General features: G+C 45.6%; 2 protein-coding genes across 3 annotated transcripts; both read right to left on the bottom strand.

Annotated features, from left to right (window-relative positions):
• Window positions 1-4,135: 4,135 nt before the first annotated feature.
• LOC144729603 (uncharacterized) lies at window positions 4,136-67,730 on the bottom strand. 2 transcript variants are annotated; one of them, XM_078609974.1, is made up of 26 exons: window positions 67,324-67,730; window positions 54,617-54,750; window positions 52,938-53,027; window positions 42,269-52,154; window positions 41,145-41,269; window positions 40,063-40,194; window positions 39,013-39,034; window positions 38,220-38,308; window positions 33,382-33,459; window positions 32,769-32,879; window positions 32,399-32,470; window positions 30,460-30,564; window positions 29,818-29,940; window positions 28,325-28,385; window positions 27,222-27,277; window positions 26,895-26,985; window positions 25,609-25,747; window positions 24,940-25,041; window positions 22,827-22,887; window positions 22,672-22,707; window positions 17,098-17,165; window positions 16,445-16,554; window positions 15,588-15,725; window positions 14,062-14,105; window positions 12,084-13,065; window positions 4,136-10,242 (listed from the first exon to the last, which is right to left on the bottom strand). In XM_078609974.1, the coding sequence occupies exons 1-26, from the start codon at window positions 67,460-67,462 to the stop codon at window positions 10,208-10,210; spliced, it is 13,029 nt and encodes a 4,342-aa protein (XP_078466100.1). In that variant the 5' UTR covers window positions 67,463-67,730; the 3' UTR covers window positions 4,136-10,207. The 2 variants fall into 2 exon arrangements, with proteins under 2 accessions (XP_078466100.1, XP_078466101.1); XM_078609975.1 differs by lacking the exon at window positions 15,588-15,725.
• A 9,136-nt stretch (window positions 67,731-76,866) lies between these two features.
• LOC144729602 (protein YIF1B-like) lies at window positions 76,867-112,962 on the bottom strand. The gene is made up of 8 exons (XM_078609973.1): window positions 112,739-112,962; window positions 107,689-107,915; window positions 105,209-105,313; window positions 102,224-102,302; window positions 98,076-98,133; window positions 94,175-94,330; window positions 88,786-88,879; window positions 76,867-88,168 (listed from the first exon to the last, which is right to left on the bottom strand). The coding sequence occupies exons 1-8, from the start codon at window positions 112,773-112,775 to the stop codon at window positions 88,013-88,015; spliced, it is 912 nt and encodes a 303-aa protein (XP_078466099.1). The 5' UTR covers window positions 112,776-112,962; the 3' UTR covers window positions 76,867-88,012.
• Between the last annotated feature and the right edge of the window lie 2,929 nt (window positions 112,963-115,891).

Genomic DNA, 115,891 nt, shown 5'->3' with positions numbered 1-115,891 from the left:
CACTTTAAACTATTTTTTGTTCTTTAATTTGACCAGGTAAGGCCCACTGAGCTACTACATAGCTCTGTCTTTTTTTTCGAAAGCCACCTGAGCCATCGCAACTGATGCGTTGTCTTTGTACTGATTGCCTTTTGGCGTTGGTCTCTGGTCTGACACCGGTGAGACGAGGCCCCAAAGAAGGTTGTCTCTGCTGTAGGCCAATCAGTTTCAAAGACAATGCCATAGATGATCAGAGCATGTTCATTTGCATGTTCACCAGAAGCACGTGTGGTTAATGCGAACTTGATTTTGGTTTGCCTCGATTCAGCCTAGCCTCCTTATCACCTACCCTGTGCCCCGCTACACGGAACGTCGACCGCGAACCGAATGCCCCCTCTCTCTCTCTCGCCGAGCCTGCCGTGGGCACGCTCTCCCCTCCTCCCCTCTCGATCAGCGGAAACTGTCCGATGGATTTTGGAAGAGACACGAAGCCCCCCCCCCTCGACTCTTCGCCCACCCCTTCAAGCGCCTTCTCAAACGCAACATCTTTTTTTTACTTTTAACCGAGCTGATCTCTGGGTCACTGCACTCGAGCGAGTCAAAATTGTGCGCGTTACAAATTAGCATCATTATCATTCTTATTAAAGCCTTGAACGCCGCCGATCGAACAATATCGATTATTTCCTTTTTTTCACCAGCTGCAAAACACGGCAGTGATGCAATTCCTCGAATTGCATCGGTGGCAAACCGGACGCGTCTCGTGCCAGCATCGCCAGAACGAAGAAAACTTCACACGACGATAACCAAACGTCAGCGTTGAGGTTGGCCAAGTTGACGAGACGTTCCAAAGCCACCACTGGTATTTTAGGCTTCTTCGCAGGGAGCTCTCGCCTCTGAGGTTAAGTCAAAATACCAAAAAGTGCACTTCGTCGACAACAACAATAAAAAAAAAGGTTTATATTGTGGCGTTTGAACATCTTGACACCTGTTTTGTTGCCAGAAAGGGTAAAACTCTATTCTTATTTTTTCAAACAATAAAAATAATAAACTTGGCTCATCTGGAATAGCTGCTCAAGGCTGTCACGAAGGGCGCTTCACAGACGCGGTCTGCGGCAGTTTCGCAGGAGGGGGGGGGGGGGACGCTGTTGCTGTGTGTCGTCAAAATCGAAAATATTTGTTTCCAATTTGGCAAAGTTGGACCATGACGGCGGCAGAGTGTGGCCGACTCTTGCGAATGTCGTCACGGCATCTTTGACGTCCAATAACCACAATAATAACCATATTTTATGGTTATAATGTTGTGGTTATTGGACCCTCAGCATTGACCAGGGCGGCCTGTCGGGTTTGAACCGGGAACCTCTGCAACAAGCGGCGAACACCGTGTAATCGTCTCCTCCACACCCCCTCAACAAAAAAACAATAGGTAAAGGTGCAGCCCTGCAATTGCTTCCTAATTCCGGGGCTGATAGCAGCGAGGGAGTATATAAATCGGTCCTGCCCACACCACCAACCCGCATTGACCAGCGTGCATGTGTGTATGTATGTAGAACTTCTTTGGCACCGTACGTAGCCGACCGTACTAATCCGAGGTGAAGTATGGTCGAACAACTCCCATGACCGTGACGAAAGGAGCTTCATAGCTCATTGGGTTACGTCACGAACACATTCATGCCGAGGGAGCTGGTAGGAACGTTGGGTTACTCGGTCAATGGCCAGGGTCAACGGCGGCGTGGTGTATTCCGCAAAATATGCCCGACTGTGAGGGCGGGCACAAGCCGGCGTGAGTAGGTTAAACGTTGAGTTTTATAAGGGCACCACGGCGTGACCAGCCCCTCCCCACCCAGCCCCACCCCTCCCACCTCCCCACCCAGCCCCACCCTCCGCACCCAGCCCCTCCCCATTCTCCCCACCCAGCCCCTCCCTGCACGACGAACGGATCGACATAATAATCCCCTTTGGGCTTGGTGTAACCAGGAGGTTCCTACCAGTATAAACATTCTGGTTACGAAATACAGCTTCAAGAAACGTTACTTGACTTCACTCATTGCATTTCGAACAAAAAATGTTGTTCCAATCATCCGAAGCGTACGCTGGACTTCGAACGTGTGGGAGAGGCCTTCATCCAGTAGTGGATCGACAAAGGGCTGTACTGTACACACGAGGAGTATTTAAAATAATGGCATATCCTTGCCCAGTCTTCAACAAAGGGGCACCTCTGAATTGAAACTTTTTTTTTTACGAGAGCATAGGCATAATTTGATTTCAGGCGAAATCAATGCCTCTGACATTTCCCATCAGATGTGATGAATGAGACTTGGACACAATTTTGCGATCACCGTAATTCGTCAGTGGCATAGTTTTTTTTTGTTACCACAGTCGAAGAAGCACGCGACGGCTTTTCATTCGTGCGAGCGTCAAAGTTCAATTTCGGCCTTGAGAACTGAGAAGGCAGAAATTAATTGAGAGCAGGGTGAGCCACATTGTCGTCTACTTTTTAAGCAAATCAGTCACACACATTGTACACGCGGACGTTCACGGCATGCAGCGATGCCGACATATTTAGCATCTATCACCAATTCCATCCTAATTATGCTATTTAGAGTCAATGTTATTTTTTTAGTCTTCCGTCATCCCTCGATCGATCCGAGGGGTGTGGCCGCACCACGGGCGATCCTTCGCCACTGACTTCCGTCTTCTGCTGTCTTCGTTTTTTTCCGGCGTGAGCCTCGTGTTATCCATCCGCTGTCAACCTTTAGTCTTCCCTCGCGCACGTGACCCGGGTATTGTGCATGCTGCCAAAAAAGCACTCACACGTGCTCCGGTGTCAATGCCGGATTATCGTCGTAGCACATGGAGCTACAAATGCTCAGAGCCCTGCACTTTCAAGGGCCCCGCGCTAAATGCGTTAAAGCTATCAATTCCAGTCCAGTAATTTTGCCCTAGCTCTATTATGATAGTGTTATACTGCCTTCAACTTTTATGAGCGACTGGGTGTTTTAGGTTAGCGATGTGTCGTATTATCTGGGCTGTATAGCAAATGAAAAAATATTATAGCTTTACTATGCAAGTTAAAAAATGTATGCGTTTGAATATTAATGTTTGTTATTTAGGGTCCCTTAATATAACAAATGCTACAGGCCCCGCACTAGCTTAATCCGGCACGTGCTCCGGTCAATACATTTCGTCGCGACTCACAACTTGGTTATGGGCGTGGGTTCAGATCGCTCGAGTGGAATGTGTGTCGTACACCCTCCTCCACCCGACACAGCCCGGTGAATGAAGCCGTCACGTGACGAACGCACGCGCCAGCGTGTGACCGCTCCCGTCAGCACCCGGTGCGTTGTGGACAGCGATCCGCCAAGATTCGTTAAAAAAAAAACCCCGTTGCGGATTACGGTGGGTGGGAACGTTGTGGAAAAGGCCCGAGGCACATTTCACTTGGGCAATCCGACTCCCGGCGCCGATCAATTCCGAATCGCATTGGTTTGCGAAATCCGACGCCGTTAAATCTATTGAATCGTCGTTAACTTCGCCCGCCTTCAGTAAGTGCCCTGGGTGAGCATGCTCCGTCTTGTTTCCAGCCACAAATATCGTCACTTGTTTCTGCGGTCTGCTTGTCCGTGGCCTTCCTTTTGCTCAATTGTCCTGAGCCACGCCGTGCATAATTCTCTCAGACTAAGCTCTTTAATTATTTCCCGCAGTACATTTCTATTGGTCGTTAGGTAGCATTCCCACCAGCCTTTCATGGTACAGCACACGTAGATTCCATTAGTCAATCCACTGCTAGATGCCGGCAAATATACGTCGTGCGGGTCCTGGGGGGTTGTTTGGCCATACTTCACCACGCTGGTCAGTGCGGGTCTGGTGAAGTCGGGGAGCATACACAAGTTGGGGGGGCACCGAAGTGCAGTACAACAATAGATTCGCTGCGCTGCACTGTCTTTGCTTGACTCAACAATCCCCTGACACTGGTTTTATGACACAGAGAGGTGTGAAATAAGGCCACGGAGTTGATAATCAGTAGAATACAACTCGAAACATCATTGTTGGGAGTTTGTAGTATTGTATGTGGATTGAGATTTCAAAGGCCCTGCCGTCTCGAATGTTGTACTGGGCAGCTGGACGAAGAAGAAGAAATGCGAGTCCGACACAATCCGACAACTTGGGAGTTTATTGCAACGCTCAAAAAAGTGGGAATATTGACAAATGATACTTTAGTGTTTTTATATTAAAAATATACACGTATGTTAGCACGAGTATCGTTTCATATCCATTGCAGCTACGACGAAGGCATAACAGGTGACTCTTCACGCTTTGTCGGGTTTTTTTCTCTCTCCAAAATATGACTTTGTTGACATTACACTTTGCCCTAACTTTAGCCAAATATTGCGAAACTAACGAAGGTTCACCACATCGACTGAAGGCCAGAACGTATCACACACATTGCACTGATCCTCAGCAACGTTTGCCCATCGCTTTCGTGCGTTGTCACCTTCATCGGCATCGTCGTCATCATCATCATCATCCGCCGGGAGCAATTCAACACTGCCCACTAGAACTTAAAATCAGCTGTCCACACGTTTAACTAGATTCTACAGCACCCAATTCAAGTACCAACCAAACGTTCAATGTTCTCTTAAGATCGCGATATTCATTATTTGTCCGGAGAGAGTTCGACTTTATCAGCTTCAGAAGTTGCACACTTAATAACGTGTTCTCATACGACTACAGTGTGTCCATCATTCATACAAATACCTGTGGCCAGTTGCATAGATATTCACATCAGATGTTTTTTTTACACCGATCTCCCCCTTTTCCACTGGCACATCCGAGCCAAGCCAGCGTGGGGCCCCCTCAAGGGCGCCGCGGTGGCGAGATGTTAATTACCTCGCCTGGTATACAGGCATCGATCCCGACCCTGATGCCTGCCTTATATTTGGAGTTTGCAATGTTCTCTCTCCCCCATGATCGCGTGGATTTTTCTCCGGGTCCTCCGGTTTTTTCATTCCACATTTTAGAATCAACATGACGCGAGTATTTGGTTGCATTAAATTTGCACGGAAGCCACTTTGCTAAGCCATCATTTGTGGCCAGGTCGCTTCTGAAAGAGAGCTACTATTTAGCCCAGTAGGCCTTACCCGTTAAAATAGTTTATTTTGAGTAGTTAAGTATGCGTGGTTTTCCAATGGCTGTCTCAGCACAGGCCCAAGTTGTGCAGTGGAAAAAGAGAATCGAGTGACTTGTGGTGGATTTAAGGGCCACTCTGCAAGGGACTTGAAGGGCACCTACAATCCCTTTTACAGGGCAAGGAAAGAAATTCCTCCAACATTTGCGGATACAAGCCTGGGTTGTTGTGTTATCCCTGGCCATCCAAAACGAGAGATATTTTTACCCAAAAATTGCAGACTCCGAGTGAAATCCTGAGGTGTGCGCGTTTCCTTCTCCGACTCATGAAGCCACTCCGATCCTTGATCGATATCGATAAAGAAAGCATCCCAAGTGTAAATTGGGAGGGGGGGGGGTGGGAAATGTCAACTTTTAAGACACTGTTACAAACCTTGCCTCGCTGTTAAAACGTCATCCGGCCGCTTCACAGGAAAGCTTCCTTGCTGGCTCAAAAATCTACTCAAACCCAGCACAAGCATCCACTAGAATCGCCGCTTTCAGAGGCCTCCAATCGGAAACTTCACAGGCGTCAAACAGCGATGATGCCACAATGCACAATGCAATATGGGGGCTCACGCAAAGCAAAATCTGAATGAATGGACTTAAACAATCTCACCGGAGGAGCAAGTGTGAGGCTAAGCATATAGCAGGGATAGAAGCGGTAAAATGTCAACCGTTTTATACTTCACGAAATGTATTCCTTCTGCCGTGCAGGCGTGGTCGGATACAATGATATTTAAGCAGAGGCTTAAAAAGCTCTCCGACGTGTTTGTACGCGGCGTTTATCGATTCCTGAAGAAGCTCCCGGAAACGTTGAGCGAAACGTCGGACACCGCGCCGAACAACACGCGGTGGTAGACGACCCGGCATCGCGTCGGAGAGCCGTCCGCCACGACCGTGACGACCTGTGCAGCAAGAGACTCAAAAGCTGCTTTTTAGTTTTTCCCCTCCCTGTAATAAAAAGCTCTTGGAAATCGGCTTCAATAATTCAGCTCCATCCCGCATGGCCACGCTGCTCACCGAACACGTGGGCGTCCTAAGAGCGGACCAATCGCCTGCTCCACAGCACCGATCACCCCGAGTCGCAGCTAAACCAATCAACAATTGTTGCTGCATCGCCACAACGTACATTGAAGAGGCCACACACACCTCCTTCAAGCACATAAAGCCGTACGTATAACATTTGCCCTTTGTAACAAGAGTTTTCCTATAAAGGTATGCACAGCGGCGAGATGTTAACTACCTCGCCTGGTATACAGGAGGTTGTGGGTTCGACCCCCGACGCCTGTTGTATATTTGGAGTTTGCGTGTCTCTCTCCCCGTGGTCGAGTGGATTTTTCTCCGGATCATCCGGTTTTTCCCTCCACATTTAGAATCAACGCCACACGTTTAGAAAGTATCTGGCTGCTATAAATTTCCACGTGATAAGCCACTTTTGCTGAGCTATCATTTGTGGCCAGGTCGCTTCTTTTTTTTTACCTGGTAAAATAAAAATAATTTATCGTTTTATTTTCTCTGAAAGTTAGTAAATCGGCAGGTCGCGCGAGGTGGAAGTGAATTGCGCCTGCTCCCACCTCGTCAGAAAATTAGGCCAAATACCCTCGAGGGGACGGGCTCTCTCTCTCCCTTTCTCTGGAGCTCCCAAGAGTTAAGGGGCCCTACCACTAGCAGCGGCGTGAGCCAACAATCGCAGGCCTCCACCGATACCTTTGCCTTTATAGCCATAACCGAGTTACGTGCGGGCGGGCGTGTCTCCCATCCTATAGGGGAGTGGTTGTGTAGCGGTTAGCGCGCTGCACTACGAACCCGTCCACCCGAGTTCGATTCCCGCTCACGCCTAAAACCGCTGGCGATTATCCGGACCGGTCCTGGGCCTCCCCTAGGTCGACTCAGCCTCAAACGAGTACCTGGTGCGGTGTCTAAAAACATCGCTACTGGGGAGACAAAGGCGGCCCCCGGGCGTGGTTGCTGGCCACCGACCCCCTGTGCGTACTGTACCGGCCTTCACAGCTGCTACTCGCTAACACCACTTGCCCCAAGTGTGTTAAGGCTGTACGGGGGATCTTTGTCTTTGTGCGTCTCCCTTCCCCGTCTAGCAGTAATGCTGTACACTGTGGCAACATGAGATCTGTCCTCATCCTTCTATACTGCGTCTGTGTAGCACCGCTGCTACACATTGCTCACCAAATTCACACACGCCCTTGGGGATTTTTCATTTTAATTGGTAAAAAAACCCAGTGAATTTCTTATTCAGTAAGAACATGATTAAATATGCACATTAATATTTACCTCAAAAACAAATTTGTCTTGAGTGTATAAACCTATATATGCAATTATTCTTACTCGATCTGTTTATAGTAGATTAACTTTGCATGTTCATAAAATTATGTTCACGAAACTATCTTCTATAATTGCTTATCCATGAACCAGGTATGTATGTTTGTTCAAGAGCGTGGATTTTCATAAAACCTACAAGTAATACATTGGCACAGGGGTGAAAGGTGATGCTATGAACCCAGCAACCTGAGTTTAGATCCAGATCACGGCTAATACCATCAGCAGGTACAAGTGTAATAGTTCCCTGCAGATATGTTCCTTCCACTAAGTTCATTAAAAGAGATCATGCTTATTAAGACAAATGTGAAGTATTATCCACATTGAATAAGTTACGATTGTCACCACAAAAACCATTACCTGGGGACAGATGACCCCCAGAAAGGTCAGATTCTCTAAGTCTAAGACAACATTTAATTCGTGTCATCAATGACGCACTGTATGCATATTGACGTGACGTGAAGCGGGAGTGGACGGCATGGGTGTGCGCCATGGTGAGCACAGCGCGCTATGAAGCCGGAGACACGGAGTCACTTCTCGGCACTTCCCGGCTACGGGCACCTTCGGTGCCGAGTGACATCTGAGACCAGCCCTGGATCTCATCCCCTTCAACCCACACATCCGCCATTGCGTGGGGAGGGCTTCATCCAGCAGTGGATTGATAAAGGGCCGTACATGATGACATTATACGTGCGTGCGTGCGACACCGCACAAACGCGCATACGTCAAAAAGGTTTCGAGTCTGAAATAGAGCATCGGCACGCAAAGTACAAACTAAATGCCATTCACGTTTAAAAATTAATGACCTCTTGATCTCAATTGCACGTGTGTTCACTATACAGAAGTGGGGGGGGGTGGGGCATCACACTAAAGGTGAGAATCAGGTGGCAGGGTGCTAATGTCGACCCAAGGAAGAACCCACGGGGAGATTTAAAAAACGGGTTCAAGGGTAGCGAGAAACAACCGTCTCATCTCCGTCATCGAAGTAGGCAAAAGCAAATAACACGATGACCCTACGTATTAAATTCGCCTGTCCCATTAATTCACCGCAGTGTTGGTGCCGCGATGGCCACGCGAGACGTTGGGCTGCAATAGAACAAAATCGGACGGAAATCGCCGATCAAAGAGACGTGCGCGTGTAGGGAAGACGTTTGGCGTGGCAGTTGGAAATCGATCCAATCCCATCGGTTGGTACAGCGTCACGTGACACACCCCCCGCCGCCCTCTTGTTTGATTGGCTAATATCCGTACGATGGGCGAATTTTCTCGGAGTGCGTTTTTTTGTTATCCAGCGCCAAACTCACGCGGGTTAGAGAGCCAATTGATGGGATTTCAGAAGTGGCTCTGCCAAGTCCCTTACCAACGTCGTCGTCATCGCTACTCCGATTGCCGCGAAGGTTTCCAACGTAAAAGCGTTTGTACCGCGAACTGAAGCGGCTCGTGCAAAAATATTAAACCTAAGCCTCACGCATTATCTTGACATGACCCTTGTAGTTTAACTTTATTAAAATAATACGAGCCTTTGTAGTGTAGTATTATTATTATTAAAATAGGTTAGCAATATATATGGAAATTATGTGTTTGTGTGTATATATACTGTAAAGTTATGTATTCTGTATAATCCTGCAAGTGAAAATTCCTTGATCTTTATAATCCTAGTATAGAAATGTTACTTTACATGGTAGCCACTAAGAAATTAGCCTTGAAGCAAAACTAAAAACCATTTAGATAAGAACAAAGATTTGCGTGCGTTCCAAATTCATAGTATGGTCTTTGGTTACATACTTTTTAAAAAACACCTCAAAGTAAACAACAACAAAGTAAACACAAATACAATTTGTGGAAAAAGTAACCGACTCGTAAAATGAGAAAAACTGTAACAGAGTAAACACGGGGCAAGGATAATAATTTGCATGTCCAGTATGATTGCATTCCTCGGCAAGCCTCAACTCAACCATTCCAATTCCCCAAACGCAGTCTGGCCAAGGAGAACTCCCCAGTGGCAGCTGTCCCTGGGTGGTGTAAAGCTGTACACGCAGCAACGGGCTGCAGCAAGTGCGCATTCGGTCTGCCAGTCGGGGGATGATGTGGTGGTATCGCCCCTTTGCGTGAATATTCGGGATGAATTTCTGATTCAAACGTTTCGGATGTTTAAGGACAATTTCGGATCTTTATACGGACCCGTTTATATCACGTCATCATTTCACGTTTCTTCGTGCGAACAAAAGCGAGGAAACCTGATGTCATGTTACACCACTTTTGGTGGGAAAAGCATGGGAGTGATGTAATATAAGCGAGGTCATTTCCTGTGATGTCATACTTCCTGATCGACCAGAAACAAGAGTTTTTAGGATCATCCAAAAAGCCATATCTCGGCCTGGCATCACATCACATCCCAAGTCTACATAGTATCGATATTGGCAAGGGTGTGACATACGAACTTCGTTACATTTTACGGCAAAAACTACAGCATTGCCTGGGCGGGGCGGGGTTTGTGTTGAACTTTGGCCCATTGTTAGTCTGCGAGCACTTTCAGCACTGACGTTGGGGGACTCCCATCTCTCAGCTGTTACCACGATGCTGATCATCCGAGGCAGAGGACCTTCAAAAACCACACCGGTGGGTGAGGGCAGAACTGGCTGCAGCAATGTCCCTCGTGTTGTCAATAGCTCCAGTTCCAGCTGCTAGGGAGGGTCACCGGGGCTGGGTGGGGGTTTCCTTCTGAGCTTCATTTTCCTCTGGAATTTGGCGCTGAACTCCGAACTGCAAGAGAGTAAACACACAAGGGCAGAGGGGGAGTGAGAGGTTTGTGAATTACTTGTCCAAGCTGTGGAGTCCTGCCAGATCGCATCAACAAACATCGGCTGCACTCTCCCTCTTCTCAGGTTTGCAGCTTGATCAGAAGGGTGTCTTTGTCGTAGTGCTGTTCTGTTGGGGAGCGGTGGTGCAGCAGTTAGCACGCTGCGCGACCCAAGTCCGATTGCCACACTTTGCCAACACAGCAGCACGGGTGGCTACGTACGGTGCGAAACAAGTCCAACATACAGCGGCGAATATCGGAACTGGTGTGGCGTGTAAACATCGGCACTGGGGAGACAAAGGCGGCTGGGCGTGGTGACGGCCACACCACCCCGATGTGTGCTGTGCCAGTTGTCATAGGTGCTCGCCCACAGCACTTGCCCCAACAGCTTATGTAGGATATACTGGGGCGAGGTCTTTGTCTTTGTGGTGGACTTATAAGGTATTTATGGGTATAATTCCCATGATGCACTAAAGCAAAAAATATATCTTTCACATTGGCATATTACGATGTAAATTATATTTTATTCTCCGAAATAGATTTCAATAAAATTTTACAACGTGACAAAATGAGAACACGCTGGTGTTCATAATTTATTTAAACAGATCCAGGTTGAGGAATGTGAAGATAAAGAACCCAAACGGGAAAACCCTAGAGACGTAATTAAACAGGGAACACACTATTCATTCATAACGTTTAGTGGAAATTTATACCGACATAGAGCTTTACATTTGTCAATATTATGCCATGAGATCACACTTATACCGACTCTTACGTATAACATCATGGGTTCTGTGATGTCTATTTTACAGTCAGCTTTTGGCAATACCAAGCCCTGGAAAGTCGAACAAGAGACCAAAAATGAACGCTTGGCTCAGGGAAAAATCGGTCGGACAGCTCAGCTTGGTGGCTAGTAGAGCGAGCCCACTGCATGGCAGCGCCAACTCTGCATTAATCACGATCCTTCCCCCGTACCTCCGATTAACATGGTTGACTACGTACGTGGTGTGTTCAACGCACAGTAATAACCATGGCATACATCTCTCTGTTTTTTCCAACGACGCTGCCGCGGTGTTGCGCTTTGCACGCTGGGGACTTGCGAACTGGAGGGCTGCCGGCTCGGTTCAATCTCCCGGCGCGGCAGCTGAAACAGCGCCGTGGAATCAGCCCCCGATGGAGGCTTTCTCTCTTCCTTCCGACATTAAGAAGCCACCAGAGCCATGCACTTATAATTTGTCTACATTACAAAGTCATTTTCTTTAGAACTGCTTTTTGTGTTTAGTTTGTTGTCCTTCCCCCACACCTCCCGATCCGCGCAGTTGGCTACGTTCAGCGTTGTGAAAGAAGTTCAATGTACGGACGTACAGCAGGTTGCGAGCGGTGCGCTCAAGTGAGAACAACTCCTACCCTCTTTGCCCGACATCTGGCCAGTTTGGAAGAGTAGGCCAAAACACCCTTGAGTGGAGGTCCTTCCGCAAGCCAGTGACGTCAAAAATCAATTGCAGGGCTTTACCTTAACACTTTTAGTTGTCTAATTAAATGTTTCAATGCTTATTTATGGTTTCATTTCAGGTTTTACCATTTAATACTCATTATAAAATTGCACCGGAGCATTTTTTTCAAGCGGAATTTTCTCTGGAGCTAGAGTTACACTTTTTGGAATTTGCTTTCCGTTTCTCGCCGTACCGATCCAACGCAGGCGGGACACTACGATTACCATCATCGGTAACGACCTTGCCGTCGCGTGGCCTCCTCTCACATCGCCGCTGCGGTCAGCAAACACAACTCTCACCCAAGCACTGACCTGCACTGGAGGCGGGCGGTGGTGGCGGACGGTGCTGTGGACGGAGCTCCTGCAACGACGGGCGTCCGTGGAACCCGTGCGCAGAGGGAGGAGGAGGATGAGAAGGAGGAGGCCCGCGGATTCCTTGCCACGGTGGTGGAGCAAACGGCCCCTGGGACGGAGGTGGCATGCGGGGCGCTTGGGACAGGGGCGGGCTCTGCGGTGCTTGAGAATGCTGAAGTTGTGGTTCGGCATGAAGGTGAGGAGGTTGCCCAGGAGGTCCCTGTGGAGGACGGTGCCCAGGATGCACTTGGGACGGAGGTTGGCCCCGAGCTCCTTGGGGTGGAGGATGTCCCGGAGGACCCTGAGAGAGATGTTGCCCAGGAGGAGGTCCCAGCATTGGGGGCTGCCCAGGAGGTCCCTGAGGAGGAGGAGGAGGAGGACGTTGCCCAGCAGGACCCTGGGGTGGATGTTGACCGGGGGCTCCGTGCCACAGCGGCGGTGGATTGCGGCGTCCTTGGGACGGCTGCGAGTCGTACGGCACGAGGGGTTGCGGCGGAGCCAACTGCCCTTGAGCCGGAGCCCCAGGGGCCCCTTGCGGTGGTGGAGGGTAAAACTGCCTCTGCATCGGAGGGGGACCGCCGCTCAACGCAGGAGACGGCGGCGGTCCGTACGGCGCCGCCGGCGCCGGCGGCGGTAGACCAGGCCCGGGCAGCCCTCTCAACATTCCGTTCTGCGACGCCGAAGCGGCCGCCGTGGTCGGGCCCGCCGGCTGAGGCCGCTGCGGAAAACCGAACGCCGCCCGGGCCGACGGCGGCGGGGTGCCCTGGGCGGAGAGCGGCGACGTCTGCGGACCGCCGCGCGGCCCCGCCTGGGCCGGCGGGATGTGCTGCCCCCGAGGGGGAGAGTGCCGGGGGTACGCCGGCTCGTGGGGCCCCGGCGGCGGGGGGACGTGGCCGTGCGAAGCTCGCAGCTCCGGCGGTCTCCCGGCCGGAATGGGATTCTGCGTCGAAGAAGCGTCCGTGAGTGAACGTACTTTCGGTAACGGGCCACGATAATCGTGATCATAATAATCATCATACTAAACGAGTACATTTGGTGTTTGTGACGTTCTCGCAGCGCGGAGTAAAAAAATCGGGAGCATTTTCCCTGCTCAAAACGAGCGTGGCACGGTGCTCATCGGAGTTGATAATGACATATTCCCAGAGCAACAGTGGGCATTTCTAACGGAACACCGCTGTTGATTTCCCCACGAAGAGGTACATGCTTTATCGACCCAGATGGACGATGGGCTGAATTGGTGTTGAATGGACCAGCTTCCAGCATTACGCGTTGCGATTAGGTGTGGCAGCCGCAAAAACATTTAATAAGGTCAGTGCCACAGATGATTTTTCCTTGTGCCAAGTTAAATCAAAGTAAACAAAAGCACAGTGGGTTTTTTTCTTTCAAATATGCCTTCCAACAAGGGTGCTTGGAATGGGTCTTTGTGTGAGGAGGCCATTATGTATTTTCTGGCAGCATATATGGGAGCTGTTACTGCGCATATAAAAATGCACAGATTAACGCAATAAAATCTTTATTGTTACGCTCACATCCATATGAGAATTGATAAATTACTAATTATATTAATTCTGCACTCATGATGCAAACCAAAATGTATAAATGAGATGGGGGGGGGGGGGGAGAGATGGATGGGCAAAAAATAAAATAAAAATTAAACGGTAAAAACGTAGACGAATAATTGATCCTCGGCTCGTGTCACGACCGTGAACCGTGACGGTGAAAGCCGCCCAATTACACACCCAAGCGATCGCTCGCAAGGAAGGCCTTGGCAAGTACGCAGCAAAAGGCTCAACTGAACGTGGCACTTGCTAACGGGCTGTTGCGGTAACGGCGGTTCGTAATTTCCCAAATAAAAACACAAGGGCACTGAAAAGTGGCCGTCGCGCGGACGAGCCTAACGAGGCCTAGGGTTAGCGATTCGTAGGAAGTCGCTCACGTGAAGGCCGTCGGTGCTGTCCAGCGGAGACGAAGGCCCGTTATCTGCTCCAGGTTGGAGGGGGGAATTATGGGATGAAAAACGGAACAAGAACAGCGAATTAAGTTCCCTTCACCCCCCCAGCCGAATGAAACAAATGTTCGCAGTTGCAACTGAATCGGTGTTAGCGGCATGCAATAAAATAAATGCAAACGAGACGGAACAAGCGGGGAAGAGTGCACAACAGTAGCAGCGTGAGAGAAATGCCCTCGTGAGAAATTAGCCGAGAAGAGAGGGCAAAAGGAACGCGTGGGATTGGAGAACGGACGCAGGTGAAAGACACACGGCTGTCATTGTGGGGAAGGGTAAGCGCAGCATGGGCGGGAGAACACGTCACGGGGTGGGAGGGTGTCCCGTGGGCGAGGGTAGCGACAGAGCGTCCAAGAGGACGACGGCCACGGAGACGGAGCGATGAAACCGGCTCGCATGCACAGCAGCTGCCGGATGGATCGTTGTATCGCAGGACCGTAAGAGGGATGGTGATGGCTTGGGGAGGCCCTTGGACCAGCAGTGGATTGATGATGACTGCTAATGATGACAATGATGAAGAAAACCCAGAATGGCAGCCAGACAACAAGGGGGTTGATCAAAGGAGAGACGGAGCGACATAACCAGGCGACACAAGCCAGCAGAGCCGCATCGTCAGTGGGCCAGAGAGAACGACTGTCAGTGAATCTACAAGAAGTCTTCATGCAGAAGTTGATAGAAAATGGTCGATGGTGACAATCTTGCTGGTTGGTGGCAACGCTAAATTATTTAATGTTTGTGATGAGAGGCAGTTCTATCATTAATTCCTTCATTCATTTGACATGTAACTGATAACCACCCTTTCCTGCAAAGTACACATCTGGCATGAATAAAATATTCGCCCCTGTCCACCGAGAACAAAGAGTAAATGCTGAAAAATCAATAAGATCCTAAGTATTGTATGAGCGTGATTCAATAACCAAATAATTCAATAAGCCGCTATATCTACGAAACTGTGGCTAACAGTGAATGGGACAATCCTTGTGTCTGTGTGCATTTTTTTTCAAACCAGTTTTTTGTTTGTTACATGACCGACATATTGCGCAATCAAAAGTGGGAGCACCCTTGCATAAGTGCAGGAAAACATTCATATTTTTGTTCGTGGCTTCACATATTTATAAGATGAAAAAAACACCACACATGTCAGCTCTATCTTCCAAAGGTACTTCTTGTTCGCGCGATTGGTCATAAACACGACGAGTCACGCTGCTCCTTGCCACCCAAATCACGGCGTATTTAGACGAGGAGAAAAATCAGCGGATGGCGGCTGCCAAAAGATTGTAACGTTGAAACGGGGTGGGGCGGGGGGGGGGGGGGAAATCTTGAAAAAATTATGGAAAAAAATGACCACCTCCTGGTGTAAAGGCAATGACAGCAAAGGCAACAGAGGAGCGGAGTAAAAATTCCACGGAAGGCCACAGAGCAAGAGGGCTTGGGCTCGGAGGGAGGCGCTGGTGTACCGGCCGCTCGTGGGGTGCGGCGGGGCTGCCCCGGGGCCCGCGTGGGCCCTCGCCGCGGCTCGTCCGTCAGCATGGGAGGCGACGGCGGGCCGCTCACCGGCGACGATGCAAACGACGAGCCGTCGCGCAACGACGCTCCTGCCGAGGGTGGGGGGGCGGTGAGGGGTGGTGGGGGGGGGGGGCGTGAGGGCCGAAACGTGGCTCGACGGGCTTACCAGAGCCTCCGCCACTCCAGCCAACGGACAAACGGCACCAGGGGCCACATTCGCTCGCTCGCACGCTCGTGCACGTCCAGGGACGAGCGCTGCCGTGGAGCGACGGTCAGCGCACGCTGGACTCGCAATGCGGAGGTCGCCGGTTCGGCTCGGCTCGATCTCCCCGGCAGAGCGGCAGATGAAATGAAGGTAAAGGTGCAGCCTTGCAATGTCTAACTCGTGCCACTTTGGCGGGAAGGGCGTCCACTGGGAGTAGCTCTGGAGAGCCCCTTCTAATTTCGTCGGCTCTTCCGCACAGGCCATGGTGTCGTCTTGCAAGAGGGCTCTACTGAACGTCATCTGACCGCACACACCCTGCCTGTCGACTGTCCCCACGTCACCCCAATTTATGCTGCTGGGTTGGACACGGATGGGCGTTGTGGTGGTGTCACCGCCACATTCCGTGTCATTAACAGTGCTCGGTCGCAGCGCTGCCAGGACTGGGGATGAGTCCCCCGATTTTTGGATTAAACCCAAAGCGATGAGTAAGCGAGCATCTCTGTGTGAGGGTACCACCAGACATCACAGTGATGAGTAAGCGAGTTAGTATCTCTGTGTGTCGGTACCACCAGACATCGCAGCGATGAGTAAGCAAGTGAGCACCTCTGTGTGTCGGTACCACCAGAGGCTGGAGGGGCAGCCCTCTCTGAAAGTCCATCCGATAGGTCGGTGGCCTATGCAGCAGGGCAAGCTTGAGTTCAATATCCGACATCCTAGGTCATGAGACACAACACAGTCAGAGACACACACACAGTCAGAGACACACACATACACAGTCAGAGTCGATGCATCGCTGCACACCTAGCATTTTAGCAACGACAAACATCGCACCGTACCTTTACACACACACACACCGTTTCTTAAAACTCCGCAACACCGCCGTGCAGAATACCGCTAATGCCTCCGTCCCACCATCCCGTCCGTGGAGTGGCGGTGACAGGCCTTAACGTGCGCCGACCCATCTCAACGATGTCTCATTTGTCCCTTCTTGTATTGTAGCTTCTACGTCGGGACTTTATTTAACAAACAAAAACAATCTTATTTGAATAGTTGGCACCAAAAGTCAAGCAAACCAGAAACGGACAGCGCTGTAAGTCCCGTGCACCGTCACAGCTGCAGTACTGTATGGTGGTGGCCTGGAGTCGCTCATCCAGCGCAGCAACATGCCATGGGTAGTGGCACTGATGATGATGATCGTAGTTATATTCAATACTGTCGTACGAGAATTTGGTCCGTGCCATTTTGAAGAAACTCACCTCTCCTTCAGGGTGGAAACTTCCTTCTTGGATGCCACCATCTCCCTCTCAGCCGTGCGAGCTTTAAGCTGAAACACAACGAACGTTTTAGAATGACAGCACGGGGTCGCTTGGCTCCGAGGAAGCGAGTACCTCTGAGTGAGGACCTCTGAGTGAGGACCTCTGAGTGAGTACCGTGATACACGACAGCCAATGCAAGAACACAGCGGGGATGCCTCAGAAACAGGAATCATGAATGAGGGATTATATATTGACTTATAGCTTTCGTCACTGCAGGAATTCACATTCTTTGGGTCTTTCGGTAAAGTCACGTAGATAGGTTCAAATTAATCAAAATAAAATAAACAAAAAACTACGTTTCGATCGCAACACAAGCGGTCGTCATCCGCCTAACGACCGCTTGTGTAGTTTTTAAAATTGTATTTTTATTAATTTAAACCTATCTACGTGACTTTACCGAAAGACCCAAAGAATGAGGGATTATATATTTATATATGTATATGTACATATATCTGCGTCCCCGTGGATCGAAGCGAGCGAAGTGTAGAGAATGCTCAGAGTGTTTGAAGAACGCATTTAAAATGCGATTACTTTTTCAGGATTAATGAGAATTCAAGAAACTACGGGTAATTCCCCATCAACCATCTTCTGTGATATTACTCTTTAAAAAAAAAAATTCATGGTTTGCATTCTACTACTACTAGAGGCTGCCCATCGAAATGACGATGGCTTTCTCAGAAGCTTGGAGAATTCGTGGTTTTGTTATTCTCTTAAATATGTTTTCTAAACGTGCCGTCTTTGTGATGCGCACGCGGGCACGGCCGTGACACGGATCCAGGGGTCAGAGGGCAAACGCCCTCTAAGTTTCGTTACACGCTACACAGTGCGCCGCCGTAGGTTGTTTTTCGCGTGTATAAAACACGAGGCTCAAATTTGACGAGCAGCACGCGCGCACACACGGACAACCGCAGTGCGTCTCCTCGTGACGCCAATGAAAATTAAAAACCCGTCTTGCATTTGGCCAAAACAACTTGGTTTGCGACGAAGCTCCAACCCCCTTCTGCCCCCCCCCCCCCCCGTGCTCACGCGATCACGCGCTCCGAAGCGTCGGAGCTTGTGCTGCACGAGCAAGCGGAACGACCCAGCGTCGGACCTCGCGGGAATGGAGACAGCTCCGGCTCTCTCTGGTGCCGAGATGTTAACTCCCTAGCCTGGTATGCTGGGAGGACGTGGGTTCGATCCCGACCCTGACGCCGGGAGTTTGCTCATCTCTCTCTCTCTCCCTGTGGTCGTGTGGATTTTTCTCCGGGTACTCCGGTTTTCCCCCTCCACATTTAGAATCAAGGCACGTCTGGAGTATGCGGCTGCTATAAATTTCCACATGACGAGAAGCCATTTAGTTGAGCTATCATTTGCGGTTAGGTCGCTTCTGAAAAAGGGCTATATAGCTCAGTGGGCCTTACCTGGTGAAATAAAAATAGTTGAAGAGTTTAAAAGTTCTGAGCGACTCTTCTCAGTAGACTTAGTAACTTGCTGACCCGCCCATAGTGGGCATCTGTGAAAAATAACTTCATAGCTCATCGGATTCCTCCTGGAGTCTAAATAAAGATTCTGATTCTAATCAAGCCCTCGTTGATTTACACCCAGGAGGGCCCTGTATTGGGAAGTTTGGTCAAATAACTGTGGGTCAGAGTGTTAGGCGCCGTGTGATAGAAATTGCAGAGAAACCTGGAGATAACCCACTCGTACAGAGATGGTTAACACACAAAGCTCCCCACAGATGGATTCGAGACACCAATCGGCGTACAGCCCCCGACGTGACCAACCCACGGTCTGACGAGATTAGGCACGTTCAGGGCGATTCGGTCACAGACTTTGCGACACGCCGCCAATGAATGATCACAATTCAACATGACGGTCTGTCTGTTTAAGAGCGTAGTCTTGAAGTGCCCTGGTGGCTTACAGCAGTCAATAAATCAATCAATGGAGTGGAAGATGGCAGCGTTCGCGCGGCCCACTCTGTTAAGCGAGAAAATCACGACGAATGCTCTCAGCGGGGTGACCGAACATCAATCATCGATCGTCCCGGTCTAAAAAAATAAAATCAATCAACCTCACAGCCAGAGCACATGGGAAAGTATGGCCCACCCACTAACCTCGCCTCAACTGGGTAAAAAGGCCACTGTGTAAAAAATAAACTCTTTTCACAGTGGGCATATTTCCCGACCATCACCAATCTCAGCCAAAGTTTCCAGCAATACAGAGAGACTATGGGACACACACACACACATTAAAAAGCTTCCCAATGAAGATTTGTAGGACACCCATTGGTTATCTGCCACGCCAATTGCCCTCAAACGTGAGAGAGAGGAGCTCACAACTCCCCTGTCCCCAAACTAACGGGGACACAAAGTAAAATAAAAACTAGTTTATTTTTATTTTACCAGCTACGGACCATTGAACTACGTAGCTCTTTTTCAGAAGCGATCCGGGGCCACAAATGAAAGCTCAACCAAGTGGCTCATCATCACACGGTGATGTATAAGCAGCCAAATACTCTAAAACGCGTGATGCCGATTCTAAACGTGGAGGGAAAAAACCGACGGACCCGGAGAAAAATCCACGTGACCACGGGGGGAGAGAGAGAGAGACACACGCACACTCCAAATATACAAACTCCAAAAAGTTTGAGGATTAGAAAATTTTGAGATTAGTTACCATACATTAGGAACTAATGAATTGCCTCTAATTACAAGTCAATTGGCGGTAATTATCACGAGCCATTTGCAAAGCTAACGTTTTACTTGCATTGCACACGAGCAACGTGCGAAAATTTATTTGCTTTTAATCTCAATTTGAACTTCAGGGACTGCAATGGCCATGCTGTAGAAGCGAAGGGGGGTTGTGGTTGGCAATGATCGTCATAATCATCATCAACAACTAATGCTGCCTTAACGAATGTGCTTTGCTCTTCTTGACGAGGGTGCCCCCCACCCCTCTTTGGTTGAACGTGCGTTGTTTGGTGTATGTTGAACGTGAGTTGTTTGGTGTATGTTGAACGTGCGTTGTTTGGTGTATGTTGAACGTGCGTTGTTTGGTGTATGTTGAACGTGCGTTGTTTGGTGTATGTACGTATGAACGTTTAACTTTCTTTCGCACCGTACACAGCCAACTGTGCTCAACGCTGAACATGCCGTGAGCCCCAATGCCGAAAAAACACACACCTGCAATTTACTCAACAGGGATTACACAGCAGCAGCAGCAAATACGTCCCCTACGTCACGAAAAACGTGGCAGCATCGTCCTGAGAGTGTTGAGAACTATGCAAGTCCTTTCCTGGCTAAACAAGTGTGGTGATAACCGTAATGACGGACTCCAATGTGGTCGTGAATAAAAGGTAATCGCTCTGTAGTAATACTCATCCCCTTTACTTGAGCAGTAAGCACAGCTCTGAGAGAGTACCACAATATGATAATAGGTTTTTACCCTTTTTTCTGGCAACAAAACAGGTGTTAAGATGTTAAAACGCCGAAATAGAAACCTTTTTTTATTGTTGTTGTCGACGAAGTGGACTTTTTTCTAAAATACCAGTGGCTTTGGAAGGTCTCATCAACTTGACCAGCTTCTGAAACCTTTTACAAGGAATAATGTATCCATTAACCACAATGTTTGTGGTCAGAATGCAAAAAAAAGGAGGTCCCATGATGTAGATGCTCACCCCGAGCTCTCATTACTCTGATAGTGCATTGTCTTTGAGCTGTACACCTTTTGGCGTCCTCTGGTCTGACACCGTTTGAGACGAGGCTCAAAAGAAAGCTGTCTCTGGTGTGGACCAATCAGTTTCAAGGACAATGCATATATTATCAGAGTATGTTTTTTTTTGCATTCTGACCACAAGCATTGTGGTTAATGCAGACATGATTCCTTGTAAAAGGTTTCAGTTTGGTGTTTTAACATCTTAACACAGCTGTTTTATTGCCAGATAATAGGGGAAAAACCTATTATCATATTTCGGTACTGGCAACGGAGGTCCCATGAAGTACACTCCATTTTAATTATAGAAAGTGGTCATGTTAATTACAATGGTGTTAAAATTCTCAGGTTTTTTCGGTAAAGTCACGTAGGTAAAAACATTAAAATTAATGAAAGTAAAATAAAACAAAACAAAATAAAATTCACGACGTTTCGGAGGCAACACAAGTCTCCGTCATCAGGTGGGACCGTCACAGCATCAAGTGATGCAGCAAATCTGGCTGTGACGGTCCCACCTGATGACGGAGACTTGTGTTGCCTCCGAAACGTCGTGAATTTTATTTTGTTTTGTTTTATTTTACTTTCATTAATTTTAATGTTTTTACCTACGTGACTTTACCGAAAAAACCTGAGAATATGAATCATTGCAGTCACGAAAGCTTCAAATCTAGAATGGTGTTAAAATACGTCTCGTGTGTAAATTTGCTTTTTTATTATCACCGATGGCACGCGCCCCACCGGTGCAGACCCGATGTGGCGCTCTTCAATAAAAAAAAGAAACCAATTAAAAAGTTTCAATGCCAGGGGATTAAGTCGCGTTGAAAGTGAGCTACTTTTAAACATTTTTCATCAACAAATTGTAACCACGACCAAGCGACTGTGGTTACAAACGTTCACAGCTGCCACTATCCAGCAGAGCCTCACATCACGTGTGGGTGCGACTCCCAAAGGATGACACCATACATCTACTCCGTGGCGTCGCGTGGTTGGCATTGGCGCTGGTTCAAGGATATGAAAAAGAGATGCCTGTCCAATGTCCCCCCCCCCACCGTCACTCTTCGTAGCACGGTGACTGGGCTCCCCTAGCCTAGTGACTGGGCCCTCCTAGCCCGTTGACTGGGTATCCTCAGCCCGCGAGCTCCGATGAGAATAAACCATCCCCCACCGGTGCGTGGGCCACGGTGCAAGCAATGAAGTAGGGGCCCTGTACAATTTCCCCCCCCCCCCGCCCCCCACTCTTCGAGGGCCGGCAACACTTGTGGCCTCCTCCGACCTTGTGTGCGCTGGTCAGATTGCACAACCCCCTGCGCATTTCGACAAGTCTGGCACCGCATCCCACTGCTGGGCCCAATGTCTCTCGACATTGGTAAAATTCGCTCCCTACGATTCGATTCGTGAAGCGATGGGATTTTGTCTCGTCTGTGCTCTCTCGTGCGCATTATAACTTTTTTGATCCGTCGTCACCGTCGTCTCTCTTGTGTTGTTGGGCGAAACGTAACGTTGGCACGCAAAGTTGAACACACCGCGGACGATCGATCTCCAACCTGCTTGGCGCCATCTCCAGACGCTCCCGCTCGCAGAACTGCCGCCGCAAGGTTTTACGCGCGCGGCTCTCGGCGCCGAACGTCTTCTGCGCCGCGATAGTTTTATTTCATTCGTTACTTTGCCAGTGATTGGCACGAGAAACTTCCACGGACCGAAACAAAATTAACTTTGGGAATCAAACAAAGGTCACGCACGGTGCCCCCAGACCACTAAGCTGCCACTCCGCATTACCAACAAAAAAAACACACGGGCACGCCAAGCGCGCAGACTTCTTACCCAATTTTCGTGAACCTTCTTCTCGTTTGTCGAAATCTGCAGCGAGAGGAAAGCAACATGAAAAGCCGTGCGAGCACGAGACAGCCCACACGGCGATCAAAGGGAATACCAGATCAAGCTCAAGCCACGTGGCAAAGCCGCCGCGCGATCCTTACCTGATCTTTGTAATTCTTCTCCGTTTTGTTAAGCTCCTCGCGCAGGTCTTCAACTTTACGCCTTAAAAAAGGAGCGACATCGGAGGTCATTTTACACGCCGTGTTGTCTTGTCGATGCGGTTCGTACTTGTCTGTATTGTATGGATTAACAGGACATACATACAACTGCTCAACCCGATCTATAAATGCTTTGATACTTGGATTGCCTTTGTACTGGTCACCTTTTGGCATTCTCTGGTCTGACACTGGTGGTGAGTAGGCCATGAAGAAAGGCCGTCTCTGATGTCGACCAATCAGTTTAAAAAAAACACAATGCATATATGACCAAAGAATGTTTTTGTTTGGATGTTCACCACAAGTAAGCGTGGTTGATGCAGACATGATGTATTGCAAGAGGTTTCTGTTTGGTGTTTGAACATCTTAACACAACTGTTTTATTGCCAGAAAGGGTAAAACCTATTCTTATACTTTGATACTGGCAAGAAAGGCCCCATGTTATTGTTTCATACTTTGATCTTGCTAAAAAAAAAGTCCCATAGATACACACACGCAAATACAAAACGTGGTCTTGGCTGAATAAAGGTAAAAACAGACAAACTAAATTAAGTCGTGGCTCATTTGTGACTGAGCTGATACGCCCGGGGACCTGCTTTAAGTGTTGGATGACTGCTGGGATTTAAGCCCCGGATCTCAGCATTGCCGGCTCGGTGCTCTGATAACGGCATTAAAAGCCTCCTCTACTGCCAGTCACCTCCATGGTGCCCGTTCATAACATTCTAAAAATAGATTACAGTTACGTGAAGGCCTTCGATGCCTTGCCACCCTTCCCATTCAATTAATGATCAGGATTTGGGGGTTATGATTCAAAAGCGTTTGATTTTTAATCTTTATACTTTGGTGCATAGTACGACCTCTTGCGGCTGCAGGGGCCCATGCGAACTAATTACGTACACTATGTAAAATAACGTAATGTACAGCTCTTGTTCTAGCCACTGCTGCATGAAGTGCTCCCCATGCGGTGTCGGTCACGGGGGTTTGTTTGTGTTTGACCATACTTCACCGTGCAGGTCAATGGAGGTGGTGAAGGAGGGGGAGCCCAGGACCGGTTGTGATATCACTCGACACAGATGTTACTCAGGTTTGCCAGGCGCAGTGTGCTCACCACTGCGCCACCGTTACGTGCCAAAGCAACCATTAATATTTAGAGGAAATAATGAAACTGCTAAAATTATGTCTTAGTCACAATTTCAGTGAACCATTTGGTTTGGTGATACATGCTGGTATCAGTGATAGGCAAATTGCATGCTTTTTCTTTTAATCGGACCAATCGATTGATTGAAACATCAAAAAATGTTGTTTTAACAGCCAACGAACGCAGCCCTACCACTGGCAGACATTTCCGTGTGGTGTTTTAGCAAGGGCGACAATCCGCAAGCACCAGGCATCGGCGTAAATCAACCACATTTCCAGAAGGCTCAATCGGGACGCGTGGCGAGCGGGCAGCCCCTACCTAGAGCTCCACCCACTTATACATAGCCACGCCCCCACAACCGCTAGCCCCCTCACACCGAGCGGCCTGACATTGGCCCCTCCTCCTGTTTGCAGGCCCTGCCTACTCTTATTATGCCAACTACGCCCGCTTCTCAGGTTGCCACCAACCACGACTAACGTGCCCACTTCACGAGTCAAGCGCCAAGTCACGACACTTTAAAACCCGAGAAACGAAAATCAAAGTTTTCACAAACGCTTCCATTCAAGACGGGTAGCCGTTTGCGACCCTGGTGCGGCCGGGTACGGGTACGGGTAGGCCGTGAGTCACTGGTGAGTAGCCGTTTGTCACTCATTTCGGGTAGGGTACGGGTAGGGAACGGGTACCCGTACCAGGCCAGATACGGGTACCCATTTGCGACCCTGGTGCGGCCGGGTACGGGTACAGGTAAGGAATCAAAACCCGTTTGCGACCTCTGGGACATGGGGGCGGGGGCAGCCTTTGCGAAATGGGAACCGGTCCCGGCCAAATCAGGAGGCTTTGGTCTCTTAAGGGTCGGAGGGGGGGGGGAGTCGCAGGTCCCGCCGAGTGTCTCCGCGTGGGCAACGCAAGCCGCTGCCGTACCGGTGGATGCTGGCGTCCTCGATGGCTTTGAGGACACGCTCGTCCACGGCCGACAGCTTGCCCTTGTTCTGCTCGCGGTGGGTCTCCTCCAGGGTGAGCTTCCTGGAGGTGGGAGGGGGGGGTGGTGGTCGGACCACAGAAGGTAAGTACAGTCCCTTCTCCTTTAACACGCGGTAGTAGTTGCGTTCTTGAAAAACACTGCGTCGTAGTAAAAATTGCGTTTTAATAAATAATACATAGGGGGTAAAAAGCACGGTCTGCAATAACACGTGAGATGCGTACGCAGGCTGAACAAACACTGAGTCGCGTGGGTAGCATCCAGAAGCAGCATCCAGCAGCATCCCGCTGCCTTGCGTGATGCAATGGCCGAGGCAGCCGTGCGACCGCTATTCCTACTCGCGTGAAGTAGTTCCGTTCACTCAATCGCGTTCTATCCAATTCGCTTCCGCGTTATGAAAAACGTGTTCCCTAATACATTAATCGCGTGATATATCCAATTCGCGTTATGAAAACCACACGGCGTTATAGGAGAACAAGCTGTACGTGCGTGGGTTGAACTTCTTTCACACCAATACGTAGCCAACCGTGCTAACTGGGAGGTGTTTAAAGTGGAATACCGAACACGAAGGGGGGGGGGGGGGGGGTTGCGTGTGGCCAGGGCGCCGTTACCTCTGAAGCTTCACCTCCTTTTCCTCGTACATCTGCTTCATCATGTGCAGCTTCTGCTTGCAGCGCGCCAGCTCCTCGCACAAGTTGCCCTTCTCCGCCGCCAGGCTCGCGTTCTTGTTCTCGTAAGCCTCCAACGTCCCTGGCATTTCAACAAAGACGACAATGAGTCGCCTGCGCAAAGGAATAACAAACCCAACGATTGACAAATCGCAACCCGTGCATAATTAATGGGAACGTGAATTTCTCACCACCGGCTAAGGTGGCGGACGAGCGCTGCGATCAATCGCTCGTTTGATACGGTCAACTTAATTTTGCTTTGGGCACGTGTTGAGAAGAGACCAAGAAGATGCAATGAGAAGGGCTGTGGAGACTCGCACGGAGACCCGTGGCTGAGATGAGTTTGTGGAGATTAGAGACTCGCAGACTCACACGGAGACCCACGGATGAGAAAAGCTGTGGCGATGCCACCAGCGCAGTGTAGGAGGAGGAGAGGAAGACCGAGGGTGGGATGAGGCGAGGATGCGTTGGAGCAAGGTATAAGGAGCGTGGATGTGATGAGAGATGAGGCGCAGCACGGAAGCTCACGGAGAAAGAATATCTGAGCAAACGACAGCAGGCTGCATTTCGTACACACAAGCAAACTCAGTCTTGAGATAATCCACAAGGAGACAGAAAACATCACGCAACACTGAGCTGTTGTGCAGCACAGCTCCCCAACAACTCTGCGGGGTGCAGCGTGTTGGTAGGGCAGACTCTACTGCCCTCTTCTGGATGAATGCAATGGACGCAGCAATAAAACCGGATTGTTGAGAGTTGGCAGCAATCCAGTGCGTGAAGATAACACGGCAGACGCGATAACAATGAATCCATAATATAGATGTTTTGGGTTATATCGGGTAAATATATAAATGTGTCGTTTACCCGCCACCACCCGCACACGGCCAATTGGTAAGGTTTGTCACGTGAACAGAACGTGGCCAATTTGTTACACGTACAGCACACCTGCGTGTTGGAGAGCAAATCCACAACATTCACAATCTGTAAAATGCCAGCGACTGCTCTGGCCGCTTGCACATTCGTAGAGGATGAGCGTGTTTAAACCAGAACAATAATTCGCAATGGCTAAGCAATCTGGTAAGGTAGCTCAGCGGGACATTGAGCGGCTTCAGGGGTGGGGGGGGGGGCGGTTGACTCAGCCCATCATGCTTCTGGGGTCGATAAAGTAGGTACCCGCTTTGAACACGGGACGGTGGGCGATCTCACCATGCCGTCGTGCGCTCGCTCACCTTCCAGCTTGTGCGTGGCGGCCACCTCGTCCCGGAGGAGGGATCCGTACTCCTCGATCTCCTCCTCGACCACCCTGAGCATCACGTTCACCTGGGGAAGCGCGACGTCATTACCATCTCGGATTTCAACGCGCAAACGACGCGTCTGCATCGTTCAGCCAATGACGTACACGTACGTACGTCATCGGAATAGAAAAGGGTTAAAGCAGCCGAGATCATGAAAAGGCGCTCTACTTCAGAACCGGCTTCGAGCGCTGGTAAAAGCATGGGATTTGGAGCCATGAATATCGCAGTTACGTGAACACGTGGGCACATGTAATCACTCACCTTAGAGACATCCATGAGCTCTTGAAGTTTCTGTTTCTGCTTCCGTTTTTCAGATTCTGCAAGTGATAAAATGGAACACGAGTTAATTGTCAACGTTCATGAAAAACATTCAACGCACGCCGATCGTACGGTGACGGTTTTTGTAATGGCGTGGCAGACAGTTATAGGCTGCCTGGAAACTTTACCCTTGAGAATAAAAAAGAATGACAATTTGCAAGTGACAGATGAAAAGTAGATAGTGCGTCCGTATCGCTAGATTGTTCTGGCTTCAGTCACGGAATTACAGGTCTCTTCCGAACCACCATGGCATTGCTTCGTGCTCTGTAGCGACTCGTTTACGGAGCTGAGCTCGTCTGAAGTTTAAGAGATACATTTTCATTGCAATTACTGATGAACTTGAGAAAGTGTTAAATTAAGTGTTACTTTTTGGTTCTTTCGGTAAAGTCACGTAGAAAGAAAATAAATTAAGTGTTACTGTTCAATTATTTATCGTCACACCTATTAATACGTCGCTTAACGATTCACAATGATCACACAATCAGCCATGCACAGTGCCCTCTAGAATATTTTTTTCGTGCAGAAATTCTCGAGCGGAAATCAAATTGCGCTCCAGTCCGCTTGACAGGCGGCGCCAGGCCCAGGTTGCTTTCTAAATAAAGACTGAAAACTCATTCCTAGAAAAAACTGCTGTTTGCGTTTCATTTGGTGTCCCTCCCCTGCACCTTCTATTGGCACGTTAGCTACGAACGGTGTGAAAGATCAACACACATACGTGTTGTGTGCAAGGGCGGTGTTTTGTTTGTTCAAACTTTGTTTCCTTGTTTGTTTCATTGCGAATCGTTGACGTGCGAGTTCATTACAAAGCACTGATGACAATATAATGGGGCGGGTTGGGCGGGGGGCTAGAGAAACTCTCCTCCGTGCGAGCAAAAATCAGAGACCGGCATGCCAAGGGCTTAACGAGGGGGGGGGGGGCGGGGACATTCGGGCTCACCGCCCCCCACGCAAGCGGGGACCGCGAGCGTGAAAGCTTAATACGGGGAGGGAAGGACGATAATCCAATCCGTTCCCTTAAGGAAATTGAACGTGAAGGTCACTCGTACCATCCAAACTTTCCGAGTCCACTCCGAGGTCCTTGAGCTGGTTTAGGCACGCGGTCATGGCCTGCGACAAACACAATGCGCTCGTCATCACGATTATAACAACAACAGCCGCCGTTCGCGACGACTAAGTGGCGGTGACGTCACCACGGCGCCTGTGCCAGGACAGGTGCACTCCGAGGAGGTCATGGGACAGGCCCACGTGCCATGGTTTGGCTGACTGGTTAATGAATTGAAACCGAGCCTTTGCTGATGATTTTTTGTGTTTAGCTTGTTGTCCTTCCCCCCCACCTCCAATTAACATGGTTGGCTCCGTATGGTGCAGAATGAAGTTGAATGTACGTACGTACAGATGATAATATGCATCGGATTAAACAAGAGTGCAGCAATTAGTCCAACAAAATGGGGGAAAACGGAAAAGTAATACAAACGAGAGGAAAGGGAACTCGCTCTTAAATCGAATTGCCAACCTAAATTGTGACAGTTCGTCAACTCTTTGTGGGGAGGTGAAAATGACCCCCAACTCTCACGACACGACACCAGAGCCTCACGGTGACCCTCCGGCCCACGATGAAGAAGGAGCCAACAACTACATCTTGCACCCTTTAAATAAGGCCCCTCTCTTAACAAACATGAGGTGGCCCTCCTAACGTGTCTGTCCATAGTAGTTCACTACACATCTGCCACGATGCTAAAAGTCCTTCCCCCTGGCTGGTGCCGATCGATCTTCATTGGTAACCTTGTGCCAGGGATTTAAATTCCACATTTCTATGGTAGAAACCAGTCAATTTCCATAGCACAGCCACCCATGACTAGCCACCAAGTGGTACTAATTTGATTGACTTTGTGTGCAGTCATTGGCAACTGGACTGAAACAATTAATTTGCTAGACACGATAAACTTGCACTTATCTTGGGTGAGTGCCTAGGAATGTAATTAGGTTGGGAGGATGAGCCGTTTAGATCAATCAATGAGCATTTACAGAGCAAGCCATCGATTCAAATTAACTGTGTCCATGGACCCACCAAACCCATTCATTACAATGTTGGATAACTTTGCTAGATTTTCCACAAAGTTAGATTCTTTTGAAAATATTACTTCGTCGAAATCAATATATTGTTTAATTATTACTGCAATTATTAATTATTATACATTACTGTAAATTGTCATCCATAACGAGGAAAGTTTTAATCAGCACAATATTGCCAGTTACAACATACTGATCAGATACATGGACAACGACAAAGATAACGGAACAAAAGTTCAAATTGTAAATGTCGTGGATTAACTCTCAAAACACACCGGTGTGCTGAAGCAGTAACGAATTGGCAAGTTTTGTTTACGAGACAAACCGAACTGATTGGCTGTGTCGGGGCTGTGACGGAGCGGTGGTGGTGGTGGTGTGTAACGGACACGTTTACATTAACGCGATCGAACCCAAAAGAAAACCTTTCATTGTGACTGCTCGCATTTGTTGAGTTGCCAGGTCTCCTCACCTCCACCTCATTCTGCTTGAAGGCCACGGCCTCCTCCAGGCTCTTCTGCGTCTGCCTCTCCGCGTGCAAGGTCTCCGTCAGCTCCCCAACCGACGTGTCGCAGAGCTCCACCTCCTCCTCCAGCTGCACATTCAACGGTCAAGACGCCCACAATTACAAATCGTGAATGCATTATTACCTTTCAATCACGTTTTTACTCTTGTCATTCGCCGTTATATTTTATTTACCCTACCCTCGTCGGCTATGCATTATTCGCTCTGCTTCTCTGAAGCTTGCATCGGCACGCAATTTGCTTTCGTTGAAAAATTTCATACATGCGACTCGATGCGTGTATCGGCGAGTGTAAGGATCTACACGTTGCGTGAACGTTGAACTTCTTTTGCACCATACGTGGCCAACCGCGCTAAATCGAATCATTTAACGATTACCAAACATACAAGCGCTCGCAAAGTGTGCTCTCCTCACCCGGAACAGACACCGGGCACCTTGATAGAAACTAGAAACTATACGCTCACAAACTGCATCATTTGCCAGAAGCCTGTCCCGAAGGGTTTTGTTTAAGCGTCCACGTGCGCGCGCGACTCGCTGCCGGTGGCCGCTGGGGTTTGGGAGACGAGTTAACGGCCTTGCGGTTCAGCCCACCCGCTGGTTGCTGCGTTGCAGCTGCTCATTCTCCTTCTCCATTTTGACCAGCTTGGCCACCATCTTGTCGTTGTTGCTGTTGGCGGTGCCAACCCGAGACAGGACCTGCAATGGGGACAACAACAACAACAAGATGCCGCTTATCCACGGGACCCTTTTTGCCGGTATCAAGACGATGAAAAAAAAACGTAACATGCTTTAGCCTTTCCGGTTGGAAAAAAAGATAAAGGCAAAGATCCCCCCCCTATAGCCTAAACAGACCGTTGGGGCAAGTGCTGTTCGCGAGCACCTATGAATTCCGGCAAGGTACACGAGGGGGTAGGTGGCCAGCACCATGCCCGAACGCCTTTGTCTCCCCAGTGGCGATGTTTACACACTGCACCAGGTACTCATTTGAGGCTGAGTCGACCTAGGGGAGCATGCCTCGAATCGGTTCAGATAATCGTCACTGGCGTCGGCCATGAGCGGGAATTGAATTCGGGTTGCCGGGTTCGTAGAGCAGTGCGCTTACCGCTACACTACCACTCTCGACATACAAACACCAAATAGACACTAATTATCACAACAAATTAAGTCTGCATGAACCACACATGATTGTGGTAAAACATGCAAACATGCTTTGATAAAGATTGCATTGTCCTTGAAACTGATTGGCCTATACCAGAGACAGCCTTCTTTGTGGCCTAGTCTCACCAGTGTTAGACCAAAGAATGCCAAAAGGCAAATATTATTACAAAGGCAATAAAATTTTGATTTCAAGCTTTCGTGACTGCAGGGATTCATATTCTTGGTTCTTTCGGTGAAGTCACGTAGAAGGGAAGTAATAAAACAATAAAAATAAAACATAAAATACAATTCTCACGACGTTTCGGCCACAACGCAAGCAGCCGTCCTCAACAGACCTGTTTCTTCACCTGAGGACGGCTGCTTGCGTTGTGGCCGAAACGTCGTGAGAATTATTTTATTATGTTTTATTTGTATTATTTTATTACTTCCCTTCTACGTGACTTTACCGAAAGAACCAAGAAGAGATATATGTAGGTCAAGTATTTTTCGATTTAAACTTTCGTGACTGCAGGGATTCATATTCTTGGTTCTTTCGGTGAAGTCACGTAGAAGGGAAATAATAAAATAATACAAATAAAACTATTTAATTCTCACGACGTTTCGATTGCAACACAAGCAATCATCATCAGGTGTGAAAACCACAGCAAAAATTATTTTGAAAAAACCGCCACTTTTTTCAATCATCACCTGATGATGATTGCTTGTGTTGCAATCGAAACATCGTGATTTAATTTATTTTATACCTACGTGACTTTACCGAAAGAACCAAAGAGTATATTCCAGTTACTTTCCCCACACCGACTTGGCCACAAGGGGGCTCTCGGTGCCTGTGTGGTGCCCGCTGCTGTCGGGCAGCAACGGCACACACGGCCTGCCCACTGACATCACCCACCAGCGATGTTAGCCATGGCCAGGGATCCAACATCCTAGTCGTCATCTTCTTGGTTCTTTCGGTAAAGTCACTTAGAATGGAAATAATAAAATAATAAAAATAAAACATAATAAAATACAATTCAAGACAGAGTCAGAGTCATTCAGACTCTGTCTTCTCGACAGACCTATTCTCCACCTGAGGACGGCTGCTTGCGTTGTGGCCGAAACGTCGTGAGAATTGTATTTTATTATGTTTTATTTTTATCATTTTATTATTTCCATTCTACGTGACTTTACCGAAAGAACCAAGAAGATGAATCCCTGCAGTCACGAAAGCTTTAAATCGAAAAATCTTAGTCGTCGTCGGCTCTCCAACTCGAGCCAACTGGCCCGTAGGGCAACGCGCCGCGCTAACCGCTGTGCCACCGCTCCAGCCCGTTTGTAACGTCTCGTTGTTGCGGCGATCCCACCGCGCGCGTTGCGCAAACACCAAACTCACCGCCTCGAGCTCTGCTTTCAGCGAGCCGAGTGTCTGCTCCACGCTCTCCGTGCTGCGCTGCAGCCGCAGTTTCTGTAACGTCAACACCGCCCTCGTCAATGGGTTGTGGTGTACAGCGTTGCAGTGTGGCGCGTTGCTGCGTACCGTGTCGCGTTGCAGTGTATCGCATTGTAGAACTCAATTGTAGTATAACGCATTGTAGCATACTGCATTCTGGTGTACTGCATTCTGGTGTACTGCATCCTGGTGTACTGCATCCTGGTGTACTGCATCGTATCGTGCTGCTTTGTAGCATACCACATTCTAGTCTACAGCATTGTGCTGCATCGCAATGTACCGCGTTGCAGTGTACCGCACTGGAATGCCGTACCAAAGAATGCTGCTGCTCCCAATGCTGCTGCATTGACTCGAGGCTGCGTCGGATCACCTCCATTTCGCTGCGTCGCTCGCAGATGTTCTCCTGCAGCTCTTTGTGCTCCGTCTGAGCACAGGCGTCGGCGGCAGCACGTCAGAGAACAGCACACACACCGGTAAGTACGACACATGCACATCACACAGTACACACACCCGCAAGTACGACACATGCACAGCACACAGCACACCGCTAGCACGACCCACAGTGCGCACAGCACACAGCACACCAATAGCACGACCCACAGTGCGCACAGCACACAGTACACAGCTAGCATTTCGCACGGTACACATAGTACACAATCCTCAGCGAGCACGTTGCACACAGCACACCACTAGCACGATGCACACAGCGAGCACGGCGCGCACAGTGCAACGTCGGCCGCTTGCCAATCCTCAGGGCCGTATTATCTTAAATCGGGACCGGGCTCTGGCTTCGACCGCTCGGTTGCTTTCAAAGACGCGCGAGCGGCTCAGACAAGGCCTTGCTCAGGCTCAGCTCATGGCACGAATAAGCGATTTCAGGGCTGCGCCCTTACCATAGCCCAGCGATGTCCACCGAGACTGCTCACCTGCAGCTTGGCGATGGCCTGCTGGCTGCCTTTCGACCCCTCCAGAATGCCGTCCAGCGAGCTCGCTTTCCCATGGATCTTTCAGACAAAGATGAAGATCTCTCGTTAAGACTCGCACACCATTGGAGCCCAGTGCCGTCAGCGAGCGCCTTGCTTAATAAATGACGATTAAAGAAACATCGCATCCGTCAATAACACTGTGCTCTTAAAGCATAAGTATATAGTGGACAACATCTCGGGCAGTGGCCTTTCTTCATAGGACATGACTGGATAAGGTCGGGACAGCACAAGAAGGTGGATGGTGTGGCTGGCACCACTCCCTGCTGCTTTTGTCTTCCCAGTGCTGAGTACCCCCTTGCCATTCTGACGACGTGCGTGCACGTCATCGAAACGGAAAAAAAAACTAAAATAAAATATCATTATGGGAACCTCATTTGCCAGTAAAAATATGATAATTGGTTCTTTACCCTTCTATCTGGCAACAAAACTGACACCTTTTTACAAGGAGTCATGTTTGCATAGACCGCAATACCTGCAGTCATAATACAAACAAAAGAACATAACTCTGATAATGTGCACTGTCCTTGAAGTTGATTGGTCCACACCCGAGACAGCTTTCCTTAGAGCCTAGTCTCATATGGGTTGGACCAGATGACGCCAAAAGGCGCACAACTCAAGGACAATGCACCATCAGAGTTTGAGAGCTCGGGGCAAGCATCTACACTATGGGAACCTCATTTGCCAGTAAAAATATGATAATTGGTTCTTTACCCTTCTATCTGGCAACAAAACTGACACCTTTTTACAAGGAGTCATGTTTGCATAGACCGCAATACCTGCAGTCATAATACAAACAAAAGAACATAACTCTGATAATGTGCACTGTCCTTGAAGTTGATTGGTCCACACCCGAGACAGCTTTCCTTAGAGCCTAGTCTCATATGGGTTGGACCAGATGACGCCAAAAGGCGCACAACTCAAGGACAATGCACCATCAGAGTTTGAGAGCTCGGGGCAAGCATCTACACTATGGGAACCTCATTTGCCAGTAAAAATATGATAATTGGTTCTTTACCCTTCTATCTGGCAACAAAACTGACACCTTTTTACAAGGAGTCATGTTTGCATAGACCGCAATACCTGCAGTCATAATACAAACAAAAGAACATAACTCTGATAATGTGCACTGTCCTTGAAGTTGATTGGTCCACACCCGAGACAGCTTTCCTTAGAGCCTAGTCTCATATGGGTTGGACCAGATGACGCCAAAAGGCGCACAACTCAAGGACAATGCACCATCAGAGTTTGAGAGCTCGGGGCAAGCATCTACACTATGGGAACCTCATTTGCCAGTAAAAATATGATAATTGGTTCTTTACCCTTCTATCTGGCAACAAAACTGACACCTTTTTACAAGGAGTCATGTTTGCATAGACCGCAATACCTGCAGTCATAATACAAACAAAAGAACATAACTCTGATAATGTGCACTGTCCTTGAAGTTGATTGGTCCACACCCGAGACAGCTTTCCTTAGAGCCTAGTCTCATATGGGTTGGACCAGATGACGCCAAAAGGCGCACAACTCAAGGACAATGCACCATCAGAGTTTGAGAGCTCGGGGCAAGCATCTACACTATGGGAACCTCATTTGCCAGTAAAAATATGATAATTGGTTCTTTACCCTTCTATCTGGCAACAAAACTGACACCTTTTTACAAGGAGTCATGTTTGCATAGACCGCAATACCTGCAGTCATAATACAAACAAAAGAACATAACTCTGATAATGTGCACTGTCCTTGAAGTTGATTGGTCCACACCCGAGACAGCTTTCCTTAGAGCCTAGTCTCATATGGGTTGGACCAGATGACGCCAAAAGGCGCACAACTCAAGGACAATGCACCATCAGAGTTTGAGAGCTCGGGGCAAGCATCTACACTATGGGAACCTCATTTGCCAGTAAAAATATGATAATTGGTTCTTTACCCTTCTATCTGGCAACAAAACTGACACCTTTTTACAAGGAGTCATGTTTGCATAGACCGCAATACCTGCAGTCATAATACAAACAAAAGAACATAACTCTGATAATGTGCACTGTCCTTGTAAAAAGGTGTCAGTTTTGTTGCCAGATAGAAGGGTAAAGAACCAATTATCATATTTTTACTGGCAAATGAGGTTCCCATAGTGTAGATGCTTGCCCCGAGCTCTCAAACTCTGATGGTGCATTGTCCTTGAGTTGTGCGCCTTTTGGCGTCATCTGGTCCAACCCATATGAGACTAGGCTCTAAGGAAAGCTGTCTCGGGTGTGGACCAATCAACTTCAAGGACAGTGCACATTATCAGAGTTATGTTCTTTTGTTTGTATTATGACTGCAGGTATTGCGGTCTATGCAAACATGACTCCTTGTAAAAAGGTGTCAGTTTTGTTGCCAGATAGAAGGGTAAAGAACCAATTATCATATTTTTACTGGCAAATGAGGTTCCCATAGTGTAGATGCTTGCCCCGAGCTCTCAAACTCTGATGGTGCATTGTCCTTGAGTTGTGCGCCTTTTGGCGTCATCTGGTCCAACCCATATGAGACTAGGCTCTAAGGAAAGCTGTCTCGGGTGTGGACCAATCAACTTCAAGGACAGTGCACATTATCAGAGTTATGTTCTTTTGTTTGTATTATGACTGCAGGTATTGCGGTCTATGCAAACATGACTCCTTGTAAAAAGGTGTCAGTTTTGTTGCCAGATAGAAGGGTAAAGAACCAATTATCATATTTTTACTGGCAAATGAGGTTCCCATAGTGTAGATGCTTGCCCCGAGCTCTCAAACTCTGATGGTGCATTGTCCTTGAGTTGTGCGCCTTTTGGCGTCATCTGGTCCAACCCATATGAGACTAGGCTCTAAGGAAAGCTGTCTCGGGTGTGGACCAATCAACTTCAAGGACAGTGCACATTATCAGAGTTATGTTCTTTTGTTTGTATTATGACTGCAGGTATTGCGGTCTATGCAAACATGACTCCTTGTAAAAAGGTGTCAGTTTTGTTGCCAGATAGAAGGGTAAAGAACCAATTATCATATTTTTACTGGCAAATGAGGTTCCCATAGTGTAGATGCTTGCCCCGAGCTCTCAAACTCTGATGGTGCATTGTCCTTGAGTTGTGCGCCTTTTGGCGTCATCTGGTCCAACCCATATGAGACTAGGCTCTAAGGAAAGCTGTCTCGGGTGTGGACCAATCAACTTCAAGGACAGTGCACATTATCAGAGTTATGTTCTTTTGTTTGTATTATGACTGCAGGTATTGCGGTCTATGCAAACATGACTCCTTGTAAAAAGGTGTCAGTTTTGTTGCCAGATAGAAGGGTAAAGAACCAATTATCATATTTTTACTGGCAAATGAGGTTCCCATAGTGTAGATGCTTGCCCCGAGCTCTCAAACTCTGATGGTGCATTGTCCTTGAGTTGTGCGCCTTTTGGCGTCATCTGGTCCAACCCATATGAGACTAGGCTCTAAGGAAAGCTGTCTCGGGTGTGGACCAATCAACTTCAAGGACAGTGCACATTATCAGAGTTATGTTCTTTTGTTTGTATTATGACTGCAGGTATTGCGGTCTATGCAAACATGACTCCTTGTAAAAAGGTGTCAGTTTTGTTGCCAGATAGAAGGGTAAAGAACCAATTATCATATTTTTACTGGCAAATGAGGTTCCCATAGTGTAGATGCTTGCCCCGAGCTCTCAAACTCTGATGGTGCATTGTCCTTGAGTTGTGCGCCTTTTGGCGTCATCTGGTCCAACCCATATGAGACTAGGCTCTAAGGAAAGCTGTCTCGGGTGTGGACCAATCAACTTCAAGGACAGTGCACATTATCAGAGTTATGTTCTTTTGTTTGTATTATGACTGCAGGTATTGCGGTCTATGCAAACATGACTCCTTGTAAAAAGGTGTCAGTTTTGTTGCCAGATAGAAGGGTAAAGAACCAATTATAAAATATCATTATCGGTACGTCTTCAGGTCGGAAGAAGTACCGAGGCTCCCACAAGGCCATGCGGGAGGGCGTGTGGCGCAGTTTGGCGCCAGCGATCGTAGAGTGCGATCGTGGAGCTACAGTTCTCTGCGGTGAGTACAATGTCTTCAAAAACAACGGCGCTACGCCTCTCTAAATAAAGTTTAGGTTAACAGCTCACACGTTCCGAGATTCAGCGGTGAACGGGATCCCGCACCCTGCAACTTGCAGACGTCTCGGCACGGGATAGGGCTTAATAGACACCGCACCAGGTATTCAATTATAGCCGAATCAACTTTGGAGTTGCCCGAGATGAGTTCAGATGTCACCGATGGTGTGCGTTGCCGGGAATTGAATGCAGGTCACCAGGATTTTCTAACAGTGCCTGAACCACTAGACCAAGCCCTCTCCTTCCCCCCCGCACGACACTTAGCCATTCGACCGAGTGGTAGCAACGTCACCACGGCACTTGCGGTAGCATAGGTGCGCTTTGAGGGCATGTGAAGTGTCAAAGGCTCGCTGCCAGGATGTCACGGTACAGACCCGGTTAACCGAGATGATTGGCAGATGCGTTTCATGTGCTCCCAAATGTGCGTCATCGCAGCCGATGCATGTACACACAAACACTACTCCGTCAATACTATTTGGTTTGCAGACATCACGTGAAATGGGGTCCCCCCTCCCCTGTCCAATTTCTCCCCCCCCACGCCCCCCCCCCCCACCCCCGGTATCCCAGTGCTGGGGCCCCTCCAGCCCCTGGGCCTCCGCGATGCATCTGCACTGCCCGCTGCTCACTGGATAGCTACGCCACAACTCGTAAACCCCACCCCCCCCTCACCTCTTTCCTCGCATTTGCGAGTCGCTCTGCCAGCTCGTGTTTCTCCTCCAGAACAGTCTTGACCGTCTGGATGTGTCGGGCTTCCCTCCCTGCGGCAACCCCCACCAGAAAACATTGGGGGGAGGGGTCCGCCGATCGAACGCGAAACGAGGGTGGGAAAAACATAACGCAATGGCACGCGTCTCGTAATTTGACTTGCACCTCTAAACCAAATTGTTTCAGAAGCAGCTGTGCGGCTCGGGCGGCGAGATTTTGCGCTCGGATCCAAGCGACCGCTCGTGGATTAAAACACGTCCTCGGGTGCAGCAGGTTGATGATGGTCAATCACCGGTGACGACACAGAATAAATACAACCATTAAAATTTTGGTTGTCCGGTGAAGGTGGCCCAGCTATCAATAGCGTCAATCATCATTTAAACCACCACTGCCATCAAAGTCAGCCATGTTCGATCCACTGGTGGATGAGGGCCTCCCCACAAGCCGTTGCAATCTCTCACAGCCTCGACGGACTTAGGTTTTCATCAGCAGATAGTATTTCACTCTTTCAAATTAGTTTGATCCGTTCGGCAAAAACGTTTCGAGAATTATTAAGCGGTGAAACTGCCGTTGCTATATATGTGTGCACGCACGATTTGCAGCCTATTCTCGAAGACAGCACAGTGCACTGCAGTTGCTAAATGTCCAAACGTTGAGTGTTTAAAATAGGGTCTGGAAGGTGAGGTGAACTTACTTAATCAATGAATTACAAACGAGCAAAATTTTATTTTTACAATTTTGGAGAAGCAATACTTACGTAGATATCTTCTGTTTTGAAACTGTCAACAAAGAAAGAAAGCCAAAGTTAGTTCAGATCAGGCAACAAACATGCAACAACTGTCACTGGCGCTCCCAAGCATTTTCCGGTTGTACCGCGTGCGCTTCGGCACGCTGTCCGACATGTCTCTCAGCATGCACCGACATGGAAGGAGACTGCTGTGAAGGAAATCTACAGGAGACATTCAGAGCTCAACCATTATGGATGTGTGAATGTGCACGCGCGTTTTTGCGATTACTCCATATCCCGCTAATTTCACAAATGTCACTTATGAGCTACGCTGCCTCAACCAAGATCATCACAGACACAATGCGCCTCTCAGGGCAAACTGACATTGGGCATGGTAGCCAAATGGCATTTCAAACTCTCCCGTACAACGCTGGGCATATTCAAAGCGATAAATAATGAGGTCACACTTCTTTTCATTGTGAGAATTAAAAGGGAATGTAATTATTAATCGAGTTTCTCGTGTATGCGTATATGTATGGTGAACTTCTTTCATAGCCAACCGTGCTAATCGGTGGTGCAGCACGGTGTATATCACCGTTCACAATAAAATTGCCTCCAAGCGTCTTGTGAAATGTTTGTTTTCAAAATCAACAACCCGTTCAATTGTGCCTTGTACACACTAAACACCCAAGTCTGTATATCGGTGGTTCTTAACCTTTACTGCAGCCTTCAACCCCTTTGGTTATCAATCGTAAAAAAAATGTATAATGTTAATAAACACATAGGTTTCATGAAAGTAGTTGTACTTATGTGCCCGTGCTTAATTTGTGTTTCGATGATTTACCTTCGAAAAAAATCTGCCATGTCTCCCACCCCCAGGAGGTGCACGTGTACCCCAGGTTAAGAACCACTGCTGTAGGGTATTAAAAAACAACCCCATGACTTTCTCTCTAAACCAGCCTACTTTGCACCGCAACTTCCAATTGAAGGTGCGTCGGCCAGGATGGGATGGAAGAGCAGAGAGGGCGGGGGGGGCTACGTCCTACAACGTGCTGCTTTCGCACCACGTCTGGAACCCACCACGCAGATGAGCCTCCAGAGAAAGGCGAGTGAGAAGGCGATGCCCAGGCACAGTCCCGTGGCCACGACGTCCCAGGGCACGCCATGGTAGCTGGGTCCGGGTCGCCACTCGGCCGGGAGCTGAGAAGCCACCTGCGGAGAACGCAGCATGAGGGAGTTGCTCGCAATTCACGGCAAGACCACTGGGTGATAGCTGGGCCCAGGGTTCCTCTTCCTATTCTCCCGTACGGATATTCATTGAGGAGCAACTGTCCACGTGAAATGTTCGAAGACGAGTGCGTCAGGCGCGAGTTTGCACAGAGACCCATAGACCTGTACATTTTAGTCTACGATGCTGCTGCCTTGATGTTGCCAGTAAGGCCTCAATGTGATTCGTCAATCACGTTGTGGCCTTAAAATGAAAAACACTTTACAGGCGACGTTTCGGGAAATGGCGCCAGAGGGAGAGTGGATAAAAGAGTCGGAGACTGCACTTGCTCATAATGTTAAAATGACTGCACTTGCTATCTTACATTTCTTATTTTATATTTATAGAGCGCCTTAGCTCAAGGAACTTATACCACCGCGCTTGATGAGAAATACAGTTTTACAAAACGTTTTATCATGACCAGTTTTTAAACTGCCCCACGCAGTGATCCACAGACTCACAATGTGATTGCACTGTCTACTCCAGTGCAATCACAGTCACATTTGTGTGATTCTATAATTTTACATCTGTGGAAAAGGTGACTGCAGCTGCCATGGTGAGTTTGATTTTCGTTTAAGTTATCCCATCGCTTGTGGGGAAGTGACCTTTATGGTGGCTTGGGAAAAACAGGGCTAATAGCTCTCTCAACATTATTTACCAGATCGTATTCAGAGACTGACCCATAAACCTGCGGGACACTGATGGTGACAGGCACTGCATATGACGTACAGGGCTGCTGTGCAATGCAATGCAATGACTGCCTGGGGGAGCCGTTGCGTGCGTTTGGATTTAGGTTTATGGGGTGAGGTCACTGAACGGCCACCGATGGATCTGTGAGGAGCGTGTCGAGGGCTGTCGTTATAAAAAACAAGGTGATCAGGGGTGTCAAGCTCACCATTCCAAGCAGCGATCCCAGTGACGGAAGGACACAGGCCCTGACGTAGAGGAAGGCAGAATCCATTCGCAGGATGAGATCCGGCAACGTGCCGTTTTTGTCCGACGGGAGCCAGGAAAATTTGTCTGCAGCAAAAAAAATGTCCGATCGCTTAAAAAAAAACTCTACAAGAACACCACAGCCTTACCTCAAAATCTATGGCAATAACAGTGCAGATTCGCTTCATCAAAACGGTGGCAGCTGCAGCTCCCTTGGGAGTAGGGCCGGCTCTGCTTGCATCCGAAGTTTCCAACTCACGGACACTTAAGAACTCAGTTTAATCACCGATAAATGCCAAGATTTCCATCCGGCACTGAGCGGTAGAGGCTCGGCACCAACCTCCGAGCCATCCACCTCCATTGGAAATTATTTTGCATGCATACTTTAAGCATTGCATCAGTTAACACAACTGACACGAAAAATACCAAGAGTATGGTTTAATTTGGATTCAGTGTGCAAAGGTATAGCAAAACACTATGCCAACATAAAATGTTCATAATATTGCAATGGGTTCAAGCTAATGAATATCCATATATATATGTTCCTGCATTAAAGTATTTACCAAATATCGGGCCAGATTTTCACCTTGATGATTGATCCTTTTTCTAGAATTTTTTTATGGAAATCCACCGATGGAAACATCCGCGCGTTTTCCAAATGGACCAACTTTCCAAACGTCTTGGCCGTTTCGTCAAAATGGGGATGTGACCCTAGATTATTCAGGGATGAGGGAGCTCCCACTGTGTCAAGACTGATGGGAAGATGTGGCAACTGAGATTAGAGGTCAGCAACTATACTCTTAGGTTTTTCGGTAAAGTTACGTAGGTAAAATAATAATAACATAAAAGAATAATAAATGAAAAATAACTAAATTAAATCACGACGTTTCGGAGGCAACACAAGTCTCCGTCTTCAGATGGGACCGTCACAGCTAAATTTACTGTATCACTTCTATCACTTTTATTATTTTTTTTTTACCTACATTACTTTACCGAAAAAACCTAAGAGTATGAATCCTTGCAGTCACGAAAGCTTCAAATCTAGAATTAAGGTCAGCAACTCTCGTGCATGCTGCGTCATCTCACCTTGAACCACTTTAACCTTGACCTTTGCCCCCGGAGCTATGGGTACACTCTCCATGCTCATGGAGAAACGCTTCCTCATGGCGAAGACGACATCCTGCACGTCATTGAAAACCTCCACCCGCTCCTCGTACGCCTCCTCAGACTCCTCCTCCTCCAGGTCCTGTCCCTCCTCGGCCTCCTCATGCTGCTTGCCGACATCTTCCAGTACCTCCTGGAGCCACTGCAGGACCCTGCCCTCGTGCCTGTCCATCACAGAGTCCAGGCTCTTCTCGACGTCCTCCATCGTGCCCTCTGCCCTCATCTTGCTGTCGGCGAGATCCCGTTCGAACGCACGGAGCCGGTCCTCCAGCGCGCTCAGCTTTGTCTCCCTGAGAATCCGGCGCAAGCGAGACTGGCGCTCCTCGCTCAAGTAATCCTCCACCACTGTCTGCTCAAACTCGGGCGGGCCGTCATCTGGTTTTGGGGATGGACCTTTGGACCCATCTTTTGCAGAGTCGGAGTTACCCGTGGGCACTCTCCTCTTCTCGTCAGCATGGGCAACATCTACGTCTAGCAGGGTTTCAATTTCTTCCTTTATAATATTATCTTCTGCAGACATGTTTTGTTCATTTCCCAGATCCGTCTGTTCCAGAACATCTGGGTATACTTCATCTTCTGCAGTTGTAATTTGTGAGATATTCTCATCACTTCTGGATTGATCAGTTTTGAGGTAAATATCATCACCTATTTCAAATGCAAGGGCATTTTCATCTTCAAGGAGTTCAGTCTCCGATAGGTCATCCATTTCATTTGTCATGTTATCATCTACACGATGACCATCAGTCTCATCGTCATCATCAAGTTCTTCATCAAAATCATTTAGTGGGTCATCGCTTTCAATGTCACCATCGTCATTACTTGCATTACCGATTTGTTTATGATCCTCTGCCACATTAACCGAAGAAGATACATCTGGTTTAACTTCCTCATCTTCAGGGGCTTCTAGTTTATCCTCATCTTCCTCCTCTTTTTCTTCCTCCTCGTCCACAGGCTTTTGATCCTCCTGTTCCTCATCATCCACATAATATAATTCTTCATCAGCCGGTTCGGGATCCGTCTCTTCTTCCTCTAGTTCCCAAGTATCCTCAAAATCTTCATCATCGTTCAACTCTACTCGTCCTTTGAGATCTTTCTCCTTGAGTTTGTCCACTTCCTCTTTATCCACCTGCTCCTCCTCCTCCTCCTGAGGCTCCTCATTACCTTCCTCATCACGAGCGAGATCCTCACTTTTTACCACATTTTCATTTCCTTTCTCGGCAAGCATCTCTAGATCCGCCTTGTTTGCCAATTGTTCTATTTTCAAATCTTCTCTTATTTTAACATCTAAAGTAGACTGCTTTGTAGGCACATCTTTTTCCGACATCCCCTCTTTTCCCGACAGATCCTCTTTTCCCGACAGATCCTCTTCATGATCGGCGTTTTTCTCCAGCTGTGTCTCCTTTATCCCTGCCCCGTGCGTGCTTTGAGAGATACTCACCTTAATACGTTCCTTTGTTACAACGGTCTGCTCAGCTTCATCGTTTGCATCACCATCATCTAAATCCTCTTTATCCTTCAAGTCGTCATCCACCTGGTACCAGGCGTTCTCCAGCTCAGAATCTAGCTGAGACTTTTCTTTTTGTATGGCTACATCACCTTTAAAGACAGCAGGTGACACTTCAACATCAACAGCCAAGGCTCTCTTCATTGTTAAACGCACCCTGGCTGCGGCTTCCTGAATCTCAATATCTTGAGCTACATCCTTCTTTTGCAGTGTGCCTGCTACATCATCTTCATGACTGTCATTTCCTTCGGTAACTTTCTCTGTGGCAGAGGGCTTAGTTTTGTCTAACATTTCTTTCAACTTCGGTGCAATATCCTTTTCCCCATGGTCGTTAAGTTCCAAGGGTTTCTTGACAACATTTAAATCCATCTGAACTTTAGCCTCACGTATTCCAAGATATTCAGAATTGAGCGCATCATGTAGCCTCTCGTCTTCCCCTGCAATTGCCTTGTTTATTGCTAAGATTAACTTCCCTTTAGCTTCGCTTATCTCATTTTTACCCTCCGCATACTTGTTTTGTTTCTCTCGCTCAAGCATTCCACTCTGCTCTTCTCCGGCAGTTGGTTTAGCTACGTCTGAATTTGCCTCCTTCTCAGGTTCCACATTCGCATCTTTTCCCTCCCGGTCGTTAAGATCTAAGCGTTTCTTGTTGACATTTAAATCCATCTCGGCTTTAGCGTCACGCATCTCCAGATATTCAGAATTGAGTGCATCATGTAGCCTCTCATCTTCCCCCGAAATCCCCTTGTTTACTGCTAAAATTAACTTCTCTTTTGCTTTACTGATCTCATTCTCACCCTCCGCATAGTTGCTTAGTTTCTCCCGCTCAAGCATTCCACTGTGCTCATCTGCGGCAGTTGGTTTAGCCGCGTCTGAATCCTCCTCCTCAGGTTCCATATTCACTTCTTTTTCCTCCTGGTCGTCGAGTTCCAAGTGTTTCTTGTTGACATTTAAATCCATCTCGGCTTTAGCGTCACGCATCTCAAGATATTCAGAATTTAGCGCATCATGTAGCCTCTCATCTTCCCCTGAAATCCCCTTGTTTACTGCTAAAATTAACTTGTCTTTTGCTTTACTGATCTCACTTTCATCCTCCGCATAGTTTACTTTCTGTCGTTTAAGCATTCCACTTTGCACTTCTGTGACAGTGGGTTTAGCCACGTCTGAATTGTCCTCCTCAGGTTCCACATTCGCATCTTTTTCCTGTTGGTCGTCGAGTTCCAAGCGTTTCTTGTTGACATTTACATCCATCTCGGCTTTAGCGTCACGCATCTCCAGATATTCAGAATTGAGTGCATCATGTAGCCTCTCGTCTTCCCCTGAAATTGCCTTATTCATTGTATAAACTAACTTGTCTTTTGCTTCACCAATCTCATTTTCACCTCCTACAAAATTGTTTACTTTCTGTCGCTCAAGCATGCCACTCTGCTCTTCTCCGGCAGTTGGTTTAGCCATGTCTGAATTTGCCTCCTTCTCAGGTTCCACATTCGCATCTTTTCCCTCCCGGTCGTTAAGATCTAAGCGTTTCTTGTTGACATTTAAATACATCTCGGCTTTAGCGTCACGCATCTCAAGATATTCATAATTTAGCACATCATGTAGCCTCTCATCTTCCCCTGAAATCCCCTCGTTTACTGCTACAATTAACTTGTCTTTTGCTTCATTGATATCATTCTCATCCTCCGCATAGTTTACTTTCTGTCGTTTAAGCATTCCACTTTGCACTTCTATGACAGTTGGTTTAGCCGCCTCTGAATTTCCCTCCCCAAGTTCCACATTCGCATCTTTTTCCTCCCGGTCAACACCTTTGAAGAGTTTCTTGTTGATATTTAAATCCATCTCGGCTTTAGCGTCACGCATCTCGAGATATTCAGAATTGAGTGCATCATGTAGCCTCTCATCATCTCCTGCAATTCCCTTGTTTATTGCTAAAATTAACTTCCCTTTAGCTTCACTTATCTCATTTTCACCTTTTGCAAAGTTGTTTATTTTCAGTCTCTCAAGCATTCCACTCTGATCTTCTCCGGCAGTTGGTTTAGCCGCGTCTGAATTTGCCTCCTTCTCAGGTTCCACATTCGCATCTTTTCCCTCCCGGTCGTTAAGATCTAAGCGTTTCTTGTTGACATTTAAATTCATCTCGGCTTTAGCGTCACGCATCTCAAGATATTCATAATTTAGCGCATCATGTAGCCTCTCATCTTCCCCTGAAATCCCCTCGTTTACTGCTACAATTAACTTGTCTTTTGCTTCATTGATATCATTTTCATCCTCTGCATAGTTTACTTTCTGTCGTTTAAGCATTCCACTTTGCACTTCTATGACAGTTGGTTTAGCCGCGTCTGAATTTCCCTCCCCAAGTTCCACATTCGCATCTTTTTCCTCCCGGTCAACAACTTTGAAGAGTTTCTTGTTGATATTTAAATCCATCTCGGCTTTAGCGTCACGCATCTCGAGGTATTCAGAATTGAGTGCATCATGTAGCCTCTCATCATCTCCTGCAATTCCCTTGTTTATTGCTAAAATTAACTTCCCTTTAGCTTCACTTATCTCATTTTCACCTTTTGCAAAGTTGTTTATTTTCAGTCTCTCAAGCATTCCACTCTGATCTTCTCCGGCAGTTGGTTTAGCCGCGTCTGAATTTGCCTCCTTCTCAGGTTCCACATTCGCATCTTTTCCCTCCCGGTCGTTAAGATCTAAGCGTTTCTTATTGACATTTAAATCCATCTCAGCTTTAGTGTCACGCATCTCCAGATATTCAGAATTGAGTGCATCATGTAGCCTCTCATCTTTCCCTGCAATTCCCTCCTTTACTACTAAAATTAACTTCTCTTTTGCGTTAATGATCTCATTTTCACCCTCCGCATAGTTGCTTAGTTTCTCCTGCTCAAGCATTCCATTCTTCTCATCTGCGACAGTGGGTTTAGCAACATATGAATTTTCGTTCTTGTCAGGTTCCATATTCGCATCTTTTTCCTCCTGGTCGTCGAGTTCCAAGTGTTTCTTGTTGACATTTACATCCATCTCGGCTTTAGCGTCACGCATCTCAAGATATTCAGAATTGAGTGCATCATGTAGCCTCTCATCTTCCCCTAAGATCCCCTTATTTACTGCTAAAATTAACTTGTCTTTTGCTTCATTGATCTCATTCTCATCCTCCGCATAGTTTACTTTCTGTCGCTCAAGCATTCCACTCTGCACTTCTGTGACAGTTGGTTTTGCTACGTCTGAATTTACCTCCTCAGGTTCCACATTCGCATCTGTTCCCTCCCGGTCAATGAGTTCTAAGAGTTTCTTACTGACATTTAAATCCATCTCAGCTTTAGTGTCACGCATCTCAAGATATTCAGAATCGAGCACATCATGTAGCTTCTTATCTTTCCCTGCAATTTCCTCATTTACTGCTAAAATTAACTTCTCTTTTGCTTCACTGATCTCATCTTCACCCTCCGCATAGATTCTTCGTTTCTCCCGCTCAAGCATTCCGTTCTTCTCATCTGCGGCAGTGGATTTAGCAACATGTGAATTTTCGTTCTTCTCAGGTTCCACATTCGCATCTTTTCCCTCCCGGTCGTCGAGTTCCAACCGTTTTTTGTTGACATTTACATCCATCTCGGATTTCGCATCACGTATCTCCAGATATTCGGATTTGAGCGCTTCATTTAGCTTCTCATCTTCCCCTGCAATTACCTTGTTTATTGCTAAGATTAACTTCCCTTTAGCTTCACTTATCTCATTTTCACTCTCCGCATACTTGTTTTGTTTCTCTCGCTCAAGCATTCCACTCTCCTTCGGTCCCTCTTTCTCTGTGTCTACCACGGCCTTTGCATCTTCCTCTGTCAAAGAAGCGTTGTTCTTTCTAATGTTATCTTTATCTAGGTCATCATTTTTACTGACATCTTTCAACAAATGTGCAGTCTCATTTATTTTCTCCAATTCTTCCGATCCAAGAGCTGCCTCTTTCAAATCTTCATTTAATTTGACATCTTCCACAATCTTCACTTCTGGGTTCATAAGTGTATGGTGACCATGTGAGGCTTCAGCAATTACACCATTGTTACCAACGAGAGCCTTCTTGAACTCCAAGTTTATTTTGGAGACTGCGTCCATTATTTCTGAATCTTCCTCACCCAACACTTTCGTGAGCCCTTCATCTCCCTCAGTCAATGCCTTTTTCAGCTCGAAAATTAGCTGAGATTTGGCTTCCTTTAGCAGTAACTGCTCCTCATCCTGAGAATACATTAAGCCCGCAACACCCTTGTCCATGTCCTTCACATCAGAGTGTTGTTCATTGGCGGCTTCATTTCTCTTCGTGACTACTCCCTGGGGGTCCACATCTTCCTTGACCGGCTCTTTGGAAACCTCAGACACTTTTTCACGAAGTTCTTTATGCAAAGGATCTGTATGGATCAAACTCTGGTAAGCATCATCATTTGACACCTCTTTGTGGATAATCTTCGCTTGTTTGGTTGACATTATCTCTGACTCATCCATTGCTTGCCCTTTCTTCTCATTGTTTTCTTCTTGTGTTCCATTTGTATCAACCGTCTCTTTCACAGGCTCCATAGAGCCTGTTGGTGTTTTACTTTCAGCATCTATCATATTCAGATTTTCTTCGATTGAATTGACCTTTACTAAATTTGAGTAATCTTTTTTCTCCACTTTCAGACTCCTCTCCATCGACACACCTCTTAAATCGTCACGCTTTTCCATTCCTCCTTTGGACTCGGTTAATTCTTCATTTGGGCTCTTCATCTTTGAATCCATCGCAGCTCTAGATTCTTTCAACTCCATATACTTCTTGTCAAGGGCAGTCTTTAGCTGTACATTACCATCGGCCAACACTTTGCTGATCTCGACATTTACGTTGGTGACTGCGTCCTCGATCGCCAAGCGTTCTGCATGCAGTTTCTCATTTACTTGTTCACTCATTTCCTTTTTGGTCACATCTTCTTTGGTCGTTAGATCTCCCGTCGGAACTTTATTTCCCTCAGCCAATTTGCTCTCCGCTTTTGCATGCTGCCTGTTCACAGATGTGAAGGTTTCAGTTGTTTCCTTCATTGAGCCCTGGAGTGGCTCATCTTCTGCTAATGGTTTAACATCATCACCACTTTCTTTGAACAGAGGATTGATCTCCTTAAAAGACCCCATTTCTTTACCATTTCCAATGGTGGCTTCCAACAAAGAATCCACCTCACCCTTGTTAAGCTTCTCTAAATGCACATCATCTCCAATTTTGTTTTCCTCAAAGGTGTCCCCGACTACAGCTCTACCATCTCCGTCCAGGCTTTTGTTCACGTTTAATGTAATGTTTTCAATATTCTCATCCACCTCCAAGTTATTTTCCAAAGTTGTTCTCTGCACCACTTTCTCTGAGGTAGCATCCAGTTTATTTACATCTATAGGCACCAGAGATTCTTTATCTTTCTTGTCAACTACACCCAGACCCTTATCCACATTTAATGTAGCGTTTCCAATATCCTTATCCATCTCCAAGTTATTTTCCAAAATTGTATTCTGTTCCATCTTCTCTGAGGTAGCATCAATTTTATTTAAATCTAAAGTCGTCGGAATGTCTATGGCTTTCTTGTCATCTACAACCATGGCTTCCACCTTAAGATCAGAAGCCTCTTCATCACTTTTCACTCCTGCATGAAGATCCTTCCCCTGCTCATCACGTTGATCAACTACCTCCTTCGTTTCTGACTCTATTGGCATAGGAGTCTCTATCGACAACTTATTTGCATCGCTGGCCTCTCCTTCTTCCAGTTCGAGATCTCCATCTTTCCTTTGTGATGGTGCTTTGGCTTCCATAGGCAGAGACGCATTCCCTGCTTGAGAATCACCGACACGGTCCTCCTGCTTGCCCTCCGCGTTCACATCTCGCACTAGTTCTTTTGGCTCTATTAGCTTTTCCTGCATCTCTGGTAACTTGCCGGTCTCCTCAATGGCCGCCTCTGATATATTGGTCACCGGATATTCCACCAGATGTGCCAAGTTAACATCCACATTCAGGTCCACTTTCTCAACATCTTGTGAGGAGGCTTGCAATTGTGGTTCTGTTCTCTCCACTTGGGACGTGACCTGTGACCCTCCCTCTTTGTCCTTTGCCGAGTTACTGGAGGCTGTTAGCACCGTTAGCTCTTCAGCTGCTGGTTCCACGCTCCGCTTTTCAAGAGCCTTCTTGGCCTCCACATTACTGTCAAATTCAAGGGTGCCATCCTTCATTCGATCTTTATTCATCACCTTCTCAGCCACATCCTTGTTCTCCAAGATCACCTCAGACTTTTCGTTTACAGATTCGTATTTTACTCCTGCAGGAGGCTTGTTATTGATTTCAGATCCACTGTCCTTCAGTTGTGCCGCTTTTTCCACATCAAAGTGCTGAGTGTTTATTGATGAGGCCTCGGCAACAACGTTTGTTTCCAATTCGGGGCTTATATTCAAAAGTTCTGTAACATCGTGAACCTCGCCTGCAAACCTATTGTCACCTATGTCCCTTTCCAAATTGGAACCAGATGATTTATGGTGGCGATCACCTGGCATTTCTTTCAAAGGAAATTGTAAAATGTCCTCATCGCCATCACTGTTTCGATTTACGGAATCTAAGTCTTTGGTCACAACGCCATCATCTGTGCTTTTCAGCTCAGGGTTGAGAGCACTTCCAGATATTGTAAATTTAACAAGGTAAGCTGCTTCACTGGAAGTTGCATCATCTTTGCCTGCCACTACCAAATGTGACTTTGCTTCTGCGTCCGAGTCGTCCGAATCATCTGGTGAGGATTTGAACTTGGAAGCTTTTTGTTGCACATCACTGCCAAATATGTGTTTGTCCCACTTTACAGGCTTCACGTAATTCTCACCATCAGCTAACACATCTGTCGCCTGTGCAGTGACATTGACACTGCCTACCTGATCTTTGACAGTGTCCATCAATTCAGTGTCGAGCAGTTCGCTGGGCTTAGCTTTGGAGATTTGCTCTGATAGACGGATCTGCCGCTCTGGAAGGTCATTTTGAGCATTTTCTACAAATGTATTCTCATCCTCATGAGTCTCCATGTGAATCAAATCATCTTCTTCGGATTCCAATGTGTCTTTTCCAATGTCCGTTGACGTCAAGGGAAGTGGGATTTCATTTTGGAGAGGTCTTTCATTATCTTCCCTGGCAATTCCGTCACCCTGATTTTTAGTGAACATTTCTGCAGCCTCATCATTACGAGCAGGTTTAGGCCTCCTGAGGTCATTACCACCTTCGATGTCCCCAGCATCTGATGATGCTTCTGTTGAGACTTGGTCTCTGTCATTGCCACCAGAATCCTGCCCTTCTGTGACTGCCGTTCCAACAATTATGTTGGGGGAATCAACATTTTTATCTTTCACCTCTTTAATTTCTTCCGAAACAGGATCCGTTTTTAAAGTTTGTTCCTTGGCATTCGCAATGTTGAATTTAGCAAGAAATATGTCTTCTTGAGAAAATGTATCACGGCCGTGTGTCATTTTCGAGTCAGACACTGCTGGTGAATCTTTTAATTTTGCTCTGCTCCGTTTCACCTCCCCAGTCAATACATGTCCATCCGATGTGGCTAAGTCTTTATATTCTTCCCCTTCATTCAATGCGTGTGTGACCTGCTCTGTCACTTCTCGCTCATTTGTCACATGTTCGTCATGTTTCACCAACTCGGTCGGGAGCTGTTCAATGAAACTGACCGCCGAAACTTGTTCCGTTAATAGAATCTGCAGCTCTGGCAGGTCGCTTGAGGCATCGTCTTCAGGAGTAATTTCATCTTTGTAACTCTCGAGGCTAAACAAGTTATTTTCTTTCAATGCAAGTGCATCTACATCCTTTTGAATTGCATACGAGTTTGATACAGAAGTGGCTTCCCTTGGGGATTCCACATTCAAGGTTCCTTGTCCGATTTCAGAATGTTCTGCTGTAAACGAAGCTGCGTCAACTTCAGCATCGCTATCTTCACTGGCTTTGGGATGAGAGGCTAACACTGGTAAGGGCTTCCCATCACCGTCAACGTTAGATGGCTGTCCCTGTGGTGTTACCACTCTTCCATCTCCTTCAGGGGACTTCATGTTGCTATCTTTTTCAGTCCTTGTATCTCCGCTCACCTGGTGTTCTTTTGAAATATTTTCTTCTTCATTTGGTGCTGTAGGAATTTGGTTTTCTGAACCGCTAGCTTTAACTTGAGGTAAAGTGGGCTCCACATCTCCCATGTGGAGATCATCATTTCCATGACTTTCATCATCAGATGTTTTTGCGTTCTGATGACTGGATGGTAGGCACATGAAATCTGTAAACTGCAACGGATAACTTTAATTAATGTACTACAAATCACTTTAAAAAGATTTCCAAATAGTCGGCATTAGTCCATGAATCATTGCAAAACGTAGGTATTAGTAATGTCTTTATAGTACCAATACATTAATAATTGTTAATAATTAATTAATAACGTAATCCCTTTGTTAAACCATTGCTAAAAGTCTCCCCCTCCCGACATTATGTCGGTCCTGAGTGTTGTTTGACCATACTTCACCACCTGGTCAGTAAGGACCATACCTCACCAAGCTCGTTAGGAAGGACTGATGAGGGGAAGGTACCAAGGATGGATTCTGATATTACTCACCACTGAAGTTACTCATGGCTGTGAATCTAACTCATCGGGTTCATAGCGCAATGTTCTAACCACTGCACCAGCATTTGCCTACAACAAAGTGTAAGGATGTATTTGAATTTCTTAATCAATTACTTGTTACACAGAGGTACATGATCAACGGATAGAGACAATGGTCATGATGACTGCACCTTTTAGCATCACATTAGGAGGTAGCAGTACAGCAAATAAGGTTTCTTCGTGGAATATTTGTGTCAAAGTTTAAGCATTATCCACACACATGAGTAAGTATCCACGTTTTCTACCGTATGCAATGGTACTTCATGTTGGAGAATTATACAAAATTCACAACAGGATGTTCCGAAGTCTTTTAACAGAAGGTATTTGGTAGTTTCCACAGGTGGGTAAGGAACACGTACATACACACTCACACCATTATAACCGTTTCAAGTAAAGAAATGTTTTTTACCTTGGTGGGTTTCTTAATTTCTTTGGCCGATGGCTCTTTAAAAATGACCTTCACGGCATCTTTAGGAAAATATCCAAACTGCAACCCGGCCTGGAAAACACAAAAAAGCGTATCGCTGGGCAAACCCCTAAAGGTACAATGGATGCCATCAGGAGTGCCCGAGCAAGACGGATTGGATCGCCGGTACCGCGGCTTTCTAAACTCCAGTGCAAGGCAATCCCCCACACAGTCCAGATTATTTTTTAATATTTCATATATTTGTATTTTGAGCGAAACGTCGTCAAATGACGATGCTGAATTCAGTCGTGAATAGTGTCAAGCCACCAACGAGGACACTTTTTTGGGTCAGAATTTGACCAACGCGTTAGCATGTACAGATGTTTATAAACGTGACCATCTGTGTCGGGTGGTGGAGGGAAAATTACACGAATTTTGTCATAAAACTATCGAGCCTAAAACAAATAAATAAAGCATCTTAGGGTGGAACATCTCGTTCACAAGTATCCAGGGTATGCAAATATTTTAACTAGTTCATAACGCCTGTCTTCGCCAGGCAAAAGTTTTCAATAAATATAATAATTAACCTGATATAATTTTTGACAATTTTTATCTACGATCAGACCACTAACAACTACTCCAAAATAAAACATTTCCGTGAAAAAACTAAAATTGTTGACGTTTCAATTCGATTTTAAAGACGTATCCGTCAGAAAACGCTCAATTTAAAGACTCCATAATTTTTTCACTAGAAAGAACAAACATTTATTAACTTAATACTCTATGAGGGAAAGCTTTCCTATCTTTTACCGTTTTTGAAATATTCAGATTTGAACACAATAAAATGTGTATGTTTTTTCGTTCAAACCTGCTTGAACCATAAATTTAAAAAAAAAGCAATAAATTACAAAAAATATTCTCGATTTCATTTTATTTGCTGATTAACGCTTTATTAAAAGAAAACCCGCAATATTATATTTTGAACGGTTTCTGAATGTTATGCACAACATTTTTATGGGGCACTTAAAATCGAAATTTGGGGGCTTCAAAATAAAAAATTCTCAGATTTTCTAATTTGCCCTGTTGTTTGTATCCTAAAAGCTACCCAAGTACCAAACTTTAGCATTCTACCTTGTCGGGAAGTACCCGATAGGCTTTTGGGACATACAGATTAAGGTCTTCATTTATATACATAGATGCATTTCTATTAATCATCACCAGATGTGCAGGAAGTGCCTGCTTGCACATGGCGTGCATGTTGGCCACGTTTGTGTCTTACCCTCTATGAGCCTGTTGGGGTGTTCGCTTGTCCGCGTGTTAGCTTGTTTGAGTGCTCGCACGTGTTGGCTTATGTACATCTGGGGGGGTGTTTGCAAGTCTGCGTGTAAACACGTATTGGTTTGTGCGTGTCGGCTCGTCTTTCTTGGCTTGTGTGTGTTGGCAGGTGTGTGTGCATGTGTTGGCGTGTCTGTGTTAGCATTTGTTGGCTTGTGTATATATTGGTGTGTGTATTGGTGTGTGTGTGCTGGTGTGCGCGTGCATGTTGGTTCATCTATGAGTCAGCGCGTGTTGCGCGATATACGTGTTGGCGTGTCTGTTAGCAAGTGTTAAATTGCGTACGTGTTGGAGCGCGTGTGTGTGCGCGCGCGTTGCCGTGTGTGTGCATGCACGTGTTGGCGTACCGATCCGGCCCACAGGTCGTCCCTCCGGCCGGCCAGCATGTGGTAGACATAGAGCACGTCCCCCGTACGGAAGCTCACAAAGTGGCAGTCGCGTGCGTCGTAGTCGCGCACTGCCTCCACCTTGTAGAGCCACACTGCAGCCACGGGGAGGCCACGGGGAGGGTATGAGCATGGGGCACGGGCATGGGGCATGGGCATGGGGCACGGGCATGGGGCACGGGCATGGGGCACGGGCATGGGGCACAGGGCATGGGCTTGGGGCACGGGACGTGGGCACACTCCAAGACAGACCGAGCAACTGGAGCAGCCCAGTGCTAGCTATACCCATACAAAATTAAAAATAACAGCGATTTCCTGCTGAAATGGGCATTCAGGAAGTGCTGATCTCTTGTTGACCAAGCCTGAGCCAGCAGTGGAAATTCCCTGTTCCTATTGGCGGGGGCAAATCTATGATATCTAAAAAAGGTAACTATGTTATCGGTCCCAGAGAGATGATGGGTTGAGCCAATCCCCCCAATCAGGATTTTAACTTGTGACCTCGCTCAACCCCGCTGAGCCACCTCGACACTCCACGACTTCACCAAGAGCATTTGTCCTCGTGCTAGTCGACAGTGACATCACGATGCATCGCGCCATCTCGTGTGGCTCGAAGCGTAATGCTATTTGGGCGCTAATAAAATAATTTCGAGGGCAGCTGCAAGTTGCAAAGCGTTTCTCATGGGGGCTAAATCGATTCCCGTGGTGCTTTTTCGCCAAACCGCACGGTCCTCTGCTGCCCACCTCATAACCGCACAGCCTATAACAAACCTGTAATGCATGACGGTGCATCAACGTCACTCTTTGGGGCTAGAAAAAGGTTGCACACACAGGAAGACAACCTGACGATGCAGACAGTGATGAGAAGGAAACTGGCACTATACGGACACGTATGTGGGATGGACAACAAGAGGACATTTTTTTCAAGCGTTGCTGTTCGGAAAATGGACCGGAAAGAGAGGAAGACCGAACTGAGAGTGGCTTCTTGACGACTACATCGCAAGAGATTGGTGACAGCGTATTGGCACAAGGATCGTGGAAACAAATAAAAAAAACGTGCAGTGGAACACCAACAACGGGTTACCTGCCCATGGATCGTAATGATGATGAATGCATGACGGTCGCTCACCCAATCACTAACCAGCTTCAGATGGATGAGATCGGGTGCATTATGTGTGATGTGGCCATAGCGTTAGTTTAATAATGCCTAATAGTGTACAAAAGAAGAAGAGAAAAAAAATCAGTCTCTGCCAGCTGTGCACACAAACGAAGGAATGTGTGTGTACTTCAAGTGTACCGCTTCAACCTTCCTATCTATCCAACCATTGGCATATCCGCTTGAGTGAGATAAGGCAATATTTGTACAGTATAAAGTGCGTCAATAAATACAATCAGCAGCTGCACTTTGGAAAAGCACACACTGGATGTGTGAAAGCGGCCGTTATTGATGTTGGCAACAAGACTGCACATCAAGAGCACGATAAAAACAGCACCAGTTTGTGCGATACAGGAGAAATTGCGGCAGACCAAAAAATAAAACAAACCACTCGTCCAATTTCCGTCTGCTTTAATTTTCGCTGCCGCGGTGGAATGGCTTGCACACAATCCAAAGGTCGCCGGATTGTTCTCACGGCACCACTGCCCAGCGGCAATCTACGTGGATGCACCGTTACACGGTGAATGAGGGTCATCGCCACACGTGTGGCGAGATGCCACGACTACGCTCCCGGGTGAGGCTTGCCCGGGGGTTAAACAGCGGAATAATGAAAAGTAATAATTTTAAAAAGCCACTCGTAACGAGCTGCGCAGGAGCAGAGGGCTCCCAGTTGCGGGCCTCCGGCATCTCGTCGCGGTGTGCTCGACACGGCCGCGCCAGCTGCTGCCGTTCGTCCTTTATATTTCATCGCTGAGAAGGAACCGATAAGAGGCCTCCCACCCCCACCGACCCCCACCCCGAGTGGGCATGCAGGAAAAGTGATATCTGCGGAAACTAAAAACGGGCGATCGAGCGTTGGTCGGAACGCTCGCTGCCGAGATGGAAGTACAGTTTGAGATCTACTCCATTCAAAGAGGTGGTAAAAGGCACTTTCATTTCTAGCCAGTAGTCAAGTGAAAGAGCTATAGCCATTGCTGCCAACACGCTCACATCGACAGCGCTACTTGTTCAGTAGCGCCGTATTCGAGGAAAACTTAAAGAGCCTTTTATCATTTCACTGCTGGATGAGGGCATTTCCGTACATTCTGGCCATGAAAGTTTGTTCGGCCATACATCACCTCTCTGGTCAGGGCAGGTAGGAGAAGGGGTGGCAGCGTGCCAGGACAGGTTGAGATATCTCATGCCACAGGTGTTATAGCCGTGGCCGGGAATCAACACCTGGTTGTTAGGTTCATAGTGCACTGCGCCAACCCCTGCACCACCGTATTAAGAGTATATATATGTGATGTATTGCGTGTGGAAATCAATCTTGTACACATTGGTTGGGAATTAACTGAAGACACGCATGTTCAGGCCCTGCCGGCCTTCATAGGTGCTCGCTCACAGCACGTGTCCCTACAGTCGGTCAAGGCTATTCTCGGGGGATCTTTGTGCCTGTCTGGTGTATAATTAGACAAGCAATGATGTAGCAATAATACAGAGGCAAATACTGGACTCTCAATGTTCCATAGAATGTCTACTAAATAAACATGAGAGAATCGGTGATTGGAATTGTCAATAGTTAACATCTCGCCACAGTGGCAAGATGTTAACTCCCTTGCCTGGTATGCAGGTGGTCGTGGGTTCAATCCTGACCTTGACACCTGTATATTTGGAATGCTCTCCCCGTGGTTGTGGAGATTTTTCTCCGGGTCCTCCGGTTTTTCCCTTCACATTTAGAATCAACATCACGCGTTTAGACTATTTGGCCACTTCGTTGAGCTATTATTTGTCCTGGATTTGAAGTTTTCGTGACTGCAAGGATCCGTACGCTTTGGTTCTTTCGGTAGTCATGTAGGTGAAAATAAAAAAGTGAAAATATTTTTTTTATTTTTTTTTTATTTTTCATCTACGTAACTTTAACGAAAGAAGCAAAGACTATTATTTGTCGCCAGGCCGTTTCTGACAAAGAGCTATTTACCTGCTAAAATAAAAATAGTTTTAGCTCTTATAGTTTTGAAAAAACAAGAATAGGTTTTGCCCTTTCTGGCAATAAAACAGGTGTTGAGATGTTAAAACACCAAATCGAATTTTTTTTTCAAGGAATCACGTCTGCATTAACCACACGTACTTGTGGTGAACATGCAAACAAAAAACATGCTCTGATAATGTATGTCATTGTCTTTGAAACTGATTGTCCGACACCAGAGACATCCTTCTTTATGGCCTAGTCTCACCAGTGTCAGATCAGAGAACGCCAAAAGATGAACGGGACAAAGACAATGTAATAACAGGGCATTTATATACCTATGGTAAAACCTATTCTTATTTTTTCATACTTTGATACTGCAAAAAGGTCTCATTTTATAGTTTTATTTGAAATTCAGTATTAAGTAATCTTATTCCCACACTCCCTCAGGCATAAACAAACAAGTTAATTAACTGTGGATCAAAGAACAAAAAACGCAGTGTACAGGTACGAAAAAATAGCACTGGAGGCGCATGCTAAAGGTTGTGAGTTTTTATTCAGTTCATTTAATTGAAGGTGACATGCAGCCTCCATGGAAATACTACAAGTAAATTGTACCGCCTAACACAGGCGTATGCCGACTCAGACTTTTTGTACAATTGACAAGACGTTAAACTTTCAGACTCACGACAGAACAACGCCCTCGATCGAGGTATCGACGGGACTTAAATGAGTGCAGGGCATTGCTCATCGTCTAAAGTGGAAGTGGTAAAAATTCAACGTTTCTGTGGCAAGGTCAAGTCCTCCCAAATGGACAACCACAGTCATCGTTCTACAAAGTAGCACTCAAAGTACGTTGATAATCTCTCAAGTTGGAAACTTTATGTGACTGAGCAAACGCGCAACTTAAACACACAGGCTGATATGCCAAATTCATTCTCACTTTAATTATTCACGTGAAAACCATAATGATTTAATTACAGCCCTTTGTCAATCCACTTCTGCATTAAGGTCTCCCCATACAGAGTCAGTCATATGGGGTTGCTTAACCATACTTCACCACGCTGGTCGGTGCAGGTTGGTGAAGGTGACACCCCAGGACTATTTTGAACAGCACTTGCCACCAGCCTTGTTAAAAATATCTAAACTAGGTTTTCGATACAGAAACTTTTTGGGTTTCTGTTCGCTCGATCACCCACATGAGACCAGTGTAAGTCATTCTTATTCCATTCCTAGAACGAATAATTGCTTTCTTAAACAAGGAAGTACCATTGCCGTAACGAGGCAGGCACACTGGTAGATTTCGCTGCAATGTCAAGATTTGTCAACCACTTCCACATCACCCACTCCACCCTGTGCACCCAGCCGTCACTCAAACGCCACGCAGCACAGAGGAATGCGCTGTTCTCCCAGGTGCCAACGTGTCAGTCCCACCGCCACGCTGCAGGTGATGTCACACGCCTGGTGGAACCACACCTACGACGGTGATGCTTGAAAAATTTACCGATGCGGTCATTAAAAAAAAATAATCGTCCACTCGAGCATTCCCCACAAAAAAGGTCACTGCACGGTAGCGTACTACTAACGCACACGCGCTGCACATGCACAGCCCTCATGGCGAATCCACTGCTGGATGAGGGCCTCGCTACGCCGTGTGCAGGTCGAGGAAATGATATGTGACCGCACTTCATCACACCGGTCAGTACAGGTTGATTAAGGCAGAGAGCACAGCAGTGGTAGAATAGTGCAATACAATAATGGATTTTGTGGCACTGTCCGCGAGTGACAAGATAGCCCCACAGGAGCCTATAACACCTGGCCATCCCTGCTGGTAACGCATCCAAGCACAAACCAGGCTGAGGCATGCTTATCTTCCGATACGACGGGATATGGATGGTGCATTCCGAGTGATTTGCCCAGTAAGCCTACTACCAATGTGGCATCATCAAACGTGTGCATCGCATAATGTACTGCATTAAACACATACATGCAGGCATTCTGGTGTATAGTTTGGGCTTGGGTGTGCACTGTGGCAGAGCGTTTAACTCAAAATCAGAAGGTTGCGAGCTCAAATTCCAGCAAGAGGTTGACTGTACATTACTGTTTGGATTTTACATCGCATCCAAATGCAACCGCATAAAAAGAGTTTGACACGCATCACAGGCGAAAAAGGAAATAATATTATTTTAAATAGAAAAAAGTAGGTAATTCAACCGGGGCATGGTGTAAACAGCACGGGAGGCTGAGGAAAGGAAATGCCAGACCTTGGAAGCAGCAAGAAGAGAAGGAGCGACCTGCTGCTGAGCGAAAATTGACGCTGGCGCCGACAAACCCTTGGTTGCTGGATGGAGTGTGTGCCAGGTTCGATTCCCGCTCACGGCCAACACCGGTGACGATTAATTATCTGAACCCGTCCTGGGCCTCTCCTAGATCGACTCAGCCTCAAATGAGTACCTGGTGCGGTGTGTAAAAACACCACCACTGGGGAGACAAAGGCGGTCGGGCATGGTGTTGGCCACCCACCCCCTCGTGTAGCGTGTCGGCCTTCATAGGTGCTCGCTAACAGCACTTCGCTACACGGGAGATCTTTGTCTTTGCAGGGGAGTAGGGTTAGATGAGAGGGTAGAGGCAGGCAGGGGTGAGTCCTTGGAGGATCTTATGAATAGTGAGATATTGAAATTGTTTTGAGATTGTATTGGGAGCCAGTGGAGGGATTGCAGTATTGTGGTGATATGGTCACATTTACAGGCACGGTTGGGGAGTGTTACAGCCGCTTTTTTTTATCATCTGCAGTTTTGGAGTGGCGGATTTGGGGAGGCGATCAAGGACAGTTTTACAGTCGCCATCTGAGATGTGATAAGGAAGGGTTGGGCGAGAGTCTTGGTTGGAGCTGGGGAGAGGAAGCAGTGGACGCGGGAGATGTTGCGTAGCCGGAGATATTAGGTCATGTCGAGTTGCCGTATGTGGATAGAGAATGAAAGCTCAGGATCAATGGACTCCCAATGTTTCACGCACTCTTTGCAAGTGTAACGTCAACAGAGTTTAGGGGGAGCACGCTCAAATGGGAGTCTACTATATATCTATCGATGAGGAGGTCTTAAGTATTGTCATCATTTAGCCAAAAGTTACGAACAATAATGCAAAATGAGACCACATCAATGTGGGATCTCAGACCGGACAGTGAAGTTTGGATTGTGGCGTCGATGGGGCTTAAGATCTGGGTGTCATCAGCACAGAAGTTACCGTCAATCTTGAAGCGGGGGATGATTTTGCCAAGTGATAGGAGATACATCGAGATGGGTTAGTAGCCCAGGATAGAACCTACTCAGCCCATCATCATCATCATGGGGTAGAGAAAACAATTTAGTGGGAAATCTACAGCTATTGCTATACTGGCCCCTACCATAGAAATATGGAATTTCCATCACAAGCGGTGGCCCACCAAGGGAGACGAGCATCAGACAGCGCTTGTTTGAGAAGGGACACTTCTTTGAATTGACTTTTGTACACACTGTCTGTATCCTGATACAGTCAATTACTACCAGTCCCGCTCCCACTGTAAACATGACACCAAACAGCAAACTAATGTCTACCTGTGCCGCACAGAAAACCACTTCACCAGGCCCAAATTGTAAAAGATTTGTTTTTATATCTACTTAAATGGGTCTATACAAAATGTTTTACTGAAAGGAAGAAACAACCTGGTGATTAGGAACACATGATCCTATTATTTACTAGTCGACGTACACAGCTTACACTGTCAAAGAAAAAGATCCCCCGTATAGCCGTTGACAGACTGTTGGGGCAAGTGCTGTAAGCTTACACTGTACACACTAAAACATAAGCATAAGATGCAGAATGATTGAAAAACATTTTTAAAAAATCACTTTCACGAGTGCTTTTAAAACCTCACCATGGGCAACCCAAGATGAGCTAAATCTAATTTTGCATTGACAATATTCAGTGGAAATGTTCAGTATTCCTAGGGTTTTAATAATGAGTGAGGAAACAGGGCAGTCAAGGTGTGTGTGTGCGCGTGCATTGCGACTGAAGTTGCTGCTGGAACATTCAGAGATGGTTTCGAGTCACGCGAATTGCATCGCCACCTTGATTAAAATGCATGCTCACTGTTTTATAGGTGACAGTTAAAAACAAAGCCTACTTTGAAATTCGCCCTGCCTTAGCTTGACAGCATCTTGGGATGCTCGTATAATTAGACGACAAATACATTCAGAATGCGATGAAAGGATTTCAAAATGTCTAGAGGCAAAGTTCCTCTGAGCTACACGGCCAAGGGCCCAACGTGTACTTCCACTGTCTCCTTGAATTATAGCAAATTAAGTGTAGAGACAGCTCACAACACCTCGTCTATCCCTAACCACGGCTTGCTTTTGCATTATTAATCTTCAATCTGCCAACTGCAAGTGGCACAAGCCTGCAATCCAGTGACTTGGCAGCAGAGTTGGTGGATAATTCATGGAGTACATGGCTGGATCCATTGTCTGAAAGGTAACAAGGCAGTACAGCAAGAGCTCTACAATAGTTTGTTTTCTATTTGTGTATTGTTTTCGTGTTTATTGCCTGGGGCATCACAGGATGAGGCATTAAAGCGTTATGGTAACGATAACAAAAAAACAGTTTTATCCACGATTGGATTAACATCGTGTTATCAGCAGCATGCAATGAGATAAAGGCATCAATATTGATGGACTCTAACAGAGCAGTGTATTGCTTTGTGTTCGCAAATAGGACTCTACCTGGCAGCTATGTGCCTACCAATGGATATTCCCTGGCATATTCTAGCTGCAAGTACATGTGGTGAGTGACAGCTTTGCGGGTCAACATGCATCCATTTTTCTACCTAATATTTTATTCCAATGTGTTTTTTACAATTGTGTTGTCATCATGTGAAAGAGCAATAGAACTCTGGCCAAGCAGCACATTAACTCTGTGTTACAGAACAGCCCATGGAAGGAGTGATCACAGAACTACCTTCAAACGTGAGCTAATTACCTGCACTAAGGGAACCTGTACTTTTCCAGACGACCTAATGCAGAGATTCATATTATTGGTTCTTTCGGTAAAGTCACATAGAAGGGAAATAATCAATAATAAAAATTAAAGTATACAATTCTCACGACGTTCTGATTGCAACACAAGCAATCATCATCAGGTGTGAAAACTACATCAATAATATTTTTTTCCAAATTTTCTTGCTGTGGTTTTCACACCTGATGATGATTGCTTGTTGCAATCGAAACGTCGTGAGAATGGCATAGTTGATACTTCTCATACTCCGGGCTGAAATATCGCTGTATTAAAACACCCAAATGTAATGCATCATGTCGACTGGGTGGAGACCATTAACTCCGGAGGCTTAAGAACGCGGTTGAATCACGTGTGACCGCGCGGATTAAAATCCAGGCTCTCCGGGATGGCAGCTCAGTGCTCGGACCCGCTGGGTCACCCGGTCACCACTGCCACAGTCATTATAAGTCGTCCAACTTGGTTGCAATGTTTGAAGAGATTGTTAAGCATGAAGAAACAGACGTAACTCAAAGTACCGGTATTACATTCACGACTTGTTAAGAAGATAAACAAGGATATATCTTGGTGGTGTCAGCATGAAGAGGACCTTAATGCATTCGTTCATTGGTAATGTTTGGTGGCTGTGGTGGTTACTTAAGAATGGTTAGTCACAGATTGACCTTCGATTACCTGAAAACAATAAATATGCCAAGTAATTGTCCTCCTTGGACACATTTGGAAGCGTAATTTTGTACATTCAATGGTGTTTCACGGAATCACTGTGCCCATTCCTTCCACCCTCTAATGTGCATGCACAACCTGTTAGATGACGCGACGCAATATACAACTGTCGGTGGGATTATTGCTCGTCCAGTACTTAAGAGGATTAAAAGTAAACCAGATTAACATATAATATTAAACCACCATTGCCACGGTTTTGGTATATTCGAAATCACATCTAAGCAGATGACAATGTGACTTTTACATTAAATTATATATTGTAGAATTTAGCAGTGTATATGCGAGTGGTGGCACAGTGGCACTCTAAATCTATCTACCCAAGTTCGATTCCCGACCATGGCCAACATTCGTGGAAAGCGATGTGTGTCTCCGCCTTGGGTGGCGCCCCTTCACCAAACCCGCACACTCACCAGAATGGGGAAGTATGACCAAATAACCCTCACGGCTGACATGGCGTGGGGAAACCATTCACCTGGCAGTTGCACGACAAAGGGTTATAAATATGACATTTTGACGATGCTTTATGATTGACAATCGGAAGGTTCCCAGTTCGAAACCCAAATCAGTTGTTACATCTAATCAACAATCTGTATAGGGCCAAGGGGTCGGCACCTTGTGCCTCCGACTCTCGTGCGGTGGCTCTTTAAGGACTGCTGCTTCGTGGTGTTATTTATTAAGGACCACACCGTCTCGGATTCACCACACACTGAATTGCGGCTCTTGAATTTTTTTACCGAATTATTTTGTTTGCCGACTCCTGACCATTGGGAGTTCAGTTCACCACAGGGGTCAAGTTCACCATGGGAGTCCAGTTCACCACGGGAGTCCATTTCACCATGAGAGTCCATTTCACCATGAGAGTCCAGTTCACCATGGGAGTACAGTTCACCATGGGAGTACAGTTCACCATGAGAGTACAGTTCACCATGAGAGTACAGTTCACCATGGAAGTCCAGTTCACCATGGGAGTACAGTTCACCATGAGAGTACAGTTCACCATGGGAGTCCAGTTCACCATGGGAGTACAGTTCACCACGGGAGTCCAGTTCACCACGTTAGTCCAGTTCACTATTGGTGTCCAGTTCACCATGGGAGTCCAGTTCACCATGGGAGTTCAGTTCACCATTGGGAGTCCAGTTCACCATGGGAGTACAGTTCACCACGTTAGTCAAGTTCACTATTGGTGTCCAGTTCACCATGGGAGTTCAGTTCACCATGGGAGTCTATATCTACAGCTGCTCAACCCGAGCCAGTAGTAATGTATTGATATTTGAATTACCTTTGTAGAGTTCGCCTTTTGGCGTTCTCTGGTCCAACACTGTTGAGACGAGGCCACAGAGACGGCCGTCTCTCGTGTACCGTCAATCAGATTCAAGGACAATGCGCGTGTGGTGAATGCAGACTTGATACCTTGCAGTGAGCGTGAATTGTTGTCAAGTCGTGTGTTCTATAAGTTAAGCCTGGGCATCCCAGGGCTGCAGGGCAGCAATCGTGTGCGTGTGTGGGGAGCGGTAGTCTATTGGTCAGCGCACTGACCCAGTTCCCACTCACGGCCAACACTGGCGACGATTATCTGAACCGGTCCTTTGGCCTCCCCTAGGACGACTCAGCCTCAAATGAGTGCCTGGTGCTGTGTGTAAACATCGCCAATGGGGAGACAAAGGTGGCCGGGCGTGGTTCTGGCCACCCCATGTGTTTCCGTGCCGGCCTTCAAAAGGTTCTACTCGCTAACAGCACTTGCCCCAACACTCTGTTGCAGGCTACACGGGGGACCTTTGTCTTTGCCAGGAAGAGGGCGCGCGTGTGATGACCACGTTGCATCGCCGACGTGTAACTCGTATGGAGGAGCGGTGGCGCACGCGTTAGCGCACACCCGCGCTACGAATCCTTCGCACCCGAGTTCGATTCCCTGCCACGGCGAACATCAGCGTCGAGTGATAACTCAACAGGGTCCTGCAGTAACCTCCCCCCCACCACCACCTCCAGCCCTTTCACCAACAAACACTGACAGGCGTGGTGAAGTATGGTCAAACACCCCCCCCCCCATGCTTTGACACAACGACTGAACACAGAGGACCATGAGCCTCCATTACAAAACTCCACACGAACGTGTACAGTACTGTACGTACAGTGCACTGTATTCACTGTACATACAGTCCATTGTGTATACAGTGCGTTTTGTGTACAGTACACGGCGTGTACATTCTAACAAAACTTTTTTTAATAAACTTTAAAAGTGCTGCAATTAGTGCTACGATTGCTTACGTATTCCAAGGACGTCGTCTAAATCGTATTCAGGTGACGGCTTGCAAACAGCTTCTCTTGCACAAGGAATAAACACGTGGCGATAGGGGGTTGTTTCTTTATTAAAAGGGCCTTAATTGGCCTTGGCCTCACACTTGTTAAAGAAGCTACTGAGTGAGATAAACAAGACGATACACAACCATAAAGCCATCGTGATAAGGAAAGTCGGTGGCACTCATTCAACACACCACTCATTAAGGCGAAACTGGCGATTAAATATATACACTACGATACACTACTATACACTAATATACACTACACTATACACTACACTATACACTACTATACACTACACTACACACTACTATACACTACACTATACACTAAACTACACTATACACTACACTATACACTCCTATACCCTACTATACACTACTAAACCCTACTATACACTACACTATACACTAATATACACTACACTATACACTACTATACACTACACACTACTATACACTACACTATACACTAAACTACACTATACACTACACTATACACTCATATACCCTACTATACACTACACTGTACACTACTAAACCCTACTATACACTACACTACGATACCCTACTATAAACTACACTATACACTACTTAACCCTACTATACACTACACTATACACGAGTATACACTATATACTACACTACTATTATACACTACACTACTATACACATTATACACTAGTATACACTACACTATCATACCTGTAAACCTATACGGCTTACCTCGTATTATTGTACAGGAAAATTTAATTTTCAGGTTCAATACGATTTACAGTCGTTTCAACACGGACAAAACATTTTTTTTTATCTGATTGTTTGTGTTTCTGCTTTGTGATGGGTCTTTGTAGGATGAACGTTGATATTTATAATGACACGGGCTGACTAAAACGGTCTGAATTGATCTGTAATAAGTTAGGCACTGATAAGGGGTTGACAGGTTTGTGTATTCCCTCCAGCATTAAACAAACACCTGTAACAGGATTCTCATTATCACTGCTCCTACGATCAAAGCCTCCTGTAATATAAACTAATTTGTATCATCACACGTGTGAATTGTTATCCAATGCGGGGGGGGTGGTGTGTGTGGTATGGATCGAGAGCTATCGTGTGAAAGCCACTGCCAAGTGAAAGTCGCAGCGTGTGTCTGTGTGTGTGTGTACCGAATGTATACATCGTCTAGGACTTCTATTCAGAGTGACGGCAAAACACTTTCAAGGGGGGTTAGATGCCAATCATGAACGCTGACCGCAGTGAGGGCTTTTAACTTTGACGAAGCGTGGTTGTGTGGCCACAATCTCGTAACCTCTGTGGGTCTCCACGTGTATTTGTGGGTCTACGTTTGTGAGTTCTCCATGTGTTGTCTCTCTCTCTCTCTTGCGACGTACATCATTACTCTTGAGTCTCCAGGGATTGCTAAACGCGTGTGGTCACGGCAGCTTCGGTGCTATCGACGAGCGCCTGTTCGTCCCGGACACAAAGCGACACCTTTGCAACTTACTGCTGCAGTCTTCATCCCCGCACACCTTGATGTCGGACAACAGCTGCTCGTCACCTCCACGTGTCCCTCCTTCTCCTCCGCACACCGCCGCCGCCGCCGCTAACGCGAAAGCGATGCAGAGAGGCGAGAGGGCCACCATGCCGTAATCCTGTTGCTTGCTCGCTGCCCCCCTCACCCAGACGTGGACTTTGTGGTTTAGAAGATGGAGAGAGCAAGAAAGAAAATAAGAATGCGTTTCAGGAGAGAAACATCCCTTTAAGAGGCACCCAGCAACTCGGCTTCCACACACCACCCACCCCCAACTAGCGCGGCCACACACACAGACACACTGACACACACTGACACGTGCGCGTGTGGCAAGGCTGCCTGCCGCTCCCGCAATGCACGAGAAGCAGCAGCAGCAGGGTTACCCGGATGTGGGGTGGAGAGCGGGGACGTGGAGGGGGTGGGGAGGGGTGGAGGGGGGGGAGGTGGGAGGGGAGGTGATGGAGTGAGGAGGAGGTGATGGGGGGGGTGATGGGGGGTGGGAGGGGAGGAGGAGGTGATGGGGGAGGGAGGAGGGGGAGGTGATGGGGGAGGGGGAGGTGATGGAGGGAGGAGGAGGTGATGGAGGGGGATGGAGGGGAGAAGGAGGTGATGGGGGGGGTGGGAGGGGAGGAGGAGGTGATGGGGGGGGGTGGGGAGGAGGAGATGGGGGGGGGGTGATGGGGGGGGGGGTGATGGGGGGATGGAGGGGAGGAGGAGGGGGGAGGTGATGGAGGGAGGAGGGGGAGGTGATGGAGGGGTTTGGAGGAGGAGTAGGTGATGGAGGGGTGGGAGGAGGAGAAAGTGATGAAGGGAGTTGATGGAGGTAGGAGGTGAGGGTAATGGTTGGTGGTGGATGTTGGGGAGGGGGGGGGTTAGAGGCTCGTGCCAGACTGCCACAGCCTTGACGGGTGGCATGAAATGTAATTTTGTTGTAATATTGCAGTGCGACAAAATACCCCAAAAAGTACGTGCAACATTACAATACGTAGGGGAAGTTAAAACATTTTTTTTAAAGTGTCGTGTTTTAAGCAGTGGCACTTTACACCCCCCCCCCCCCCAAAACAACGTGCTCATTTTGCTCACAACCACAGTCCAATTTAAGGCCGTGGCGATGTGACGACCTGTCACCTGCACACAAGTTTGCAGAGCAGTGTTTGAAATCCCAGCATATTTGCTTTACGACCGCATTGCATATACTAAACACGCATTGTTCGATATGCATACAGGAATGCAGCATACACATTATTTAAATACATGGGAAGGCGTTAAATCAGCAGTATATCGAGCATGGCTTATGATGATGCTATATTGAAACTATATGGCAAATGCATCGTCCACGTGTGTGACCACAGCACTATATTTGTCATATTCTTAGGTTTTTTCGGCAAAGTCACGTAGGTAAAACATTAAAATTAATGAAAGCAAAATAAAATAAAAAATCACGACGTTTCGAAGGCAGCACAAGTCTCCGTCATCAGGTGGGACCGACACAGCATCAAGTGATGCAGCAAATCTGGCTGTGACGGTCCCACCTGATGACGGAGACTTGTGTTGCCTCCGAAACGTCGTGATTTTTATTTTATTTTACTTTCATTAATTTTAATGTTTTACCTACGTGACTTTACCGAAAAAACCTAAGAATATGAATCCTTGCAGTCACGAAAGCTTCAAATCTAGAATTAATATATTTGTCATGTATACACGTGCAGTCATTTTGTTAATCCACTGATGGATTAAGGCCACCCCGTGACTGTGCAGGTCGTGGAGGTCATTTCCACGATGGTCAGTGCGGTTGTGACAAAGGTGGGGGGGGGGGGGGCATAGACGCAGAGAAGTGCAGTACAACCACGTGTGGTTGTCGCTGCCACCAATGCATTCCTTCTGTAGCCCGCCACATGAGACGAACCTGTTATTGCAGTTTACAAAGGTCGCGTTGGCTACAGCACTCCCGAGAACAACTCACAAGCGACATCAAGTTGCTTGCCAAAGTGGCCACGTTGATGAAAAAAACTTTACTTTTGCATTCACTTACCGTATTCGTGAAGATAACCTGACACACACTTGCTTTGCATACAACATTGTTTTGGAATCGGGCAAATTTTTTTGTGGTGAACATTTGCCCATAAATTGTTGCCGGGCTATTTGCACAATAACAGGAAACAAATAAAGTGTCCTTTAAAAAAGAAATGCTTTATCAGATCCAGATACCCCTACACCAGGGGTCGATCGGATACCTTTCAAAGAAGATACATATTTCGTTGTGTAGTTTGTCTTTGACCAAAATAGGTTTAGAGTCGCACCACACACGCAGAGAGTTTCTTCCACACACACACAGCAACAGGTTAAACACGTTGTAGAAGTAGTGGTGCTTTCGCGAACAATATTATCCATCATAGTTTTTGTTTGGGGTTTAGATCTCGTAAATATAAATGTGTCGTTAAACCCGCCGCCACCCGACACAGCCAATTAGTAAGGTTTGTCACGGAAACAAAACGTGCCACACTTCGTTACTAGTTCAGCAGCAGATGACACATCCTGATTTAAATAAACTAAATGTGCGATGGAATAAACTTCGTCTATCCCCCCCCCCCTCTCCATTTAGTTATTCTCTAACAGAGTTTGACTGTTGCACATTTTGTCGTCACCAAGACATTCCACAGTGGCCCGTTCCTTGCCATATTGAATCAATTATCTTTACCTTAAATTACGTTATAAGATTTAAGTTTAGTGTTTTTTTTTAAACGGCTGCCCGCAATGGGGAAGCCAAAGCCACCAAAGGGAGAAGCCGGAAACGCATGTTGCCAACCACTGCCCAGTGCAAAATTATATTTTATAAAGGGGCCCTAAATAAAATAAAAAAAACGCCTACATATTAAAACACAATTTTTTACTTGCATAGTAAAGTTATTGTGTTTTTTCATTTGCTATACAACCCAGATAATACGACAAATCGCTAACATTAAACACCCAGACGTTCATAAAAGTTGAAGGCGGTATAGTACTTTAGTAATAGAGCAAGTGCAGAATCACTGAACCGAAATTGATAGCTTGAAAACATTTAGCTCGGGGACCTTGAAAGTGCGGGGCCCGTAGAATATGTAGATACTTTTGCTACTAAGGATCACCGCCACTGCCGGATGATCCAAGTAGCCAAGGAACAGTATTGCCGTGAACATGATGCGGAAACCCAGAGGTGTGGACTCGAGTCATGTGACTTGGACTCGAGTCAGACTCGAGTCATGAATTTGATGACTTGCGACTCGACTTGGACTTGCATAACAATGACTTTGTCCCACCTCTGAGATGTGGACTCGAGTCATGTGACTTGGACTCGAGTCAGACTCGAGTCATGAATTTGATGACTTGCGACTCGACTTGGACTTGCATAACAATGACTTTGTCCCACCTCTGAGATGTGGACTCGAGTCATGTGACTTGGACTCGAGTCAGACTCGAGTCATGAATTTGATGACTTGCGACTCGACTTGGACTTGCATAACAATGACTTTGTCCCACCTCTGAGATGTGGACTCGAGTCATGTGACTTGGACTCGAGTCAGACTCGAGTCATGAATTTGATGACTTGCGACTCGACTTGGACTTGCATAACAATGACTTTGTCCCACCTCTGAGATGTGGACTCGAGTCATGTGACTTGGACTCGAGTCAGACTCGAGTCATGAATTTGATGACTTGCGACTCGACTTGGACTTGCATAACAATGACTTTGTCCCACCTCTGAGATGTGGACTCGAGTCATGTGACTTGGACTCGAGTCAGACTCGAGTCATGAATTTGATGACTTGCGACTCGACTTGGACTTGCATAACAATGACTTTGTCCCACCTCTGAGATGTGGACTCGAGTCATGTGACTTGGACTCGAGTCAGACTCGAGTCATGAATTTGATGACTTGCGACTCGACTTGGACTTGCATAACAATGACTTTGTCCCACCTCTGAGATGTGGACTCGAGTCATGTGACTTGGACTCGAGTCAGACTCGAGTCATGAATTTGATGACTTGCGACTCGACTTGGACTTGCATAACAATGACTTTGTCCCACCTCTGAGATGTGGACTCGAGTCATGTGACTTGGACTCGAGTCAGACTCGAGTCATGAATTTGATGACTTGCGACTCGACTTGGACTTGCATAACAATGACTTTGTCCCACCTCTGAGATGTGGACTCGAGTCATGTGACTTGGACTCGAGTCAGAAATGAGTCATGAATTTGATGACTTGCGACTCGACTTGGACTTGCATAACAATGACTTTGTCCCACCTCTGAGATGTGGACTCGAGTCATGTGACTTGGACTCGAGTCAGACTCGAGTCATGAATTTGATGACTTGCGACTCGACTTGGACTTGCATAACAATGACTTTGTCCCACCTCTGAGATGTGGACTCGAGTCATGTGACTTGGACTCGAGTCAGACTCGAGTCATGAATTTGATGACTTGCGACTCGACTTGGACTTGCATAACAATGACTTTGTCCCACCTCTGAGATGTGGACTCGAGTCATGTGACTTGGACTCGAGTCAGACTCGAGTCATGAATTTGATGACTTGCGACTCGACTTGGACTTGCATAACAATGACTTTATCCCACCTCTGAGATGTGGACTCGAGTCATGTGACTTGGACTCGAGTCAGACTCGAGTCATGAATTTGATGACTTGCGACTCGACTTGGACTTGCATAACAATGACTTTGTCCCACCTCTGAGATGTGGACTCGAGTCATGTGACTTGGACTCGAGTCAGACTCGAGTTATGAATTTGATGACTTACGACTCGACTTGGACTTGCATAACAATGACTTTGTCCCACCTCTGAGATGTGGACTCGAGTCATGTGACTTGGACTCGAGTCAGACTCGAGTCATGAATTTGATGACTTGCGACTCGACTTGGACTTGCATAACAATGACTTTGTCCCACCTCTGAGATGTGGACTCGAGTCATGTGACTTGGACTCGAGTCAGACTCGAGTCATGAATTTGATGACTTGCGACTCGACTTGGACTTGCATAACAATGACTTTGTCCCACCTCTGAGGTGTGGACTCGAGTCATGTGACTTGGACTCGAGTCAGACTCGAGTCATGAATTTGATGACTTGCGACTCGACTTGGACTTGCATAACAATGACTTTGTCCCACCTCTGAGATGTGGACTCGAGTCATGTGACTTGGACTCGAGTCAGACTCGAGTTATGAATTTGATGACTTGCGACTCGACTTGGACTTGCATAACAATGACTTTGTCCCACCTCTGCGGAAACCAATATCCATCGAAGACTGTATTAATACAATGCTCCCAAGAGGGCAGTGCAGGGACATCCATTGTTGTACTGGTCTTATATGCTCCCACGTAAATTATCTCTGGATTTATTTCAACCCGTACTAACCTGGGTGGTGAAGTATGGTCAAACAAACCCCCGCAGTGGGAACACAACACTTTCTTTGAGAAATATTTCAATTGTATTTCCACGTGTGAATGGCTAATGTTTACCCGGTGGGTGTGTGACCAGATGTTTGTCTTTTGACACCGGACACAAATGTGGGGTGCGTCTTGCTTTCCAGTACTGTGTAGGAAATCTAATGATTTATTATAATCTGTTGGCGAATTGACGGTAACGTTATGGAACCCTAAAAAACAGTGGAGCGTGGTGGACGGATGGATTTGAGTAAAGGGACCCGGGTGGCATCATCTGTGAGCGTGCCCCATAGATGCACGTATGTTTTGTTTTAAAGTGATGTGCTTACCTTTCCTATAACTCTGCACTCCTATCGTGCTTTTTGTATTTGGAGCCGTGCATAAATGACGTCATGCACCTGGGGGGGGGGGGGTCAGACATTTGTAACGATTTGACGAGGGGGGGGGGGGAGAAATGTGACGTCACATCAAAGTGCGCAACTTTCAATAAATATAGACACGTTCTACTTAATTAAATCGACTTTTTAATGTTTTCTCCTACAACATCAGAGTGCAGCGCCGCATTAAATACGCACAATGACAATAGTTTAAAGCGATTTGAAGCATGTTTTATTATTTTTGGGGGGGGGGGGGGGCAGAGTTTTGTGACGTCATATTTGAGGAGGAGGGGTCTGACTTTTTGTGACGCCGTGTAACGAGGAGGGGGGGGGGTCAAAAATCGTACAAAATCGCGTGACGTCACTTATGGACGGCCCCTTATTTGTTGTTGTAACGTTCCGAGCGTACCCCCCTTTACCGGACATCTGTGCAACAACAACAAAAACAGCTTATAAAGCTCTTCGGAATTCCTCCTCCTCCTCCAGTGCATTATAGAAATTCTGATGCACAGCAGAGGTAATAAACGGAGATTCCGACGTTCTGCTTCTGCGCTGCTGTCATACGGGCACGGGGGATGCTGCGCACGCGCGCGGTCACCCGGTGCCACGTGCGCGCGCGCGCCCCACAATGGCCACGTCAGCGCCACGCGCACGTGACCCATCTACGTCACGCAACTGCCCCATCCCCATCGACGATTCCCCATTCCTGAACAGATCTTTTAAAACAAAATTCTTATGAAGGTATTGTATAGTGACCGTAGCGACCTCTGGTGGCCAACATTATAGTAGGCTGTCAAGTTTTCAAGTTCATTTATTAGGTATAGCCCTGTGAGCCATTCGGCTCTTAAATCGGGTGCAACCGCAACAAACAAAAAAACTAAAACATGAACAAAAAACATCTTAAAGTGAATATGTGACTAAGTGCAAACAGTAAATCTAAGAAAAGACAACAAAATATTGCAGAAAAAAAAACCGTACACCAACGCTGTGTGCAAAAATCCCAGTGGGATTTTCCCAGTAGGTTTTTTTTGTGGGTTAAATGTCGTTAAACTCGCTATCACCCGACACAGCCAATTAGTAAAGGGTTGTCACGTTAACAGAACGTGCCAATTCGTTACTAGTACAGCACACCGGTGTGTTGGAGGGCAAAGCTACAACATTTACAATCTGTCTTCTTGGTTCTTTGGGTAAAGTCACTTAGAAGGGAAGTAATAAAATAATAAAAATAAAACATAATAAAATAAAATAATTCTCACGACGTTTCGGCTACAACGCAAGCAGCCGTCTTCAGGTGAAGAATGAGACACTACCAAGCTAGGAGCTTATATATAAGCTGGGTTGGAGGTGGAAGAGCGCCTTAACAAAAAGAATGTGCATATGAAGAGGAATTTAGCATATTCATGGGAAATGCGTAGGAGGTGGGCGGGGGGGTTTCAAAGTCATATTATGCCCAGGCATTATGCAGGATCAGCAGCACCAAGGGGGGGGGGGGGGGGGTGCAGGGAGTAGCATTAACAAAGGAAAGGAATGTTAATAGTATGTAGCTGCAGTTACTAAACAACCACGTAGAAAACTAAAGTATAAACTACATAAAAAACTAATCGAAATTTACAATCTGAGTACGACGTTTCGTCGGTAATTACAACTAGCATCATCAGGCAACAGCCATGTTTGTGGATCCATCCTCCTGTAAGCCAATCTTACTAATTCGCTGTGTCGGGTGGTGGCGGGTTTAACGACACATTTATATATTTATGCGATCTAACCCCAAAATAACTATTATGGATTATTACTACTACTACTTAAACTAATTCTTTTGTATATAGCCGATGGAGATGCAGAGCATCGACAATTTCACATTCAGGTGATCAAGCCCAGAGGAAAGTGTCAGCAGCAGCAGCGGAGTGTATCGCTGATGTCTCCTTCATATTTGTGGATCGTGGCATTGCTCCGTTATATGTTGTTACCGTCTGTTCTGGGTGACCACAGTGGCACGCTGGAGAGTTGCAGTTTCCATTTGTGCATCAGGTATCCGCATCTGCTGCGATGGTTTGTGCAGATGCGGTTTAGGGTGGACCATGAGCTTTGTGGAAGATTTAACCCAGAGATGTTAAACTACCAAACAACTTTTATATTAGCAGGTAAGGCCCACTGAGCTATATAGCTCTTGTTCAGAAGCCACATGGCCCAAATGATAGCTCAACGAAGCATGGCTGATGTGGATTTTTTTTTATCAGCCAACTACTCAATACGCACGTTGGTTCTAAATATGGAAGTATAAACTGGAGGACCCAGAGAAAAATCCACACGACCACGGGGAGAGAAAACATGCAACCTAAAAATGTACACGTGTAGAGGAGTAGTGGGATGACGTCATGTCATCTATTCTAGATTTGAAGTTTTCGTGACTGCAAGGATTGATACTGTTTGTTTTTTTCGGTAAAGTCACGTAGGTAAAAAAATTACATAAATTAAATCACGACGTTTCGGAGACAACACAATCTTCCTGAAGACGGAAGCTTGTGTTGCCTCCGAAAAGGTCGTGATTTTTTTATTTTTTTACCCACGTGACTTCACCGAAAAAAACAAAGAGTATGTCATGTCATCTGTAGAGGAGTGGGATGGCGTGTAATGTGATGACGTCATGTCATCGAAGCGGCATGGTACTTAAGGGGGACCCCCTGGGACGAGGTCGCCGTGGGGAGAGAGAGGGGGGGGACGAGAGCTGAGAGATGTGCGCGTAAAGGACAGAGTTCAGGCGTGTGTAAGCGTCGAGTGTATGAGAGTGTGTAACAGTTGTGAATACACGGCATTGCAGCCCTATGTAAGAATCCTCGTCTCCGTCTAGATCTACAAGTCTCCTGGGTGTCACGTGTTACTACACTGCACGTGTGTCAGGATAGAACCCCCACGTCCTGTATCCATGAATTGAGAATACAAATTCGACATTGTGGTAAATGTAGTGGCCTCTTGTGGCTGCAGAGAATCACGTGGCCATGTTATATTAAACACATTTATCATTAGCCATGATTGTTAATTTTCGATTTAAAGCTTTCGTGACTGCAGGGTTCTTTCGGTAAAGTCACGTAGAAGGGAAATAATAAAATAATAAAATAAAACAAAATAATTCTCACGACGTTTCGGCCACAAAGCAAGCAGCCGTCCTCACGTCGTGAGAATTATTTTATTATGTTTTATTTTTATTATTGTATTATATCCCTTCTACGTGACTTTACCGAAAGAACCAAGAAGATGATTGTTAATGTTTTAAAACGCATGTTGTGCTGAATGTAGCGGCATCTTGTGGCTGCAGGGATCACGTGAATCCCGGTGCAAATAACCCGGCACATTAAATTCCATTCTCAATCCACCAATGGATAAAAGCCTCTCTCCATGCCATGGCGATCATGGGTGCTTTTTGACCATACTTCACCACGATGGTCAGTACACGTTGGTGATGGGCAGGTGGCATTCAGCATCTGGTTCAGGTAACACTCGCCACTGATGCCACTTAGACGCCACATACAAAAAACACTCACTGCATATACCGTACCCCCTGATAAGGGGTTCTCAAAAACCTGTATTCTGCCAGGAGGGAACAATGATTGCGGTGTAATTAATTACTGATTGCTGTGTAATCAGCAGACTAACGTCATGGGCTTCGAAGAAGTAACAATCTTAAAAATGCAGCAGTCATTACGTTTTTCATTTGTTTATTTTATTGTGCAACAAGTCATTTAAAATCAAAAACAGCTCAATCTCTTAAACACATTACAATGTAACAGTCGAAATATTCCACATGTAACAAGCACAGCCAAAGCAGTGTTAATGTACAAAATAGTACAGAGCAGGGCATTGTACATTTATAAAATTAACGGTTCAAAACACACACAAAATATACCTTAAGCAATAGATTTTTAAACAACATCATTGCTGTATATATTAGTCCTTATTCCACAAAATATTTTACATTAAATATGACTGGCTCATATCAATACAGTACTTAACAGTAGTTTCACATATAACCAGAGTGAAAACATAAGCAAAATATATCGGTAAACATGACATTTATAAAATTGCAGATCTTGGTTGAAGTTTTCACTTTGCATTGCACATCACACAGGAAGAACCCCAAATATAGTCCACACCAAAGGCCAGGAGCCACCATATGAAAGGAGGTAAGTTAAAATATCATATTGGTATCTGGATTGACACTTGCCGATATAGAAATTGTCCAAAATATGTACGCAATTGTTTTTGGACTGTCGGAAAACACCATGGACACGGGTCTGTTTCACCACTTTAGGCCCAGATGGTGATGGGCTAAAATTATATTTAATTTTATGCAGTGTTTATGTTTACATTATATACAAATTAAGGGGTAAACTGAAAAAAAAACCCTGATAACTCACAAAAGATCATTGTCCAAGCAGTAGGGCACTGCTGACTGTAGCCAGATTAGGCAGATGAAACAAGTAAATTATTAAGTTCATTGTGAGGCCATCTGTAGGGAGATTACATGGATTGTCATGTATTTCAATAACACCAGCTCGGGGTTGTATTAAAACGCTAATGTTGGATATCAAATTTGACCAGGGCACCTACCCCAGTTGAATCGTTCATCATCACATGGAAATCCACAAAGACATCTACACACGTAGCCATTTATTGTTACAATAAACGTGACTTATCAATGCGGCTAAAGTCCACAATGAACTCCGCTAGCCACAGGGGATGGGCAGAGTTGTCTCAAAATTAACTCAAAGTTTTGCACAGATGGATTCATTATTCTTGCTTTACTAGCGTCTACTCGGCACCTTGCAGCTCAGAAAGTTTTACAAATGTGATAGTCCACCTCTCGACTCCAAAAATGCTGGATCCAATTTGCTGTTGTTAATGGTTCTGTATAAATTTAATATTGGCACACTGCATATATATTTTCGGACATCAACAGATTGACCCGTCACCTCTGGATACACTGTCTCAGTGGCTACTGCTTTGACCACGAGGCTATCAGGCAGGCAAATGCCTTGTGCATTTGCAAGGAAATATAATAATTCATTCTCTTTCCTAGTGGTGATGTTTAAATCAAAAGCTATTGGCTGTCAGGTAACGATATACTCGTGCAATACAGTGGTGGCTCTTGCAAGAAATCATTACGTTAGAGCTATGAGCAACACAATGCAATTATAGAGATTAATAATGCCACATACAAGGCTGCTGAAGTTGCACGACTGTGGGCATTTAGTTCACGGAGCAATTCTGGGCCATCGAAGCAAAACCCAATCTGGCTCTCCACATCAAGCAACAATTCAATAAAGTATCGATCACCTAGTATATGAAGGACGAGTATTGACTGTCAAGTAAAATATAGGCTATAAGGACCTACAAATGTAAATTCCTCAACCATTAAGTGTAACGAACTGGGTAGCACGACACATTTCTTTAAAAATACCGACAGTCCATTTGCCATTACAATTACTTTTAAAGCAATTCGTCTCTTGGAAGGGTGCATAGATACTTAGGATAAAGCCGTGTCATTGAAAGATACTCAGATTAAACATTGTGCCAAATCAATTTCGATAGATTGCTTCAAGCAATGACTGTCAAAACTGACTGATTTTGTTGATAAAATCAATAAGACGCTGTGAATACTGATTACTTGGAGTTACAGTTAGTGACTTGTCTCAGAAATTGCACGGCGAACACATTACACGATGGTCACTATCTCGTCCGCGTTTCTTTTGACCTTGCTTACAATAAGCTACGGCATTAAAAGAGCCAAGGTTTTAGAATGAGGGGCACTGCAATTGTCTCGATAGGCAACCAGGTAATGTAGTAAAGATCTATTATCTTTTTGATTATTGGTGTAGATAACCATGTGACAGTAGTACTTCCACGCTCATCAATAACATGTTCACATGTTAAGCATAATAGAAAAGGACGGCTCAAATGTCAGTTGTAATGTTGTGTAGGTTTTCACGGTTGTGCCGGAAAGCTCTCCAATTCGCTGCGTTTTTGGTACGACGACAAAAGCACACTCAGACAGCTCAATTGTCAGATGGTCAAACATACTACAGTTGAGAAATATTGTCAAGGGCACCGCAACATACACAGCATTATTTATTATTAACCCCACTAAAATGTTCACCCCAAATACAACTAATCCCACATGCGCATGCATTCATCCTTTGGCTGACGATCAGCAAATGAACCTGATGGCACGCTTGAAAAAAGCAGAATTGGTGTAATACAATGACTGGGTGGGGTGTGACCAAAGATATCTCGGCGCTAATAATAAGCTCAGTGCACCCGCATGGAAATGTGAACATTGTGTACTAAATGAGACCGGTAGATAGCAGCAGTGCTTCAGACTGGTGCTCTAGCGTAAGCATGCAGTGTACCACTGTGCACAAAGTTGAACTATAATTACCCTTTAGTCACGCGGAATTTCCCCACAATACCCTGCACGCTCAATAGAGGGCGTGCAAGTGTACGTGTTTATCCACCAGACTTGACATGTTATGAGTGACATTTTTAAATATTTGTTATTTTACCGGGTAAGGCCTACTGAGATATACAGGTCTTTTTCAGCAGCGACCTGGCTCTGCGAAGTGGTTTATCACGTGGAAATGTATAGCAGTCAAATTCTCTTAAATGCGTATTGCTAAATGTGGGAGGGAAAAACCAGAGGACCCGGAGAAAAATTAAAGCAGCCACGGGGAGAACACGCAAACTCCAAATATACAGGTGTCAGGGTCGGGATCGAATGCACGACCTCTTGCATACCAGGCGAGGTAGTTAACATTTCGCTACCATGGCGCCCCATAACGTGTTGTTGCAGTAACACAGTGGTATGTTTGTTGAACTTCTTTCACACCGTACGTAGCCGACTGTGCTAATAGGTGTGACAAACGACTTGGGATAAAGCCGTGACATTGAAAGATACTCAAATTAAATGAGAAACGACTGCACAATATAATGAAAGTAACAGTCAGTTAATTTCTGGCTTCTCAATTTCATTATATTTTCACTCTGTAGTGCCTCAATCGTGATCACGTCAGATCTTAGAAGCAGGGTTTGAACCTGGTTAGTAGTTGAATGGATGACACACAGGGCATGTTGTAGACATAGGAGTGCAAAGTGGACAGAATGTTCCGGCAGTATTGCGAGTTTCTCTCTCGTGCAAGTGAATCTTTCTCCTGGTACAATGATTTCCTCCCATATGCCAAACGCTCATTAATGCGGCTCGAAGTCAAACAATAAACAACGATGATAATGAAGTGTTAAGTCACTCATTAAACACTGAAATGTCAATTAATGTAACTGGTCAAACATGCCAGTGCAGGACCCTCCTGAAAAAAGATTGGAGACTCAGTGAGCATTTTCTGGAAACATAAATGGTAAATATTTGGCATTGTTTTAATTGTATGTGAAACAGCCTAAAATGTTGTTAAAACAGCCTTAAATCCTTTCCATCTGATGATAAACCTTGGCAGCAAGCGAGCTCCTCCCATAGTAATGGGGATATTTAGCTTGCTCCGGCTACAGCTGCAATCCAGTTGATGAATGCACTGATCTGTTGACAGCGGCCAAGCAGTGGTTAGTGCAATGCACTCCGATCCCAGGTGACACGAGTTAACTTGCTGGTCATCGCTAACAGCAGTTAAGAGTGATGTCTGAACTGATCCTGGGCACACCCTCCACCAACCAGCATCACAAAGTATAGCCAAACAACCCCCATGATCGAAAGGTTTGGAGGTTATCATCCAGCAGTGGATTAATAAATGGCAGTATATATTATATTGCATTAAAATTGTTTCACAGGCTCGTATGATGGGCTTTTTAGAGACACATCCGTTTTGATATGCGGGCCAGTGTTCCACCCACACCATGAACATGGGCTAATGAAACGGCAGCCGGCTCAGGCCAATGGGAAATCTAGCCCTGGCAGATTATGCTCTCTTGGGTCACGCTTGAGCCCAGGTGGAATTATCATCTTGGCAAGCAGAGAAGGCTTTCACTGGACACTGTGCTTTCTGCTGGTCCTCTGAAGAGCTGGCAATCGATCATAGATAATCAAAGTCAGTCCCTAAGTCTTGACGGAAATTGACATTCACACTTTTGTTCCAAGGATTCCTGCAGTTACCCGCCATTCAATACACTAATTGTTTAAATGTGCAAAGAAAAAAACTGCTTGCACAATCTGCCGAAATTTCCTGGCAACCATTATTATATTAGTGCCTTTCATAAACATCCAAGGGACACATTCTTTGGGTCTTTCGGTAAAGCCACGTAGATAGAAAAAAATATCAAAATATTAGCAATATCACGACGTTTCGATCGCAACACAAGTGATCTTCTTCAGGTTAAAAAAGAGGGGGAAATCTGCCGAGGCAGGCTGTTTATAAGTGTTGGTGGCAGCAACAGCCTGGGAATGACTGCATCGTGCCACGTGATGTAACGTTTACTTTAACGGTGGTGCAATGCCGTTCACCATGCCAGGCATATGTGTGCCAGTCACAACCAAGACTGTAGTCCAAATGTGTACATTACAACTAAAGCAATAGCAAATAACACATAATTGAGTAATTATGGTCTAGTGTCCACTTAAAATGAATATTGACCCTCACCAGGGTAAAGGACATTCCATAACTGCGCATCATTAAATGGCGATGTGTATCATGTTTGCGAGATTAAAAAGAAAATCTGCACTGCTCGATAAGACTATACGCAGTATGGTGTAGAAAGTGGCTCATCGTTAATGTCACATTGACAATTACGGAGGCTGCATAGCCCATCACAAGCTCTCCTCGCCCGGTGATTGTCCGTACGGAATGCTACATTTAACTGATAAATTATTCAACCATTAGCTGGAGCAGTCTGCTGTGTCACCCAACCACCGCGGCTCATTTTGCTGCCTGATACACATCAGTCGAGGTGCCTCACATGATAATGTGCGTGTGCGCCGTGACCAGCGGCATCCACATCGAACATTACCAAATAATCTACGAACAAGTAACATTTAAGATTGACATCGTCTGTAAAGACCTGTATAAGTGTTTAGATTTGACAGTTTTTCTAACAGAGGTTTGTACGTTTAATTATTTTAAGGGTTATAAAAAGCCCATCTGTCTATTTCCTTTTATAAAGCATATATGCCGACTGCTCTTGAAATAACCTTGAGATTAGGTTGTATTTAAATGATATAAAAGACCAACGCGTATCGTGTATGTGATGTAAATTACCAGACGGGTGAGTAAGTTCTAGCACAAAGTCTGTGCCAACAAGCCTTTGAGGACGCCGTGTATATGTGCATATAGAGACACAATTTCAGGAGTATATAACAGCACAAAGTCCAAGGGCCAGATTCTGTTATTGACAAATGTAAATTTCAGTCAGTTTATGTCAAAATGTTCCGAGGTCTCTGTATCAATAGCTGGGCAAATCGATGAAGTGTTGCAGACAATTTGTTAAGGTGGGAATCTGGCCCAAAGTCTTTCCATGCTCAAGTGTGCGATGGGCGGCAGTGCTCATTGCTGTTGACGGTTTGCAGCCAGCGATGGATATTTCAACGACCCGAAAGTCGATCAGTTCATCCATGGGCTAACAATTTCTGACTTACTACCAACTCGCATTATCAAGGTGCTATTCATTTTCATGACCTCACAGGGATTGTGAGGCTGTCGCTCATGATCGGGATTTAAAGTCGTGTCGTGATTAAAAGCTTGTCGCTCTCAGTGCCAAGTTTTAATTCTACAAATGTGCACTATTTATATCAAAATTTAAGTCACGGCCAAACATTAAAAAGCCGGTATTTGAGACAAGTCAACATGTACGTCACTGCTTCTGGATAGTGTAAGTCTACACAAATTGCCTCCATACAAAGTGGTGAATGTAGTTTTCAGAATCACAGTCAACAAACCTGAATAGCTCACAACAGAGTGAATATGTAAACGATTTAACAAGAGCCGCATGAAAACATCACCTCTACAACTGATCATTTTAATGATGTTGCTTGGATTGTTCCACAGTGATAGAGAGGCTTTGGGATGCATGGAGGGGTCTAAAGGCATGCCGGGAGAGAGTCTTGAAGTCAGGCTGAGGACAAGGCAGTCATACGCAGACAGCCAGGGGGGCCACACATTGGCATGGGGAGACATACGCAGGCTACCTAAGACGCTCTTAGGCAAGTGAAGGCGTGGGGAGAGAAGCGGGCACACAAAGACATATAAGCCGGGACAAAGGGGAGACACCGTGAAATGCTTAATTCCAATGTACACTCACCCACTGCCACATTGCTGATACAACACGGACAATGCTGTTGAACCCAGCACAATTTAAAAAATAAGTGCAAACGTGCACCAGAGAGTGAGTTGTATTTAAGTGCAATCACAGAGGAGTACAATTAGTTCACCACTTTTTGTTCTGGCCACGAAGAACGCACAGGGTCTGCAGAGCGGTGCACACGAGCAAAACACGCGTAGCAGCAATAACCGGCATCAGCTGTGCGTGCGCAGTGAAGCGGTGGCGTTGCGGTTAACACACACCGCTACCAGTCACAGTGACCAAGGTTTACTGCGGACCATATGTCCAACATTGGTGGCAGTTGGTAGATGAATTTAGCCTGTGGCCTCTCTTTGGTTGAATTAGCTTGCAACCAGGTACCTGCCGCGTGGGTACGGTCAACTCCAGTGCTGGGAGAAATATTGGCGTTGGTCAAACCTAAACTAAACTATTTATTTATTTAACCAGGTAAGGCCCACCGAGCTATGTAGCTGGCCACAAATCACAGCTCAACGAAGTGGATTATCATGTGGAAACTTATAGCAAACTTATAAACGTTTGTTTCTAAATGTGGGGAGGAAAAAACTGGAGGAACCGGAGAAAAATCCATGTGACCACGGGGAGAGACACGAAAACCCTAAATATACAGGCGTCTGGGTCGGGATCGAATCCACGACCTCTTGCATACCAGGCAAAGTAGTTTACATTTCGCCACCGTGGCACCGAGTTGTGCATTATGTTATCCGTAACAGGCGCTTCTTAATGGCACTTGCCCTGGCAATGTAAACAGGAGATAGTTTCTACTTGTGCAATGCATATCATCCTATTGCCACTTTCACACAATCTGTTTGAATAACAAGAATAAAAAAATACCCCTTGTAATTGTAAAATGTATTTACAGATGAATTTACAGAGTGTTTACAATTGCAAATGGCTGTCCGTAGTGCACAGGAAAGCTGGTTTGCTCTACAGCGGTTGTGCTATGAAGATTCAGTCAATGTGCATCAGTGCATGTTATTTAGTCTGTGTGCAGAAGCAAGTTTAAACAAGCGGGTTTGTTATAGTGGTTTTAAGGCATTGCATGTGTGTATCCAGGCTCTTTAAGATACACACACGAACTCAATGGAATAACACTGGTCAACAAACAAAAACATTTTTTTCTGGCCTGGACTTTTGCAGCTGTTTTAGACTAATTTCAGGGTGCCGATTCCAAATCTGATCTCAGATTTGCTCTATCACATCTCATTTTTATGCTATCGGCATACCCCATTTTCATTGATTTTACCCGAAATTAACTCTGTCACTTATGATTGCAAGTTGTTGCGAGTCAGTGACTGCTTTAGTGTTAAAATATGGTGCTGTATTTTTAGGATAGTGTGTTTATAATATCATTTTATGTAGATATCCACATTTAATATTTTTCTTCTGCAGTTTTTATTGAAAATGCAATATTTGATATCTCAAAAACCTGATGTGATAGAAAAAACTGATGCCAGATTTGGAATCAGCACCCCAAAATTACCTTAAAACCGTTGGAATACCTTATGCCAGAAAAAGTGTGTTGACCAGTGTAATTGCTGATTTAGCAGTCGATGGTGTACCCACCGTCTGTAACATCTCTCCATAGCATGGACGTTCTGATCTAAGCATAAGCATAAAACTACATAACATCACCTCCACGATAGCACGCTACACTTATTCAAAACATGTTTTACCATTCAAGCTTTCCATTTTCATGCTCACGGGCACCCTCTGGGATGGACCGAGCATGACTTCACAATCGCTCGTCGTTCTGGAATTCCAGTGGCTTTAGCGGTGGCATGCTGAGTTTAATAGTGCCATTTATTTATCGAGAAATCCCCGTTAAGTGCCATGCATCAAGATTACCACATAAGAGGCGACATTTTTTTTCCATCGTTGGCAGGCTCAGTTCATTGGCTCCTAAACCGATCATACTGGATTAAGTAATTAAAGTTAATCGATGAATATAAGTGGCTCTTAGCCAAAAGGGTCTTATCCACTTGGCCAAAGTGTGTTGTGTACTTTGACCTCCCATTCGATGATTCTTAAAAGAGGTATAACTATCTGCTTCTGTAAATTACATAATTGTTATGAAAGTAAATAAATAAATTGCTTGAATGGGTACCTAAAATAAAATAGCGTTTCATCCAAAAACCTCCAGGTATTGCTGATAGTTGCTGCCCAGAAGCATTTGTTTAAATAGGAAAACCAATGATGGGCTTTGACTTCACCGAGGCTCATTGGTAACAGCGTGGGCTATAAAACTAATGCCATTGAGCCCCCCTGGATGTTATCGCCATCTGTGAGCAATGTTTTCTCATTCTACCATGGGATAAAATAGATCCAATCCATGATGACACCTTAAAAACATTACAATCACTTCCCTGTTGACTACATGTGAGACACAACATGGTTGACAATTCATCCACAACATCAAGGCTTATAAAGCTATGTTAAGCCTGATTGACATATACAGTTTGCATCTGTCAACAAAAACCCCCCCTTAAAACTGAATGTATATACAGGATAAACATAATAACCCCTCGGGCAGAGAATGGACATTTCATTTAAAGTTTAGTGTATTAGTTACAAGGCAGTTTAGTAATGAACATAGTTGCAAACTATATTCAGCCTAGCAGCTTCGAAGCCACTGCCAACAGAGTCGTTGGCACGAAGAGCAGCGAGGTAAAATCGCTGCGGTGCACATTTGACCCTTGTTAGGGACGTTGCAACACAGCAGTGTACAAGTTTGCCTTCCTGAAACTTGGGGCTTCTCCGTCGCAATGGCCCATTCTAAGCCCCGAAACCTCATGCTTAAAAAGTGTAAACACCATTTTATTTCACTTGAGCCTATTTCATAAATAACTAACATACAAGTGAAACAAAAATCATGCATATTTTAAGAGAAAGTAGGCTAAAACTACGGACTTAACCTTATACGCATGACCCAGACGTGGCAGGGAGGCTCAGAAGTCTAATGTCCATGTTACACTGGTCGTGCCAAACTCGACACTAAGGAGATCTTAAACCTGGTCGCCACGTAACCATTTTTACAAACCTACAACAGAGTGATGATGATTATTTCAATTGGTCTCTGAAGTCACTCCCTGAATGAGCTAAGAGCGTTTTGTTTCAAAGCGTACTATTGTTTCACATGATACCAGCACAACAAAAGCATAGTAAAGCATAGCCTGGTGAATAGACCAATCAGTGATGACAATGACATCCTTGTTTGATTGATGTCTCGCACCTAGCAATTCAATCAGTCCACTGGGAAATTACCCAACGCTTCTCTCGGCTTCTGAAGACACCGTCACCAAAGTTAAGAGTGAACCACTGGTTTCAATACACAGCAATTTAAGCGATAATCTCTCTGTGTGTCGCTCTGTAAACTTTGCAGTGCGGACCAGTAATTAGGTTTTTAATCCACACTTTCACGGACAGTGACTTTGGTCATCTTGACCATCGTGTAAACAAGTAATAACACCGTTTCATTTGAGCGCACCGCATCTATCGATTAATAGGCAACTATGAGAGATTGGCCGAAAGCACAGCTGAAAAAATAAAGAGTGAAAATCCAGTACTCCCGTAAGCTATGCCTATGGGCAAATGTTCGACCGGGGTTTTCATCTCACAGACATGTCATCAATTCCACAATGCGACACATTGTGGAATGCACACATTGTGCTTATGCAGGGAGAATCAATATATACAATATAAGAAACTGTTCAAATATGTAAATAGAAACCTCAAAAGCTTTGTCATTAACACTGCCGTATTGCAGAAAAATATACGTTCAGACCAACATTTCCGGCAATCATCTTTCGTCAGTACGGCGAGAGAGTGGCAGTGATCAATTAAAACAATATGAACGAATTAATAAGCAATAAACAGGCAAGAGTAAAAATAACTTAACATTCCAGTCCATCGACCGATGGGTCTTGAGGACCAATGTCATGCCACAGTGGATGCTTCAGCGGCCACGCTCAAGGCCGGCTTCGACTCTCACGCTCTCATCAGTCAGCCCCGTTGAAGAAATGCTGAGCATACAACTTAACGCGCAAGCGATAAAATAAATTATTTGGTGATATTCCGCATTGGCGGTGGTGCACAAGCACAAACAACGAAAAAACTCAACACGTTTGTCGCCTTAAATGGAGATGCACGAGGTGACATTTCGGGCAATGGCGCTTCTTCACATCACCTGACGTGCTATGGGCAGTGCTAACGATGCGTGTGGCAGTGGTGAATTCTTTATACGCGATGAGAGGTATAAGGCAGCGAAACGACGAGGCTTCCTTTTTGTTCGTGCCGAGTACACAACCGTCAATGCAGTCCCTTCGTTCGTACTCACTCGTCTCGCTTATGCCCCTGTGCTGTTTCCGTTCCGTTGTAATAAAGATGAATTGAGTGGAACATTACAAAATTATATCGTCCATTATTCGAGCTTTATACATGTAAAAATAACCCACCACAACTATTCCCTTTACAAGAACGGGCCCTGGGTTGGCACGCTAAACGAAGCTTCTCACACTCACAAGACCAGGTCCGAAGACAGCCAGAGCATGAGCAGAGGCTGCACGGCGGCGATGGCCACGGTGAGGTACATGCGCAGGCGGCCCGCGGAGACGCTCTGCGCCCTGCCCGCCACGTCCATGTCCGGCAGGATCTTCAGCCTCATCGTCTGGATCTGCGCGGCATTGGCAAAACAACGGGGAATCACAAGGTGGACCGTGACTGGCAGTGGGACGCTGAAATGATTGCGGCCCACGTGCAGGATGGAAGAGAGCAGGTCACCACCAAGTCAGACATTTGATCAGGTACCCAGAGGTCGTGTACATGACCAAATCAGAGCGTAAGACCAAACCCATCAGGAATGCACTTGATAGCATTTACCTGCCAATTGGAAAGCATTTCATCATCGAATCCATTACTTGTCAAGTTCTGTAAGGAATGTGTGACGTTTAAAAACGTCATGCGGAGTGTGTAACTTGGCCTATAAGAGATTGGCATTGTGCTGTGCGCTGGCTGTCAAGGTCAAACATTGGGAATTATAATTGTGAAAAAAACCACATGTTCTGTGGAGGCTGGGTATTAACTTAAATACAACGTAAGAATTTTCAGTGGCCACATCTACTGTACGTATGCTTGAAGCAATACAGGCAGTCGCACTGTGTGACAGGCCACCTAGCAAGCAGCGCCACGTATATCTGTGGATACCAGCGACAGACGAATGACACACCCGAAGAGAGTGAACAACGATATGCTTTGCGCTTTGAGTGCGGTCGCTACCGGATGCGTAATTACCATGAACAAAAGAAATGCACAGGAATTCCATGAGAGGGCCACGTAGTAGCCACAACGTCCAAGCAGCAGACCAGCCAGCACGCTAAGCACAATCCTGGGACAAACACACACCACCCACCACGACACGCAATTAAACACAAGACGCCCAAACGTATTAACAGCACTATCATCAGTATCATCACACACACACACGTAACACTAGGAATGAAGACATACAAAACATTTAATGAAATGCATTATCTGCAGTGTTATGTCCATGATTGTCATTAACCAACAAGTATAATCAAATTTCGATTTAAAGCTTTCGTGACTGCAGGGATTCATCTTCTTGGTTCTTTCGGTAAAGTCACGTCTGTCGGGGAGACGCTGTCTCCCCGACAGACCTGGTCTTCACCTGAGGACGGCTGCTTGTGTTGTGGCTGAAACGTCGTGAGAATTGTATTTCATTATGTAAAATCTGTATTATTTTATTATTTCCCTTCTACGTGACTTTACCGAAAGAACCAAGAAGATGCCTCACGCTTGTTTGAGCATCTGTGAAAAAGAGCTTTACGGCTCATCGGATTCCTTTCTAAACAAATAAATATTCTCATTCCGAGCAGGCAAGCACACTTTGTCTTTAATTTCACATTTCAATGAACACGGACAGCGTAATCTTAAAAGTGCGTTGAGAGGATTCGCATTCAACGTGAGCATCACTGGAGAGCATAAGTGGCCGGGTGAACTGATGGTCAGAGCACGGAGAGCCGGCACACCGCCGATTTCCTCGGCTGGAATGTCCCAGAGTCGGTGCGTGCCACAATGCCCTCCCCTAATTTGGCATAAGCACTTCTTTATATCTGCGTTTCATCCAAACATCAAACGGTCCTCAACAGCCCCCCCCCCCCCCTTTTCCAGCTTGTCTTCCCTGGCAAAAAAACTCACCGTCAAGATTGATGGAAAAGGTATCTTCCTCTTTGTTTTATAGCAAGTGGAAGGAGGGCAAAATTGATTTAGCCAAGGATCTGGTTCACTCGGACAGGAATATTGATACTTTTGAAATGAACAAAAAGCTTAATATTTATAAAAAAATTATTATAAATAAAAAATACTTACAAATCACGAGTGCACTGGCCTCAGCCCAGTTTGGACATTTCTTACGTGAACAACCACCTCTATAAATCTTGACTTAAAGCTTTCGTGACTGTAGTTTTGTAAACCCTCCGATAGAAACACAATCTTACACATGTACACAATACTCCAGGCTTCCCAGGATAAGCACAGTACCCAAAATTACAGTATAATAACTTTGAGAGGGTATTGTGGGTGGACCTTTGGAGTGGGTGGAAACCTGGAATGCACTTGGCACGTCAGATCTAAATCAGCTTCTCTGAAATGAACACAATTTACATTTTGGGCACTTTTTTATTATACAAAAAAACCCAAATGTGTACAAGGGCATTCCCCTGACAGCCCACACGGCCCCCTCCTCCACAGCTCTCTTCAGACATGCATCCACGCATCTTGGTCAGGCCCAGTGACACAAAACTTATACATCCCGCACCTCCGATTAGCACGGTGGGCTACGTACAGTGCGAAAGAAGTTCAACATAGATCTCATACATCTTTTGCCTCTTGAATGGAACTTGCCATAACTTTATCGCTTGAGCACTAAAATAATCCTTTGTTGACTATCACTAAACCACAATTGATGCTTTTACAAATTGTATGCACTGCTCATAAATTATGCACATTGGATGATTGGAATTGATTGGAAGGAGCATGGTTTTTCATCACGCTAGGATGTCTATATCACGGCTACAGTGGTATACCCTGGGTCGATTGTTGAGCCTTATGGAACATATTCTTTCACCGCACAAGGTCCACCTTCCTCTCATAACCCCCTGCACCTCCACCCACCCCGGTTTGACTGCCACACAATGAACATCTCTACAGCAGGGTCAGAGGCGTAGCTAGGATATTTTGCGCCCGGGGACGAACTATAAAATTGGCGCCCCCCCCCCGTTTAATCACATTTTCCTATTACATAGAATAAGGAATAACAATTTAAATTTTAATGAAACATTGTATTTAAAGAAGCAAATTTATAGAAATTATATTACATGGCTCACTCAGTCACTGTCGTAGACTGGTTGACATAGTCTACAAAAGATTAATTTTTCTTGATTTCACTGTCGCAAACTGGTCAATCACGTAATCAAAATCTGTTTTTTGCAATGTTTCTCTTTCAACGCTAAGAAGAGCAAGATCGCTGAGACGATCTTGTCCCATTGAAGCACGCAAATACGACAAAATAAGTTTCAATTTGCTGAATGACCGCTCACAGCTTGCAATTGAAACTGCTATTGTTAATACAATTTGCAGTGAAATTCGCAAATTCGGAAATATGTCGTCTCCATAAAACACAATAAAACTAAGAAGATCCAAAGGAGTTTCTGGTAGAACTTCATTCCGGTTACTGAGCAGCATTTTGCAATCTCCAATTTCTGTGAAAAGTTCGTGGCCATTGATGTCGGTGTCATAGAAATTTCCAAAATATGTGCAATTTAGACGAATTGCATCGACATCTGTGTCGGTTAGAAGAGTTTTGACGTCCAGCAGAAATCCATATTTTGTCTTCAGGTCTTTTAGTCGTAAAAACCGTGTTAACATCTCCTGTTGAAGTCGATAAAGTACGCTCTTCATAACGCGCACAATTTCTTCTTCTGCTGAAAGTCCTGCATCTCTTGCCAGTTCTCCTGGCATCTTCTTCTGTCCACATCTATCCCCCAGGCTGTGCATCTTGTTTTGGCGTTTTCTACAGCAACTTGGCTCAAATCATCACGAAGCTTGACAAATTCATGCTCCAAAGATTCAAGATCAGTTGCTGCTTCCTTGAAGTTCATAGTAGGATCCTGTTGTATCTATGCCCCGTTTTCCAAAAATTCCTGTAAGCGCTTCTGAACACGATACATTTTTCCAAGAATGACATTCTAGAAATGTAATAAAACTATGAAGTTAAAATTGAATACGCATGCCTGTAACTGTTCTGCATCGCTTTTGGTTTCAGGCGTTATAGTTACGTCCTCCGATAATTTGTCTAGCAGCCCTACTAGTTCATCCAGTCCTTCATAGATAGCTTTAACAGCTTCTGATCGTGCACTCCAGCATGTTTCAGACTCCCACTTTACTGTGATGGGCACATCTTTTTTAACTCTTCCCAACGAATTGTTGAACGAGAGAAAAACAAATATATACTTTCAACTGTTCCAAAAAATTTGACGAAATGTGGATCCTGTTTAGCTGAGTGTACTCCTGCTAAGTTTAAGCTGTGCTTGTCACAGTTGACAATGCTCTGTGATTTTGTCACATATTCGTTGTTGAAGGCCGGATATATGCCCAGTCATCACAGCAGCATTGTCATAACATTGTGCCCGACAGTCGGCTTGAGGTATGTTGTCAGATTTAAGTCTTTCGACGATGACTCTTTCTAGGCTTGCTGCATCTTTTGCATGTATATCAATATAACCTAAAAAAAAATATTTGATAGTTACTTTTTTAGTTTCAAAATCCACATCCACAAATCTTATGACCTGAGAAAGCTGTTCCCGATGTCTTAGATCAGGAGTTGAGTCAAGTAAGATACCGTAGTACTTGTTTTTTCCTGATATCACTCAACAATTGGTTCTTTACAGTCGACGCAAGTATGTGGATGAATTCATTCTGGATTTCCGGTGACAAATAAGAAACTGATCCCGGATTTTCTCCTGCGTGCTGTACGTGTTTTGCTAACAATGGGTCATACTGCGCAACGAGTTTTATCAGCGCAATAATTTTTCCAACATTTTAATCCTCATCCGCACTCAAATTTTCCTCATGGCCACGTAGTGCCAAATTTTGTGAAACCAGAAACTTAATACAGGTGAGTATTCTTTGCAATATATCTCGCCAACGTTGTTTTTCCAAATGAATCTGAGCTTGAACCACTGCGTCAATTCCAGTACCATCAATTATCCTTCGTTCGGCTTCCTTCCATGCAGTAAAAGCTGTGCGGTGGCTAGGATTGTTTTCATGAGAATTTCGTTTTTCTGGCTTTCTCCACTTGTTGAAACCGTTTGTTAACTCAAACGAAGCTCGTGAGTTTGAACTCGATGATGTAAATAATAGACAACAAAAACAGTAAGCAGCTTTATTGATTGGTGAATATAATAGCCACGAACGATTCACTTCCTCTCCGTTCGCTAGTCGGCGTTTAAACCATGCTGATGTAATTGAACGTGCGTGGGCTGCTCTGACTGCTGCAGCCGCCTGGAGCGTGGTGGTGTCACTAATAAGAAATAAAAATAGGCCGTCGTAGTTACTGTCACCAAAAAACAGACCAGTGACTAAGGCTGAAAGACTGCGCCTGTCTGTTGTTTAGGACGTTCTTCCATGTAAGTTCTTAATAGGCGCGCGTACCAAAATGTAATTACATGACATGTAGGCTGTGTGTGGCGGGATACATAAACTTTTAGGTTGAGGTGTAGATTTGTGCAGCAGTTTCAGGCTGCCGCGCCCGCCGCAATAAGTTATGTAACGTTGTAAGCCTCATTTTGGCGCCCCTTTACCTTGGCGCCCGGGGACATATGTACCCCCCTGCCCCCCCCTCGCTACGCCTCTGAGCAGGGTGCAGAGAGCACTGCAGAGCCACGCTCACTCCACTCGAGGCATCAAGAAGGGATCTTAGAAAGTAGTTTTAATATATCACAATCTGCAGGCCCTTCTCTACAACGGGGTTAATATGCGGCTCTGTGAAAGTTCCACGTTGACACATCTCAAGACATGTATGTTGAACGTCTTTCACACCTTACGTAGTCAACCGCGCTGATCAGAGATGCAAGGAAAGTACAACAAACTAAATACAAAAAGCAGTTTTAAAGAAATTAGTTTTTAATCTAGATTTACAGGTGCATAGCTCCAGTGGCTTCCGAATATATATCGGAAGGAAGAGCATTCCAGACGGCCGCAGAAGCGCATCTGAAAGCGCGCGATGCAGTGAGGGGTCTTTATTTTTCGATTTAAAGCTTTCGTGACTGCAGGGATTCATCTTCTTGGTTCTTTCGGTAAAGTTACGTAGAAGGGAAATAATAAAATAATAAAACAGTATTATGTTTAATTTTTTATTATTTTATTATTTCCCTTCTACGTGACCTTACCGAAAGAACCAAGAAGATGAGGGGTCTTTGTTCGATGGCCAGTTAAAAGCCGCTGCCGCGAGGATGACCGGAGTTTCGTGTGGTGGTTTCGCTCCTTGACGTGACACCGATAGCATGCAATCGGAATAACGTTAGGAAAGGAGCCCGCCGCGAGACAAAAAGTGTCGAGAACAACGGAGGTGTGTAAGTTAACTCTGCCGAGAGGTGCGACTCACCCGACGTACTTGTAGCCCGCGTACGCCATGATCTCGGGGATGTCCATGGGCACGCGCAGAGCGGCCAGGTAGAGCCCCAGGGTGACGAGAAGCACCTCCACCAAGAGCCACGTCAAAGCCATGTTGGTGCGCGTCCAAAGCACGTCGGGGCAAAACCTGCACACGTTTGCAGCGCGCAGCGGAGGAGGGTGGAGCGCGTGTGCGACGCTGCGTCGATTTAGGGGGTTCCAAATCGATTCTAAAGCACTGGGTAACTGCATCGAATCACATTGTGGACATTGATTATGTAATGTTTGTGCAATATCGGTTTTTTTTCATTTTAATTAAGGATCAAGGGGGAAAATTAACCAAGACAGAATATACAAATCATACAGACTAAATGAGTCAGACGTCTCTAACAAGACAGAGTATATACAGGGCATGAGGATGCTTTCTTCCAGATATTTTGACACGTAAAGTTGAGCTATCTACCTCTGCGACACTTGCCGGCAGTTAGAGTTCACATACCAAAGCTGAACAAGTCTTGCGGAAGTCTCACCGCACGGCGATGTGAAAATGCTTTCGTGTAAAAAAAAGTCAAAAGCAGGGAAGCCCCAGTGCACCGTGGGGGGATTTCTCGTGCCATTTACGGCATTGAGAGTGCAGCAGTGGCGCAGTGATCCATTGCATTGCACTGCGAACCCTCCGAAAGATAGGTTTGATACCCGGCCGTGGCTAACATCAGCGGCGAGCGATGATCTGAACCGGTTCTAGGCCCCGCCCCCTCCACTTTAGCCACCTACACGAACCCACATGACCAACGCAGTATGGGGATGCCTTCATCCAGCAGTAGACTGACAAAGGGCCGTACATTTAATAACATTAATTGCCCTCTTGCTGTCAGCCTCGCACGAATGACACGAAGGGCATCCTGCAAAGCTCCAGGGGACAGCTGTCGTTTATTTCTTCTTCTTCTTAATTTTGGGTACTGCTTTTATAGGTCATATTTAATAGGTGTAATAAATTCACGACAGCTTCTGGGCACAAACAGGAGTGGACATTGCCACCCTCATGTCAATTGTTTTAGCCTGGTACGTTCATTTAACTCATTAGCTTTGCTGATATTTGCCAATGTTTCCCACGTAACAAAGAAGTTGCTTACAATAAAGTGACATTGACCTTGATCATTGGATCCAGAGTTAAGCCTGGTTCGTACTCGCAAGGGTGACTGCCCGAAAGTGCCAGGTGTTATAGGCTGGGGCTGTGAGATTGCCAGAAAATGGAAAAAGAGCAAAATACTCCCAAACCTCTTTCCGCAGAGGTTTGAGTTGTCTCCTCGTCTGTCTGAGTTTTTATCAAGGCAAGCCGGCTTCCTCCCACAAGCCAAACCACTCTTTTGCTGGAATTGGCCAAACATTGCAATGCAAGGGTGTAATTATTATTAATATCCAGCCAGACGGTGAGAGCAAATGTGTGAGTTGTTGGGTAGAAAATCTGGTAATTGTTGTATTATTAAAAAATAGGAAAAAAACTGGAAGCATGAAAATGTCAAAGCAGTTTTAATTAATAAAATACGGATATTCAAAAAGTAAGAATTTAAAAGTACCCGAGATTCACAGGCGGGGCACGTGGTGGAAAAGCATTTATAGGCCTGGTAATAACAATAATATTACAGGTAGGAACAACAGTTCCACACTGCCCACCATCGATTATTTGTCTGTCGTGCATAGCCCCTCCCAAACATGTACGCTCCCGGATTGGTTGAAGTGCGTCACATGACCGCGAGCTTTCTGTCGTGCACGAATGCGCTGTCCAACCAAGTTCCTACCTGCCCACTCCGAAGGAACGTGTTTCTAATTTCTGCTGAGGTACGAATGCGTGAAATTGAGCAATATGAATTGAAGTGCTAATCCAACTTTAGAAAAACGAGGCTACTGCCTCTCTTAAAACAGTTCTTTACAGTATTGACAAGGCAGGGTTGGCGGCTGCAGGGTGGTGGCGCAGTGGTAGCACTTGTGCCTCGCAGAAATAAGTTGCCAGGGTTCGATTCCAGAATTATTGCATGAAACTCCCACGTGGCCTAACCCAGAAACAAACACGAATCGTTGGGTTTGGCTACGAAAACCTACGCCACGAATTTTCTGCGCAGACTTTGTATGTTCTACGCGAGTTTCCTCTGGGATCTCTGGTTTCCTCCCACGGTTAAAAAAAAACACAACCGTGCAAATTGTAACAAGCAACGGCCTGAAAACCCAACGCTGAAAATTTACCTTCAAATTACTTAATTTGGATTAGACACAAACATTGCCAGTTACTGCGAACACTTGGCGGCACCCTTCTGAAAATGAGTCTTTAAACTCAGCGAGGCATTCCTGGGTGAACACGTATCATAAATAATAACTCACGGAATCAAATGATAATAACAACACTCACGGAAAAAAAAACTAACCCACTTTTAAAAATGTGTGAAAAACCAAAAACAATCGGCCAGTGCCCGATGCGTTTGGCAGGCGTAGCCAACAGGCTTTAGCGTTCTCCGAATTCCAAACCATCCGTCATTAGCCGTATAGGCCGCGGCTGACGATGGTGCTCTGTCGAATATCTCCGCAACACGCGTGGACTCAGCGGTGGACACCCGGGCAGATAGGTTAAACGTTCCAGCAATCCTCATTCAATTTAGCAGCCACGCTCAAGAGAATCTGTCACTAATTAGAGCGGCAAGCCCATTAATTCAAATTAGGTTCTCCCGCTTGTTATTTTCAAATGCTTTTCAACCGATGGGGGGGGGGAAAAAAAGTGACGCTGCTAAATAGCGGAAAATGCTAATTTTCTAAGTGGGCTCTGAACAAAGCAATCAATTAGTACTGTATCACAAAAGGACCCAAAGGTGTTCACAGGGCTCTTCAGCAAAGGCAAATTGTTTATCCAGCTTACTGCTACACTGTAATAATGTATAGCCCTTTATCAATCCTTGCGGATGAAGGGCCTTCCCATGCCGTGTTGGTTATGAGGTACGCTTGAAACATACTTCACCGTGCCGGTCAGTGCAGGTTAGTCACATGACACTGACGTCAGCTTGACCAGGAATCAAACTCGGGCTGCTGCTGGGTTCATAGCGCACTGCGTGAGCCACCGCACCACGGCATGTACAGACTGCTATATACAATGGAAGCTGGATATAGGCTCACCTTATAAAGCAGTTCTGATATAAGCAACACTTTCTTGCATTACACTAGTAGAAGGCAATAGGGGAAACTTCTGATACATGACAAGTACACACCGGCACTTAGCGTTCACGCAATATAACAAAGGCTCTAGATATTACAGAGCTTTTCAAATAGCAGGGAAGACCCACGCGGAGGGGCTGTCGGACTGAAGAATGCCTGAAACAAGGCGGCTGGCACACAGAGCAAAACGAATGGCAAGAAGAGGCGACAAGTATTCCGGACACCCCCGGCAAGCTCTCGCATGTGCCAAGCAGGGCGTACGCGATGCAGAGACGCGTACGTACGCGGCCAATTGAGCACGGGGGGGGGGGCTTATCACGTTGCCGGTGCCTGCCCAGGAATTCCGATTTTATAAAAAAAAAATTGGGGGGGGGGAGACGTGGCTGCAGATCGCTCGTTTTTCTGCAAGAACAGCCGTTTTTGTGGATGGATTATTCCGCTTGGGGCTGTAAGTAAAACACAAGCAATTTGTTTCCCCCTCGCCCCGCGCCATCCTTCCCCTCGCACCCCCTTTTGCACCTCCCGCAGCCCCGGCTCCTCATTAATAATACACTTGGGGCGAGGTAGGGGGGGCAAGGAGGAGGGATGGCAGAGTGGGGGGGGAAACGCAGACACTGCACCCCACCTCCCCCAAACCCACTTCCCCCCTTGCTCTTTGACCGGAGCGACTGCTGACGGTGGCGTTGCGATCGTACCTGTCCTGCGTCCCGTAGACGAGGCCCGCTTCCACGACGTAGGTCAGAAAGGCCATGGCTGTCAAGGAGGCATTATTAATAAACAATCAGCTTGGCGGGTGCACGGCCAATGAGTCGTATATCAAAATACAGTTTCGCGGTAACCTCGTCCCCCCGCCTCCTCAAGACGTTACAACTCAACACTGCCGCTCGAGGTGTAGTCTTGGCTGAGGAACTACCGTGAAACACACACACACACACCAGGCTCGTGCATTTTCTGAACAAAGGGGCGCATTCATTGAACTTGATTAATCATGTGCAGTATACACGAGGCATACGGCCATGTATATAAACATTTTGGAGACCAGTTGAGGCGTTTCAGTTGCAAGAAAGGTCAATATCAAAACGCAGAACTTTTCTTCATGTGATGTACAGCTGTATTTTTTTAAAGCTTTGCTTGGAAAAAATCTAGAGTTAAACGAAATAACACGTCATCTGAGGATGACTCTCAAAAAAACACATTTTGAGCACAAACGTTATTTTTCCCAATCATAAAGGCAATTTTATATTAAACCAAAATTTTGCTTAAAGAATGCCTACTGCATTCACCATACTGCTTGCTTGTTAGATGCGACGCAATTTCATCAGAATGCCCAGTGACAAAGCCATAGGCCCCTGGGGAGAAAGTACTCCAACGTGAGGCATGTGCTTAGATTAAAATATCAATAAAAGATATAATAAATACGACCACTTCATTCCATTGCAGAATTCATAACAGTATGAATACATGCAATGTCTTTCCACAATTCATTAAAGCTCCAGTGGCATTCGAGTGCAGGTCACTCACAATAACATTCACATTATCAAACGTGTGTTAAATCCACCTTAACAAATTTCACAAATGCATCACGTCAGGTCAAAACACAGGTCGACACAAAGTCGTTGACCACACTGACTTTGACAAACTTTTGTAGAATAAAAGGCAAAAATATCTCAGTTCAGTCTTTAATTTTTCAAAATGCACTTTTTTTTTTAAAGTCCAAAAAATGTAACCGACAAAATTTGTGTTGAATAGATGACCCTACATCAGACAAACGTTGGCCTATTGTACCGTTTTGTAATTAATTATACAAATTTGGTGCAAAAATAGTGGACATATCCACAATATTCATCCATATCCATCACCGTCTTTATTACCATTTTCTTCACCTCCATCATTACCACATTTCACTATAGATATCGGATTGACTTTTGAACCTGTCCACATGACGTTTTCCTCCGATCCACACTCGCTGATAAGAGGAATGCAGATCCAGAGGTAACGTGAAAAAGACTTGGGGATCAGCCAGACCCCGCAAATACTGTACAAGGAATCACCAATAAGAGTACGTAGATAAGAAGAGTGTTACCATACAGTGCACGCATTTTACAATACTGCACAACGCTGCCATAAAGCTCTCGGACGTGCTTCCAGGTTGTGTCACGTGTTTTTCCGCATCGTGTCAAACATCTTGCTCCACGTACTAGCCGCTTCAGTTCATGAAGAAGCTCCCAGAAAGTTGAGTGAAACGTCGGACATCATGGCTGTACTACACGCGGTACAATCTAAAAACACGTTAGAGCACAACCGCAAAAACCTACATAGTGGTGTAACTCCGCAAAATGCAGCAAGAGGTGGTGGAGATCAGGTACATGGCTGTGTTTAATGTACAATGATCAACATCTCAGAGCTGTGGAACCGCTTCTGATAAAGTGATAGTAAAAAAAAAAGCATCAGTCTATTATTCAACCACTTTAAATAACATTTCATCTGTAGGCTAATGTCCTACCTGATTGATGCTTTGTAAACAACTAAAAATTCGTAATTTATCCCCTGCACGTCAGTTATTGCTTTGCTGTAGTTGTGGCCAAAGGGGGAGTATTTTTTAACTCAAGGCAAGTGAACAAGGCCTTCTATTATTCAAGCCTCCATACTACAAATCAATCAGTGACCTTTACTGAAACCAGGTGACAGCCCATTGAGACGAAACATTTTCTCTGCAACGGAGACCTGGGGGTGGGTATATAGCCCAACAGCACGTCCGACTCTCCGATGTGCTTTCGGGTCATTACCGCGTGTCGTTCGGCACGACGTCCGACGTTTCGCTCCACGTGCCGCTGGGAGCTTCCATAGCAAAATTCAGTGACCGAACAAGCACGTGGATTGAAACATTGGGCATCATACCGAGAGCCACGCGGCACAATCACAACATCCTACGCGGAAGTTAAGTATGCTCACCGCTCAGCTGGTACGCCGTTGAAGGTGATATAAAATGACCCTGTGGTGTCATTAGCAAAGGGGAGAGCAACACACATGGGATTCAATACCCAAATCCCAAATGTGATTGCAGGAGGGCCCCAAAGCAAAAGCGTAAAAATATCCTGTCTCTATATAAAACATATTTACTGGAGTGACCACGGCAAAATAATACAGTGATTTCTCATTGGGCTGTCACCTGGATAAATAAAGAACAATGCACTGCACGGAATATATTATGGTATTTCATCTTCAAAATGCACAGCAGCGATGCAATATCTCACTCGTGGTGTGTGGTCATGATGACGGTATTCGGTCACATGCCGCTGCACCCGTGCATTACAGTGGCTGCATTAATATGACGTAAAGTACTGCAGTAAATAACGGGACATATCGGCAAAATAAATCACTGCTGAAGCAGTGCGTTTCATTTCATTAAACCCAGAAATATCATTATGCATGAGCACAAGTGTGTTTACATGTTCAGAATATCAAAACCAGCACTTAAAGCTAAGAATAGTGAGGTCAATTTGTGGCTCAGAGAACCACTGCTTTGTAGTACGTAAGACCACTGAGGCAATACCACTGAGATTCTAAAATTCAAATTTAAAGTACTCATAAAAACTGGTTTTAGTGTGAAATATATTCGCGAGTCATTTCCCAGTCACCTATGCAGGCACCAAAAAAATCCTCCATGAAAATTACTTTTGAATTTCATTTGGGTCATACCTTGAAATTATTTGCCATATAGTCATGGAGTGAACTACACATCTATTTGCTGAGCTGAGATCCTGAATTCTAATCCCAGGCTCAACCTGAATGTGGATGTTATCTGTTTACTAAATAGCTGCGTCTGCATTTATATGACCACTTCATCTATCACTGCACTGAGTGCCGAGCCCTTCCCGCACTGCTCCAAAAAACAACCATTGGCCCAGACTAACACACGGTCTGGAATTCCACATGCACAATATGTATACGGGGCCTCAGGCCGTCCTCCTCTGTAGCTCTCAACACTGTTTATCCATACACCCACCCCTACCCCACACGGCATGGTGACCAAGCCAGAAAGGGCACACCTTCGCTGGACAAAGAATCCAAGTGAGGATGGGTGGTTCAGCGAATTCATGACTCAGCGTTGGCCTGGTTATGCCATGCCAGCACACTCTTAACACGTGGTCTCAGACACCCTGCTGGTTCTACTCCAGTATGAGGCCAGGGTAATGACAAAACACAGTGCGGCACCAGCCCAGCCAGGCTTTGGAAGACTTTGGTTACAAGGCACGAGAGTGCTAGAGATGGAACTCTTCAGCCCCTTCAAGATAATGACTCCACTGCTGAACGCAGCCCAATCCTGTGCAATGAAATAACTGAGGTAGCGCAGTTTTATTGCAGTGAATTCAAATTTCAAGTTTTTGTTTAACCAGGTGAGCACTCCAATAGGCAAGGTTTAGTCTCTTTCGCAAGCATGTCCAGGGTTAATAACGGGCAAGGGTAAATGTGCAGAGGCTATCAGATATTAGCGCATCATAGAGGCACATCACGTACTTTACATGTAGTCGTAATCTTAAGACTAGCCCCAATAGTGTGACTACGGTCGCTAGCCTCAAACCATGGACCACCTCTTAACACGGCTGCCCGCCTCGATCATTCCTCAGCAGCATATCAGATATTCACCAGCCTACTCACCGACGTACACGCGATAATAGAAACATTGCCGATCAGAATCAGAATACTTATTTATACCGGAGGAATCCGATGAGCTATAAAAGCTCTTTTTCACAGATGTCCAGTGGATCAACCCCACCCCCACCATACAAAAGAAGAAGAATAAGAAGACAGGAGGTAGGCCCATCATTCAATCACGACCTACTTGGGATGTAGAGATCGGGAGCATTCACGTCAAACTTCGGTGCCACTGGCTCGCCCTTCTGGAACCGAAGGTCCCAGTTCTGCAAAAACGAGAAGCCACTCTGCAGCTCAGCGACTCAACGCGACATCTTCGCCTACGGACTTCAGCTTTCAAAAATGGCAATGTCACATCCAGATGTTTCAAACTCCGCAGGCGTGTTGATGTAGATGCAATGTACCTTGAGCTATTCTCTTACACTGCAGTAATATTAGGTAACATTAGGGACAACATCCAGGCTTACAGGTAATACATTATAGGACATTTAGTTGAAAAAAAATTGTCCATAATGGGAAACATTTTGGAAGAAGTCCTCATCATTATCTTAACATCTCTAACGCGTGTAAAAGTGTACGAGTCCTGGTACTGCACGACAATGCTGCGACTCAAAATACAGTGACAAAGACGCCCAAAACAATTCAGAATAATAACTGCAAATTAATATTGTGCACCATGAAACAAACAACGAGGCAAAACATTTATCCTGAACACTCAAGTCACGTAAAACCTAGGACACTTGCTCACGGTTAACTTTATCACAGGTACACTGCCAACAGCTTCTATGTAAACAATCAGGGATAGGTCTTACGACATGCACACACGGGAACACGGATACAAACACTACACAACACACTATGTCTACAATGTACGTATATTACTACAAGGATCCGGATGTATAATGATTAAGCAAGTGTTTGATTTTACATGAGCTTGCACAACCAAAAATCATATCGTGTAAATATTTCTCGAACAATATTAATCATCCTCTCATCCGTGAATATTATGGGTCAGAGCATCTGCGATTATTCTCGTAATATACCAATCCCTAAAGATTTGCAGATAAACTTGACAGCGGATGGAACGGACTTCTCATTTTGTGTTATGATGACGTGGCTGTAAAAGAATGGTCTGCATTGTGGAGTGACCTCCGATGAGCACGGTTGGCTATGTAGGGTGCAAAAGAAGTTCAACATACATGTGAAGCCACGTGTCTCTGTTGTAATTACTGTATACCAATTACTTGACTACACAGCTGCAAACTTTGTAATGTTGAAGGGTGAGCATACTTTCACCGCAAAAAAGCACAGAATGCTTTGATTTTTTACAGAAATTTTGCTATACTATCCATATTTTTCTTTTCCCAGACAGAACTGAATTGAAATAAATGATAACTGTGGTTGGTGAGAAAAATGTAATGAAAAGTCATCAACTCTAAACACTAACAGCTAACAGCTCATTACCTGACTCTTGAGCATCAGACAAAACCACAAAAATTTAAGACTCATAAGGTGCCTGAGGCTCTGAACTGCATTAACTAAATAATAAAGTTATGATTATTTGAATGGCATATTGTTACTAATTAGAAAAGCAACATTATAAGTCTCTGATGAAGGCCAACACAGTTAATTGATAGCACACATGTTGCTACCCTTGGCACCAAACCCCACGTCACCAAGAAAAACCCAAACACTGTGATTTACAACCACACCAAGGCTCGATCAACTCATGTAGCCAGAATTCTCTGCGAGTCTGTGCCTTGTCAAATTCACAGCCACTCCCCCCCCCTCTCCACTTTGAATTCATCCAAAAATACAACGAACGTTTTGAAAAACAGCGACAGTTGGCAGCCGCGTATTAATGCGGCATATTTATCGTGTGACCTTTACTGTAAGGTTATCGGTTCACTTGCCTCGTCGGAGAGACGTTCATTATCATTTAAAGGTTTTTTTGTTCAAGCAATCGACAGAGAATTGCCATTTTGATTTAGTCTAGATTTAGACCCTTGCAAACTAAGACGAGCCTTTAATTTCCTTCACAGGGTGCTGAAAGTTCACACCAGATCTGGCAGACACGCTTTAACTCAAGGCCCGCCGCTGTGCATACCTGGAATAATTTGGCAACCAATCTCCAGATAAAAAACCGTTCTCTCTTAATCATGACAAATAGGACACTCTACTTGGAAACTTTGTGAGCATTTGTTTCTCATCACAGTTCTATCTTACTTTTACGGGATTATATTATTCAATTGCTAAGAGAATGTGACATGTGCCTTTGTTTACTGCGGTTTGTTTTGGCATTAAACTGGAGCACATGGAGAAAACCACGAGGAATAACATTCAAAGGTCCACGCAAATGGGTCCGCGAACCCACTAACCGTCCTGTCATATCCTAATCATTATCAGAGCCCAGCAGGTTTGGAACATTTCACAAAATCTATGAGATCCACCATTCCCTGCAATGGATTCCAGGCTTGTGCCGTGTACAGCCAAACGCAATTGTACACCAATTCTCTTATCCACAAGCCCTCCCCCAATGTCATCAACGGTAATAACAGCGATCATTAGCTAGCTACTTTAATAGAAGAGGCGCTCATTAAACAGTAATCACCTTGTTTCTACTTTCTGATATCAGCTGCAAGGTCAATGACCGATTTATAAAATCTCTTTTCATATTTTACAATTCTTTGGCAATAAAAATTCCAAATTACAAAGAAAACCCAATTTAAGTTTACTAAACAAGGGCTCAAATTGAAAAGGTAAATATGTCCACATCACACATTTGTAATGTCTCCAGGATTATTACCATATTCTCCAGATAATGAAATTCACCTTTTAGCCCCCACTATTTTAAACCAAAAGCTGTGGGTACATCTCATAACCCGCAGAAAACGCGTTAACCAAAGGCACGTTTTAATATTGTTGTTTAGAATCATCTTCCAGAGGGTGGACCAACACAACACCACTTTGATAGGATTCACCAGCAACCATTCAGAATAATCTTCCAGAAGACATCTCTCCCAATGTTAAGTCAGCGTGTTCATAATCACCTTCTGGCATATGGCTCTTCACAGTACTGTACCGTCCCAATAAGAAAAAAATCACCATTTCAACATCGGCATTTTAGAATGTGCAGAGTATGGTGAATTGAACAATTGACACCACGATGTACCTTGTGTGTGTAGGGACACAGAAGAACCTTCAGCTTATTTTGAACGTAAACCGTGTCCACTGCAAAGTAGCATTTTAGTTTGTCGATGGGAAAATATTTGCTAATCTGCAAAAAAAAGAGAGACACATTTTACAAAGAAGAAGCATACCGAGTTAAAGATTGGTTAGTAAGCAAAAAAGAATACATTTTTCTTCTTGGTTTAAAGGGGGTAGTGGGGGTACAACAGAAACGCTGCTCACCACCCACCCTTGACGGAGTGGCTCTTGCTTTCAGATCAAGGGATGGATCGCGTTATACCTCCACCACACTGCTCAAGCGTATCTGGGGTCAAAAGCCAGCAACCCTTGAACCGTGCTACTTTCAATTGCTACAAGACTGAGTCTGTGAGCTGCAGTGAACCAATGATTATGCCGATTATGGCTATTGTTCACAATTGCACCCAATAAATAGATTCAACTGTATGTCAATTATTGCAGATTATTGGTTATATATCTAGGTAATGGGGCATCAGGACAAAGTGTTTCAAAATAAATGATTTAACGTGTTAACGTCTCCATACTAACCAGAGATGTCAGCACACACTATGGCTCTTGCGAACATATGAATCAATTACTGCTATGTCTTAAACCACAACGTTTTAGAATAAATCCAAAAAATTAATATAATTCACATTAAATGTTGAATAAGTAAAAGTTTCAATTTCGATTTAAAGCTTTCGTGACTGCAGGGATTCATCTTCTTGGTTCTTTCGGTAAAGACAGCGTCTGAATTCAGACGCTGTCTTTCCGACAGCCCTGTTCTTCACCTGAGGACGGCTGCTTGCGTTGTGGCCGAAACGTCGTGAGAATTTTTATTATGTTTTATTTAAATTATTTTATGATTTCCCTTCCACGTGACTTTACCAAAAGGACCAAGAAGAAGTAAAAGTTTCTTAATTTTCTGAAATTCTATGGTTGCAACGGCAGCGTGCGACTGCCCGACTGCCACCTGAATGCACAACGAATAAAGCGTCACGTTGTGATGAGGAAGCCAAGGCATCGTCATACTCACTGCCTTGGGGCAAGCACACAGGCCAAATGCATGGGCAGTCATGTGCAATATAACAGTTAATATAATAACATTAAACAAATAATAATGTATAGCCCTTAGTCAGTCAATCCACTGCTGCCTACAACCTTCAATTACCCAAGGTTAAATCACCATATTATAAAATGATGTGATAGGCATTTTATTTTTTTAGTAAAGACATTTAGATAGAGTGGAATGAGGGCAGTGCTGTTTTAGACGAAGAATGTGATTTGTCGAGTTTAAAGCGCAGGGCAGGTGACTGCGTTTGGGTGCAAGCCTTTAGTGTGCACTGTGCACTTCTGCACCTTTCAGATGTTTGCTGTTGTCTTGACGTGACCTTGCAATTACTCAAGTGTACTTGCATAGAAAAGCTTGTGAGATGTCGTTATGTGAAACATTCTGAAAGGCCTTAGACAACCATTGCAGATGTATTGCAACTACAACAACACAACAAATTATATTCACGTCAAAAATTTATTAAGGGCTACATTGCAATATTTAATGCGGGTTATATTCACCAGGATGGAAAACCACTGCGTTTCTACACTTGTGGAATGGTTCGTAGTGGAGCCAACGATGGTGAACAGTTTGCGCTTAACTGTGGAATCGTTCCGCTAAACGTGCGGAACCACTTCAGTCAAACTCTGGGGGCATGCCTTATGCAGTGGAATGCTTGAGTGGGTACGGGAGGAGCACATTTCACCGTAATCCACATGCGGACCTGTCGCCTCCGTTTATCTAAGTGTTCGAAGAGTTGGCTCAGTTTGTGGGCGAGGAGAGTGTGGGGAAATCAGTTCGCGCCGCCCAGATTCTCCATGGCACTGCCGCAGCTGACAATTGGCTGCGAGGTGTTGTTTCGTGGAATGGACCTCCACCAAATCCTCACAATCGCTTTTAAGGAACTAGCACCTTGTACTAGAATATTACAAAAAGCGTGAAACTAAATTCAATATCAATTGGGCCTAATGTATCTTCATAGACCCCCACTGGGTAATATATTAAAAACATGGAAAACAACGAAATTATTTTTAAATCAATCGTCGAAAAGCTACGAATTACAACCAATTTTTTCTTTGTAAAAATAACTTTTTGGGCAATGCGTTAGGAAGTAGATGGCAGTGCAGCGAAAAACATTGACGTTCCCTGCCTTCACAAACCCGCACCGACCAGCATGCTGGAGAATGGTCGAATAACTCCCGTGACCCACACGGTGCGAGGAGCAATCGATTGACAAAGGGCTGTACACATCCAGCAATCGATGAGCAAAGGCCTGTACTTGTACACAAGTACACACGCAAACTTTACATTCCGCCAACCGCTCGTATTGATTGGCTAGTTGATTGCGTACTGTTAATATTTTAAAACATTTCCGTAGTCTGCACGGCACCTTCCGACGCGCACTGCCAACTCACGCCTCTGTCCACGGCCTCCCTGGAGCGGACGGCCAGGTTGGTGCCGTACTTCAGGGCCATGTCAGCCAGGGGGTCACTCCACAGCTCCTGACCCTCCTCGGGCCCTGCCGCGTCGTCATCCTGCCTGCGCTTCCTGAGCAGCTCATCACCCGCTGGCACGTGCGGTACCGCGGCACCCCTGTCAGCCCTGTCAGAGTCCGAGTTCGCGTCTTCGTGCTCGTCGGCTGCTATTGATGACCCGGAGAAGGGAGGGAGCATCGCAAAACACATGGCACTTGGTTTCACACTTCTGTAATATTCAGTGCCTTAAGGAAAGTGTTCCAAAAATCCTACTGCTCCGGGAAAACATGAATATGGAGTAGGTGAACAGACGAAATGTAATTTCATTTGGGTATTACCAAAAATTTACGAAAACACGGCATTTAAACACTGCGTTAACGTGTATAGTTAGGGTTGGCATGCGATGTCGGCGTGCTAGAATGGTTTTCCATCCTGGTGAATATAATTCAGGCGCAACTGAATTTGCGCTGGATTGCTCCCCGTCGATGTCAAGCAACGCGGTGTGACACACAACACAAGGGAGTGTAATGCAGGACGGTGGGAGTAAAGCAAAAACTAGAAGAGGGTAAAAAATAACAGGCCACTGCCTCCATAAGGAGCGATGATAGCGCACGAAAGAAGAAGCTTCAGTTAAGGCACCAACATTGAAATCGTCTGGACCTGTGGGGTCATGACCTATAACAGATTTGGAGCATTCAACAGCCTCGTGAAAACAGCTCCAGTCGGCAGATGCAGCTGGCTACCACGTGACCTCACCGAAAGACCCAAAGATAATGGCTACCACGTCCACACAATTCCACCATCCCCTCCTCAAGCTTGCCCGTCCACCATGAAGAATTCACGCTCAGCACAGTTGCTGCCTCGTCTCTCTACGTAGTCACTTGATTCTAATATCCTCATAAAAAAATTTACATTGCATGAACGTTTTATTGCTATCGAACTTGAATTTTCTCCACACGCGAGGGCCCCACTCAAGCATGGAGATCGATGTCATGGAGCAATGGTGATGGGATCGCTGTGGTTCATCCTTCGGAATCGATTGCAAACTGTGAATAGTTTCCAAAATCACATCGCGTGCGTATCGAGACTTTTCAAGTGCAGCCAATGACAGATTCAGCCTGGTTGCCTATGAATCCACGAAAAAATACAAGATTTTAAAATTCCTTTCGTCCCCCACCCCCCCTTCTCCTCCTTGCACCAGGTCTAAGAACTTTAGATGTATACACCACTGTACATCACCTGGAGTCTTTACAGAACGTGATGGGAGACCACCAGAGTGTTGGGTTAACCGGGTCCGATTGAAGCGACTCTAACACATTCCTGCGGAGGGAGCTGGTAGGAACGTTGGGTTGCTCGTTCAATGGCCAGGGTCAACGGCGGCGTGGTGTATTCCGCAAATATGGCCGACTGTGAGGGCGGGCACAAGTCGCGTGAGTAGGTTAAACGTGGCGTTTTATAAGGGCACCACGGGGTGACCAGCCCCTCCCCACCCAGCCCCTCCCCACCCAGCACCACCCCTCCCATTTTTGGAAGCACGACGGACGGACACAATAATCCCCTGTGGGCTGGTGTAACCAGGAGGTTCCTACCAGTAAAACAACTTTACTCTCCAGTACTGAGGTTGTATGGCATCGGCTCAATGGGACATTCTTCCACGTGAAGTGAAACTTATGTCTTGGGAGATTTCCGAAATCGTGTAGATTTTTTTTCTCTCTCCACCCGATGATGCGACATCAATAACGATCCAACTGTGATGACATCCACGATAAACCCATTCCTCGCAAGTGCACAATAGATCGGGATTTTGAGAACAATGAAGATTTTGAGTTGCTGGCTCTGGCTGTACTGTAATCTAACACCTTTAGTGGAACTGACATTTAGTTTGCAGTTTAAATGCCCCGTGAACTAATAAGAATTTTCCCTGAAGGTGTTTTATGTCAGCTATATTTAAAGCAACAAGCCCACATCATATTCATCGTCATGGATTCGAATTAACGACGACCATTTCGCCTAGATCACGATATTAGTTGTGCTTAAGGTATAACATGCGTGTGTGTTTTTTTAAATGTCTTAGTCATTTCAGTTTTCACACCAATACTACGTTTTAGAGAATGAAATGGTGGGGGAGGTCACAAGACATCTGGACAACCATTTGTGTACGCAATAATAGAATTGTCATGAAGCTGCATAGCTTCATCGGTTTCCTCCAGTGATGATTCTGAAGTTGCATCCAAACGCATTGGAGTAGCAACCCAGAGAGCGAGGGGTCAGTGACTAATACCCAAAGCCAGACTGTGTTTGTGCATTGACTCGATACCATTCCATACCTGTCAACCCCTTATCAGTGCTGCCCATCTTATTACAGACCAATCCATACCTTATTGCCCACCCCGTGTCCTGATGAATCTCAACGTTCATCCTTCAAAATCCCATCACAAAGCAGAACACACAAAGACGTGCTTTTGCCGGTATTTAAACTGCTGAACGCCGTATGGACCTGAAGACTCAATTTCCCTGTACAATAATACGGAGTAAACCATATGGCTTGACAACTGTGCTATATCTATGTATCTCTATGGGTCTCTGTGGGTATCTATTTATCTCCATGGGTCACTATCTCTATGGGTCTCTTTTTATATGGGTCTCCATGTATCTCTATGGGTCTCCATGTATCTCTATGGGTCTCCATCTATCTCTATGGGTCTCTATTTATATGGGTCTCCATGTATCTCTATGGGTCTCCATGTATCTCTATGGGTCTCTATTTATATGGGTCTCCATGTATCTCTATGGGTCTCCATGTATCTCTATGGGTCTCCATGTATCTCTATGGGTCTCCATGTATCTCTATGGGTCTCCATGTATCTCTATGGGTCTCTATTTATATGGGTCTCCATGTATCTCTATGGGTCTCCATGTATATCTATGGGTCTCCATCTATCTCTATGGGTCTCTATTTATATGGGTCTCCATGTATCTCTATGGGTCTCCGTGTATCTCTATGGGTCTCCGTGTATCTCAATGGGTCTCTATGTATCTCTATGGGTCTCTGTCCATAATCAAACCTGTCAACCCCTTATCAGTGCCGACCTTATTACAGACCAATCCAGACCTTATTGCCCACCCCGTGCCCTTATAAATCTCAACGTTCACCCCACAAAGTCCCATCACAAAGGAGAAACACAAACAAATAGACCACTTTTTTTTGCCCTTAATGAAACGTCTGTATATGACCCTATACAAGAATCCGTGGTATCTATATATATACCGTACGGGTTTGAGAGGCATGCAATTAACAACAAACATTCGCCACCTTGTGAAGAATGCCATAGAATGTCCACGTGCACGTGTACAGTAGGCCAACGTGCAGTGCGCACTGTATGCGCGCACGTGTGCGTACTGTACGTACAGTCAGCCCCCGAGCTGCACCTAGCCTGGCACAAAGCGCCGTGGTCGACCGCCGCTGTGGTTCTCGCACTTGCCGGAGGCCCCGAGTTCGATTCCCAATCGATAACCCTGGAGCAGTGACGGGTATCGAATGCGGTAGCGGTGGGCTTCCCCTAGGTCGACTCGGCCTCAAATGTCAACGTTGGAGATGCAAAGGCGGCCGGGTGTGGTCCTGGTTCAGAGTAAAGTCGCGACCCCCCCCGCCCCCTTCCGTGTGATGTGTCAGCCTTCAAGAGGGGAGCTGCTCGTTTACAGCACTCGCAGCCTCTACAGTCTACACAACAATTAGACAGTCTACACACAACAATTAGACAGTCTACACACAACAATTAGACAGTCTACACACAACAATTAGACAGTCTACACACAACAATTAGACAGTCTACACACAACAATTAGACAGTCTACACACAACAATTAGACAGTCTACACACAACAATTAGACAGTCTACACACAACAATTAGACAGTCTACACACAACAATTAGACAGTCTACACACAACAATTAGACAGTCTACACACAACAATTAGACAGTCTACACACAACAATTAGACAGCCTACACACAACAATTAGACAGCCTACACACAACAATTAGACAGTCTACACACAACAATTAGACAGCCTACACACAACAACAACAGTCTACACAACACTTAGACAGTCTACACACAACAGCCTACACACAACAACAGTCTACACACAACAACAACAGTCTACACACAACAGCCTACACACAACAACAGTCTACACACAACAACAGTCTACACACAACAGCAGTCTACACACAACAACAGCCTACACACAACAACAGTCTACACACAACAACAACAGTCTACACAACACTTAGACAGTCTACACACAACAGCCTACACACAACAACAGTCTACACAACAGTCTACACACAACAACAGCCTACACACAACAACAACAGTCTACACACAACAGCCTACACACAACAACAGTCTACACACAACAACAGTCTACACACAACAGCAGTCTACACACAACAACAGCCTACACACAACAACAGTCTACACACAACAACAACAGTCTACACACAACAACAGCCTACACACAACAACAGCCTACACACAACAACAGTCTACACACAACAGCAGTCTACACACAACAACAGCCTACACACAACAACAGTCTACACACAACAACAACAGTCTACACACAACAACAGCCTACACACAACAACAGCCTACACACAACAACAGTCTACACACAACAACAGCCTACACACAACAACAGCAGTCTACACACAACAACAGCCTACACACAACAACAGTCTACACACAACAACAACAGTCTACACACAACAGCAGTCTACACACAACAACAGCCTACACACAACAACAGTCTACACACAACAGCAGTCTACACACAACAACAGCCTACACACAACAACAGTCTACACACAACAGCAGTCTACACACAACAACAGCCTACACAACAACAATCTACACACAACAACAACCACAGGAGGGGGTGGGTGGGGGTGTATATTTTTGTGTTTGCGCGTCTGCGTTACTCACGACCGTCGTGCGTTCGAGGCTGGGATCGATTGTCCATCGCGAAGGTGCAGTGAGGGCGAGTGTGGGATGATTAGTGGTGATAACGATGATGATGATAACGATGATGAAGATTACGATGATGATGATAACGATGATGATAAAGAGAGGGGTGGGAGCGTGTGAGAGGGGGGCTTCAGTGCATTTGGAATCGAAAACGACGATTCGGAAAAGTTGTAGAGATCCCAGTTGGAGTCGAATCTATTTAAGCGTGATCGATACCGAAATCGATTATTGGCTAATTCGATTCTTAGAGTCGATGCTTGCTGTGTGTCGAGACTCAATTATTTTTGTAGTACTCTTAGGTTTTTTCGGTGAAGTCACGTAGGTTAAACATAAAAATAAATAATAAACAGAATAAAGATAATAGAAATAAAATGTAATATTTTTGTAGTCCCGTTAGTACTGCATCGTCTGCATTGTTTATACTGTACTGTTTTATCTGTCTTATCTGTTCTGTCTTAGGGGCCGTCCATAAATGACGTCACGCGATTTTGGACGATTTTTGACCCCCCCTCGTCACACGTCGTCATAAAAAGTCAGACCCCCCTCCCTCAATTATGACGTCACAAAGCTCTGCCCCCCCCCCCCCCCCCAAAAAAAATAAAACATGCTTAAAATCGCTTTAAACTATTGCCATTGTAGTGCATATTTAATGTGGCGCTGCACTCTGATGTTGTAGGAGAAAATATTTATGAAAAAAAGTCTATTTAAGTAAGTAGAAATATAAAAAAATATAATTCTCACGTTTCGACTGCAACACAAGCAATCATCATCAGGTGTGAAATGTTATTGCTGTGGATTTCACACCTGATGATGATTGCTTGTGTTGCCTCCGAAACGTCGTGATTTTTATTTTATTTTTATTTTACTTTTATTAATTTTAATTTTTAACCTATGTGACTTTACCGAAAAACCTAAGAATATGAATCCTTGCAGTCACGAAAGCTTCAAATCTAGAATTAAGTTGTATTAGCTCTGTGAGAGCACTCCAAATCACCTTGTTATTTCAATGAACGCGTACATTTGGGAACACCGTTTGATCAACTGCAATCTACTGATAGTTCTTACAGTCACAAGGTCACAACATTAGTCTCAGTACATATATATAAAATGTGCTGTAGTCTACCCATGGATCAATCGGTCCATCTGTTCATCCCCATCTCGGCGCGCTGTGAATTGCTAAAACGAGGTAATGTTGATCTCGACCCGGAGACAATAACGAAGACATCTGCTAAACTGGGGATTTAATCGGATCATTGTCACATCATCGTGAAGGCGCCCGCAGGGTCGGTTGGGGTGGCGGGGGGCCATGGAAGGGCGCAGGTGTAGTCTTTGGTATAATTCAACTGAAAAGCCAATCACAATATGACGGCACCCAACGTTAATACGTGAAAACAATAAAATACAATGAAAGCATATTAAAATATATTTAATCACTTCGATGAAAAAGGGCTAATAAGGTCAAGGGAGGCTTATCTCAATCAATGGCGATGCATTAAGTTGCATGCTTTCATGTCTCTATATTGATTCTGAAACCTTCCTGCCTGTTGTTATTTGTAAATGTTATTGTTTGTTTTATTTGTTCTAAAACAAAGACGGCAAGGTGGAGCGGTGGTGCGGTGGTTATCTCACTGTGCTACCAACCCGAGTTTGATTCACGGTCATGGCTATCAATCGTGGCGAGTTATTTCTGAGCTCGTCCGAATTGCCTCCTTCACCAAATGTGCACCGACCGGCGTGGTGAAGTATGGTCAGACAACACTCACGACGCGCACAGCGTTGAGGATATATACATCCAGCAGTGAATTGACAAATGACTGTGCATTATTAGCATCATCATCATCATAACACTATATATACAACATTGACAGAAACAGAAAACGTGGGGAATTGATGCGAAAATATATCTTATATTCTTAGGTTTTGTCGGTAAAGTCACGTAGGTAAAAAATTAAAATTTATAAAAGTAAAATAAAATAAAAAGTCACTTGATACAGCTATCGTGCTGTGACGGTTCCACCTGAAGACGGAAGCTTGTGTTGCCTCCGAAACGTCGTGATTTTTATTTTATTTTACTTTTATTAATTTTAATTTTTTACCTACGTGACTTTACCGAAAAAACCTAAGAATATGAATCCTTGCAGTCACGAAAGCTTAATATCTAAAATATATCTTATTTTAGTTTAAAAGCTGTGGGGGGTGTTTTTCATAAGACATTAAATTACGAGTAATGTTATTGAATGCTGTGACCGGGATGGCCCCGTTAAGCCCTCGTGATAAGCAGCTTTCCCACTTTAATCCTCTTCAGGGCCAGCGAAGCTCGCGGGGGGTGGAGGCAGCGGCTTCTGAAGCTGAGTGACCGCGTGAATGCCGCACGGAAAAACCGCTCCACGGATTTTATTTCGATTTAAAGCTTCTTTCGTGACTGCAGGGATTCATCGTCTTGGTTCTTTCGGTAAAGTCACGTAGAATGGAAATAATAAAATAATAATAAAAAACATAATTAAATTACTTTATTATGTTTATTTTTTTAATTTTATTATTTCCATTCTAAAAATCATTTTATTATGTAACTTTTGATTATTTTATTATTTCCATTCTACGTGATTTTACCGAAAGAACCAAGAAAACGCTCCACGGATCTGTCGGTCAAGAGGACCGCCGCCTCTGCGACGAATCGGCCGGCAGGGGGAGCGATTGCCCGAAATCGCGGCCCCCTCCCTCCTCTCGTTCTCTCTTCATCGTCCGAGGGAGTTTCGCAACGTGCACGCCATCGATCCGCCATCGATCCGCGACCCACTGCTGCTGGGGTTGGTAGGCGCACGCCGAGAGCACGCACCTGCGTGGTTGGGGGCCGTCCATAAATGACGTCACGCACCTAGGGGGGGGAGGGGTGGGGTCAGACATTTGTGACGTCACGCACCTAGTGGGTCAGACATTTGTGACGAGGAGGGGAGGGGGGTTTGAGAAATGTGACGTCGCATCAAAATGCGCAACTTTAAATAAATATAGACAACACGTTCTACTTAATTAAATAGACTCTTTAATAAATGTTTTCTCCTACAACAGAGTGCAGCGCCAACATTAAATACGCACTATAATGACAATAGTTTA

Source organism: Lampetra planeri, chromosome 33 (genome assembly GCF_965212315.1).
Source record: "Lampetra planeri chromosome 33, kcLamPlan1.2.h2, whole genome shotgun sequence".
NCBI lineage: Eukaryota > Metazoa > Chordata > Hyperoartia > Petromyzontiformes > Petromyzontidae > Lampetra > Lampetra planeri.
The sequence above is the reverse complement of the archived record's forward strand: the minus strand, read 5'-3'. Positions and strand labels throughout refer to the sequence as shown.

Bases quoted from the DNA above. Each gene is read 5' to 3' on its own strand.
- LOC144729602 (XM_078609973.1), bottom strand. From the start codon at position 112,775: ATGGACAATCGATCCCAGCCTCGAACGCACGACGGTC. The intron at 105,314-107,688 runs GTGAGTTGGCAG...TTTTTTTTGCAG, and splicing joins GGGAGGCCGTGGACAGAGGC to ATTAGCAAATATTTTCCCAT. The intron at 88,880-94,174 runs GTGAGTCGCACC...TGTTTGTCCCAG, and splicing joins GCGGGCTACAAGTACGTCGG to GATTGTGCTTAGCGTGCTGG.
- LOC144729603 (XM_078609974.1), bottom strand. From the start codon at position 67,462: ATGGTGGCCCTCTCGCCTCTCTGCATCGCTTTCGCGTTAGCGGCGGCG. The intron at 32,880-33,381 runs GTGAGCAGTCTC...GCCTGTGCTCAG, and splicing joins AGGCCATCGCCAAGCTGCAG to ACGGAGCACAAAGAGCTGCA. The intron at 22,888-24,939 runs GTACGGCAGCGG...TCCTTTTTTAAG, and splicing joins GAGGACGCCAGCATCCACCG to GCGTAAAGTTGAAGACCTGC.